Genomic DNA, 141,862 nt, shown 5'->3' on the forward strand with positions numbered 1-141,862 from the left:
CAAGGATTATCTCCTTCCTTCCTTCCTCATATACAGAGAAAATTGCATGTGAGATAGATAATCCCCAAAGACCTGACGCTCAGCACCTTGCTCAACCTTCTGCAATAAACTCTATGGCAAAAGAATCTGAAAAAGGACAAATACACTCCATGGATACGTCCTGCCTGAACCAGGTGGCTGTACCCTGGCAGCAAACCAACTATACTGCAAGGTAGCATCAGCAATATGTTGAAGAAAAGGAAAGAAGAGCGGTGCCTACTCTTTTATCTCCAGCCTCCCTAATGTGGGATGCTATCCTATCCCTGGAGGCTGAGCAGCCTTCGGTCCCACTGCTGGACTGGGGAGGGGTCCACCCAGCTTGGCACGGTGCCCTTCGGTTAACCCTTTTTAAAGACCTATTGTCTGCTGTGTTCTGGCTGGGACCAGAGTCTCGAGTGGGACCAAGGGCTGGAGGACCTTCCGGGCAATAGACACCTAGCCACCACGTCTCCTGGTGCTGAGGTTCCCAACTCAAGCCTCCTTCCTGAGAGTGCTGCCTCCTGGCACCTCAGCACCCTCAGCAGGACGCTGTGGCCCTGCATAGGACAGAAGAACGGAGAGTTGTGAAGCTTTAGTGGGAAGAAGTACTGAGCCACCAGACCTTAAGTGTTTGGTCAGGCACAGTCCACTCCAATTCATATCCAGGAAGCCAACTTTCCCTAGACTCTCCTTACTGGAGGGTCCAGAGGCGGGCGTGAGAAACGGCTGCCCCCTTGTGGACATTTCCTGTAACTTCAACTCGACCGCCAGTGCTCACTGCTGCTGCTGCTAACTCACCTCAGTAGTGTCCGACTCTGTGCGACCCCAGAGACGGCAGCCCACCAGACTGCCCCGTCCCTGGGATTCTCCAGGCAAGAACACTGGAGTGGGTTGCCATTTCCTTCTCCAGTGCATGAAAGTGAAAAGTGAAAGTGAAGTCGCTCAGTCGTGTCCGACTCCTAGCGACCCCATGGACTGCAGCCTACCAGGCTCCTCCGTCCATGGGATTTTCCAGGCAAGAGTACTGGAGTGGGGTGCCATTGCTGGCACCTCCAATTCAGAAAGCCTGGCGGGCTGTTCACGACAGCTATCCTCAAGAAATGTCCTGGGGCAAGTACTGCCGAAATAAATTCCAAACACAACCAACTTTCTAGAAGCCACTTGCCACAGGTAAATTTTCCTCCCACGATTTGAGGGGGGAAAAACCCCAAACACCAAATCACCATAGAAGACGGTCAGCATCTGTAATTACCTCAGGAATGACAATCAAAAAAGACAATAAGGACTCAATCCCCACCAGTCAGAAGGGCCACCATCAAAAATCTACAAACAATAGATACAGGATAGCAGCTGGAAGGGAGGGAATGCCCCTCCTCTGTCTTGGGAAGGGACAATAGCAACACCCACAGTGACTGTCTCCAAATGCCAGAAAAAAAAATTATCTAGAGGGCTAACCCTAGGATCTGCACCCATATTTTCAGACAGGAAATACAGAAGATTAGATTTTCGTATATAGATATATACATCCGTATTTTCATATAGAAAATATAACAAATTTTATTTTCAAATAGGAAATATAAAAAATCAATTTTTACATATGGAAATATGCACCCATACTTTCTTACAGGAAATCTAGGAAATTCTATTTTCATATATGGAAATATGCACCCATATTTCCATAAATGAAATCTAGAAAGTTCTATTTTCATGTATGGAATATCCATTCATATTTTCATATACGAAATAAAGAAAAGATTAAAATAATGCCATTTTCAGCATCATGAACCTTGAGATTATCATGAAGGCGAAGTAAGTCAGAAACACAAATACCATGTGAGAAAATGTATATGTGGAACGTGAAATATGACACAAATAAAATTATCTGTGAAACAGAAACACTCACAGATACAGAGAACTAATGGTTACCAGTGGGGAGAGGGAGGTGGGAGGGCCAATACAGGGCTAGGGGACTAGGAGACACAAACCACTGAATATAAAATAAATAAGTTACAAGCATACAGCAGAGGGAAATACAGGCATTATTTTGTAATACCTTTAAATTGAGTATAGTCAGTAAAAACATTGAATGAGCATTTTGTACACTGAAAACAAATATAGTACTGTAAATTAACTGTACTTCATTAAAAAATAGTTGAAGGCTAGCTATAAATACAAAAAATAATCAACAGAAAGAAATTAGCAAAATAAAAATGGGAAATTTTTAAAAATAAAAGATGCTATCAAGAAACTAACTTTGATGAGATTTTTAAAAATCACATGAAGTAGATTTACTCTTTTAATTTTTGCTTCCTGAAGAACTAATTAGTCAAGCCAATAAATCTAACTACAGGATAAATATGTTTTTTTTTTTAAGTTGAGTTGCTTTTGTCAGCGTTCTCTGATAAAAGATTTTAGCATTATTTTTGATGCCTACATTTTTATTTCATTTCACAATTCTCTAAAATAGAAGTCACTTAGAAATCTTACTATTTCAAATTGAGACTTTTGTATGTATATATTGAGATGTAAGACAGTGTACTTGAGTTAGAACAATTATCTCAAGTCTTTAAAAGCATTACTCAAAAGGCACAATGATTTTTCTGTGGTTCCTGGACTGATTTACTAAATCAGAAGCTTTAGAACTGCTCATACACTCATATATGAACCATGGAAAATTATATTTTCATATATGAACTATACACCCATATTTTATTCTCATATATGAAATATAGGAAATTTTATGTATACATGAGATATGGGACATCTTATTTATATATATGAAATATGCCCCCATATGTTTATACATGAAACATAGGAAATTCTATTTTCATAAATGGCAATATGCCCCATTATATTCATACAGGAAGTATAAGAAATTCTATTTTCATATATGGCAATATGCCCCTATATTTTCACAAGTGAAATATGGGAAATTCTATTTTCCCATATGAAATATGCCACCATATTTTCATACAGGAAATATAGAAAATTCCATATTTCACAGAAGGAGATCTTCCCTGTTATTTCCATATGTGAAATATATAATATTCCATATTTCATAGATGCAAATCTGCCCCCTATTTCCATATGTGAAATAAAATATTAAAATAATGCCATTTTCAGCAACATGAACCTACAGATTCTCATACTAAGTGAAGAAAGTCAGAAAGCAAAGACAAGCACCGTATGACATCACTTGTATGTGGAGTCCAAAATATGACATAAACGAACTTATCTGTGAAACAGAAACAGACTCACAGATACAGAGATCCAGTGATTACCAGTGGGGAGAGGGAGGAGGCAGGGGTGAGACAGAGGACTGAGAGATGCAAACCACCATGTGTAAAATAAGCAAGCTACAAGGACATGGTAAACAGCTGCGGGGAAATACAGCCATCATTTTGTAAAACCATTTGTCATTGTTGTTCAGTTGCTCGGGCGTGTCCAGCTCTTGGCAACTCCATGGACTGCAGCACACCAGGCTTCCCTGTCCTTCACTGTCTCCTCAAGTTTGCTCAGACTTGTCCATTGAGTTGATGATGCCATCCAACCATCTCATCCTCTGTCTCCCCTTTCTCCTCCTGCCCTCAATCTTCCCAGCATCAGGGGCTTTTCCAGTGAGTCAACTCTTCGCATCCCGTGGCAAAAGTATTGGAGCTTCAGTCCTTCAGTCCTTCAGCATCAGTCCCTCCAATGAATATGCAGGACTGATTTCCTTTAGGATGGATTGGTTTGATCTCCTTATTGTCCAAGGGACACCCTACAGTCTTCTCCAACACCACAATTCGAAAGCATCTTGGGCACTCAGCCTTCCTTATGGTTCAACTGTCATATGTGTACACGACTAGTGGGAAAACCATAGCTCGACGAGATGGACTTTGTCAGCAAAGTGATGTCTCTACTTTTTAAACATGCCACATACATACACAAATATGTATGTGATTTTGGTGAGAGGGTCCGTGCAACCAGGTCTTTTTAGGTGACTGCTATTTGAGAGGAACAGATACCTTAGTTAATGGGATTAGTGCTTTTCTAAGTATGGGAAGATGCAAGTCCCTGAGTTCATAAATATTTCTCCTGTCATATTTAATTGAGGGCTGGTTCTTCCAGGTCTCCCAGAGAGCAAAGCACCTCATCCTGACCTTCACTCTGATTTCCCTCCAGGATGGATACTAGGTCAGCAACAACCGTGGCTAATGACTTGATTCTTGTTGACCTGGGTGGTGGGCAACATTCTTTATTACATAATCCTGTCCATTCTAGTTTTATTTTCCATAAAATTTGGGAGGCATCTTTGACCAATTTGTCTCAAGAGTTAAGAATTTCACTGATAGACCACTCAAATGCTGTTACTCACCCAGTCCTAGAAACAGTAGCAAGCTCCTCTGGGCCACTTGCCTTACGAGTCCCTCAGCCTCCGGGAAATGGTTCCCTCCTGTTGCTTCTTCCCATGTCTAGAGTCACACTGTTATAATCATGGGTCTTAAAGACTATCCATCAGGGCAATTGTTGCAAGTCACTTGGTCATCATTATTTTTATCATAGACTCTGTTAAACATTTGGTAATACAAGAAAAATTCATATAAAAGTAAAATAGGCAGAACACAAGCAATAGAATTTGTGGTATTAATAAAGTCATAAGTAAGCATTGTTATCTCCTAAGGAGTTACATGGCTGCACCAGAAGAAGAAAAATTCATCTTTATGGTATTTCTGCCCTTAGGGAAGATTAGTTAACATGTAACATGGATGCACAATCACACTAGAGGTGAGGGAGGAGGCCAAACAGGCAGAGAATACATTTATCTTTTTCTTGTCTTCCTAAAAATATGGAAATTACTACATCACTTCTTAATACTGTTCTGCCATGGGAACGCCTCCTGGGAGCCCTCCCCAACTATGCAACCTGCCCCTGGGTGAGGATCACACAATTCATCCCAGAACAGGAGTGAGGGGCAGCAGAGGGGGGCCTTCCCCTCCCCTCCCCTCCCCCACAGCTCTGCTTGCCAGGCCCCTCTGGCCCTGGTGATGCCAGGATGCTGGGCTCTGGGGCTCTGTGGCTGAGAGTACACACACACACACACACACACACACTCAGCATGTACAAAGACACACACACACACACACACACACCTTTAAAAGGAGGCACCCGGGAGCTGGCAGGGCCCCTTTAAGAGCTAGGGGACCAGATGCTGGGCATTACTGTGGGGCCCACCTCTTCTTTCCTAACACTGGGCCATTCTCTAGGATTTGGCCGGGGTGGTAAATGGTGGGCTGGAGGGGTGGAGACAGGGGAATAGAGACTCAGGGAGGGTTTCCTTGAGAGGGTTGTTTGCTTGTGTGAGGAGGAAGTCTGCTTGGCAGCTTTGAGCTCCAGGCAAATTTGGGGTAATTAGGATCTGTGGATTTCATATGTTTTCTTTTATCTTGTATGTGCTGGTTGTGTCTGACTCTTTGCAGCCCCAGGGACTGTAGCCCACCACGCCCCTCTGTCCATGAAATTCTCCAGGCAAGAATACTGGAGAGGGTTGCTGTTCCCTTCTCCAAAGGATCTGCCTGACCCAGGGATCAAACCCAGGGCTCCTGCATTGGAGGCAGATTCCTTACTCTCTGAGCTAAAGGTTTAAAAGCTAACATTATAGATGTGGTACAAGGGACACCACCTCTGGACAACGCTTCTCTCAGTGATTGACTGCAGGGGCTGATGGGTACCAGGAGTTCCAAGAATTTTTTAAAATGATGCACATTTACATGGATCTCATTATTTTTGAGTCACAAAGAAACAGGACGCAGCATCAGAAAGCAGCTGGCACACAGAAACACACGTGTGTGCTGCACACATTCAACAAATGCAGTTTCCTTGACTGGCAGCAGCAATCCCCATCCTGTTCAAACCATGCCAGAAAAAGTAAAATGAAAGGAACCTTCTCCCTTAAGAATATGGCCACCCAGTGACTTGTGCTCTTCTAATCAGAAAAGAAATCCAGCTAACATCAGCTTTAAGGCTGCAGTGGCCATGCTCTTCTCCCGGCAGAGGCAAGACCTGCTGTTTTGATCACTGAGGCAGGAGGGCCACATTGCTTCCCCTCACAAATACTGCAGACAGGTGTCTTCAAGACCCTGGGTTTCTCTGCCAGCTCCTACTTTGATTCCTCAGAGAGTAGTTGGGATGGAAGGGTATCTACCTCTGGCTTCCACTAAGATGCCCTCGAGGCAGTGGGTGTTCAGTGAGCCTGCAAAAATTCTGGAGCCAATCTCAGGTGGGGCTGGAACACCTGGAGCACCAAGTTGGGCCCAGGGACCCAGGGTCTCTGCTTTAATCCTCTTGCTGCTGGAAATTATGGACCTCCAGAGATTTATTTTTTAACTTAAAGGAAAGGTGGAGTGGACACCTCCGTCCACTGGGAGAAAGAGGGTCCAATCCCTATCCAGCCTGCCCCCCAACCTCACTGCCCCATACTCACCCACATCAACTAAGGCATTGCCAGGGGACAGACACGCTTTGCAGTGAGGCCCCTCTGGAGGCCCAGGGTGTGAACAGCTGCACAGAGGGCCGTGTGCTGTGGAGTCAGCACCTTAGGAGGTGGGAGGGGGTGGTGGGCAGAGAAGGAAGGAGTCTCAGGTCCTGATGGATCAGAAGAAGGAAAATGGAGAGAGGTGGTCAGGACACAAGAGATAAGAAAACTAAGAAAGATCAGAAAAGGGACAAAGAGTAGAAAATGTAGGAAAGATGGAACAGCAAGTTCAGTTCAGTTCAGTTGCTCAGTCATGTCCAACTCTTTGTGACCCCATGGACTGCAGCACTCCAGGCTTCCCTGTCCATCATCAACTCTCGGAGTTTACCCAAACTCATGTCCATTGAATCGGTGATGCCATCCAACTATCTCATCCTCTGTTGTCCCCTTCTCCTCCTGCCTTCAATCTTTCCCAGCATCAGGATCTCTTCAAATGAGTCAGCTCTTCGCATCAGGTGGCCAAAGTATTGGAGTTTCAGCGTCAACATCAGTCCTTCCAATGAACACCCAGGACTGATCTCCTAAAGGATGGACTGGTTGGATCTCCTTGCTGTCCAAGGGACTCTCAAGAGTCTTCTCCAACACCACAGTTCAAAAGCACCAATTCTTTGGCACTCAGCTTTCTTTATAGTCCAACTCTCACATCCATACATGACTACTGGAAAAACCATAGCCTTGCCTAGATGGACCTTTGTTGGCAAAGTAATGTCTCTGCTTTTTAATATGCTGTCTAGGTTGGTTATAACTTTCCTTCCAAGGAGTAAGCATCTTTTAATTTCAAGAGAAAGAGGCAGAAGAGAATGTGGGAAACCACACAAGACAGGAAGGAGTCAGAGAAGAAGGAGGGAAGGAAACAGAAAAGAGAGTGAGCTGAATGGGGAAGGATGTGAGGAGGGAGAGAGGGAGCCAGGAAGACGACATCAGAGAGGGCAGAGCTCAGTAATGAAATTTCTGTTAAGAAGAGGAATCGAGACTTGTGGGCAGAACGTTACCCTACAAAAACCAAGGCCATGTATGCGCTGTCAGCCATGTAAGTTAGCAAATTCATGGCTGTCAGGATGGCCACAGCCAATCGTTGGTCCCAGACACACAGTGTGGGGGGAAGGTCACTGCTGCAAGTCATATCATTGGACCTTAGAGGCTGGCCCCCAAAATTCTCATCAAACTGGTAGAGCGGCCAGAGGACCGCAGCGGTGGTGTAGAGGAGGATGGAGAGCACTGTCTGCCCCACCAGGAAACCAGGGTAGGGAATGGACAGCCTTCTGTCGTTGTCACTGTCACACCCGTTGATAAAGAAGTTCACGGCCCCCAGGATGAAGCAGATTGAGTACACGACCACACACCAAATCAGGGCCGGCTGGTGCTGGTACAAGTCAATGTTAGTGATGAAGCCGCAGATGACACAGGCCACGACATTTTCCAGCCTCCTGATCACACCTTGAAAGGTGGGCACAAAGCAGTATATATTGCCAGGCCGGGCACACACCCAGGCCACTTCCAAGGCATAAAGCACAGAAGCCACGGCTGAGAAGGCAGTGGCGGTGATGGCGTGATTTTGGGCGGAACCCTGAGGCAAGTACTGGATGTAGGTGATGCCGAAGATAATGGAGGCTGAGAGGCAGATGAAGGTAAAGTAAAAGGCGTAGGCATGGAGAAAACCATCCCAGTAGTGGGGGATGCGGGGACCGGAATATACATAACTCAGTTAGGAGGATGAGGAGGGATGCAGAGAAGCAGAAGCACCAGATGAAGATGCACCAGTTACCTATGCCCACCCGCAGAGTGTCCTCAACGGCCACCAGCGAGAAGGGCACGCAGGTGGAGAGCAGCTGCCCCAGGCGGAGGAAATAGCCCACGATGGTCACAGAGTCCAGGCCTGAGAACAAGCTCATGGTGCTGTGATGGTGGTGCACGTCTGTGTCACCGATACGGCTGTGGTCTTCACTGAGGGAGAAAGTCCAGCTCTGGAGGCGGATTAAGTCAGACGCCTGGAAAAGGCTCAGGGGGCCTGTGATGACTGAGGCTCAGGATATGTGGAGTTTGAACCAGTGACTCAGACCCCTGATAACAGCACAGCTGCTCTAGTTTTTTTTCCCCACCCATCACCCTTGGCCTTGTCAGACTTGTCTTATCCCGAGGCCCCCAGCTGGGTTGGGTCTGGTCTCAAATGATGAACATTTTGGATCTTCCTATGTGCCGTTATCTACAGACACACAGAATAGTGTGGTCTCTATCTACACCCCCAAACCTTTAAGTTTCTGAAACTGGAAAAGAAATTAAAACAAACAAACAAAAAACCTTGTTTCGTAAGAAATTTGATCTGAACAGACATGAGACCATTTGTGGTTTATATTTATTTCACTTAGTGTAAATGTTCAAGAGTTCAGTTGTAGAAATACTAAGATGTTTTATTAAAAGGTGCTTCCAGGCCCCTTTGAGTATTATGGCATGTAGGGAGATGCACCAGGTTATGTGATTAAAGCTAAAAAATATTGAGTCCTGGAGTAGATCTGACCCGGGGATTTCAGAAAAGGGATTATGGATAGTACTCCATAATCACTCCATTCTCCGTATGAGAAGACTGACTCTTGGGGAATCCGGTGCCTTCCTTAAAGTGGCATGGCTAGGAACTGGGAATCCCAGATAAAAGTATCAACTGTGGGTTTCAGTGGTTTGCTCTACAGCCCAAATGTCAGCAGGGGCCCTGTGGGTGGGAGTTCTGGGATCCAGGACCCACCTTCAGGCCACGGCCTCCTTCCACAGCAAACTGAAGACACACGTGTCCTGGCCTCTCCTCCCTGCAGCATCACTAGAAGGAGCTGCCATCTGAGGGACACAGCCCCACCCGGAGGAGGGCAGCTCCAGGGGTGAACAGGGAGGAGCCATGGGGTGAGAGCAAGGCCGTGGGGACAAGATGACATGGGAAGTAGGGACTGCTTTGAATCCTTTTCCCAACTTTTCCTTAGCATGTGACTCTTCCCCATTGGGGAAGGGAGACCCCAACCCAGCATGACTCAAGGTGGGATGTCATGAGGGAACCTCAGAATAATTAGCATAACGTTTGGCTCTTAAGCTCCAAAACTGCCATCTAGGTGTAGGTCAGGAATGATCTAGAAGTTGTCTTACCTGAGTGAGGATTTTCCTGGTCTGGGAGACTGGTTAGCAGCTTCCAAGCTGGGAAGAAGGGATTGGAAATAAACAAGGATGCTGTTCATTCCCCACGGAGGAGGGGCCTGGACTGGAAGTGAGAGGAGAACAGGGGCCTAAGGGGTTTCAGGGCTGTGACAGGGACACATGGCCAGAGTAGCAGGGACCATGGAGACCATGGAATTGCCCAGGTCACTTGCCCAAGACAGTCCCACCAGCCAGGGCTGCAGTCCTGCTCACACAGGGGCTCCTCCAGGGTCCAGTGTGTCGGGAGTGTGAGGCCCCTCCCAGCCCGCCCCCTCCACAGGGACACCTGCCCTGTTTCCAAGGGACTATTTGCTGAGAGGCCCCCAGGGCTGAAGGGCCAGCACCCTGAGCCCCAGCCAGCTTCCTGCCATCAGGAGATTATTATATCACCTTTGCTGATAATAAACCCTGGAAAGAGAAACACAGAGCAAACCTGAGAACCTGCCTGGACTCACAAAGCTCCTTCAGCCCCAATTGCCAGTGGAGCCCTGGTACCTGCTGGCCTCCCAGTGGGCACTGCCGGGGTAGGGAAGGGGCACTGGGGTGAGGGAGGCTGGGGAGGTTATGTTTTTTGTACCCCAGTTTTTTTCTCACTAACCTCCAGGAACTCATCCTTCAATTTCAGTTAAGACTAAATGACAACTTTGGATTCATTTAATGGCACAGAGGGAGAGCTGGAAGGGGAAGGAGAGGCATGGGGTTCCTGCTGTGTGACCCTGGATAAGGCCTGTGCCTCTCTGGGCCTCTGTTCCCCTACCTGGAAAGCAGCAGGTTTCTCTGAGTCTCCCAGCAGCCCCTCCTCCACTTTAATCTGTGAGCCTGAACATGGTGCCCCAGTCAGAGCACAGTCTGAATGTGGCTGAGCCCTGCCTGCCCAGCAGCCAGGCGTGCAGACTGGAAGTCAGTGAGCTGGGAAGGTCAAGACCAGGACAGAGGAAGGAGGAGGAGGTGTCAGAAGGGCAGAGAAGGTGGAGGGGAGATGAACACTCAGAGTGACAAGGAGGCTGTGGGGCCTGGAGGGGATGCTTCATAGACGGATGACCTTGGGCAAGCTTATTTATCAGAGCCTCAATTTCCCCATCTGTGCAATGGTCTTAATATTGACTTCATATAAATTAAATGTATAAAAGCATGTGAAGGGCTCATCAGAGGGCCTGGAACATAAGCACACTCAATCCATGCCCGCTACCTGTCCCCCTGCCCCTCACAGAAGACCCAGAAGGCCCTGGCCCCACTCTGGACATCAGCACATGCAAGCTTGATTTATTGCAGATCAGGGGCTGCAAACCAGTTTATACTGGAGGTGGCCCAAAGGTATGCTTGGTTTCCCTATACAGTGTGTTCTAGAACAGATCATATAGAATTGGTGTTATTTTTTTCTTAAGTGTTTGTTATCTACTCAATATTTTAATTTCAGTGAAAATCTGCATTTCCGGCTTTCTTTGACTCCTCAGGAGATCTGGTGTCACTGGGCTGTGTGCCCTTAGGGAGCAGTGGGGGTGTGTGCCTGAAGCTGAGCACTTACTCAGCCCTTTATATTGTTCCTCATGCTCATCTTTGCTTAGTATTTTCTGTATTTTTCTCATTCTCATGTCTGATTGATATAAAGCAGGACTATGATCATCTCCCATGTCCTGGTTTACCCTCTTGGGCATGGCCAGGCTTCCTGCCTGCTCACAGGAGCATCTACTCCTCCAACATTCAGGGAGCATCGATGTCCTCAACCTCGTGTACAGCCTTCAACACATTTCAAATGCTCTGAAATCATATGTAGACACGTGTACACAGACATGCACACATGTTTGTAGGGCATATCTATAACCTTTCTTCCTGTTTTATAAACACAAGACCTTATCATGCACGTGGCATCTTGCTTTTCCACCACCCCCGACAGAGGCAGCTGCCTCTGTCCTCTCCAGTAGCCCTCGTCCTCTCCATCCCCTTTATTTATTTCCTTCCCTCCTGGCTCCTGGGGGCGTTTGGACCCTTCTCTAGATCAGTGGACCCTCCCCTGTGAGTCTCAGACACTGGGGACACAGGATATGACCAGGGGTCTTGGGATCCATGTGGCTACCATGCTCTAGGGCAGGAGGTAGGCAAGCATTTCTGGAAAATTTTCTGGAAATTTATCTTGGTTTTGTAACAAATTCGTAGTGTATAGTAGTTATAGACTACCATAAGCTTAGTACCTTAAAACAACAGTAACTTGTTCTCTCACAGTTCTAGAGGTCAGAAGTGTGAAGCAAGGGGTCAGCAGGGCTGTGCTGTCTCTGATGCCCCAGGGGACGGTCTGTCCTTTCCCCCTCTAGCTTCTGGAGACCCCTTAGCTTGTGGTTACTTAACTCCCTCTCTGTCTCCACCTTCCCGTGCTCATCTTCTCTCAACTACATGTATGTGAATCTCTCTGTCCTTTCTCTTATAGACACCAGTTACTGGACTGTGGTCCCACCCTCTGTCCAGGACAATTTCCACACTGGAATCCTTAACTAAATATGTCAGCAGAGACCCTACTTCCAAATAAGGCCACATTCTGAGGTTCTGAGTAGACATGACTTTTTTGGAGGACACTCTTCAATTCATATGCTCCTCGCTCCCATCTTCCTGTCCTTTATTCATGGTGACTTTTTCTAATGTGATTAATTGTATCAACTGTATTTATTTGCTGTCTCTTTCAGATTGGTGTCTGTTCAGTGGAGTTCTTGGGACTCACAGTGGGTTGAGCCCTCGTGTACTTTGTCATTAAACTGTGAGCCCCCTTTTACAAGACCCCCCTTTACCTGGGAGGATCCTGCCGCCTGGGTTGGGAGCTTCACCCAGAAGAACTGCACTTGCTCAGAATCCTTCTGGCCAATCACCTGTTGGGCACAAATTGAGTTAATTTCCCAGGTTGGAGTTTTTAGAGCTCAAGGATCAAGAATATTTTGGCCCAAACCCACAAGAAGAGAAGACTTGAGATTTCTATTTCTCCTGTAGTGACTTAAAAAAAAAAAAAAACAATCCCAACTCCTGTGAAGGTGGACGTCAGCCTTATCCTTTCCTCTAGCTGAAGGCCATGGTTTTGCTTGTCTACCCTTACTCCGACCCTGTAGGCCACATGGCCCTGGCTTTAGGGAAGTGTCTCAGCTCCAACTCATAGTACATCAGTTCAGTTCAGTTCAGTTCAGTCACTCAGTTGTGTCCGACTCTTTACAACTCATGGACTGCAGCACACCAAGCTTCTCTGTCCATCACCAACTCCCAGAGTTTACTCAAACTCATGTCCACTGAGTTGGTGACGCCATCCAACCATCTCATCCTCTGTTGTCCCCCTTGTCTTCCCACCTTCGATCTTTCCCAGCATCAGGGTCTTTTCAAATGAGTCACTTCTTCTCATCAGGTGGCTAAAGTATTGGAGTTTCAGCTTCAGCATCAGTCCTTCCAATGAATATTCAGGACTGATCTCCTTTAGGATGGACTGGTTGGATCTCCTTGCCGCCCAAGGAACTATCAAGAGTCTTTTCCAACACCACAGTTCAAAAGCATCAATTCTTCAGCGCTCAGCTTTCTTTATAGTCCAACTCTCACACCCATACATGACCACAGAAAAAACCATAGCCTTGACCATATGGACCTTTGTCAGCAAAGTGATGTCTCTGCTTTTTAATATGCTGTCTAGGTTTGTCATAGATTTCCTTCCAAGGAGTAAGCAGCTTTTAAGTTCATGGTTGCAGTCACCATCTGCAGGGATTTTGGAGCCCAAGAAGATAAAATCTGTTGTTGTTTGGCCATTGATGAGTGGTGATTTTAATAGTGACTCAAACCAAGAAGATACAAGAGGTGCTCCCAGAAGAGGATATAGCCTTCACAAGACCTAGAAAGCTTTTTTTCAAAAGTAGTCTGAAAAAGTAAAGGGCTTTCACGGTTTAGGCAGATACCTATATCTCACAGGTGAAGGTGACCAAGGGCACTTATGGGCTAGGAGTGTTGACACAGCCAGACCAAAAAAGTCTCCTTAAAATTCTAATCTATTTGACTGGCTGCCATGTGCTCCTTCTGGATGGTAGAGACTCTTAAAATATAGGAAACTCTTAAAATACAGGGGGAAAAAAGCCTCAGAAGATCAGTTATGTTTACGTATCAAAGATGCAGGAAGAGAAATGCAAGATCCTTCTAAAGGGCTTTTGATCCTTTAGGGTCAGAATTCTAAAAAGATATTTTATCAAGCTGGTTCTTCTTGCTGCACATGCAAAACTAATTAATTTTGCAAAGTCCAGTGAACACCAATTTGGCCATTTTGGGGTGATGTTTCCTTTAATTTCCAATTAAGCAAGACCTTGTAGATATAATTCTGTAGGCACTTCTCTGTGTCTTTCATCTGAAAATAACCCATTGTGATGAAAAAAATTAATTGACAGAAAGTCTAAGAAACAAGTGGAAACTTTTATTTGGGCCAGTCTGGGAATTATAACCTAGGAGACAGTCTTTCAGAACACTCTGCGAATGTTCTACCCAGGAGGTCAAAGCACAGTTATACTTTTGGGACAAACGGTTATCCATCAAGCGAGGTATTACTGACACTTAACATGATCCAGATCAGCTCAACAAAGTGTGTGGTGGTCATTGTGGCCCCTTAGGAGAAGAAAGTTTATCTCCTAAGAAGCTGTGATCCTTGATATGATAAAGAAGGAATGTTATCTACTTAGGAGGCGTGGTTAATGCAGATGCATAATACCCAATAAGGGGAGGGAGGAGGCCCAAACAGGGAAAGGAAAATTTTATATTTAATCTTTTCTCCTCTTGCCATTAAAATATGGATTTCATTTCATTTCACTCAGTGTGTTTCCACTGAGCAAAATCTTCCTAGTGTCTTTCTCCTGAGAATAGCCCAGGTACTGCTTCTTGAACTAAGTGCCGAGGAAAACCTACCCCTCCAGGGAAGAGTTTAATAGCACCAAATCAAACTTTGCATAATCACGTAATAACAGGAGATCCAATAACCTCCCCCATATTCATCTGGACGCTCTGAGGAGGCAGATGGGCACAAAAGGTACCCAACATCCAGTGCCTTGTAGAGTTAGGAGAAGTCTGCTCTGGGTTCCTCCTTCATCAGTCACCAAAACTGCTGACTGAAGGGAAATGAAAAAACAAGAAACCTCACAATCTAAGTTGTGAGTTATGTTCTATTGGGAGACTATAGCTTGGGAGACACCTCACAGATCATGCTGCAGAACTGTTCCAAAGAGGTGAGAGGGGGCCAGGATACATGGGAGTTTTTGCTGGAAAAAAAAAAAAGGAAACGTGTGGTCAAACATCAAAGGATTATCACTAATCACAAAAAGAGACATCTCAAGCTTTAGTGTTTTTCTCGGGACCAGAAGGTGCAGGAGTCTGAGCGCATTAGTATCACTCCTTTCTTATGCATCGTAATGATCTAAAGCCAGTGCCATCTTTCTCCATCGTGAATTCCCCTCGGGCTGCCCCCAGTGGGGGCTACTGCAGTGGCTGAAGGCTTGATGGCCAGCAGCGTTCATGGTTTACAGAAATGATTCACAATATTTTTTTGTCCACAGGCCTATAGACAGTGGGTTTTAGAAAGTCAGTAAAAATTCCAGAGCCAATCTCAGGTAGGACGGAGCCCCAAGGAGGGCCTAGGGATCCAAGTCTCTGCATTAGCACTCCTGCCTAAGGGAAATTATTGATCTCCAGAGCTTTATTTTTTTTAACTTAAAGGCAAGGTGCAGTGTACCACCCCCTCCATGAGGACGAAGTGAGGCCTGATCCTTAGCTACCAATCACACCCCAAATCCACCCTACACGCTAACTAAGGCACCCCCAGGGGGACAGACACACTTTGGCAATGAGGCCCCTGCAGAGGCCCAGGGTGTGAACAGCTGCACAGAGGGCTTGTGCTGTGGAGTCAGCACCTTAGGAGGCAGGAGGGGGCGGTGGGCAGAGAAGGAAGGGGTCTCAGGTCCTGATGGATCAGAAGGAAAATGAGGAGAGGTGGTCAGGACACAGGAGATGAGAAAACCAAGGATGACCAGAAAGGGGGCAAAAAGTAAAAAATGTAGAAAAGATGAGAGAAGCAAGAGAAAGAGGCAAAACAGAATGTGGAAAACCAAAGAAAACAGGAGGGAGACAGAGCAGAAGAGGGGAAGGGAACAGAAAGGAGAGTGAGATAAATGGGGAAGGATGTGAGGAGAGAGAGAGGGAGCCAGGAAGAGGATGTCAGAGCTTGGTAAAGATACCTCCTGTGAGCAGAGGTGATCAGGAGTCCCCGGGCTGGTCCTCAGTCCCTACAGAAACCTGGCGAGCCCAGTACACCAGGTCGGCCACGTAAATCAGTAGGTTGATGGCTGTCAGGATGGCCACAGCCAGTCGCTGGTCCCAGACGCATACATAGTTGGTAAGTCTATGTTGACAGCTCACATCCCTGGACCTCTCGGGCTGCCCACCAAACTTTTCATCAAATTGGTAGAGTGGCCAGAGGACCAGAGCACCGATGTAGAGAAGGACAGACAGCAGGCTCAGCACCAGATGGAACACGGAGGAGGAGATGGGCAGCCGGTTCTCACAGTTAGCCAGGTTCAACAGGATGGTCACGATCCCCAGGATGAAGCAGATGGAGTACACGGCCACGCACGACACCAGCAATGGGTGGTCCATGTACAGGGAGGGATTGCTGATGAAGGGTAAGATGACACAGGCCACCAGTGTCTCTAGCATCTTGAGGAGGAATGGCAAGCTGCCTGTATAGCCAGTGAAATCACCTGTCTGGGGCCAGCCCAAGATCCAGATTGCTTCGGTGGCATAAGACACAGTAGAAATGAAGCAGAACGCAGTAGCAGCGATGGCATGGTCCCAGGAGGGGGTGTAAAACAAAAACTGGACATAGGTAGCGGGGTAAATGATGGAGACCAAGAGGCAGAAGAGGGCGAGGTAGCAGGCATGGCAGAGGAGAAAGTCCCCCCAGGAGAAGGGGAAGCAGTAATGAAGTGCCAGTGATTCGATTATGAGGATGATGAAGGTCACCACGAAGCAGAAGCACAAGATAACAAAGGACCAGGTACTTGTGGGCACCGTCCAGCTGTCCAGGCTGCCCACTAGTGAGATGGCCACGCAGGTGGAGAGCAGCTGCAGTGTTCGCAGGAAGTAGCCCATGATGGCCCAGAAGTCCAGGCCTCAGGATGATTACATGGAGGTCACGATGGTCATGCAGGTCACCTTCACCTTCAGTATGAGAGTGGTCATGGCTGAGGACCCGCCAGAGAAAGATCCAGCTTCAGAGGCGGATTAAGTCAGTTGCCAGGGAAAGGCTCAGGGCCCTGTGACGGCTGAGGCTCGGGATCTGTGGAGTTGGAACCAATGGCTCAGACACTCGAGTAACAGCACAGCCGCTCCAGAAGAGTTCTCACCACCCATCAGCCTTGGCCTTGTCAGGAGACTTGTCTTATCCCAAAACTCCCAGCTGGGTTGGGTCTGGCTTCAAACCATGAACATATTTTTGCCCTTTAAACTGTGTCATTATCTACAGGAACACAGAGTAGGATGGGCTTTATCTGACATCCCAAGCCTTTCAGGCTCTGAAAATTAAAGTATTAAATAATTCATTTGGTAAAAGCATTTGACCTAAATATACATGAGACAATTAATGATCTTTATTTATTTCACTTGGGGTTTCCCCCGTAGCTCAAGGGTAAAGAATCTGCCTGCAATGCAGGAGCCTCAGGAAACGCAGATTCGATCCCGGGGTTGGGAAGATCCCCTGGAGGAGAGCATGGCAACCCACTCCAGTATTCTTGCCTGGAGAATCCTATGGACAGAGGAGCCTGGGCGGCTATAGTCCATAGCATCACAAAGAAGCGAACACGACTGAAGCAACTTAGCAAGCATGCATGCATTTATTTCACTTAGTGTGAAAGTTCAATTTAGGCAGTTGCACAAATACTAATGTGTTTAATTGCAAAGAGCTTTCAGTGTTATGTCATATACAGTGGATGCACCAGGTTATCTGTCTAGTGCTAAAAATCTCTGAATTCTGGAGCATATCTCAACTCTGACTCCAGAATTGAGACTGTAGAAAAGAGACTATAGATTATACTGCTAACCCCATTTTACAAATGAGAAAACTAAGGCTGGAGGACTCAAGTGACTTCCCTGAGGTTAAAAGCTGAGGAGTGGGAACCCAGATAGCAATGCCAAAGCTGTGGTTTGAGCACTTCACTCTACAGCCCACGTGTCAGCAGGGCCCGTGGGTGGGAGGCCAGGACCAAGCCTCAGGGCTCTGCGACCCAGGACATGCCTTCAGGGCCACAGCCTCCTTCCACAGCAAACTAAGACACAGTGTCCCGGCCTGTCCTCCCTGCAGCATCACTAGAAGGAGCTGCCATCTGAGGGGACGCAGCCCCACCTGTAGGAGGGCAGCCTCAGGGGTGAACAGGGAGGATCCCTGGGGTGAGAGCAAGGCCGTGGGGACATGAGATCACGTGGGAAGTAGGGACTGCTGTGAATCCCCTCCCTCAATTTTGCCTTCACTTGTGACTCTTCCCTATTGGGGAGGGGAGCCCCCCAACCCAGCATGACTCCAAAGTGGAACGTCTTTGAAGAAACACAGAATAAATTAACATAATGTCTGACTCTTAAACTGCAAAACTGCCATCCGGATGAGAGTCTGGAAAGATCTAGAAGTAGTCCTACCTGAGTGAGCATTCTCCTGGCCTGGGAGACTGCTTAGCAGCTTCCAAGCTGGGAAGAAGGGATTAGAAATGAACAAGGATGCTGTGTCTGATTCTGATGGGGGGCCTTTCAGGACATCCCAGGGACAGGGTGGGGATTGACAGATGATTGGCCCTCTTTTAAAGGCAGAAGCTGAAAGAGGAGGCCCCTGCAGGACCCCTAAGAGGTGAGAGCCTTGAGGTTGCACCTGGGACTGGGGTGGGGGTAGGGGGCAGAGTGGAGATGACTGGGGGGCCAGTGGCCCTGACGCAGCCCAGTAACGGTCTTCTGACCCAGAAGAGATGCAGGCATGGAGCCAACCTTCCCCATGGAGGAGGGACCTGGACTGGAACTGAGAGAGGAGAACAGGGGCCTGAAGGGGTTTCAGGGCTGTGACAGGGACACGTGGCCAGAGTGGCAGGGACCCTGGAGACCACGGAATTGCCCAGGTCACCTGCCCAAGACAGGGCTGCAGTCCTGCCTCACACGGGGGCTCCTCTAGGGTCCAGTGTGTCGGGGGAGTGGGGGCCCTCCCAGCCCGCCCCCTCCTCAGGGACAGCTGCCCTGTTTCCAAGGGACTATTTGCTGAGATGCCCCCAGGGCTGAAGGGCCAGCACCCTGATCCCCAGCAGCTTCCTGCCATAGTGATGGTGATGGTCAGACACTATCAACAGAGGTAAAACTTTGCTTGTTTTACAGCCAAAGTCTTATGAATAGTTAAACACAGCTCCAGAGTTTGATGGACTGTTTTTATCTGTATTGATCTGTTTGATCAGTCCAAAAAATGGACTGTGTGGATCTGCCTGTTTTTGTCTGTTTCTATCTTAGTTCTTTCTCTAGAAATATATGACCAGTGACCTGTAGAATAATGACCCACTGATCTGGACAATGTAAGGACCCACTCAAGTTTAAAAGCCAGAAAGGTGTCTCGTGGTTAATGTAAAGTCTCTAAAAATAGAAGCACAGAGCACCTCCAGCAATGCAGCCTACAGCCTGCATCCCTTTCCTGTTTCCCGCCTTGTATAAATTCCGGCTCAACCTTGGAGTGCTGCGAGCTGGTTCTTTTGCACAGTGGTCTGCCTTCTCCCCCGGTTGCATCTTCCTTAAAATAAAGCTACTTTTCTTTTACTCAACACTTGTTTCTCAATACTGAGTTCTTATTCTGAGCTGGGTGACAATGTTGGCCATCCAGGCAGCAGTCATGTCCCTGGGGCTCCGGACCCTCCCCCTCCTCCGGGGGCGACAAGGGTGGTGCCTCTGAGAAGGTCGAGGTGCCAGTTGCTCCCAGCGAGGATCTACAGGGATGTGCCAGTAGCTGCCAAATGTGTTAGTTTCCGAACTTGCCCTGTCCCTCCCGAGTCCTTCTGTTGCAGGAAGGGGGACCCCTTCCAGGGCCCGAAACTGGGCTCTTGTGTAACACTTGGAAATGAATTGTCTGAGGAGACACATGCGCTGACAAAGCAAGAGATTTTATTGGGAAAGGGCACCCGGGTGGAGAGCAGGAGGGTAAGGGAACCCAGAACTGCTCTGTCACATGGCTCGCTGTCTCGGGTTTTAGGGTGATGGGATTAGTTTCCGGGTGGTCTTTAGCCAATCATTCTGACTCAGAGTCCTTCCTGGTGGTGCCTTGTTCAGGCAAGACGGATGCCAGAGAGAAGTATTCTGGGAGGTGGTCGGACAGGTGGTGCCTCCTTTTGACCTTTCCCGAACTCTTCTGGTTGATGGAGGCTTATTAGTTCCCTGTTCCTTACCAGGACTTCCTGTCGTAAAACAACTCATGGAAATGGTTACTATGGTGCCTGGCCAGGGTGGGTAGTGCCTGGCCAGGGTGGGCGGTTTCAGTCAGCGTGCTTCCCCTAACACTTCCTCACAGCCTGCTTTCACTTTCTGTTGAGAGAAGGAAACTGGCCTCTGAAGGAGCTGCGGAGCTGTTGACTGAGTGAGTAGAGGGGTGTGTACCTTGGAAGCCCCCTTCCCACCTGTTTGGGAATATTCTTTGCCCTTTGGAACTTTGGGGTCAATTTGGACAGAACAGGAGTGGGACCTGGCTTTTCTGTGACTCTGTACCAGTCTCTACCCAAGAGGAATTTGCATGTTTGTTTGTAATCTGTTCCAGGGGAGTGGGTGAAGTGAAGATGGGGCCTACATCCATCCAGTGGACTTCTAGACTTTGTAGAAGTCCACTGGACACTTCCTGGCAGGTTGGCAAAACTAGAGCTATGACCTTGTTTTAAAAAAGTCTTTTTTTTAATTGCAATACAGACTGGCCCAGTTTGCTTTCGATTCTGAAGAATGGTGGCCCCTGAATGGGTCTCTAAATTCCTCCACTATTTGGACTTAGAACTAATTTGTCAAAGATCTGGTAAGTGGGAGGGAACTCCATGTGCAGGCCTTCCTGTTACTCCATAGTAACAGTAACAGGGCACTGAAAGGCAAAATTCTTCCAACAAGGACACTAAATTAAAGGCAAAAGGGAAACTAAACTGTGAAAAGCCTGCCCCCTTTACAGACGAGTCTTTGCAGGCGAGGGAGTGAAAAGAGGGGATCAGCTTCTTATGGATCTGAATTTCCCCCACCTCTGTGGTTCTTATCCTAATGCTCCAGGCAGGGGCTGCCTAGGTCTGCGCCCCCTTCCCCCAGTCTCTGGACGGAAGAAGACTTCTATTGTTCTAACACCAGGGGAGTTCTAACCTGGGGCACCCCCCACCCCACCCCCTGCCCAGCATGAGAAAAAAAGGATCTGAAATAGTTTCTTCCTTTAAGACCTGACAGGACACTCGGTTTGGTCAGGGTGTGTCCACTACAGGGGGAGGGGGAGGGAGAGGGTAGATTTCCAACAAGACAGTTCTCTGCAGGAGGTCTGAGTGCGAGAGGACAGCCAGTTGGCCATCATTGGATTTTGTTTTCCACCTCAAACCTACTAAACCATAAAAACACCAGTCCTCCGTACACAGGCGATCCAGGAAAAATGGTAGAAACGTTCATTAGTATTTTTTCCGACCCCGCCCCCGGTTGTAGGCTGATGCACAGACATGGGCGATGATCGGCTTCACAGTGGGGGTGCAGCACCTTGTTCCCGACACTGGTGTCTCAATGTTTGGCTTCCTGAGGGATAAGCAGACAAGCCCGAGTTGGGTAACATGGCTAAGGGGCTTCCAGAAGCTAAAAGAGGCAAAGAGGGACCCTTCCCTGGGGCATCAGAGACAGAGCAGCCCTGCTGACACCTTGTTTCAAAACTCTGACCTCCAGAACTGTGAGAGAATACACTGCTGTTTTAAGCCATCAGGCTTGTGATGATTTGCTGCAGTAGCCCTAGATATTCAAGATGAATTTCCAGAAATGAAAAATAAATTCTTTGTCATATTTTTTTTTTTTTAAGTTTTCAGAAAAGCTTGCTGACCTCCTACTCTAGAGCATGGTGGTCATGTGGATCCCAGGACCCCTGGTCATATCCTGTGTCCCCCCGTGTCTGAGACTCACAGGGGAGGGTCAACTGATCTAGAGAAGGCAGGTCAGTCCAAACACCCGCAGGAGCCAGGAGGGAAGGAAATAAGTAAAGGGGATGGAGAGGACTAGGGCCCCTGGAAAGGACCAGCTGCACCTCAAAAGGGTGGTGAAAAAGCAAGATGCCGTGTGCATGACACGGTCTCATGTGTATAAAACTGAAAAAGATATACAGATATGCCTTATAAACTTGTATGCATATATGTACACACATGTCCAAATGTGATGTCAGAGCATGTGAAATGCGCTGAAGGCTGTACATGAGGTTGAGGACATGGATGCTCCCTGAATGGAGGGGCAGATGCTTCTGTGAGCAGGCAGGAAGCCTGGCCACACCCAAGAGGGGAAACAGGCACATGGGAGATGATCATAGTCCTAATTTTTGTCAGTTCAGTTATACATGAGAAAAAGAAAATATAGAAAATTAAACGGAGAATGAAAACAATATAAAGGAGACAGCAGCTGCTCAGCTCCAGTGACCCCCTTTTTAGGGAATGCAGCCCAGTGAAACTGGATCTCCTGAGGCTTGAAAAGGAGCTGGAAATCTGGATTTTCATGTGAAATTGGAGCACTGTGCAGCTACCAAACACTTGAGGAAAAAAATAATGTTGATTCTCTACCATCGCTTTCTGAAGGGAAACCAAACACATCCCTGGACCACCTCCAGTCCAAGCTGGTTTGCAGCCCCTGATCTGCAGCAAATCAAGCTGCATATGCTGATGTCCAGAGTGGGGCCAGGGCCTTCTGGGTCCTTTGTGAGGGGGAGGGGGACAGGTAAATGGCATGGGTTGAGTGTGCCATGCACCAGGGCTCTGATAAGCCCTTCACATGCTTCCATACATTTAATTAATGTAAAGTAGATACTAAAGTCCCCTGCACAGACGGCGAAACTAAGGCTCTGGTGAGTAACTTGCCCAGGTTCATCCAGCTCTGAGGGATCTCCCACAATCTCTCCCCTCTACCTTCTTTGCCCTTCTGGCACCTCCTCCTCCTTCCTCTGTCCTGACCATGACCTTCCTGGTTCCCTGTCTTCCAGTCCACACGTCTGGCTGCTGGGCAGGCAAGGCTCAGCCACATCCAGGCTGTACTCCGACGGGGGCACCATGTCCAGGATCACAGATTAGAGTGGAGGAGGGGCTGCTGGGGAGACTCAGGCAAAGCTGCTGATTTCCAGGTCGGGGAACTGAGGCCCAGAGAGGGCACAGGCCTGACCCAGGGTCACACAGCAAGAACCTCATCCTCTCCTTCCCCAAGCCCTCCCTCTGTGACATGAGAAGGATCCAAAGTTGTCATTTAGTCTTAGGTGGAATCTCAGGGTGAGTTCAGGTAATTAAGCCAGGATCAAACTGGGGTACAGAGAGCATGACACCCCCAGCATTCCTCACGCCAGTGCCCCTCCCCACCCTTGGCAGTGCCCACTGGGAGGCCAGCAGGCTCCAGGGCTCCACTGGTGATTGGGGCTCAAGGAGCTTTGTGAGTCCAGGAAGGTTCTCAGGCTTTGTTTTGTGTTTCTCTTTCTAGCCTCAGCTTGTCCCGGGGTTTATTATCAGCAAAGTGACAAGGCCCCTGATGGCAGGAAGCTGGCTGGGGCTCAGGGTGCTGGCCCTTCTGCCCTGGGGGCCTCTCAGCAAATAGTCCCTTGGAAACAGGGCAGCTGTCCCTGAGGAGGGGGCGGGCTGGGAGAGGCACACTCCCCCAACACTGGACCCTGGAGGAGCCCCTGTGTGAGCAGGACTGCAGCCCTGGCTGGCGGGACTGTCTTGGGCAGGTGACCTGGGCAATTCCGTGGTCTCCAGGGTCCCTGCCACTCTGGCCATGTGTCCCTGTCACAGCCCTGAAACCCCTTCAGGTCCCTGTTCTGTCTCAGTTCCGGGCCAGGCCCCTCCTCCATGGGAAGGTTGGCTCCATGCCTGCATCCCTTCTGGGTCAGAAGACCCCTACTGGGCTGCCTCAGCGCCACTGGGACCCTGGGGTCCCCCCAGTCATCTCCACTCTGCCCCCCGCACCCCCCTCCCCCCAAGTCCCAGGAGCATTCTCAGGGCTGGCCCCTCCCAGGGGTCCTGCAGGGGCCTCCTCTTTCAGCTCCTGCCCTTAAAAGGGGGTGATCATCCATCCATCCTCACCCCCTCCCTGAGATGCCCTGGAAGACTCCCCATCAGCATCAGACACAGCATCCTTGTTCATTTCCAATCCCTTCTTCCCTGCTTGGAAGCTGCTAACCAGTCTCCCAGGCCAGGAAAACCCACACAGGTAGGACTACTCCTAGATCTTTCCAGACTGGCGCATGGATGGCTGCTTTGGAGCTTATGAGCCAAACATTATGTTAATTTGTTCAGTGATTTCTCCAAGACACTCGTCCTTGGAGTCACGCTGGGTTGAGATATCCCCTCCCCAGTGGGGAAGAGTCACAGGTTGAGACAAAAATGGGTGGAGGGGATTCACAACAGTCCCTACTTCCCATGTCATTCTGTTCCCACGGCCTTGCTCTTACCTCATGGCTCCTCCCTGTTCACCCCTGAAACTGCCCTTCTGTGGTTGAAGCTGTGTCCCCTCAGATGGCAGCTCCTTCTAGTGATGCTGCAGGGAGGACAGGCCGGGACACATCCTCCAAAAGACTACAATCCATAGTCTTTTTTCTGAAATCCCTTTGGGACAGATATGCTTCTGAATTCAGAAACTTTCTGCTTCCGACTAGTAACACGGTACATCTACTCTATGTGACATCACACCCCACTGGTGTCTAAAAACAATTTGTGATCAAACACATTCATTTTGGCAGCTGTACTTTTGAACATTCACTTTCATTGAAATAAACAAAAATTGTTAATTGTCTCAGGTCTGTTCAGGTCAAAATTTGCTACCAAACTATTTTTTTTTTTAATTCTTTTTCAATTTTGAGAATCATGAAGGTTTGTGATTGTAGAAAAGGAGAAGCATACTCTATATTCCTTTAAATAATGGTATCTAACACAAAGAAGGCGATGGCACCCCACTCCTGTATTCTTGCCTGGAAAATCCCATGGATGGAGGAGCCTGGTAGGCTGCAGTCCATGGGGTTGCTTAGAGTCAGACACAACTGAGCGACTTCACTTTCACTTTTCACTTTCATGCATTGGAGAAGGAAATGGCAACCCACTCCAGTATTCTTGCCTGGAGAATCCCAGGGACAGGGAAGCCTGGTGGGCTGTCGTCTATGGGGTCGCACAGAGCCGGACACGACTGAAGCGATTTAGAAGCAGTAGCAGCAGCACAAAGAGATAAAAATATATACACAGTTTTGATGCCACCCTCAGTCTAGCTGTGAGTTTAGGATAAAACAAGTCTCCTGAAAAAGCCACCAGTGATGTGTGGGGAGAATCATTCTGGAGTGGCTATGCTGTTACCCAAGTGTCTTGAGTCATTGATTCTAATTCTACAGGTCCTGAGCCTCAGCCTTCACAGGGCCCTGGGTCGTTTCCAGGCATCTGACTCAATCCATCTCCGGATCTGGATCTTTCTCTGGTGGATCTTCAGTGAGGACCACTGCCACAACCAGTGACCGTGACCTGTCTGACCATCACAGCACCATGGCCACCAGGTCCACATCCACAGACCAGGACTACTTGGCCTTGGTGTGGTTCTGCTTCCGCCTGCTGCAGTTGTTCTCCAGCTGTATGGCCTTCTGGCTGGTGACTTCTGGCTTTCGGAAGAGGGGCTACGGGGACGTAAATATCTGGGCCATGCTCATCTGGTTCCTCTCTTTGCCCATAAGCCTCATCATAGTCATAGTTGAATTATGTTATATCCAGTCCCACTTTCATTTCTCGTACCACATGCCCCTCACAGATGCCTGCTTCGCCGCCCACGTCTATCTCTCACTACTCGTCGTCCAGTCTATCCGGAGACACCGGTTTTTGCCTTATGAACCTTTCATAGACCGCGTCAACGCTGCCCTATCATTCACCTACATTACGTGCTTCCTTTATGGTGTAGAACTGTCTTGCACGTGGAACTGCGACAAGCTCAAAGACCTCACCTGCGCTGTGTACACCACACAGGGCGTGCTGAAGGTGCTGGAGATGTTTGTGGCCTGTGTCATCTTCACCTTCATCTGCAACACCTCCCGGCACCCAAAGGAGCCAGCTCACGAGTGGTGTCTGGCCATCTATTGGATCTGCTTTATCCAGGCAGTTGTGGCCACGCTGCTGAACCTGGGCAGCTGGGAGTACAGGCTGCCCATCCAGCTGACCCTGCTCTCCGTCCTCCTCTACTCCACTGCTTTGGTTCTCTGGTGGCTCTACCCAGTAGATGAGGAGATTGAGGGCAAGCCCAAGGGATTCTGGGTCTTGTACATGTTGAGGCTCACCGACCGCTGGAGCCGCTGGAGCCGCAGGGACCATCGACAGGCTGTGGTCATCCTGACAGCCATCAACCTGCTGATTTATGTGGCCGACCTGGTGATCTCAGCCCGCTAGGTTTTGTCAAGGACTGAGGATCAGCCCTCTTGTCAATGGAGGTTTCTATACTGAGCTCTGATGTCATCTTCCTGGCTCCCCTTCTCACATTCTTTCCCGTTCATCTCTCTCTCTTTTCTGTTTCCTTCTCTCCATATGCTCTTTGTCCTGTTTTATGTGTTTGCTCACACCCTGTTTTGTCTTTCTCTTGCTTCTCTCATCTTTTCTACATTTTCTGCTTTTGCCCCTTTTCTGATCATCCTTGGTCTCCTATGTCCTGACCTCCTCTCCCCATTTTCCTGCTGATCCATCAAGATCAGATTTCTTCCTTCTCTGCCCACCACCGCCTCCCACCTCCTAAGGTGCTGACTTCACAGCACACACCTCACTATGTGGCTGTTCACACGCTGGACATCCAGAGGGGCCTCGTTGCCAAAGCAAGTCTGTACCCCTGGCAGTGCCTTAGTTGGTGTGTGTGTGTGAGTTTAGGGGTGGCATGGGTAACTAGGCTGCTGCTGCTGCCGCTAAGTCGCTTTAGTCGTGTCCGACTCTGTGCAACCCCATAGACGGCAGCCCACCAGGCTCCCCTGTCCCTGGGATTCTCCAGGCAAGAACACTGGAGTGAGTTGCCATTTCCTTCTCCAATGCATGAAAGTGAAAAGTGGAAGTGAAGTCTTGCAGTCGTGTACGACTCTTTGCGACCCCATGGACTGCAGCCTACCAGGCTCCTCCGTCCATGGGATTTTCCAAGCAAGAGTACTGGAGTGGGGTGCCATTGCCTTCTCCGGGGTAACTAGGCATTGGGCCTCAATTATCTGAGTGGAAGGCGGGTGTACAGTGTGCCCTCCCTTCAATTAAAAAAAAAAAGTCTCAAGAGGTTAACTATTTCCAGCGGGCAGAAGTCTTAAAACAGAGACCCTGGATTCCAGGGCCCCACCTGATGTTCAGCCCCTTTGAGATTGGCTCCAGAATTTTTGCAGGCTCACTAAACACCTGCTGCCTAGAGGGTATCTTAGAGGAAGCCAGGGGTGAATGCCTTCCATCCCAACTACTCTATAGGGAATAAAAAAAAGAAGCTGGTGAAGAACCCCAGGATCTTGAAGACACCTGTTTGCAGCGTTGGTGAGGGGCAGCGATGTGGCCCTCCTGCCCCAGCGTTCAAAACAGCACCCTAGTGTCACCAGGGCTAGAGGTGCCAGGAAAGTGGAGGTCTGAGGGAGGCGCAGGGGAAGGCCCCCCACTGCTGCCACTCTCTCCTGGACTGGGGTGAAGCACAGGGGCAGGTGGGGTGGAGCAGGGGGCATTCCCAGGAGGTAGTCTCCATGGCAGGCAAATCTTAAGAAGCATTGAAATAAAATTAACATTTTAATGAAAGACAAGAGAAATTTAAACATAAACTTTTGGTTAAATACTGCAGAGATCACATGAAATAAGCACTGAAAAGTGTCCACTGGATGTGACCATTTGAAAGTCATTGACAGCCTTGCTTAGAGCTTTTTTATGAAGTTCTCAGGACAAAAGCCAGTGCATTGGAGACAGAGAAAGAGAACGAAAGACGGTAAATATAGGTTTCTCCTGGGGCAGCTAGTGTCTGTAAGGGGAAAGAGAGGGTCACAGTTGGAGAGGAGCCAAGGGTCAAGGGAACCTAGATGATAAGTTTGCAAAAGGTCATTTACTATTGCTTGACTTCAACCCAAAGGAACATCCAAATACTGACACAAGGCCCAAAGGGGAAAATACTTTTTAATGCCCAGAGCATGATAAAATGTGAATCACGGTGACAGTGTATGACATCATTTAGGTAAATAGGAGATATGTTAACTTGTTATCAAACAGTCTGAATGGTCCAACTGTTTTGGAGTCAGAACAGGAAATAAAGAGAAAGAGGGTAAAGGTTATTAATGTTAAGAAACTTGTGATTATCACTTCAGAGTTACTTACTTCATGAACCCAATTCTTCTGTACAGTATATTGGACAGTAGATGCATGCAGCTATTTAATTTTTTTTAATCATATCCTTTTGTTTTATTTATTTATTTTAGCCAAGCCATGCAGCATGTGGGATCTTAGTTCCCCAAATGGGAACTGAACCTGTGCCCCCTGCAGTGGAAGTGCAGAGTCTTAACTACCAAGGAAGTCCCCTAATTTTTAACTAAATAAAATTAAATAGATTGAAACATGCAAGTCCTCAGTCCTACCAGCCACATTTCAAGCACCATATACCTACATGTTGTTAGAGGCTACTGTATTGAACAAGACAGGTATAGAATATTTCTATCATTGCAGAAAGTTCTACTGGGGACTTCCCTGGTGGTCCAGTGGTTAAGAATCTACCTTGCAATGCAGGGAATGTGGGTTCAATCCCTGGTTGGGGAAGTAAGATTCCACATGTCTCAAAACAACTAAGCCTGCATGCCATAACTAGCGAGCCCACGTGCATCAGCTAGAGACTCCATGCACCACAGCCAAAGATCCCAAGTGATGCAATGAAGACCTGATGAGGCCAAATAAATGAATAAATACATATTTTAAAAAGTTCTGCTGACTGCTCTGCTTCATATATTCCAAGGCCGTATAGTTAGATGCATATATGTTTGGGCTTGTTATGTCTTCTTGTTTACTTTCTCAATTCAAAAACTATCTCCTTGTCCCTTGTGATGTTTATTACCCCAAATTCTGTTTCTCAGAATTTAAATTTGCAATCTGGGCTTTAGTTAATGAATTTACATTTACCTAAAATATCTTTTTCCACATTGTTTCCTTGCCACACTTGAACTTTACACAATCTACATGGATATTTCAGTGTTTTTGCTAATCGAGGTGATAAGGGAATAACAGAAAATAAGGTTTTGACACAAAATTGGCCTACCGACTTTCCTGAAACAGTCCACTAAAAATTCATACAGGTTGATTCAGGTCAGTTTCATTTTTATCTAGCAATTTCTTTTCTGCTCTTGTTAATTTCTTATTGAATTTCTCATTGAATTTCTCCTTGGGAAATAGTCTAAAAATACCTATTTCCTTAAAAACAATCAGTCCCTCTGGTAGGCTGGAAAAATATTTCTTGGAGAGATAACCTTGTCAACTCCTGTATCCTGTGAATGTTATTTATTTGGAGGAAAAAAAAAGATCTTTGCAGATGTGACTAAATTAAAGTGAGCAGAGAAGGGAGGAGGAGGCCAATATTGGGGTGGGTGGTGGGGCAGAAGGAAATGGGGTCAGGTTCCACATAAGGGGAAAGTATTGAAGAAACTGGGGCCTTGTAACCTGGACAGTCAAGAACTCAGGGTTGAGATGGAGACATGAGGATGAGGTGAAGATGGGTGACAGGTCACCATGTGGAAGTGACACTGGATTTATCCTGGCTGGAAACTTCAGTGGGGAAAGCCTTGTGTGTATAAACCAGGGACTCAACCCTCCGAGCAGTGCTTTCCAGACTACGACTCCTCTGTCCTTGGGCACGTCCAGGCCAGGGTCCATGGCCCAGGTGAAAGGAGTCAGGTGGCAGGGGGGAGGTGGGCTAGGGTTCAGGGCTCAACCTGGTGTCCTGTGATCCAGACATAGCCCCAAACCTGTTCCCATGGGTCAGCGTTTCTTCACAGACACCATCAGCTGGGCTGAGAGGCACCTGTGCAGTGCAGCCTGCATTCTCAGTCCTGACAAGCATCAGTCTGGGGTCACTCACTTGTTCCTGGGTCAACCGCTTAGGCATTGGGGGTGGTGAGCCTTGGAGCAGAGGTCCTGACCACACTCATCATCCTCCCCATTTCTAGGTTCACACGCAGCCCCCTCGGGGCAGGAGGGGACGCACAATGTCTTCCCACAGGCTCAGGTGAGAGCACATCCCAGCCAGGACTGCCATGCCAGATGCACTCCCCTCCCACCCCACACACACACTGGAGACTCCCCACAGGCTGTTCCTTCTTCCTCTCCTCCCGCTGCCATCCTGCTGGGTCTATCCCGGTCTCCAGGGACTGGTTCCTACCACCCAGGACGGCAGAGTCACTCATGGAGCCTCCTGCCCTGCAGCAGACTGTCCCCAGGATGTCGAAGGCTTGAGAAGGGCACAAGGGCAGGTGTTCTGTGAGCTGAGATGAAGGACAACATGGGGACACACACCCTCCCCCTGGCCCAGGACAGGATGGCAGAAGCAACGGAGCAGAGAGAAGGTGGGAGGTGGATGGTGAGAAGAGGGGCTGGGGAACTAATCTGGAGAAGCAGAGTAGGGCAGCTAAAGGGCTTGGGAAGAAACCACCGAAAGGCGAAGGGTGTTGAGAAGCACAGCTCTCACTTCTCCCTGTTGCCTGGGGTGGACCCTGACCTGCTCTTTTCAGAACTGAGAGCAGAAGAGCAGGAGGAAGTGACCTCCATGCGGATGCCTGAACAGGCTAGAGCAGAGTTCAGCATGAGCCCAGTTCTTTCCATGGTGGCTACGGAGTCGGGACTATTGTCCCCATTTCACAAAGGAGACGACTGAGGCAGGAGTTGCCCAGATATGAGTAGAGCCATAGGTGACAGCAGGGCTCCTGGGTTGTCCCAGGTCTGCTCTCTGAGGAGTTGCTCCCAGTGGTCTGCTGGGGAGGACAGAGCAGGGGCTCAGGAGCCAGGCTGGGGTCACTGGAGGACTGTGAAAGATGACATGTGTGAAGCATGGAGCCCAGAACCAGTCACAAAGCAGCCCCTCAACAAACATCACCTCCCATGCCTCCTTCTATCACAGCCTCAGTGAGAAAACCCAGCATTTGCAGCATCAACCCCAGGTGTGTGGGGGCCCAGCTAGGTCAGGGGTCCAGAGGGGCAGCAGGGGTGGCTCTGCCTTTATTAGGAACAGGGGTGATGGTGCTGTTTATGGGTCCCCACCACCCCCAGCCTGGTGCTGGGCACCCTGCCTATGGGGGACCTCAGCCCCCTCCTCAGCCCTTTGATGGACAGGACCTGAGCTCACAGAGGTAGACACGGAGTCAGGTGGGCTGACTGGGGTCTCTCTAGAGCATCAGCCTGTGCTTCTCACCTGGTTCAGTGGTACAAATAGCAGGCATTGCTGTTGTAAAGCAGCACCCCCTCCCCGCCCCCCAACCCCCTGAGTGAAAAACACGGTAGTTTGGTGTCATGAAACTGTTAGTTGCTTAGTTGTGTCTGACTCATTGCGACCCCATAGACTGTAGTCTGCCAGGAGGCATGGCAATCCTCTCCACTATTCTTGCCTGGAGAATTCCATAGACACAGGAGCCTGGCACAGGTTTCATGTTTGAGAAGTGCTGCCTACATCAGGCTACTGTGCTGTGCAGCCACGGATGAGCCACTGGCCTAAGGGCTGAGCACCTCCAAGGGGACAACAGCAATGCCTGCCATTTGTACCACTGAACCAGGTGACGTAGGTGGTACCACCTGGGAACCAGGTCTGGGAGAGTGGGGATGTGTAGCCTGACCTCTCAGGGTTCTCTCCTGCTCTGGCTCTAGGGTTTAGGGTCATGAACTCGGTTGTTGTTATTATTATTATTTTAATGAACTTTGGAAGCTGTTGGGTTCGGTGGGGCTGCCTGTCTGGCTGTGAGTGGCCACCAAGGGAGAGCCCTTGGTGATAGGTTGCTGCTGAACCATGAAAAGACGCTGGGATTCTTGGCCTCCAGAGGAGAAGAATTCAATCCGGGGCCAGAGATGAGGCTTAATAGCTCAGAGCTTTTGTGTAATAAAGTTTTATTAAAGTATAAAAGAGATAGAGAAAGCTTCTGACATACATATCAGAAGGGGGCAGAAAGAGTACCCCCCCTGATAATTTTTAGCTGGATGTTATATAGTCACTAAGCTAAGTCACTTCAGTCGTGTCCGACTCTGTGCAACCCCATAGACGGCAGCCCACCAGGCTCCCCCGTCCCTGGGATTCTCCAGGCAAGAACACTGGAGTGGGTTGCCATTTCCTTCTCCAATGAATGAAAGTGAAAGTAAAGTCTCTCAGTCGTGTCCAACTCTTAGCTACCCCATGGACTGCAGCCTACTAGGCTCCTCCATCTATGGGATTTTCCAGGCAAGAGTACTGGAGTGGGGTGCCATTGAGCAGTCTGTTAAGAAAGAATGGAATGTCTTAAAACTCAGAGAATGGCACCAGGCCCCTCATCCATAAGATGTATTTGGGGGTGTATTTGCTGTGGCCTGGCCTGGAGGGTGACCCCAGGCTCCCTGACTCCTAGCCCCTAGTTCCTTCCAGGGCTTCAGGCTTCCTCAAAAGGACAGGAACCAGGATTCCCAAAGGAAAACTTTTCCCGAAGGAAATTAACTCAACCTCCTGCTTTGGCTCTGGGGTTTGGATGTCCCCAGGGGAGGGAAAAGCTAGGGAAGCCTCCTTACCTCCCAGGTAGGTGCTGAGGTGAGCGAGTGTCAGGACCCAGAGGGTAGCATGTGCCGTGGCACCAGCCCCATCTCAAGCTCCACGCCTCCTGCACAGCCCGCTCTCAGTGGAGGAAGCATGGTCACAGGGGAGGCACAGGGGCTTCCATCTCCACATCTGAGTTTCCAAGACTGGTAAGTCCAGGGGCCCCGGGAAGAGGGGGGCTGGGAGGGACCAGGGGTCTCTGGCACCCCTCCCCCCTCTAGCAGATGAGGAAACTGACTCAGCAGCAGTGAGTGCCCTCCTCAGGGGGATGGAGCAGGTTTATGCAGAATGAGGGTGGATGGGGCAGAATCCCAGCCTGGAGGATGCTGCTACCACACTTGTCACAAGCAGTGTGGGGCTGTGGACAGACAGCCGGCCTGGGGACAGGGCACCTGGTCCTGACTCTGACTCTGCCACACACAGGGTGACTCTGGACACATTCTGCCCCTCCCCGGGGTCCAGCTGCTCCTCCCCTATGACGAGAGGGTTGAACTAAGCAGAGGACCTTTACACTCTCATTTGAGCTCCACAGTGAGGGGACTGGACCAGCCTTGGAACTGTGACAAATGACGCTAAACCCCCCAGCAGGGGGGATGGAGCAGCTGCCCTCAAGAACCATGAGGCTTGGACAGTGAGCCCCTCAGGTGAGCCCACCCTGGGCAGTTCTTTTACTAAAGCAGAGAGGCACCTTCATCTTCCGGGAAGTGAGGTCCCAGGGTTGTTTTCAATTTGATTTAGGAAAATAGAAGAATGTGAAAATCCTGTACCTAGACTTACAGGGGTAAATGTGCACTTGCTTTTCTCAATGAAAAAAAATTAATCACTAGTCAATCTAAGAAAGAAACCAAAAACTTTATTCAAGCCAACCTGTCAACTATAACCCAGGTCCTAGTTTTTCAGTAAACTGAGAACTGTTCTGAAGACATAAGGCAGGAGATTAGTATGTATGTGATTTGGGGGAAGGGGAACATACAAACAAGCACACGGCTTGGAAGAGGCTTACTGCTCTTCCCAAGGAAAAATACTTTAGCTAAAGGCGTTCATGCTTTTCTAAGTATGAGAAGATGCAAGAACAGAGTTCATAAAAATTTCTCCTAAAAAACTATCACTATCTGAGGGCAGGTTCTCCCAGTTTTCCCAGAGCACAAAATGCCTCATCCTGAGTTTCCCCCCTGAATTCCTTCCAGGATCGACTATAGGTCGGTGACCACAGTGGCTAATGACTTGATTCTTGTACAGCTGGTGATGGGCGACATTCTTTACTGCACAATTCCCTTCCTTTTGACCTTAATTTCAAACAAGATTTGGGAGGCTTTTTTGGCCAATTTGTCCCAGGGTTCTAGGAATGCTCATTCCAAAATCAACCCAGGATTTTGTTGTTAGGCCACTGAATGCGCTGTTACTCACCCACTCCTGGTAACAGTAGCCAAATCCTCTGGAGCACCTGCCTTACTAGTGTGTCAGCTCCAGGAAACGGCTCCCTCTTGTTGCCTCTTTCCTTTCTGTATCCAGAGTCACACTATTACAATCATGGATCTTAAAGAACTTTGCATCACATCAGTCATTTCAAGTCACTTGGTCATCATGATTGTTTATTATAGGCTCAATCACTCATTTGTTAATGCAAGAAACAAGAGTCTTATAAAATAGGCAGGATAAGTAACACAGCTAATGACATTAATAAGGTCCTAAATAAGTAAGTAGTAGTACCTTCTAAGGAGTTACATGCATGCACCAGAGAAACTCAACTTTACGTTTGAGTAGGTATTTCTGCCCTTGATAAGGGCTGGTTAACACATAATACAGATGCACAAAGCATACTAGAATGGAGGGAAGAGGCCGAAAAAGACAGAGAAAATTTTTATTTTTAAATTTTTCTTATCTTGCTTTAAAATACAATTTTTATTTCAGTCCTTAGGATTTCGCCGTGATGTAGACGGCCTCCTGGGAGCCCTCCCCCTGCACCCCACCTGCCTCTGGGTGAAGATCACACGCTTCATCCCAGTACAGGAATGAGGGGCAGCAGAGGGGGGTCTTTCCCCTCCCCTCCCCAACAGCTCTGCTTTTGTGGCTCCTCTGGCCCTGGTGACTCTAGGAGGCTGAGCTCGAGGCTTTGTGATTGAGGACAGGAGATTGAGGGGCCTTCACAGCCACCGGTTACTGTAAAGGGCTGTGGTCTCAATGCAGGGAAGCACATGGTCACACACACATGTATACACACATACCTGCACTGAGCATACACACAGGCACACACCTCTCTGGAGAGGCATCCAAGTGCTGTCATGGCCCCTTTAAAGGTTAGAGGAAAAGATGCTGGCACTGGGGTGGAGCCCAACCTCTTGTGTCACAGGCTGGGCCACACCCCCAGGCTCTGGTCCAGTTGTGGATGGGAGTCAGGGGGAGGGGCTCCCAGAGACCTAGCTTTGGTGAGGGTGGGAATTGGCTAGGACCTTCAGAGCTCTAGACAAGTTGGGCGCAATTAGACTATGTGGATTTGGTTCTGGAGTTTTTTGTCTTTGTCTTTTTCTTTCACTTTTATGAGGTTGAAAAGCTACATTATGAATGTGGAAGAAGGGACAATGCTATTCTCAATGACTGACAGCAGAGGCTGATGGGAACCAAAAGCTCTGGGAATAAAAAAAAAATTGTATGCATTTTATAGATCACATTATGCTGGAGTCCCAGAGAATCAGGAAGCAGCAGCAGAAAGCAACCAGCACACAGAAACACACATGTAGCCTTCCCCGGTGGCACAGTGGATAGAGTACACCTGCCACGCAGGGCACACCCCTGGTCTGGGAATATCCCACATGCAGCAGAGTGACTAAACCTGTGTGCCACAACTACTGGAACCTGTGTGCACTAGAGTCAGTGCTCTGCAACTAGAGAAAGCCCACTCACAACAGTGAAGTCTCAGCACAGCGAAAACTCAATCAATCAATAATTTTTTAAAAAATTCTTTATAAAAAAAAAAAAAAGAACTGTGTGTCACTGCACACTCAAGCAATGCAGTTCTTTTGATGATGGGAACAGCAACTCCCTCCCCTCTCCAAACAACCTGCCCAAGAAAATTTGAAAAGAAGCTTCCCCTTTAAGAACAGAGTCACCCAGTAATTTTTGCCCTCCCAATCAGAAAAGAGACGAGAACAGAAAAAAAAAAAAAAAAAAAGCAGGCTAACATCACTTTAAGGCTGGTGGGCCCATGCTCTTCTCCCTGCAGAGGCAGGACTGCAGTTTTGATCACTGAGGCAGGAGGGCCACATGGCTGCCCCTCACCAACACAACCCTAGGGTTCTTCACCAGCTCCTTTTGTGATTCCCCAGAGCATAGCTGGGATGGAAGGTATTGACCCCTGGCTTCCTCTAAGATGCCCTCTAGGGAGTGGGTGTTTAGTGAGCCTGCAAAAATTCTGGAGCCATTCTCAGGTGGGGCTGAGCACCAGGAGGGGCTCAGGGGCCAAGGGGCCCAGGGTCTGTGCTTTAAATTTGCCAACTGGGAATTACTATCTCCAGAGACTTTTTTTTTTTTTTAATTTAAAGGGGAGGCACATTGCACACCACCCTCCAACGCTCCACTAGGAGAGAGTGTCCAGTGACTTACCACCTGCCTTCACTCTCCAAAAAAACACACAGACAATTACCAACTAAGGCACCCCCAAGTGGACAGACATCCTTTGGCAATGAGGCCCCTCGGGAGGCCGAGGGTGTGACCGCTGCACAGAGGGCTGTGTGCTGTGGAGTCAGCACCTTAGGAGGTGGGAGGGGGCGGTGGGCAGAGGAGGAAGGAGTCTCAAGTCCTAATGGATCAGAAGAAGGAAGATGGGAAGAGGTGGTCAGGACACAGAAGGTGAGAAAACAAAGAGAGTCAGAATGGGGGTAAAGGCAGAAAATGTAGAAAAGATGAGCGAAGCAAGAGAAAGAGGCAAAAGAGAATGGGGGCTATCACATAAGACAGGAAGGAGACAGAGCAGAAGGAGGGAAGGAAACAGAAAAGAGAGTGAGATGAATGGGGAAGGATGTGAGAAGGGAGAGAGAGCCAGGAAGAGGGCATCAGAGGATGTCAGAGCTCAGTAGAGATCTCCTGTGAGCAGAGAGGATCAGGAGTCTGTGGGTTGACCCCCAGTCCCTACAGAAACCTGGTGGGCCCAGTACCCCAGGTCGGCCATGTAAGTCAGCAGGTTGGCGGCTGTCAGGACGGCCACAGCCAGGCGCTGCTCCCAGGCGCACATGCCGTGGGTAGTTCTATCAACGCAGTTCACATCACTGGACTGCTGGGGCTGCCTGCCATACTTCTCATCAAACTGGTAGAGCAGCCAGAGGACCAGAGCAGTGAAGTGGAGGAGGATAGACAGCAAGTTCAGTCCCAGATGAAAAACGGGGAAGGAGATGGGCAGCCTGTTCTCCCATTCTTCCCGGTCCATCAGCATGGCCAGAACTGCCAGGATGAAGCAGATGGAATACACGGCCACGCACCACTCCAGGGCTGGCTGGTCTATGTACAGGGAGGTGTTGCTGAGGAAGGCAAAGATAACACAGGCCACAAAGGTCTCCAGCACCTTCAGCAGGCCTGGCATGGTGTGCACGAAGCAGGGGATCTCCTTGAGCTTGTAGCATTCCCATACGCAGGCCACTTCCATGACATAAACCACACATGCGATGCAGGAGAACACAGTGGCAGCAATGGCCCGGTTTCGGGTGGCATCATAAGGCAAGAACTTGATGTAGGTGATGGGGTAGAAGATGGAGGCTGAGAGGCAGATAAGGGCAGCATAGCAGGCATAGGTGATGGAGAAGTTGTACCAGCAGAAAGGAAAGTCGGTCGGGAACCTATATAATTCCAGTATGACGATGATGAGCGTACCAATGATACAGAAGCACCAGCTGAACATGATCCAGCTACTTATGTCCCCCCATCGAATCCCCATGTCGAGCACTAGGAAGAAAGCCGAGATGATGCAGACCAGCTGTGGCACGCGGAGGCAGCTGAACACAATGTACAAGCCACACTTTTCTGGGGATGTCCTACCGGTGGACATGATGTTGTGATGGTCAGGCAAGTCCCGTCACCAATATGGCAGTGGTCTTCACTGAGGACCCACCAGCCAACATACACTCTGGAGGCGGATTAAATCAGATGCCTTGAAAAGTCTCGGGGCCTGTGACTGCTGAGGCTCAGGATCTGTGGAGTTAGAACCAATAACTCAATCACTTGGGCAACAGCTCCAGAACTATATTCCCCACCCATCACCCTTGACCTTGTAACAAGACTGCTGCTGCTGCTGCTGCTAAGTCGCTTCAGTTGTGTCTGACTCTGTCAAGACTATCCCATTCCAAACCTCACAGCCCAGTTGGTTTTGCCTCAAGCCATAAAGACTTTTTATCTCTTTGGCTGTGCGCCACTATTTTTGGAGATACCGTGGAATGTGGCCCTTATCCGCAATCCCAACATTTTAAGGCTCCAAAAAGAAAAGAAGAACTTTTATAAATTCCTTTGGCTAGAGAATCTTCCTGAACAGACATGAGAAAATTTATCAGGTCAGTTCAATTCAGTCGCTCAGTTGTGTCCAACTCTTTGCAACCCCATGGACTGCAGCAAGCCAGGGCTCCCTGTCCATCACCAACTCCTGGAGCTTGCTTAAACTTATGGCCATCAAGTCTGTGATGCCATCCAACCATCTCATCCTCTATCATCCCCTTCTCCTCCCACCTTCAATCCTTCCCAGCATCAGGGTCTTTTCAAATGAGTCACTTCTTCTCATCAGGTGGCCAAAGTACTGGAGTTTCAGCTTCAGCATCAGTCCTTCCAATGAATATTCAGGACTGACTTCCTTTAAGACTGACTGGTTTGATCTCCTTGCAGTCCAAAGGACTCTCAAGAGTCTTCTCCAACACCACAGTTCAAAAGCATCAATTCTTTGGCGCTCAGCTTTGTTTATAGTCCAACTATCACATCCGTACATGACTACTGGAAAAACCATAGCTTTGACCATGTGGACCTTTGTCAGCAAAGTAATGACTCTGCTTTTTAATGCTCTGTCTAGGTTTGCCATAGCTTTTCTTCCAAGGAGCAAGCGGCTTTTAATTTCATGGGTGCAGTCAACATCGGCAGTGATTTTGGAGCCCAAGAAAATAAAGTCTGTCACTGTTTCCTTTGTTTCCCCATCTATTTTCCATGAAGTGAGGAGACCAGATACCATGATCTTAGTTTTCTGAATGTTGAGTTTTAAGCCAATTTTTTCACTCCTGTTTTACATTCATCAAGAGGCACTTCAGTTCCTCTTCACTCTCTGCCATAAGGGTGGTGTCATCTGCATATCTGAGTTTATTGATATTTCTCCTGGCAATCTTGATTCCAGCTAGTGCTTCATCCAGCCCAGCATTTCACATGACGTGCTCAGCATATAAGTTAAATAATATACAGCCTTGATGTACTCCTTTCTCAGTTTGGAACCAGTCATTGTTCCATGTCCGGTTCTAACTGTTCCTTCTTGACCTGCATACAGATTTCTCAGGAGGCAGGTCAAGTGGTCTGGTATTCCCATCTCTTTCAGAATTTTCCAGTTTTTTGTGATCCACACAGTCAAAGGCTTTGGCATAGTCAATAAAGCAGATGTTTTTCTGGAACTCTCTTGCTTTTTTGATGATCCAACGGATGTTGGCAATTTGAAACCACCAGAGTGGTTACTCTGCCTTTTCTAAATCTAGCTTGAACATCTGGAAGTTCTCAGTTTACATACTGTTGAAGTCTGGCTTGGAGAATTTTGAGCATTACTTTGCTAGCGTGTGAGATGTGTGCAATTGTATGGTAGTTTAAACATCCTTCAGCATTTCCTTTCTTTGGGATTGGAATGAAAACTGACCTTTTCCAGTCCTGTGGCCACAGTTTTCCAAATTTGCTGGCATATTGAGTGCTGTACTTTTAGGACTGCATCACCTTTTAGGACTTGAAATAGCTCAGTTGAAATTCTATCACCTCCACTTGCTTTGTTTGTAGTGATGCTTCCTAAGGCCCACTTGACTATGGACTCCAGGATGTCTGGCTCTAGGTGAGTGATCACACCATCATGGTTATCTGGGTCATTAAGTTATTTTATTGTATAGTTCTGTGTATTCTTGCCACCTCTTCTTAATACCTTGTTTTTGTTAAGTCCATACCGTTTCTGTCTTTTATTGGGCCCATCTTTGCATGAAAAATTCCCTTGGTATCTCTAATATTCTTGAAGAGATCTCTAGTCTTTCCCATTCTATTGTTTTCCTCTGTTTCTTTGCACTGATCACTGAGGAAGGCTTTCTTATCTCTCCTTGCTATTCTTTGGAATTCTGCATTCAGATGGGTATAGCTTTCATTTTCTCCTTTGCCTTTAGCTTCTCTTTTTTTCTCAGCTATTTGTAAGGCTTCTTCAGACAATCATTTTGTCTTTTTGCATTTCTTTTTCTTGGGATGGTCTTGATCACTACCTCCTGTACAATGTCATGAACTTCCGTCCATAGTTCATCAGGCACTCTATCAGACCCAACCCCTTGAATCTATTTGTCACTTCCTCTGTATCATCGTAAAGGATTTGATTTAGGTCATACCTGAATGGTCTAGTGGTTTTCCCTACTTTCTTCAATTTAAGTCTGAATTTGGCAATAAGGAAATTCATAATATGAACCACAATTCGCTCCCAGTCTTATTTTTGCTGACTGTGTATAGGCCTTCTCCATCTTTGGCTGCAAAGAATATAATCCATCTGATTTCTGTATTGACCATCTGGTGATGTCCATGTGTAGAGTCATCTCTTGTGTTGTTGGAAGAGTAGAGTGTTTGGTATGACCTGTATGTTCTCTTGGCAAAAGTCTGTTAGCCTTTGCCCTGCTTTATTTTGTACTCCAAGGCCAAACTTGCTTGTTACTCCAGGTATCTCTTGACTTCCTACTTTTGTATTCCAGTCCCCTATGATGAAAATGACATCTTTTTTTTGGTGTTAGCTCTAGAAGGTCGTGTAGGTCATCATAGAACCGTTCAACTTCAGCTTCTTTGGCATTAGTGGTTGGGGCATAGACTTGGATCCCAGTGATCTTGAATGGTTTGCCTTGTAAATGAACAGAGATCACTCTGTCATATTTGAGATTGCACCCAAGTATGGCATTTTGGACTCTTGTTGACTATGATGGCTACTTCATTTCTTCTAAGGGATTCTTGCCCACAGTAGTAAATATAATGGTCATCTGAATTAAATTTGCCCATTCCAGGAGTAACAACAAGATGGTGGAGTCGAAGGATGTGCACTCATTTTCTCCCTTGAAAACTCCAGGGAGAGTTGGAGTTGGCAACTCATTGCTGAACAACCATCAACAGGAGAATGTTGGATCCAACCAAAAAAGATATCCCATGTCCAAGGACAAAGGAGAAGCCCCAACAAGATGGTAGGAGAAAATTTAGAGTCTTTATTTATTTCACTTAGTGTGAACGTTCAAAGGTTCAGTGCAAAAACAGTCATATGTTTGTTTATAAGGTGCTTTCAGACCCTTAGAAAAAAGGGTTTGAAAAAAGGGATTGTGGATTGTACTGTGGATGGCTTCTATATTGTTTTCCATTCATATTTTTGTGTGGTTTACTTCTTCTCATGTATGCATGCATGCTAAGTTGCTTCAGCTGTGTCTGAGTCTTCGCAACCCTATGGACTGTAGCCCACCAGGATCCTCTGTCCATGGGATTCTCTGGGCAAGCATACTGGAGTAATATATAAATTAAAAATAATAATAATACTGGAGTGTGTTGCCCTCCTCCAGGGGATCTTCCTGACCAAGGATTGAACCCATGTCCTACGTCTCCTGCATTGGCAGATGGGTTCTTTATCACTAGTACCACCTGGGAAGTCCCTTCTCATGTATAATTGATATAAAGTAGGAGTATGATCATCTCCCATGTCCTGGTTTCCCCTCTTAGGCATGGCCCGTCTTCCTCCTGCTCACCCGAGCATCCACCCTTCCATCCATGTCCTCAACCTCATGTACAGCCTTCAGCACATTTCATGGGCTCTGAAATCATATGTAGAAACATGTGTACATACATGCAAATATGGTTTGAGGCAGTATCTATATCTCTTTTTCCATTTTATAGACATGAAACAATATCTTGCACACAGCACCTTGCTTTTCCACCACACCCGACAGGTGCAGCTGGTCCTCTCCAGGGGCCCTAGTCCTCTCCATCCCCTTTACTTATTTCCTTCCCTCCTCGTTCCTGGGGGCGTTTGGACGACCACCTTTCTTTAGATCAGTGGACCCTTCCCCGTGAGTCTCAGACACTGGGGGACACAGGAGATAACAAGAGGTCCTGGGATCCATGTGACCACCATGCTCTAGGGCAGGAGGTCAGCAAGCTTTTCCGAAAACTTTAAAAAAAAATATGACAAAGAATATACTTTTTATTTTTGGAAATTCATCTTGATTTCCTGGGGTTACTGCAGTGAATTATCACAAGCCTGGTGGCTTAAAACAACAGAGATGTGTTCTCTCACAGTTCCAGAGGTCAGCGTTTTGAAACAAGGTGTCAGCAGGACTGTGGTCTCTCATGCCCCAGGGGAGGTCCCTCTTTGTCTCTTTTAGCTTCTGGAGACCCCTTAGCCATGTTATCCAACTCAGGCTTGTTTGCTCATTCCTCAAGAGGCCAAACACTGAGAGATGAATGTTGGGCTTTGCCTGGGACAAAGTGCTGCACCTCTGCTGTGAACACAATCACCACCCACATCTGTGCATCAGCCCATGATGGGCAGCGGGTTGAAAAATATAATAAACGTTTCCACCATTTTTTGTGGATAATCTCTGTAAAGAGGATTGGCAATTGTCCAGTTTAGTAGGTCTGAGGTTGAAAACAGTGTAAGTCCAATAATAGCCACAGGGCTGTCCTCCTGCAGAGAACTATCTTAGTGGAAATCCAACCCCACCCACCCTCGAGGACACATGGAGGCCAAGCTGAGTGACCTGACGGTCTTAAAAGGAGAGACTACTTCAGACCCCCTTTCTTCCTCATGCTGTGGTGACGCTAAGGCTGTGCCCCGCCCCAACACTAGGACCCCTCCTTCTTCCAGAGACTTGGGGAGCCGGGCACAGACCTCGGGGCAACCTCTACCTGGGCCATCGGGATAAGAACCCCAGAGGTCGGGGTGGAGTCAGTTCCCTAAGAAGCTGGCTCCTCTTCTCCCTCCTTTGCCTGCAAAGACTCCTCTGTAAAGAGTGCAGGCTTTTCACACTTTAGTTTCCCTTTTGTACAATTAATTTAGTGCCCTTGTTGGAAAAAATCCTTATTATGAGTAACAGGAAGGCTCAAATGTGGAATATCCTCCCACTTAACCAGATCTCTGACAAATCAGTTCTAACTGCAAAATAGGGGAGTAATTTAGAGACCCACCTGGGACTACTGCTTTTCAGAATCAGAAACATATGTGAGCCAGGCTGTATTATAATTCAAAAACCTCTTTTTTCTTGGTTATAGGGTTATAGCTCTGGTTTTGCCAATCTGTTAAGATGCGTCCCAGTGAACTTCTAGAAGGGATGGATAAAGACACCCCTCCCCCGCCCCCCAATGCACTTCACATCACTTGTTCCCCTAGAGCAGATTACAAACAAACAAACTAATTCTCTGGGAGAGACTAGTACAGAGTGGCAAGCGAGTCATTTCCCACTCCTGCGGTGTTCAAAGTGAAGGCGTTAGTCTCCGCTTAGTCATGTCCAACTCTTTTGTGACTCCATGGTCTGTAGCCTGCCAGGCTTCCCTGTCCATGGGATTTTCCAGTAAGAATACTGGAGTGGGTTGCCATTCTTTTCTCCAGGGGATCTTCCCAATCCGGGGATCAAACTCTCATTTCCTGCATTGCTGGCAGATTCTTTATGTCTGAGTTCTAAAGGGCAAAGATTATGTCCAAATGGGTGGGAATGGGGGGCTTCCGGGGTGCACGACCCTCTACTCACTCAGTCAAGAGCTCAGCAGCTCCTTCAGAAGCCAGTTTCCTTCTCTCAACAGAAACTGAAAACAGGCTGTCCACAATGAGTGGGGAGGGATAGGAAAATTCCAGAAACTAATGAGTTTAGCAGCTGTAAAACTTACCTGTGGATCCTCCCCACCTTCCCAACAGCAGCCTCCTCATCAACTCAAGTGTAGCTAGAGGGGCAGAGGCTAGGGGACCTGACTCCTGCCTGGTTGCACAAAGGCTCTGACTGTCACCAGGCTCTGATTAGTTTGCTGAAAAGACAATACAGAGAGGTCAGTGTTGGATGAAAGAAAAGTAACTTTATCTTAAGGAAGCCGGCAACTAGGGGAGAAGGTGGGAACCAACGCCCAACGCTGCAAGGTTCAGCTGGGATTTACGCAAGAGAAACAGGAAATGGTTGCAGGATGTGTGCTGGGGTGTGTCGTGCTTCTAGTTTTGGAGACTTTGCATTAAACATAAGGCGCCTTGGTGGACTGAGAACCTGAGTTTGTGGTCATTACATTGTCCAAATCAGCACATCTGCTCTAGGGGTGAGTGGCCATATATTCCTGGAAAAACAAAAACAAAGAAACAGAACAAAACAGGCAAAGTGAAACTGAACCAGTCCATCAAAACCCAGAGCTGTGTAGTTCACAGATTTTATTGTAAAATAAGCAAGATGACAACACCAGTGCTGGTGACCTGCCTGACCGTCACCATCACCATGAGAACCTCCTCAGGCCTGGGCTCCAGGACCGTGGGCTTCTTCCTCCACCTGGGGCAGCTGCTCTCCGCCTGCATGCCCTCCCTGCTGGTGGCCAGCATGGACACTTGGAGTGAGTGCACAGTTAACTGGTCTGTGATCCTGTGGTGCTTCTGCTTCGGTGGGACCCTCCACTGTCTTCATAGTGGAGTTGTGTGGGCTCCAATCCCACTTTCCCTTGTCCTGCTATTCTCTACCACTGTGCCTTCTATTTCACCCTTTGCTGCCTCATTGTTTTCATCATCAACTATGTTCAGTTCTTGCTCCAGGGTCCCACCTGGAACCAGGCCATCTCTGCCACTGCCTTCTCCTTCATCCGTTCTGTGCTTTATGCCACCAAAGTGGCCTGGACCTGTGCCCTGACTGGTGATACATCCTGCTCGGTGCCTGCTGGTCCAGATGTGCTTGGGAGCCTGTTGATCTTCCTGGTCTGTGTCATTCTTGCTCTCACTTATAGCATCCTTGTAAACTGTGACACCCGTTTCCAGTGTACTTCTGCCATGGTAAGACAAATGACCCTGTGCTCCATCTGCTTCTCCCTGGGGACCATGTCCACCCTGTTGCTCAAGGATGACAATGAAACACATATTTGTGGACCATCCTTTAGTATAGATGGAGACCGTGCTCTCCATCCTCCTCTACACCAGCTCTCTGGTCCTCTGGCCATTCTATCCCTTTGAAGAAAAGCTGAGCGGGCAGCCCCCGAGGTCCAGTAGTGTAAGCTGCTGTGGTTAAAAAACTCACCTGCTCTGTGCATCTGGGATGAAGGTTGGACTGTGGGCATCTTGACATCTACTAACCTGCTGATTTACTTGGCTGACCTGCTGTACTTGGTCTTGGAGGCTTCTGTAGGGACTAAGGATGGGCCCCGGGGCTCCCAATTTCTCTTTTCACCTGCAGTTTCTTCACTGAGCTTGGGATGTTCTCTTCCTGGTTCTTTCTCTCCCTTCTCACATCCTTCCCCATTCATCTCCTTCCCTTTCCATTTCCTTCCCTCCTGCTCTGTCTTCTTGTTTTCTTTGTTGGCCCAAGCCCTGTTTTGCTTCTTTCTTTTTTTCCACTCTTATCTTTTCTACATTTTCTGCTTTTTGCCCCTTTTCTGGTCATCCTTGGTTTTCTCGTCTCCTGTGTCCTGACCACCACTCCCCATTTTCCTTCTTCTGATCCATCAGGACCTGAGACTCCTTCCTTCTCTGCCCACCGCCCCCTCCCACCTCCCAAGGTGCTGACTTCACAGCCACAGCCCTCTGTGCAGCTGTTCACACCCTAGGCCTCTGGAAGGGCCTCATTGCCAAAGTGTGTTTGTCCCCCTGACAGTGTCTTATTTGGAGATGTGGGGGGAAGGGCTGGAGATTAGGGTGGGTAGCTAGAGATTCCAGAGAAGGCACTGGCACCCCACTCCAGTACTCTTGCCTGGAAAATCCCATGGATGGAGGAGCTTGGAAGGCTGCAGTCCATGGGGTCGCTGAGGGTCGGACTGAGCGACTTCACTTTCCCTTCTCACTTTGATGCATTGGAAAAGGAAATGGCAATCCACTCCAGTGTTCTTGCCTGGAGAATCCCAGGGACGGGGGAGCCTGGTGGGCTGCCGTCTATGGGGTCGCACAAAGTCAGACGCACAATAGTATTTGTTGACCAAGTGGAGTCTTAAAGTCATCTGACTATTTATGAGGCTGAAAGGGCTCCCAGAGAAGAGGTGGTCTGGGCCCAAGTCCTGAGGAAATGGTTCCCTCCTGTTGCTTTTTCACATATCTGTAGTTGTTGCCATTGTTTGGTCACTAAGTCATGTCCAACTCTTTGCAACCACAAGAACTGTAGCCCACCAGACTGCTCTGTCCATGGGAGACTTGTGGGGCCTTCATAGCCACCAGCTACTGTAAAGGGCTGCCTATCTCAATGCAGGGGAACAGTGGGCACATATACTCAGACACACATACAAACACACACAGACACACACATTGAGTGTGCACACAGGCATACAACTTTAAAGAGAGGCATCTGGGTGCTGCTATGGCCCCTTTAAGAGTTAGGGGGACAGGATATTGGCACTTGGTGGGGTCCAACCTCTTGAGTCACAGGCTGGGCTACAACCCCTGGCTGTGGTCCAGGTGTGGGTGGGGAATCAGTGGCAGTGGTTCCCAGAAACCTAGGTTTGGGTGAGGGTGCAAATTGGCTAGGACCCTTCTGACCTGTGTCTCTGCTGTGAGCAAATTTGGGGCATTAGTATATGTGAATTTGTCTTGCAGAGTTTTTTTCTTTCTTCCATCTTTCTATTGAGGTTACAAAGGACATTATCAATATGGGAGAAGGGACAAGGTTCTTCTCTGTGATTAACTGAAGGGGCTGATGGGAACCGGAAGCTTCAGAAATTTTTTTAAAATAATATACACTGATATAGATTGTATTACGCTTGAGGCTCAGAGAAACAGGAAGCAGAAGCAGAAAGCACCTGGCACACAGAAACACACGTGTGTCGCCTCACAGCCAGGCGCTGCAATTCATATGACAACGGAAGCAGCAAACTTCACCCCCTAAAGCACCTGCCCAGGAAAATTTGAAAAGAGACTTCCCCTTTAAAAACAGTCACCCAGCAATTTTTGACCCCTTGAACAGGAGAAAAGAAAAAAAACTCCAGGCTAGCATCACCTCTAAGGCTGCAGTGGCCATGCTCTTCTCCCTGCAGAGGCAGGAAATGATATTTCCATCACTGAGACAGGAGGGCTACATCACTGCCCCTCACCAACATTGCCAACGGGTGTCTTCAAGACCCTGGGGTTCTCTACTGGCTCCTATTTTTGGTTTCCCAGAGAGTATTGGGATGGAAGGCATTCACCTCCAGCTTCCTCTAAGATGCCCTCTAGGCAGCCAGTGTTTAATGAGCCTGCCAAAATTCTGGAGCCAATCTCAGGTGGGGCTGAGCACCAGGTGGGGCCCAGGGACCCAGGGTCTCTGCTTCAAGACTCTCTCCCACTGGGAATTATTGACCTCCAGAGTTTTGAAATGGCAACCCACTCCAGTGTTCTTGCCTGGAGAATCCCAGGGACAGCAGAGCCTGGTGGGCTGCCATCTCTGGGGTCACACAGAGTCGGACATGACTGAAGCGACTTAGCAGCAGCAGCAGCAGAGATTTTGTTTTAACTGAAAAGGGAGACACACGGTACATCCCTCTGCTCTGAGACAGGCTCCAATCCCTATATATCCACTCCACCCCCAAAGCCAGACACACGCACCAACTAAGGCACCCCCAAGGGGACAGACACACTTTGGCAATGAGGCCCCTCCGGAGGCCCAGGGTGTGAAGAGCTGCACAGAGGGTTGTATGCTGTGGAGTCAGCATCTTAGGAGGTGGGAGGGGGCGGTGGGCAGAGGAGGAAGGAGTCTCAGGTCCTGATGGATCAGAAGAAGGAGAATGGGGAGAGGTGGTCAGGACACGGGAGACAAGAAAACCAAGGATGACCCGATAAAGGACAAAAAGCAGAAAATGCAGGAAAGATGGGAGCACCAAGAGAAAAAGGCAAAACAGGGTGTGGGGAAACACAAAACCCAGAAGGAGACAGAGCAGAAGGAGGGAAGGGAACAGAAAGGAGAGTGAGGAAGGGTGAAAGGAGGGCGAGAGGGAGCTGTACTGGGACTTCCTAATGCTGTACTTACCCAGCCTTGAGAGATTCCACAGAAACAGAAGCTGGAAAAACAGCATAAGTTAAGAAACTATGTTAATGATTATCTTTCATGTTTTTCTTAGAATAATAGCCTTGTTACAAGCCCCAAGGCCAGATGCAGAAGGGAGTATGACTGGGATCATGAAAGCACGGACCTTGGAACACCGGGTCAGCGCCAGGCATGAACGCTGCCTACGCACTTGCTGATTGTTCCCGAGACTGGCCCAGAAGGGAAAGGCCTGGGGTGAAAACAAGGAGATCTGGACTCTGTCAGTATAGTCCATGACATTTAGGAGTATGTGCTTAAAACAGCATGTGTCTTGAGAAAGATAAGATCAAAGAAAGTCTTGTAGTCTGCAATTTGGAATAAAAGCTGGACTCAGAGTGGACTCTGCACATCAGTCCAATAGAGGCTGCAGGTCCCCTGACCCATTGCACCAGATTTTGTGTTCTGTCTTCATTCTCGAGGCTCGCTCCTGGACTGTTAAGGCAACAATTGGCACCCAACGTGGGGCTGGAGCAAAAGACCTCTACGAGTGCAAGTGAAACTGCAGGGACGCAGAACCTGGGACGATTGAGCAGCCTCTGAAAATCTCCACTGGTAAGTCTTACAGGCATGTAATCAGGGTTAAAATGGGAAATGTTGAGAGTGCAGAAAACTATTGCCCGTATATTTGTTTATTAAGACAGCTCTTGAAAGTGGGAGGAGTTTCTATTAGTGAAGGGCAATTATTAGAATTGTTACAAGCAGTGGATAAATACTGCTGCTGGTTCCCATCAATAGGGACCTTAGTTTTAAAAGCCTGGGAAAAGATTGGAGCTGAGTTAAAGAAAGAATATGCGAAAGGAACTCCGCTCCCTGTTTCTATTTGGAGTACGTGGGCATTAATTAAGTCAGTACTGGAACTTTTACAGACTTCTGATTCTTCTGATGAAAGTGATGATGACTCTTTTGAAAAGCCTCAAAGTCCAGAGTATGTGAAGCCAGAGGGAAAGGGCAAGCCATCTGCAAAACCCGCTCCCTCAGCTCCCAAGGAGGGTGATGAGGGATTTTTTTCTCCACCTCCTTCCCACTGTTTTCCATCCCTACCACCTGCTTTTGCAGGAAACATTTTCAGTCGAGAGTCTATGCCCACTCCTCGCCTTTCATCCATAGAGAAAGGAATTTTACAAGCACAACGGGAAGGAGATTTAGAGGCTTTTTGTACTACCTCTCCTATGACTATTCATGAGAGTGTAGCTCTTGGTGTTGATCCTAACAACCCTAATGGAGTCTATGAGGCTGTTCGTGAGCCTTTTCCTTTTAAAATCCTAAAGGAATTAAAACAAGCAATACAAAATTATGGTGTAAATTCCCCGTTCACGGTAGAAATAGTTCAGAGTGTGGCAGAGGGCAATCGCCTCATTCCAGCAGATTGGTTGGCATTAGCAAAAACAGTCTTGACCCCAGGGGAGTTTCGTCAGTTCAGAACTTGGTGGCAGGATCATGCTGAGACTCTGGCTGCACACAATCAGACTCATAATATCCCTATTTCCTTGGAACAACTTACGGGGATAGGTCCATGGGGGAGAGTGCAAGATCAAATACGTATGAATGATCAAGCCATAAAACAATTGCGAAGCTGTTGCTTGAGGGCCTGGGAGAAAATAGAGTCAATAAGCCAGACTTCTGTTTCCTTTCAAAAAGTTGTCCAGGGGCCTAAGGAGCCCTATACTGAATTTATTGCCCGATTACAAGAGGCAATCTCCCAGCAAGTCACAGATGCCAAGGCAGCAGACATCTTATTACAATTGTTGGCTTACAATAATGCTAACATTGATTGCAAAAAAGTAATGAACCCTTTCAAAGGAAAAGCTAGTTTAAATGATTATGTTAAGCTATGACAGGGAGTGGGAACCGAATCCTTTAAAGGGGATTTATTAGCTCAAGCTATGGCTAGATTACAACTTCCTAAATTCCCCAGCACTTGTTTTAATTGTGGGAAACCTGGACATACTAGGGTTGAATGTAAGTTCAAAAAAGGGAACTTTCAAAAAGGTAATTCACAAAAGGGGAATGTCCCCAGCCTCTGCCCAAAATGTAAAAGAGGAAATCATTGGGCAAATCAATGTCGTTCTAAATTTCATAAGGATGGCACCCCCCTTTTGGGAAACGGCTCCCAGGGCAAGCTCCCAGCCCCAACAAACAAGGGAGCCTGTCCTGTTCAGACTCCACAAATGTCTTCCCCAACTACTCCTGCCAACAACAATAACGGTCAGAATTGTGGTGACCCAAGGACGAAAGAGCAGATGAAACCAAGGAGGGTCTTGCAATGCAGGAATGGAAAAACCAGACCCTTGTCGTCTTTCCCTCCCCCTTCTTGTAACTATTAATGGATTTCAAGTCCTCCTGAGCAGTATAACCTGTCTCCCCTCCTACCCCATAGGAGGAAGGTATTTGCCTTACTCTTCCCTCCACCCAATATACATGCCTCATCCAATCAGCAAATGACCCACAAGACCCCTATCCCGCTCCTGTACTCCGGTTAAAAAGTGGACTAAAGACCCCTGTTCAATGTTGGTTCTCCCTTGAGCTGGCCCAGTGTTCTAACAGTGTCTCCCATTCTAATAAACTTTATTTCCTCTCATTCTGTCTTATGTCTGGAAATTCTTTTCCCACCAGCACCTAGACCACAACATTTTTGGTGGCCTGTATGGGGACTTGGGGTCTCTTCCCCACCTCCTCACTTCTCCTTTCTCATAGGGACCCTCTGCAACAGGCAAGTGCTGTGGAAGCAACTGAGGAACTCTGGCCAGGGTTATCCTCTGGTGTGTTCCAAGGACCCCACAGCTCACTGAGCCCCAGTAGCTGCCACCCAAATGGGAAGGGTCTCTCCTTCGTCTTCTTTCCAACTGAGGACTAGGCCAACCAATGTTGTGTGGGCATGGCTCAGGCTCTTAAAGGCCATTAGGGTGCCTGCCACATGAAGACTCCCGTGAGCCGGTCCACTAGGAGGGTCGCAGAGCGGATCAGGCCACAAGGGCATCCGCCCCCAGGAAGACAACTTGCGTGCACTGTGTCAGGCACGTAGTGGTTGAAGCAAAGCAGGGACAGACCATTGTCCCCTGGCCACCGCCTCCCCCGTAGCATTGTAAGGTGGATTCCTCAGCCTTCTCGCCTGTCACTTTCACTTCTTTCCCTTTCGGTCCGGATTGATTTACAGGAGCCTCGGTGTTGCCTCTGAGCCATCCCAAGAGTGCCTTCCATGTTTCAGGCAATCGCCCAATGGTGAGTCACCCAGCTGCTCCCAGGGATCTCTGTCTTTCTCTGCCCAGGTCACATGATGCCTTAGCTGCACAGTTCTCAGAGGTCACCTCTCACTGTTGTACGCGACTGTTGGGACGGTCGGCTATTTTTGTGCCAAGAGTTGCACCGAGACGTCACTGAGACAAAAAAGGGATGACTTTTTGCCGTCGGTGACTCTCAGTACCCCCGTTCTATGGTGTATAGGCTAAGGATGGGTTCTGGTATGTCTTGGGAGCCTTTCTCAGACTCACCCCTTGGCTACATTCTCAGAAACTGGAAAATTTTGACCCTGCAAAAGGCCTGCCCCAATACAAACTGGGGGACCCCCCAAAATGGCCTCTGAATGGCACACTAGCTTTTGCCAAAAGCAGAGAAAGGATTCAGAATTTCCTTATGTTCAGTCCTTCATGGCCCTCAGTTAGAATATGGATTTGAGGGACTCATGCCGCATGTGTCTTTCTGTTGCCTCCCTATCTCCTGTCCCCTGCTGTGTCTCTCTCCATTAGATTTCCTAGACAACCCCTACTCGACCTTTCATATCCACATGATCTCTAGGAAAGAATTCTGAGGTTCCCTTTGGTCCAGGTCTTTCTCCTATATTCAAAAGCCTGAAGGATCAAAACTGTCCTCTATGCTTATCTCTCAGATGGGGAGAGAACCAAGTTTCCCCCACTCCTAAACATCCTAAAGAGTTCCTGCTAACTACTGTTTCTCAGGGTGGGGAAGGATCAAGCTTCCCCCACTCCTGCAAATTTCCTTAACCCTTCAGATTCTTCTGATGGGACAAAGACCTCACTTCCCACCAGAGGGACAATCCAAGAATTTTATCAACTGATCTGTCCCTGATATCAGAGTCAATTTGCGCATAGTTGGTCTATAATTTAGGTGTAAAACTATGACTACAGAAAGGAAAGATGACTTTTTGACACAGGATGGCCATGATATTCTTTAGACTCCAGAGAAAACTGGTTAAAACAAAAATGTTTTTTCTTGGAAACTGAAAAACCGGTTCTTTTTGCATGTGCAATTAGAAACAACTAGCTTGTTAGGGAACCCTCTTACACTGTTGGTGGGAATGCAGACTAGTACAACCACTATGGAGAACAGTGTGGAGATTCCTTAAAAAGCTGGAAATAGAACTGCCATATGACCCAGCAATCCCACTGCTGGGTATACACACCGAGGAAACCAGAATTGAAAGAGACACGTGTACCCCAGTGTTCATTGCAGCACTGTTTATAATAGCCAGGACCTGGAAGCAACCTAGACGTCCATCAGCAGATGAATGGATAAGAAAGCTGTGGTACATATATACAATGGAGTATTACTCAGCCATTCAAAAGAATACATTTGAATCAGTTCTAATGAGGTGGATGAAACTGGAGCCTATATACAGAGTGAAGTAAGCCAGAAAGAAAAACACCAATACAGTGTACTAACGCATATATATAGACTTTAGAAAGATGGTAACGATGACCCTGTATGCGAGACAGCAAAAGAGACACAGATGTATAGAACCATCTTTGGACTCTGTGGGAGAGGGCAAGGGTGGGATGATTTGGGAGAATGGCATTGAAACATGTATAATGTCATATGTGAAACGAATTGCCAGCCCAGGTTTGATGCATGATACAGGATGCTCGGGGCTGGTGCACTGGGATGACCCAACGGGATGGTACAGGGGAGGGAGGTGGGAGGGGGGTCCAGGATGGGGAATATGTGTACACCCATAGCGGATTCATGTTGATGTATGGCAAAACCAATACAATATGTAAAGTAATTAGCCTCCAATTAAAATAAATTTATATTAAAAAAAATAAAAAATAAAAAGTTATTCATCCCTAAAAAAAATAAATAAATAAAAGCCCTGCCTAGGGAAAAGCTTGAAGTTAACTCTTTCTATGTCCCTGAAATACACAGCCCACTTTGCCTGAGACCTCAGCCTTGGGCAAATTAGAACTTCAGCAAAAAAAAGCAGTGGGGGGGAAGGTGGTTCAAAGAGACATTGTAAATCTCAGGCAGAAAACTATGAGATCTCTGTCTGTCTATCTGGATTTATGTGTGTCTCAGTGTGTGTCTTTTTTTTTTTTCAATAATATTGCTGAAGTTGTGAGTTCTAATTTAATTGGCCTAAAGAAAAGTAAGTGCTTACAAATCAGACAATTCTAAATACAAGAGAAATTAACCTAACTGAATTTCAGATTCACGTGAATTGGGAAATATTCAATATTAAATATCTAGTATTAACATTTGTTTGCTAATCTAATATAGACATGTCTAAGAGTCATTAAGATTAAGCATATTTTCATTGTACCTAGGTTTATTATAAGTTAAATATTTTATATTGTTATATCTGTCACAGGTTTGTCAGCAAGGAAGGTACCTCAAGTGAAAAAACTTCAAAAAAAATGTAAACGAGATATGAGCTTTTAGATAAACTCTATTAAGATTAAAAACGTCTGTCTAAAACAGTTTCTCTAGATTTTGGTAACCTGAATTTCTAGGGTTGTGCTGAACTAAGTAACAGAAGTTTATTGAACAGCTAGGTCATTTCCAAATAAAATAAGATTCTGAAACATTCATTACTGAATACTAATTTACAGAGAAACTAAAGATTTTGGACTATTAATAAATAATGTTTGATGCCATCCTGAGATGTTCGCTAGAATTTTTTTGAGAAATTATCACTGGTATGTGTGTTCACCAATCTATAGAATGCTAATATAAAGGTCAATTCTTGGTTGCTTAAGGAAAGCAGGATGTGTGTGTTCAGTAGAGAAGGTATGAGGAATGAAGTTACACTTTATGAAGGGGAAGGAAGTAGGTCTGACTTACCGTTGGCTGTTCCACGATGGGAGAACAAATGGGTACAGAGAGTGATAAGAAGGCTTTATGGAAAGTGGACCCCAAGGGAAGAGTTTTGTGTATAAATAAAAGTTTTCTTGAGATGTTGAACTGCCTTTGATAATGGATTTTAAGTTTCTTTGCCTCTAAAGTGATCTGTTCTATGTTTACCTTTGAAATCTTCTTTGTTACTTTGGCTAAGTGAATATATTATTTCACAATGATCTATATGATTCTATCTGACTGAGTGTTATAAACCCTTCTGATATTTATTGACAAAACTGCCTAAATAGCTTGACTTCTAGCTGACTTTGGGATGCTTCAGAGGGCCCCTGAGACATCCCAAAGAGCTCTTAAACTACCTGAGTTCATTTGACATGTTAAATTGCATGGGAAATATTGTTGGAGGAGTGACGAATCTTCTCGGGTTAAATTGTATGGTTGATGTTACTTATATAGATATCCTAGAAATTATGTGAAATTCATGAAAATCTGATATGTCCTGGTAAAATGTTGTCAGTTATAATTCTAGTTATCATGTTAAAGTGTTACAAGTCACAGCAATGACCAGGCTACTTTGTCAATTACAATTTAATTCGATTTTAAACATGCCTTGTGTGGTTTCACTCTCATGCCTTTAGAAAAATACTGCTAGTTCTTCAAGGTGTATGGAAAAGACTTTTCTAAGATTAACTGATAAATTTTGTTTGTTTGCTACCTGATAAATTGGTAACAGACTGGAATTTAGTCTACTCTCTATGTTAAGAGAACAAAGTTTTCTTAGAATGAATCTTTCCATAATAGATTATGAATTTCTTTGCCTTTAAGTGATTTATATTTGTTTTAAAAATCTTTTGTTACTTTAGTAAATAAGTGTTATTTAAGATTATGGTACATGTAAAAGCTCATTCTGCTTCTACAAAAAATAACGCCTCACTGTTAGACTTGTGCTATCCTAATGTCCTTAAAAAATGGCAACAGTCTACTCCTAAATTGGGGAATTAAAAATGGGTGAACAATAGCTGAAAATCAAAGAGTCAGGGCTATGGGAAATCCAAGACGGCCGCTTGGCTTTTCCCAGCTCCCTGACAAACCTCATTTTTATTTGATGGGTTAAAGCCTTCCCTGGCTACAGGGTTAATGCCTCCATAATGAAAAAATCACTGAATATTAAGTTTTGTAAATTGTTAAACTAAATTTCTAGTTTTGTTAATTAAGGTCTAGTGTTTGCTAAGACTCACTTCTGAGATAGTTCCTTGTTATGTTATATTGCTAAAAGATTTAATTAAATTATTAAAAAGGACACTCTAAGTTTGTTTCTAAGGCTTATCTCAGTAACCAATCTTCAGATAAAGGTCAGATGTTCCATAATGTACAACCAGGAGATTAACACCAGCCTATAGTCATTTAACAAATGAAGTCAGATGACCTGGGGTATACCAGGCTCTACCTAATGAAAGTTTTTGACTTATAATTCTTGCTTGCTGCTGCTGCTGCTGCTAAGTCGCTTCAGTTGTGTCCAACTCTGTGCAACCCCATAGACGGCAGCCCACCAGGCTCCCCCGTCCCTGGGATTCTCCAGGCAAGAACACTGGAGTGGGCTGCCATTTCCTTCTGCTTATGACTTTACTAATAACAGCTAGCTATAGCTATATTATTTTCTATGTCACTTGTTTCGGAGGATTATTTCTTACGTTAACAAATGTGTGACTGAGCCTGTGATACAATGCTGATATGCAGTTCCATATGAGATCAATGATTGTAATAATGTAACTCTAGATATGGGAAGAAGCAACAAGAGGGAATATTTTCCTGGACCAAGAGGCTAGTAAGACAGTGGTCCAGAGACTTGCTACTTGCAAGGCCTGGTCCAATAACAGCACACTGAGTGGCCTGTCAATGGAATATTCCCTAGACCTGGGAATGAGCCTTCCCAGCACCGTGGGACACAATGGCCATGAAATGGCCCCCAGACATGGTCAAATATGTGGCTGTGAAGGGGCCCTGCTGACTGGAAGTTGGTACTTGCCAGCTGCGTCTACAAAGATTACATCATGACCACTGCAAGCTGCTGACCTTCGATACTGCCTGAAAGGAGGTCAGGGTGGAGATCAGAAATAAGGCACTCTGTGCTCTGGGAAAAACCCAGAAGAACCGGCCTTCAGATAGTCAGATGTTTTCAGGTAAAGATTTTATGAGCCCAAATTCTTGCATCTTCTCATACCTAGAGAAACACTAACGTCACAAACCAATGTCTGGTCCTGGTTCCCCTGGTAGCCCCGGAGCAGCTTTTCTACTTCTATTAATCTTTGGGCCATATACCTTTAACTTTCTTGTTAAGTTTGTTTCTTCCAGAATACAACAAATCTCCAAGTGGTAGGATGACAAGAATATTCCCTGACCAACACCCAGACAGTGCTGAAACAAGCCACCTTATCATTCCATGGACTCTCATCTCCCTCCGTAAATGCACCTGACAGAGAGCAGACAAAGGGAACCCAGAGCCCCACGACGCCCCTGTACAGCTTGAAGAAGCCAGAGTGGTCATCGCCCCTTTTCCCCTGAGACTGGGTTCCCAAATGCCTGAGAAGGGAAATAGGTAGACAGACATGAGCAGGGTATCAAAAGAGGCCAAAGAATTAGCCCTAGAAATAAAGAGAGGGAGGACCCAAGGACAAAAGAGCAGATAAAACCAAGGAGGATCTTGCAATGCAGGAATGGAAAAACCAGACCCTTGTCATCCTTCCCTCCCCCTTCTTGTAACTATTAATGGATTTCAAGTCCTCCTGAGCAGCATAACCTGGCTCCCCTCTTACCCTATAGGGAGAAGGTATTTGCCTTACTCTTCCCTCCACCCAGTATACGTGCCTCGTCCAATCAGCAAATGACCCACAAGACCCCTATCCCACTCCTTGTACCCTGGGTATAAAAGTGGACTAAAGACCCCTGTTCAATGTTGGTTCTCCCTTGAGCTGGCCCGCTGTTCTAACAGTGTCCCCCATTCTAATAAATTTATTTCCTTCTCATTCTGTCTCATGTCTGGAAATTCTATTCCCACCCACACCTAGACCATGACAAGATTTACCATGCTGTGTCATGGAATTATCCCCAGCAACCCAATGAAACACAGCCCTTGATATAAGTAGTAGTCAGGATATTACTGTTACTCCTGGAGAGACACCAACTGTTATTTCAACAGGAATATTGGGACTGCTTCCACAGGGGACAGTTGAATTATTGTCAGGAAAATCAGGGCTGACTTCCCGGGGAGTTCAAATTCATACCGGAGTTATAGCCAGTGATTATGAAGGAGAATTGGAGGTTATGGCCTCTACTGCTCTTCCCTGGAAGATTTCTAAAGGGGATAGAATTGTTCAGCCTTTAATTCTACCTTATGTGGGTATAGGACATTCAGACAAAAAGCAGAGCTCTGGGGGATTTGGAAGCACAGGAAAGGCTGGTATTTTTCTCACTGAAAAAATTTTAGAATCCAGACCCACCTAACAAGTCAATATAAGTGGCAAAAGCTTTCAAGGTTTAATAGATACTGGAGCTGATGTTTCTATCATCAGCTCTCAACATTGGCCTAAAGTGTGGCTGACTAGGCCTGCTCCAATATCTATTGTAGGTCCGGGACAGGCACAGGGGCTAAAGCAGAGTGCTATGGTATTGTCTTGTTCAGGGCCTGATAAACAACCAGCCACTATCTAACCTTATATTGCTGATATACCTGGCAATCTATGGGGTCTTGATCTCTTGGAACAATGACATGCTGAGATACATATTCCTTCAAATCAATATAGCGAGGCCAGTCACTGAATTATGTTCAGTCAAGGTTATATACCGGGATTGGGACTGGGCACAAATCAACAAGGAAGATTTATCCTTTGACTACTCAAGATTTCAAACCGCTCCCTTTTCTTTAGTGGCCACTGCTCATATTAATCTTCCTCCATCCACACCCATACCTCTTAATTGGAAAACTGATCAACCTGTGTAGATAGAGCAGTGGCCTCCAAAATAAGAAAAATTGGAGGCTTTACATGAATTAGTTAATGAACAGCTTAGCAAGGGACATATTATTGAGTCCTTTAGCCCTTGGAATTCTCTGGTGTTTGTTATACAAAAGAAATCTGGTGAATGGAGAATGCTTACTGATCTGAGAGCTGTTAAGGCTATTATTGTTCCGATGGGTGCTTTGCAGCCTCGCCTCCCTAATCCTAGTATGATTCCAAGAAATTGGCATTTGTTTATTATTGACCTCAAAGATTGTTTTTTCACTAGTCCTTGACACCCTGATGATCAACGTAGATCTGCCTTTTCAGTTCCTTCCGTTAATTTAAAGGAGCCACATAAAAGATTTTAATAGACTGTATTATCTCAGGGTATGCTTAACAGCTCCCTATTTGTCAACATTTTGTAACGAAGGCTTTACACCCAGTGTAACAACAGTTCCCTCGTGCATATATCAGGATATATTATGTGCCTTACCTGAAGTTGAAAGCCTAAAGGAACTGTTTTTAAAGCTAAAGGAATGCTTGGAGTGTGCTGGCTTGTGTATAGCTTCTGATAAATTACAATACACTGAACCTTTTCAGTACTTAAGGAATATAGTCATGCATACTACAATCAAACCACAAAAGGCGCAAATACGCAGAGACTCAATTAAAACTCTAAATGACTTACAAAAACTACTGGAAGATATTAACTAGATTCAACCTAAGTTAGGGATTCCAACTTATTCTTTATCCCATTTATTCTATTAAGAGGAAATCCAGAGCTTAATAGCTCCCGAGAGCTAACTCCTGAGGCTGAGAAAGAACTATCAATTATAGAACAAGCTGCACAAAAATGCCAAATAGACAGAATAGACCCTTTGGTGCCTCTCCAGTTGTTTATCTTCCCTACCCCTCATTCCCCTACTAGGTTGATTTGCTAACTCCTTTAATAGTTGAATGGATATTCATAGCTAATTCACAAACAAAATCTATTACCCCTTATTTAGATATGATAGCCACTACAATTCTCAAAGGAAGAGGGCGTGTTCAATAGATTACTGGACATGATTCCTGCCTTATTTGCACTGCAAACTTCCAAAGAATTAAAATATTCTCTTCACAGTTCTTTATCTTGGCAACTTGCTTTAGCTGACTATGTTGGGCAAATCGACAGACACTGTTCTGATTTACCTATCTTATAGTTTTTAAAATAAACAAGATGGATTTTGTCTAGAATTACTAGTGTTGACCCCATTCCCTCAGCTCCTCCTATTTTTACAGATGGCACTAGCTGAGGTAAAACAGGATATACAAGCACGTTTATGCTAGTTATTTAAACACCTGGATATTCTACACAACGAGCAGAAATTCTGGCTATTAAACACACATTACAAAATATTCCCCAAACAATTAACATCTTATCTGATTCTCAATATTCTGTACATGTTACTAAACATATAGAAATAGCAACTATTAAGGATACTATCCCATCCACATTGTATACACTTTTTACAAATTTACAAAAGGTGATTAGATACCAACAGTCTCCATTCTACATTACTCATACTCCAGCTCATACTGATTTACCAGGGCCTTTAACACAGTTCAGTTCAGTCGCTCAGTTGTCTCTGATTCTTTGCAACCTCATGGACTGCAGCATGCCAGGCGTCCCTATCCAAGGCCTCCCTATCCATCACCAACTTCCGGAGTTTACTCAAACTCATGTCCATTGAGTCGGAGATGCCATCCAACCATCTCAGAGATGATCAAGCCAATGCCCTTTTATTTCCAGCATTTATAGAAGCATCAGCCCTTCATGATCTGTCACATTGTAATTAAAATATTTAAAAACCAAGTTTCATATCCCTTGGGCTTAAGCTAAACAGATTGTATGGCCTTATCCTAAATGCCAGATGGTTGTGATAACCACATCTCCAACAGAAGCCTTGGGAGTTAATCCCCGTGGCCTGAAGCCAAGTCAGATCTGGCAGATGGACATAACTCACATTCCATCCTTTGGAAAGCTTGCTTATGTACACATCATGGTTGATACTAACTCTAAGTTTATCTGGGCAACTGGTTGCTCTGGGGAATCTACAAAACATGTTATTTCACATTTGCGTAGTTGCTTTACTACTATGGACCTCCCACAAAATATAAAAACAGACAATGGCCTGGCTTACACTAGTTCCCCTTTTAGGGATTTTTAAAAAGGCTTGGTCTATAAAACATCATACATGAACTCCCTATAATCCCCAAGGACAAGATATTGTAAAATGAGCTAACGATCTCTTAAAGAAATGCTACAAAAACAAAAAGGTGGGAAATGGAATGTCACTTCCTCCACAGTAAAAATTATGTAAAGCATTATTAATTTTAAATTTTTGCATCAAAATAATGATTTCACTGCAGTAGAATGACATTTTAAAAAGGAACAAAAAGAAATTCACCCCAAACCACCTGTTCGGTGATGTGATCCAGTAACACGTTCATAGCACAGGGGGACTCTGACAACCTGGGGGAGGGGTTTCGCTTGTGTTTCACCAGGTGATTCAGAAACATCCCTTCACGTCATCTGAAAGCATCTTTTCTGTGGAACGTTGCGCCCCCAGAAATAAGTTTCAAAGGCCTGAGTCTGAAACACACAAAGATAATGATTCCTCTCCCGTTGACTTATCGCAACAAGATCCCCACTTGGGGATAAAAAATTAAAAGATTAACACAGAAATCAGAAGAGATCTTAGAAAATAAAGGGAATGCTGTCACTCCTAACAAACATGCCTGTTGCCATGTTTGCTTTTATCACCACCACAGTGAGTATACCCTTAGCAACAGCTGAATCTAAAAATTAAACTTATTGGGCATATATACCTAGCCTCCCATTACTAAAACCCATTGACTGGGGGGATTCTATGATCCCCGTTTATGTTTATTATTCTTCCTGGGTACCAGGACCTAAAGATACACGCCTTCCTCTTTTTAAACAAGAGGAAGGGACTCCCTTCAGTGTTACTTATGGGTATGAATCCTGGCCAACTTGTATGGGACCAACTACAAGATGTCTTAAATTGTCTATGCAAGCCTGGCTGTCCACTAATTCTTTAAATAGTAACTATGTTAAGGTTCAGCTACATCTTCTCTGTGGTCTGAGTTTTGCTTATAACAACTCAGAACCCGATGTGAAATCGCTCAGTCGTGTCCGACTCTTTGTGACCCCTGTGGACAGTCGCCTACCAGGCTCCTCGTCCACGGGATTCTCAAGGCAAGGATACTGGAGTGGGTTGCCATTTCCTTCTCCAAGGATCTTCCCTGACCCAGGGATTGAACCTGGGTCTCCTGCATTGCAGGCAGACGCTTTACCGTCTGAGCCACCAGGGAACCCCATGATGACACCAAATTGGACAGACCTTTATGCGAGCATCACAAGCTGTGGACTGAAAAGCAAGATCGTATTCAGTGGGGTAATTGCAGTGGGACTGAGGGAATAATTTTGATTAATGGTTCCTATGGAATTGTATGGGACTGGTCCCCTAAGGGGTATGCAGTCTCTAATTGCTCTCATCAAAAGCAGTTCTGCTATCCTCACAAAAGGCTGTGTTGGCAGGGGCATAAAGTCTTTAACCATACTAATTTACCACTCTTCAGATCATCCAATTATATGGCATGGTAGTGGCATGTCACCCCCTTCCCACAATTAGATCAAGGAAGAGGGCAAGGAGGGATTTGGAAATTAGCTTTAAGTCTTAAAAGATTCCAAATTTGGGATGGATATTATTCTGATAAAACGAATTATTCATTGACATTTAATACCAGTACAAATTGGACATTTTATATTCAGGCTTGCATGAGAGATCCTTATGTGCTCTTGAAAGGAACAATTTCTATCAGTGAAAGTGTACAGGAACTTTCTTGCCAGGACTGAAAATTATGTACCTGCTTAAATTCTTCACTTTATAATTCTAATCACTCATTTGTTATATTAAGAAGAAGATTGGGGATATGGCTTCCAGTAAATCAAACCAGACCTTGGGAAGGCCCCCTTGAAACACATGCTCTTTTAAAGGTTATAAAGAAAGTACTGCAACGTTCCAAAAGGTTTATTGGACTCCTTATAGTAGCTATTATGAGAATTACTGCTATAGTCACAACCATGGCAGTAGCCGGGGTGCCACTGCATCAAACTATACAAATGACTGCATTTGTCCAGCAGTGGCACCAAAATGCAAGTTCTGCCTGGGGAACTCAAACTCACACAGACCAAGAAGTTAATGAACAATTGATTGATTTAGAAAATGCAGTTCTCCTACTAGGGGACAGAGTACAAAATTTAAAATTACAAATTCATCTGAAGTGTGATTGGAATATCTCTTCATTTCGTGTCACACTTCATAAGTGTAATCAAAGTGCATATACTTGGGATCAATTATCTAAACATTTGAGAGGACACGTTTGTAATAATCTATCCTTAGATATTTCCCAATTACAGGCTACTATTTTTAATATGCAGAATGCTCACTTACAACTACTCCCAGAAACTTATTTGAAGAAATTGAAGAAGGTTTACATAAACTAAACCCCTGTAGGAGGAGGATTGCTTAGTACTATAATATCAGGATGTATATTTTTGACTGTTCTGTGTCTAATCCTCAGATGATAAGAGAAACTGAAAGAAATCATCCAAGAACTGCTGAAGAAAGAAGTTGCTCGATTGGTGTATCTACGCCTGCAAAAATAAAAAGGGGGAGATTTACTGGGAATTCCTAATAATGTACTTACCCAGCCTTGAGAGATTCCACAGAAGTAGAATCTGGAAAAACAGCATATATTAAGAAACTATGTTAATGATTATCTTTCATGATTTTCTTAGAATAATAGCCTTGCTACAAACCCCAAGGCCAGACCCAGAAGGGAGTATGACCGGGATCATGAAAGCATGGACTTTGGAACACCGGGTAGGCGCCAGGCATGAAGACTGCCTACGTACTTGCTGATTGTTCCTGAGACTAGCCTGGAAGGGAATGGCCTGGAGTAAAAACAAGGAGATCTGGACTATGTCAGTGTAGTCCATGACATTTAGGAGTACGTGCTTAAAACAGCACGTGTCTTGAGAAAGATAACATCAAGGAAAGTCTTGTAGTCTGCAATTAGGAATAAAAGCTGGACTCAGAGTGGACTCTGCACCTCAGTCCAATAGAGGCTGCAGGTCCTCTGACCCATTGCACCAGATTTTGTGTTCTGTCTTCATTCTCGTGGCTTGCTTCTGGACCGTTAAGGCAACAGGGAGCCAGGAAGAGAATATCAGACAACGTTGTTGCTGTTCAGTCACCAAGTCATGTCCGACTCTTTGTGACCCTGTGGACTGCAGCACGCCAGGCCTCTAGGTCCCTCACTGTCTCCAGAGTTTGTCCAAGTTCACGTCCACTGAGGATGTCAGAGGATGTCAGAGCTTGGTGAGGATACCTCCTATGAGCAGAGGGAATCAGGAGTGCTGGGCAGAGCCTTAGTTCCTACAGAGAGCTGGCGGGCCCAGTACACCAGGCCGGCCTCATAAACCAGCAGGTTGATGGCTGCTGTCAGGACGGCCACAGCCAGGCGCTGGTCCGAGGTGCACATGTAGGCGGTGAGCCATCAGTGCAGTCCTCATCACTGGACCGCCGGAGCTTCCCACCCAACTTCTCATAGAACTGGTAGAGTGGCCAGAGGACCAGAGCGCTGATGTAGAGGAGCACGATGAGCAGGGTGTGCACAACCTTGACGGGCAGCTTGTACTCCATGTTGCACAGCTGGACGTGAACTTGGGCAAACTCCGGAGACAGTGAGGGACATAGAGGCCTGGCGTGCTGCAGTCCACAGGGTCACAAAGAATCGGACATGACTTGGTGACTGAACAGCAACTGGACAAAGGTGATGGAGTAGATGACGGAGGCCGAGAGGCAGAAGAGGGCGGCATAGCAGGTGTAGGTGTCGAGGAGGTGGTGCCAGAAGAAATGAAGGGGGACCGGAGCTTACGTAACTCAGCAATGAAGATGATGAGGGTCACAGTGAAACAGAAGCACCAGATGGCCATGGACCAGTTGCCTACATCCCCTCTCCCAGTGCCCATGCTGGCCACCAGTGAGAAGGCCACACAAGTGGAGAACAGCTGCGGCAGGCGGAGGTAGAACCATATGGTGTTCCAAGAGGCTGAGATGGACAAAGTGAATGTCCTATTGGTGGACATGGTGTTGTGATGGTCAGGCATCAGTATGGCACCAGTATGGCAGTGGTCTTCGCTGAGGACTCATCAGAGAAAGACCTAGTTCCGGAGGTAGATTAAGTCAGACGTCTGGAAATGACACAGGGCCCTGTGATGGCTGAGGCTCAGAATCTGTGGAGTTAGAACCAGACACTTGGTAACAGCACAGCTGCTCTACAGTTATTCTCCCCACCCGTCACCCTTGGCTTTGTCAAGAGACTTGTCTTATCTCAAAGGTGGGTTGAGTCTCACCACAAAGCCATGCACATTTTTAACTCTTTGCACTGCATGCCATTATCTACAGCCATACAGGGTACAAGAATGTGCTCAGTCGTGTCTGATTCTTTGTGACTTCATAGGCTGTAGCCCACCAGGTTTCTCTGTCCTTGGGATTTCCCAGGCAAGAATACTGGAGTGGATAGCTGCTTCCTATTCCAGGATATCTTCTCCAAACCAGGGATCGAACCCCTGTCTCTCGCATCTCCAACACTGGCAGGTGGATTCTTTACCACTATTGCTATCTGAGAAGCTCTGGTTACAGTGATGGTTTTCTATAATCCCAAGTTTCAACTCTCTCCAAATTGAAAAAAAAAAAAGTTTTTAATTGTTTAGTAACAAACTTTGACTTCAACAAAGTTGAGACAATTTATGTTGCTGAAACACTAACATGTTTGATTATAATTCAGTTGCCAAAACACTAACGTGTTTATTTCAAGGTGCTTTCAGACACAAGGCCGAGTGTTATGGCATATAGAGTAGATTCACCATATACCTGTCTGACTTAAAAATTCTGAATAACAAGCATCTGAGCCCATGAGTTCAGAAAAGAAGTAGTGGATTGCATTGTTAATGCAATTATTTTTAGCTGCGCTGCATGGTATGTGGAAATTCCCCAACCTGTGTTTGAGCCTGTGCCCCCTTCAGTGAAACAACTACTGGACCACCAGGAAAATCTGATAATCCATTCGTGGATGAGAAAACTAAGGTGAAAAGGCTGTAAAAGTGTAAACCCCAGATAAAAATAGCAAAGCTGTGGGTTTGAGCACTTTGCTCTACAGCCCACATGTCAGCAGGTCCCTTGTGGGTGGGAGTTCTGGGACCCAGGACCCACCTTCAGGCCCACGGCCTCCTTCCACAGTAACCTGGAGACACGTGTCCCGGCCTGTCCTCCCTGCAGCATCACTAGAAGGAGCTGCCATCTGAGGAGACACAGCCCCACCCAGAGGAGGGCAGCTTCAGGTCTGAACAGAGAGGAGCCCATGGGGTGAGAACAAGGCCCTAGGGACAAGATGACATGGGAAGTAGGGACTGTTGTGGATCCCCTCCCCCAATTTTGCTTTCACATGTGACTCTTCTGCATTGGGGAAGGGAGACCCCAACTCAGCATGACTCCAAGCATCATGGAGCATCATGGAAGAATCACAGAATAAATTAACATAATGTCTGACTCTTAAGCTCCAGAACTGCCATCCAGGTGGGAGTTTGGAAAGATCTAGAAGTAGTCCTACCTGTGAGGATTCTCCTGGCCTGGGAGACAGGTTAGCAACTTCCAAGCTGGGAAGAAGGGACTGGAAATCAACAAGGATGCTGTGTCTGAGGCTGATGTATACATCCCAGGGAGTGGGTGGGGATGGATGGATGATCACCCCCTTTTAAGGGCAGGAGCTGAAAGAGGAGGCCCCTGTAGGACCCCTGGGAGGTGACAGCCCTGAGAATGCACCTGGGACTGGGGTGGGGGCGGGGGGCAGAGTGGAGATGACTGGGGGGATCCCAGGGTCCCAGGGACCCTGAGGCAGTCTAGTACATGTCTTCTGACCCAGAAGAGATGCAGGCATGGAGCCAACCTTCCCATGGAGGAGGGGCCTGGACTGGAACTGAGACAGGAGAACAGGGGCCTGAAGGGGTTTCAGGGCTGTGACAGGGACACATGGCTAGAGTGGCAGGGACCCTGGAGACCACAGAATTGCCCAGGTCACCGCCCAAGACAGTCCCGCCAGCCAGAGCTGCAGTCCTGCTCATACAGGGGCTCCTCCAGGGTCCAGTGTGTGGGGGGAGTGAGGCCCCTCCCATCCCGCCCCCTCCTCAGGGACAGCTGCCCTGTTTGCAAAGGACTATTTGCTGAGAGGCCCCCAGGCCTGAAGGGCCAGCAGACTGAGCCCTAGCCAGCTTCCTGCCATCAGGGGCCTTGTTGCCTTTGCTGATAATAAACCCTGGGAAAAGCTGAGGCTGGAAAGAGAAACAGAGAGCAAACCTGAGAACCTCCCTGGACTCACAAAGCTCCTTGAGCCCCAATTGCCAGTGGAGCCCTGGAGCCTATGGGCCTCCCAGTGGGCATGCCAGAGGTGGGGAGGGGCACTGGGGTGAGGGAGGCTGGGGTGTCCTGCTCGCTGTTTGCCAGTCTATTCCCACCAACCTCCCAGAACTCATCTGGAATTTCCTTCCAGGGAGAAATGACAACTTTGGATCCAGGGACAGAGGGGGTTCCCTGGTAGCTCACCTGGTAAAGAATCTACCTGGAATGCAGAAGACCCTGGTTCGATCCCTGGGTCAGAAAGATCCCCTGGAGAAGGCATAAGCTACCCACTCCAGTATTCTTGGGCTTCCCTGGTGGCTCTGACGTTTTAAGAATCCACCTGCAATGGGGAGACCTGGGTTAGAACCCTGGGTTGGGAAGATCTCCTGGAGGAGGGCATGGCAACCCACTCCAGTGTTCTTGCCTGGAGAATCCCCATGGACAGAAGAGTCTGGCGGACTAGAGTCCATGGGGTTGCAAAGTGTTGGGCATGACTGAGCAGCTGTGCACAATGGGACAGAGGGAGGGCTTGGGGAAGGAGAGCCATGGGTGTTCCTGCTGTGTGACCCTGGGTAAGGCATGTGCCACTCTGGGCCTCAGTTGCCCAACTGGGAAGCAGCAGGTTTGCCTGAGTTCCCAGCAGCCCCTCCTCCACTCTAATATGTGAGCTTGGACACAGTGCCCCTGTCAGAGCACAGCCTGGATGTGGCTGAGCCCTGCCTGCCCAGCAGCCAGGCACGTGGACTGGAAGACAGGGAGCTGGGAAGGTCATGGCCAAGATAAAGGAAGGAAGGAAGGAGGAGGTGCCAGAAGGGCAGAGAAGGAGGGGAGATGGTCACCAGAGTTACAAGGAGGCTCTGGACCTTTGGCAGACATTTCATAGCTGGATGATCCTGGGAAAGTGACTCACCAGAGCCTCAGTTTTCCCATCTGTGCAATGGGTTCAATACCTACTTTAATTAACGAAATCATGTGAACAGCTTATCAGAAGGCCTGTCACATGGCACACTCAATCCATGCCAGCTGTCTGTTCTCCTCCCCTGCTCCCTCACAGAGGACCCAGAAGGCCCTGGCCCCATTCTGGACATAGCACATACAAGCTTGATTTGCTCCAGATCAGAGGTTGCAAACCAGTTTGTATTGGAGGTGATCTAAGGATGTGTTTGGTGTCCCTTCAGTGTTTTCAGAAAGAGAGGGTATAGAATTGGTGTTATTTATTTCTATTGCGTTTGGTAGCTGCAAAGTGTTTTAATTTCACATGAAAATCCACATTTCCAGCTCCTTTTCAAGCTGCAGGAGATCTGGTGTCACTGGGCTATGCTCCTTTGGTGTGGGGTGAAGCTGAGCAAATGCTCTGCCGTTTATATTATTTTTCATTTTCATCTCTGTTTAGTATTTTCTACATTTTCTTCTTCTCATGTTTAATTGACATAAAGCAGGACTGTGATCATCTCAAAAGTGCCCCATTCCCTCTCTTGGGTGTGGCCAGGCTTCCTGCCTGCTCACAGGCACATCCACCCCCCCATCCATGGAGCATCCAGGTCCTCAACTTCATGTACAGCCTTCAACACATTTCACAGGCTCTGATCATATGTAGACATGTGTGTACACACATTCACACATGTTTGTAAGGAGTATCTGTATCTTTTTTTGCTGTTTTATAAACATGAGACCATATCATCACACACCACATCTTGCTTTTCCACCACCCCCGACAGGTGCAGCTCGTCCTCTCTTGGGGCCCTAGTCCTCTCCATCCCCTTTACTTATTTCTTTCCCTCCTGGGTCCTGTGGGCATTTGGACTGAAACCCCTTCTCTAGATCAGTGGACCCTTCCCAGTGAGTCTCAGACACTGGGGACACAGGGTATGACAAGGGATCCTGGGATCCATGTGACCACCATGCTCTAGAGCAGGAGGTCGGCAAGTTTTTCTGGAAACTATAAAAAAATATATGACAAATAATATATTTTTCATTTCTGGAAGTTCATCTTGATTTCCTAGGGCTATTATCACAAGCCTGGTGGCTTAAAACAACAGAAATGCATTCTCTCACAGTTCTGGAGGTCAGTGTTTTGAAGCAATGTGTCAACAGGGCTGTGCTGTCTCTGATGCCCCAGGAAGGGGTCCCTCTTTGCCTCTTTTAGCTTCTGGAGGCCCCTTACCTTGTGGCTGTGTTACTGAACTCAGGCTTGTCTCTTCAGTCCTCAAGAAGCCAAATACCGAGAGACGAGTGTCAGGATTTGTCTGTGACAAGGTGCCGCTCCTCCGCTGTGAATACAATCACCACCCATGTCTGCATCAGCCCCATGTTGGGCGGTGGGTTAAAAAAAGTACTAATGAACATTTCCACCATTTTTTGTGAATCATCTTGGTATGGAGGATTTTGTTTTTTCCAGTTTAGTAGGTCTGAGGTGAAAAAAAGATTGTATGTCCAACAACAGCCAACCGGCTGTCCTCGTGGATTCAAACCTCCTTAGGGAATTGTCTTAGTGAAAATCCACTTTCCCTCCCTGTCCCCTTGTAAGGGACACACTCCAGGCAAACTGAGTGTCCTGTGGGATCTTAAAGGGAGAAACTACTTCGTACCACCTTTCTTCCTCACGCTGTGGGGGCGCTGAGGCTCTTCCTCCCACCCTTGCCTCTGCACTAGAACCCCTCTCCCTCCAGAGACTGGGGGGAGGCGGCACAGACCCCGGCATCCCCTGCCTGGGGCACCAGGACAGAAACCATAGAGGTCGGTGTGGATTCAGTTCCCTAAAAAGCTGACCCCCTCTTCTTCCTCCCTTGCCTGCAAAGTCACCCCTGTAAAGGAGGCAGGCTTTTCACAGTTTCATTTTCTTTTTGCTTTTAATTTGGTGCCCTTGTTGGAAGAATCTTTATCATGAGTAACAGGAAAGCCTCCCACTTACCAGATCATTGACAAAAGAATTCTAACTGGAAAATAGTAATTTAGAGACCCATTCCAGGGCCACTGTTCTTCAGAATCGAAAACATACACGACTTGGGCTATATTAAAAAAGCATTTTATTCATGGCTACCTACTGGGTAATAGCTCTAGTGTTGCCAATCTGCCAAGATGCGTGCCAGTGGACTTCTAGAAGGGATGGATGTAGACTCCCCTCCCCCAACTTAACTGGCTCCCCCAGAACAGATTTAAAGCAACCAAACCAATTCTTTCTTGGGAAAAGAGTGGTACAGAGTCACAAATAAGCCATTCCCCACTCCTGCAGCATCCTACTGACCGCATAGTCCCAAAGAGCAAAGAATATGACCAAATAGCGGGGAAGGTGGCCTCGCAGGACGCATGCTCTTTTACTCACTCGATCAAGAGGTTGGCTGCTCCGTCAGAGCCCAGTTTCCTGCTCTCAACAGAAAGTGAAAGCAGGTTGTGAGCAAGGAGTGGGGAGGGGTAGGTAAGTTTTACAGCTGCTGGAAAAATACCTACAGATCTTCAGTGGGAGCAGCGGGCACCCCGACTTTCCTAGCCGCACTGTCCCTTTCGCCCCAGGAAGAGGGGGAGGGCAGGAACCCCGGGGACCTGGCTGCTGCCTGGATGCATAACATTGTCACCCAGCTCAGGCTCGACAGCTCGTCCCTGAAGAAGCCAGTACTGAGAGATAAGTCTTGGGCAGAAGAAAAGTAGCTTTATGTTAAGCAAGCCGGCGGGCAGGGGAGAAGGTGGATCACTGCGCAAAAGAACCAACTTCCAACACGGCAAGGCTCAGCTGGAATTTATACAAGGAAGAAAACTGAAACTGCCGTAGGCTGTGTGCCAGGGGTGCGCTGTGCTTCTATTTTGGGAGACTTTACATTAACCCCCGGGCCGCCTTGCTGGATTGAGAAGGTGAGTGTGGTCCTTACTTTGTTCAGATCAGCACATCAGTTCTAGGGGTCAGTGGTCGTATATTTTCTTGAGGAAAAAACGGAGACACAAACAGAGCTTAACCGGCAAAGCAAATCTGAACTCAGAACGTCAAATCCGGAGCTGTGTTTAAACTGTTTACAAGCCTTTGGTTGAGAACAAACCAAAGCAAGAAGCTTTGGTTACAACAGCGGTGACGTTGACCACCTGATCGTCACCATCACCATATGCTGGTCCTCAGGCCTGGCCTCCAAGCCCATCATGGGTTTTTTCCTCCACGTGGGGCAGCTGCTCTCGACCTCCGTGTCCTTCTCGCTGGGGGCCAGCCTGGGCATTTGGGAGGAGGGCATGGGTAACTGGTGCATGTTCGTCTGGTGTCTCTGCTTTGCCGTGAGCCTCATCACCTCCATAGTGGAGTTATGTGGGCTGCAGTCCCGCTTCCCACGCTTCTGGGATGGTTTTATTCATGCTTATTCCTTCCACTTCATCATCATCTGCATCGTGACTTCCGTCATCTTCGGCACCTCCTACATCCAGGTCTTTTCTCCAGGCCCCGCCCAGAACCGCGCCATCATCGCCACCGCCTTTTCCTGCGTGGCTGCTCTGCTTTATGCCATCGAAGTGGCCTGGGTCTGTGTCCGACCCGGCAGCATGGTCTGCTTTGTGCCCACCTTCCCAGGTGTGCTCAGGAGGCTGGAGAACCATCTGGCCTGGGTCATCTTCCCCTTCATCTGCAACACTGACCTGTACCAGCACCAGCCGGCCCTGGTGTGGTGTGTGGCCGTGTACGCCATCTGCTTCGTCCTGGGGGTCGTGAACTTCCTTGTGAATGGGTGTGACTGTGACAACGACAAAAAGCTGCCCCTTCGCATCCCCCTTTTACTGTGGGTGCAGACTGTGCTCTCTGTCGTCCTCTACGCCACCGCAGTGATCCTCTGGCCCCTCTACCAGTTCCATGAGAAGTTGGGGGGGCAGCCCCAGCGATCCAGTGATATGAGCTGCAGTGATCAACTCACTACCATTGTCTGCATCTGGGACCTTCGACTGGCTGTGGCCCTCCTGACAGCCATCAACCTGCTGGTTTATGTGGCTGACATGATGTACTTGATCCTAGAGACTTTTGTATGGACTGAGGCTCAGCCCAGGGACTCTGGATTCTCCCTTTCACCTGCAGTTTCTTCACCAACTTCTGATGTCCCTTGATACCCTCTTTTAGACTCAGATACCTGGTGTTGGTGGGGGAGGGGAGTTGAGGGGAAAGTGGATGGAGCCACAGGTAGAAGGGAGATTTCTCAGAATATGGCCTTTTTGAGCATTTTGATTTTGAAACATGTAAGCAAATTGCTTTTTTAAGGAAACAAAATTAAAGTTTGAAAAATATACCAAGTGGAAAAGTAGGATCAGGGGAGGGATCGTTGGCCAGATGGTCTCCATATTCCCTGCAGCCTTGATGGACAGGCTGGGGAAGAGCTGAGAGATGCTCCCACAGGCTGTCTCCAAAAGCAGAGGGAAGGGAGGCGCCTTGGGTCCAGGGATCTGGATACAAGACAGGCTGCGATCTTGGACCCTTTGCTGCAACCCTTGCTTGTACCTGGACAGCACCAAATCAATTTCTATTGATTAAGGAGGCCAAGAACCCTGGTCTATAACATGGGGAGAAGGAGCTGTGGCCCTCATGCCCACTTGTTGAGTGGCCAGGGCCAACTCCAGCCCTTTAGTACACACAGTTGATGGAGAAGACCCCGGGTGCCCAGGCATCAGGCCCTTCCCTTTCTCCCTGCCTGGCCTGGCCTCCCTGCCTCCCAGAGCAGTGGCCAAAGACTCCCTCCTCAGCCGGCCAGCCAGAGCCTCCTGGCTGACACCAGGCTCAGACTGTGGCCAGAGCCTGGTATAGAACAGAGCCCGGGTCCATTCTCTGACCCTGGAGCAGCTTCTTGGAAGGATCACAGAGTCAGCCTTCCTCTATCCACCTTTGAGTGGAGAAAAGAGGGTCTCTTCTCTCCTGAAGCCTCAGGCACCTGACTATCTGTCTTGGGGGCCAGTGTAGATGGTCCATCCATGTGGCCCTTGTCTGTATGGCTGACTCCTATCCCAGGGCCCCTGTAGGGAGGCTGGTGGGCTGGGGGAAGGGCAAGGAGGCACCAATCAGACCCTGCCTAGCATCTTGACTCTCTCAGGATATTTCTGGCAAGCTTGCCAACAGCAGAAGGGGGTGCTGTTGTAGGACCTCTGGGTGGGGCTTCCTCCACTGAGAGCTGGCTGTGCAGCAGGCAGGGAGCCCACGCTTTGAGAAGCTCAGCCCGAGGGCCAGACGACTGTGCTGTGCAGCCACGGATGGGCCACTGGCCCAAGGGCTGAGCACCTCCAGGGGACTCCGGTCACTGGTCCAGCCTCGCCCCTGCCATCTCCCTTGGCTACCTGTTCATGCAGAGAGAGGGCACAGCCCTGCAGGATATGTCCTAACAGCCCACCACCTAACAGCATGAGGGGCTCCAGGTGAGGTTAAGAACTCAGGGATTCAAATCCAAGTTCATATGACATCAAACTACTGTGCTTTTCACTCAACTTTACAGTGGCCATACCTGCCATTTGTAACACTGACCTTTGGGGACTTGGTCTGGGAGAGCAGGGAGCTGTAGCCTGACCTCTCAGGATTCTCTCCTGTCCAGGCTCTAGGGTTTAGGGTCATGGCTTCTACTGTTAACTCTTTTCATGAACCTCAGAAGCTGCTGGGTGTGGCTGCCTGTCTGATTATGACCGGCCACCAGGGAGAGCGCTTGGACTATCTCTCCTCCAGGCTGACTTGCAGGCAGAACCAGCCTGATGGATACTCTGGCAGGAAATGTGAGGGGCTAGGTCTTTGACATGGTTAGGGGGCGGCTCCAGAGACCTCTCCAGTATTCTTGGGCTTCCCTAGTGGCTCAGACGATAAAGAATCTGCCTGCAATGCAGGAGAACTAGGTTTGATCCCTGGGTTGGGAAGATCCCTTGGAGGAGGGCATGGCAACCCTGTCCACTATTCTTGCCTGGAGAATCCCATGGACAGAGGAGCCTGGTGGGCTGCAGTCCATGGGATCGCAAAGAGCTGAACACAACTGAAGCAACTTGACTCACTTTCCAGGGACCCTCTAGATGCCCTCACTCAGCCACTGAGCTGAGACTGGGAGGGGGCTGAGGCAGCGGTGCAGCCTGGCCTGGAAGGTGACCCCCAGGCTCCTTGACTCCCGGCCCAAGTTCCTTCCAGAGGGTCAGGCTTCCTGGAAAGAAGAGGAGCCAGGATTCCCAGAGGAAAAGCTTTCCTAAAGGAAATCTCTAACCTGACATTCTGCTCCTGGCTCTGGGGTTTGCATGCCCCAGGGCAGGGAAAACCTGAGGAGGCCGCCCCCACCTCCTAGGTGGCCCCAAGGTGAGGGTCAAGACCCCAGAGGACAGCGTGTGCTGTGGCCCCACCCCCACCCTAGACCCCTGCTTCCTGCACAGTCTGCTCTCAGTAGAGTCACGGGGAAGGAGAGGCTGATGCTCTAGAGAGACCCCAGCTTCAGTCAGCCCTCCTGACTCTGTGTCTCCCTCTGTGAGATGAGGATGTCCTCCATCAAAGCGCTGAGAAGGGGACTGAGATCCCATAGACAGGGTGCCCAGCCTTGGGCTAGGGGAGGTGGGGACCCACAAACAGCACTGTCACCACAATCCTAATAAAGGAAGAGCTGCCCCTTTGGCTCAGCATCTCCTCCCCCTTTCCCTCCCTCCTCCTGCTCCTTCTCATCATCTGAGGGTCTCAGGTCCTCAGGACTTGGAGCCAGATCACATCTTCTCTGTGTGCCATGTTCTGTGTGTGTTCTCATCCAGTCTGATGGCTTTAAGACTCCACTCAATAGACAAATATCCTTGTGCACCAAGTGTGTGCCAGGCACTGTTCTAGGTCTGGACAGAGAGCAGAGAACCAAGAACTCTGTCCTCATAGAGCTGACACTCTAGTACAGAAGATGGACCATGTGCAACCAGTATACAGTATCAGGTCAGTGGATGATAAATGCCATAATGAAGGCAAAACTGGTGAAAAGAGTTATTGGAGTGTGTGGGTATGAGTGGCCAGGCTGCTCTTTTAGGTGAGTGGGCATGGTAGGCATTTATGAAGATATTGAATGAAGTGAATAGGCTGTATGATGAAAACTCTGGAATTCCTGCCTCCGAAGTTGATCTCTGTTGGGGTCCAGAGTCAAATCCAATGGCCTCCTGCTCTCTCCCTCTGGATGTCTCAGGACTCCTCACACTCACCATGTCCAATCACATCTCCTGAACCTCCGGACCACCCCCACACACACACGCTGGTCCTTCCTCATCTTTCCTGTCTCAAAGGCACCACCTTCACAGATGCTCTTCACAAAACACTCATGAATCCACCCACTCTTCCTCTTCTGTAGGGCTACCTGGTCCAGATCCATCCATCCGTCTCAGCTGGACACCTGCCATAAGCTTCTAACTGATTCCTGTTCCCATTCTTTCCCTCAAAGCCTGTTTTGGACTAAATTCAAACTAAGATACCTTTGAAAGCTTCTCTTCGGATGAAACAGAGACTTCAAAACATCACTTCCAAAGCCCTGCGAGCTCAGACCCCTTTCTACCTCTCCAGCCACTGAGAACTTCTCCCAGTCCCTCTTTGTCATCTCAGGGACTTTCCCCTTACATGTCTCAAGTCCCCCAACCCTGATCTGAGACCAGAGCACAGCCTGGCACACAGTAGTCCTGTGCTCAGTCTACGCCACTCTACGCCTCAGTTTCCTCAACCAGAAAATGGAGATAATAGCACCTGCTTTTAGACATGACTGCACCCTGTGGAGAATCTCCCTGGCAACTTTAGCAGAGAACAACTGTGCTAGAAGGATGCTGGGTAGCTTGGAGAATTATTATGGAGGGACCAGGCTCAGAACAGGAAGGAAGTGAGCTGGGCAGCCAGGGCACAGTCAAGATCAGCTGGTCCAGGCACCACGGCCTTTGGAAGCACACACTAGATGCTGCTTCAGGCCCCGCAGAAGGAATTCTAATCTGACCTGTGTCTGTTTGCTACCTGCTCCCTAGGTGTGTGTCCAGGCCCCACTTGTGGGGCAGGTCCAATATTTATCTGACCTTTTAAGTTTCTTATTAGGGTGAAGCCCAGTCTGTCACAAGTACACAATGGGGACATCCTCAAATATAGTGGGGAGTTTAGGTTCTCAGTGGTTCCCCTCCCTGGAGATGTCCATCACACAAGGCCATGGTGCTGTTAGGAGGATTAAATGAGATAGCACCAAATCCAAGAATTCTCAAGCATTTCCACTAAAGGCTGAAGAAATGGAATATATCCTGGCCAGGAGACCCAGCCTGGAGCCTGAGGCGGTAAGCTCATGTGGTTGTTGTTGTTCAGTCGCTCAGTTGTGTCCAGTTCTTTGCTGCTTCATGGACTGCAGCATGCCAGGCTTCCCTGTCCTCATGTTATATTAAAAAAAAAAACAACTGGCATTTTCGAGATGGCTCAGTGGTAAAGAATCTGCCTGCCAATGCAGAAGACGCAGGAAATACAGGTTTTATCCCTGGGTTGGAAGATCCCCTGGAGAAGGAAATGGCCCCCACCCACTCCAGTGTTCTTGCCTGGGAAATCCCTTGGACAGAGGAGCCTGGCGGGCTACACTCCATGGGGCCACAAAGAGTTGGACATGACTGAGCACGCACGTGTGCACTTTTAATAATATACTCATCACATATCATGCTTATTTCAAGACAAAATAATGGCTTCCTACTAATGGACTGTGGGCTTCCCTGCCCTATTTGCTTAATGACACAGAACAGTTTCCTTTTGTGCATTATTTGAGCAACTTCTGGTTGACATCAAGAACAAAGCTTAAATTAAGTTTGTGGAGGAGAGGGAGGAGAAAGATGGGGTGCCAGATTCCCGTGGGAAGTGGGCAGAGGTGAGAAGAGCAATGGAGGGATTTGGGGCATCTGCTAGAGTCTGCCAGCATCCAGAAACAGAATATTCTGAAAGTGCTTCCTTCTCCCCAAAGCATCAGAAATAATCTCAAACTCTTTGTTTTTTTTTTAAGGGATTTGCATAAGGAGTGATCCCAGACTAGTAACAAGAGTGTAACAAGGGGCGGTCGTCTGGGCTGACGGGCAGCTGGCCCAGCTCAGCATGGACATGGATCACTGCAGTCACTGGGCCTGAGGGATGGCGTGCTGCAGGCAGCAGTGGACACCTGGGAGCACGAACCAGGGGAGTGACTTCCCTTGGCAGTAGTGCTGAGAGGGTGTCATTGGCTTTAAGGCTGGTCAGGGCCAATGTAGGGAGGGGAAGAAATCTGAGGGACCCCCTCACCCTATGAGCAGCTTGGTGGCCCAAATGGGTGGTTTTGGGGAACTTTGCTCCCTGAGGAAGCTCACCCTCCTTCCAGCCAAAGCACTGAAGGGATTTATGGAAACAGATACTGGTTGGAGTCGGGGGTGAGGAGATGGGCTTGAACTAAGCTCCCCCATCCCCACCACTTCTCCATCCCTGGTCAGAAGCAGACCCAGAAAAGACCAAGTGGACAAACCCCCACCAGCCCAGCCTGGCTCCAGAAGAGACCTCAGGTGACAGCTCACAGGTTCTGTCGGCTGAGAAAGCGGCCCTGAGGACTTGGGCTGCAGCGGGGCTGCTGTAGACACAACAGTTACAAGAGGTCATTTGTGTCGTGCTCACTGCAGGTCGAGCTCTGCTGTGGATTCTTTTGTTCCTCCCAGCAGCCCCTGAACTGTGCACTCAGTGTCCCCATTTTCACAGGCACAGAGATGTTAGCTGGTCAAGATCGTACAGGTTTAGGTGGCAGAGCTAGATTTGAACCCAGTCATGTGGGTTCAGGACCTTAAAATCTGCCTGGGTTTGATTTGTACCTTAGACCCAAAGGGGCAGAGTGGCCAATATTTTTTTCAGCACCGACAGACTCACTAGGTGACGTTACCTCCATTTCATTCATCTTCAGGGCTATTATTATTATTATTATCCTCCTTTTATAGATGATGAGACTGAGGCTCAGAGTGAACATTATGTCATTTGCTCAAGGTCACACAGTTACTCTCTGTCAGAGCCCAGATTTGAATACAGGTCTGTCTCCCTGTGAAGTTCAGCAGGTAATGGAATCTCAGTAAACACTGAGCCCCTTCCTTCTTGTGAGTCCAGGAATCATGTCCTGGCTCCTGTCTGTCCTGCTCTGGCTGCAGTGCCCCCGTCTCAACCAGACCACTTCCTGTTGACAAGCCAGCAGAACATGACAGAGAGGGTGCAGATACTAGGGAGGGACTGATTGGAGCTTTGCCTTAATCTCTTGGGCCCATCAGCCATCCTACAGAGATTTTTCCCCAGGAGACAGCCACACAGACAAGGATCACATGGATCGGCAGTCGATGCCTGGCCCCCAGGATGGGTACCTGAGGCCGCTGTAGAGCAGAGTCCATTCTCTCTCCACTTAGAGGAGGACTGAGGAAGGCTGGGTCCGTAATTTTTCTAATCTGGTCTAGAGCCAAAGAATGGGAACATCTGGGCCCCCAGCTCTGTTCTGGATGTGGCTCAGGACACAGTCTTGTGGGTGGGGGGAAATGCATCAGCTAGAGTCACGCTGCATGGAGGAGGCTCTGGCTGACCAGCTCAGGATGGAGCCTCTGACCACAAGCCCCCAGGAGACAGGGAGCCCAGGCCAGGCTGAGAGCAAGGAAAGGGCCTGAGGCTTGGGCACCAGCGATCTTCTCCATCAACTTTGTGTGCTAAAGGGCTGGGGGAGGCCCTGACAATGCAGCTGTGGGCTTGGGGGCCACAGATCCCTCTCCCCAGACCCTAGAACCCAAGCTACCTCCCTTCCCTCTGCCTTTGGAGACAGGCCTGTGGAGGCATCTCTCAGCTCCTCCCTCAGCCTGTCCATCGAGGCTGTAGGCAGCATGGAGACCATCTGGTCACCTATCCCTCCCCTGACCCCTTCTTTACTTTGTATATTTTTGAAAATTAAAATTTATTTTCTTAAAAAACTAATATATTTTCAAAGTTTGAAACCAAAATGCTCTAAAAAGCCACACCCTGAGAGACATCACTTCTACCTGAGTTTCCATCCACTTTCCCCTCAGCTCCTCACCTCCTCCAGGACCAGGTGACTGCTTCACTGAATTCATAGGAGCCCTTCCCTTGTTTCTTCTTTTTCGTTTTGTTTAAGTATTTATTTATTTATTTTTGGTTGGACTGCATCTATTTTTTGCTGTGCTCCAGCTTTCTCTAGTCGGGGAGAATAGGGGCCGCTCTTCGTTGCAGTGCACTGGCTTCTCATTGCAGTGGCTCTTCCTGTTGTCGAGCATGGGCTCTAGGGGCACAGGTTTCAATGGTTGCAGCACAGGGACTCATTCACTGGGGCTCACGGACCCTAGAGCTTGGGCTCAGAAGTTGTGGCGCATCAGGCGTAGTTTCTCCGAGGCATGTGGAATCTTCCCAGACCAGAATTTGAACCCATGTCCCCTGCAATGAAAGGCAGATCCTTATCCACTGCGTCAGCAGCGTAGCCCTGCCCTTCCCTTGCTTCTTGATGCAAATCAAGCATATACAGATGTATTCAATTTTAGTTCTCTTTTTTATTACATAAAAAATAGCATACTACATGTCAATCTGTATCTTACTATCTTTTTATTTTACTTAGAAATTTAACAACAGCTGCCAGTGATATGGAAGTAGCAGGTGAACTTTTAAAGGTAAACACTGAAATACAGAAAGCTATTATACCATGGTCATCACATTCTGTGACAAGCTGAAAATCTGTATGTTCCTTCATTAGACTTGTATGACAGGGTTTGGAGCTGTTAAACCATTGAAGTTTCCATCAGACATAGTCCATCAGACACTCACTTGGCTGTTCTTAATGGGAGATATTGATGGAAAGCCACAAAGGTGGCTTTGTGTCACTGGAATGACATTCCATTTAATGCCATACCCAAACAGATGAAAGTGTGGGCTTTCCAAGCGGAGGCATACCCATTGGGCTGGAAGCAGGCAGGATTATAATGTAGAACCTAACAACTCAGTAGAGAGTTCTACAGCCCAGTGACCCTAGGGATGGGGCTCAGTGGGTAAGTAGTGCCATTGCTGCTTGTCGATGGATTCTGTGTCCCTCTTTTAACATCCTTCCAACCCTACCTACTCCCTGGAGAAAGAATACAAATTATGAAAGCAATGGTGGAAGGAACGTATATCTCTGTTTGAGAATTTATGTAAGTAAAAATAAGGAGTGGAAAACGAAAGTCCTTGTGCAATGGCATGAAAAGTGGATTAGAGAGCAGGGCAACAACTCTTTGGGTTTGGACAACGTGACCTCTATTTTGTCATTAATGAGAGAATTGCCTTAAATGATGTCAAAGTCAGTCCTAAGTGTTTATTTTTGTGGATTAGTAATTGATTGTTTATTTTAAATGGGGAGAGGAATATAAGGGATAAAACAAAAGTAACTATGTAGGAATCGGGAGGTCCTTTTAAGAGATAAAAAATTGACCTAAAGTGATTGTGGTGACTGGTGATAACTTGACATTGCACCTACTGACTGACTCTTGAATCTGCCTCACCATGTCCTTTGACCAGCTAGTCATCACTATTCATTGTCTTGACCATCACAAACTTCCCCATGGATTTTCCTTCCTATATTCTTACCATTCAGTTTTTTTCTACACCACCACTACTACCGAATCCAGGCTCTTACTGCTCCCTGCATGAGAGGCCAATAAACTGAGATGAGGTTTTGGGGCAAAGAATAATGACTTTATTGGGAAAGTCAGAAGACCAAGAAGATAGTGGTAGTGTTCCAAAGAACCATCTTACCTGAGTTAGAACTCAGGCTTCTTTTATCAATACTAAAAGAAGAGGAGGAGGTGGCTGGTTTTTGTAAACTTTTTGGTGCAGTAATCCTTTGTTTTTGTTTTTCCTTTTCTTTTTTTATTTTTTAAATTATGAAAGTATGAGAATACATTTGTATGAGACTAGGAAAATACAGAACAAATTTTATGTAGTTCTGCTATATATTACTGGAGAAGGGGGCTGCCATCTATGGGGTCACACAGAGTTGGACATGACTGAAGCGACTTAGCAGCAGCAGCAGCAACTCTATATTACACTTATTTCTTTAAGTAGATAAATTAAGATTTTTAGTTGGAGTTTCAATATCAAACTTTCAAAAATTAATAAAATGACTACCCAGAAAAGTAGAAGGGTATGCATATGTGCAGGCTAAGTTGCTTCAGCCGTATCTTACTCTTTTCGACCTCGTGGACTGTAGCCCACCAGGCTCCTCTGTCCATGGGATTCTCCAGGCAAGAATACCAGAGTGGATTGCCATGCCCTCCTTCAGGGGATCACCCCAACTCAGGGATCAAACCAGCATCTTCTGTGTCTCTTGCACTGGCAGGAGGATTCTTAGTAGACCTGAAAGCACCATGAATCAATTCAACATAATTAAGATTTATACAATTTTCACATAAAAGTAGGATACAGATTCTATTTGGGTTCCCATAGACTATAAACTAGGAGACACCAGAACATATCCAGGGACATAAAACAAGGTGCAAAAATTTCATGGTATAAAGGTATTGAAATCATACGGAGTCTGTTCTCTTATTACTGTGGAATTACGTTAGAAATCAATATCAAAAGATTTGAATATACCTCCATATATTTTCAAGTGCAATGTGACATTTACCAAGAGAGACATTTGACTTAGCCATTGAAAACCTCAGTAAAGTGAGAAGACTGAAAAAAACACAGAGGGTGATTGCAGAGAAGAAAGCATTTAATGAGAAGTTATTCTCAAAATGAGAAATTAATATCAAAGGTATTTTTTAAAACCCAGGTATTTGGAAATTAAATGTCTACTTTTAAGTGATGGATGTACCTAAGAAGCCATAACAAGGCAAATTAGCAAATATTTGTAACAGAATAAAAATGAAAAGAGAATTTACCAGAATCTGTTGCATTCACCTGAAGCTGCTCAATGCAACTAAACACAATGTGTAATCTTGAATAAGGTATGAAAACAAATAATGGACACTAACATTTGTGAAATTTGAATAAAATCTGTTCTTTAGTTAATAATACTATATCATTTGTTTATTTCCTGTTTTGTTTTTTATTTTTTTACAGCATAGTATTTCTTCATATTCTCAGAGTTGGATTAGAAGTTTCAAGCCTCGTTCAATTTTTAGAAAAATCACTAAGATAATAAACTTTTAGACTTTTAGCAGTAATACTAGATGCCAAAATACATGGAATTTTATTGAAGTTTTGAGTGAATATAAGTTAGAAATCTAGCATTCTATTCACATGAAGTAAAACAAGTGGAATCAAAATAATCTTTTAGCTAGGAAAAAGTTCATACATTTTATAAAATAGTTACCACATTATACATACTATATATACACACACATATATATCTGTATACAAAAGCTTTTCCACTACTCTTGATAAAGGTTTGAGAAAGAACAACAACAACAAAGAGTTGGAGAAATTGGAAAACATAAACGAATTGAAATGAGAGTACCGCACAGGAAATAGAAAAAGTGAGACACACCAGATCAAAGTAAGAGGTCATCGTATAGTCCGGTTGTTTTTAAACATGGCTGGTCATTAGAAACACATTTAGAGCTTTGGAGAAAAAAAGCAGTATGTCGGCATTTGTAGTTTTCAAAAAATTCCCAGATAATTTTGATATGCATCTGGATTTTAAAAAGTGGTACAGATTTTTCTACTAAGAGGTACTTTTAGTGACACAGAATTCTACTATTTTCTGTTGACCAATTATGATACAATGATATTAAGTGAATAGTAGTTACATAATCATAATAGTAAAGGAAGTTTATCAGTTTTCACAATCAATAGCCAGGCAAAAAATGAAGAAGATTACAATTGCCAGCCATAATGGAAACATGATTAACCTAACAGTATAAAATAATTACATACAATTTTGGGGGTAAGTAGCGTGATGTGGTAAGCAGAAGTGCATACATGCACAAGTTTCCATCTGCCCAGCCAGTCTATGTCTTTTGATTGGTGCATTTAATTCATTTAGATTTAAAGTAATTGTCATGGGTCCATGTGCAGATTGGAAAAGATTTTTCAGATGTGAGGCAGAATGAAAGGAGAATAAAGTTTATTAGAGTGAGAAACTCTGTTAGAACAGTGGGCCAATACAAGGGAGAGCCAAACCCTTTCAAACAGGCTAGTAGCCAATTTTTATAGCATCAAAACAGAGAAAATTTCTACTGAAATGGTGGCATTAGGTGATTGGTTAGGTTGCTATGGGGTAGGTAATACGCTGGGTATTTTTCTTAGTATGGGGTCAGAGAACTAGCCAGTTTAGACCCAGAGGCTCATGGCAACAGTTGCTATGGGGCTTGGTCAGTTCCAGAGATTTTTATCCTGTGACCTTGGTACAGGGCTCCACACCTGTGGCCTTGCTATACAGTCCCACATTCCCCCTCTTTTTATTTATGGACCAAATCTTTACCCCTTAACACCCTGCTCATGAATAACTGTCTACCTATCCCTGTCTTGAGCCATGGGGACCCAGGTCATTGGGGAAAGGGCCGATGACTGCCCTGGCTTCTTCAAGCTGGACAGAGGCATTGTGGGTTCCTGGGTCCCAATGCCTGATCTCGGTTAGGGTACATTTACAGAGGGAGATGAGAATCCATGGAATGATAAGGCTTCTTGTTCCACCACTGTCTGGGTGTTGGCTGAGTGATATTCTTGTTGTACTACCAGTGGGAGACTTAGTTGTATTCTAGAAGAAAGAAACTTAACAAGCAGGTTAAGGATTTATGGCCCAAAGATTAATAGAAGTAGAAAAGCTGCCAAGAGACTAGCCAGGAGAACCAGAACCAGATGTTGATCTGTGATGTTAGTGTTTCTCTAGGTACGAGAAGATGCAAGAATTTGAGCTCATGAAATTCTTTACCTGAAAACACCTGACTATCTGAAGGCCTATTCTTCCAGTTTTTCTCAGAGCACAGAGTGCCTTATTTCTGATCTCCACCCTGAACTCCTTTCAGGGGGTGTCAAAGGTCAGCAGCTTGCAGTGATCATGATTTAATTCTTTGTAGAGGCAAACAGCAAGTGCCACTTTCCAGTTGACAGAGCCCTTCAGTGTCATAAATTTGACTTTTTTGGGGGGGCATTTCATGGCCATTGTGTCCCACAGTTCTAGGAATGCTCATTCCCAGTTCTGTCAAAGATTGCCGAGACAGGCCACTCACTGTGCTGTTACTGGACCAGGCCTCACAAGTAGCAAAAGTCTCTGGACCATACCTGTATTTCTAGCCTCTTGGTCCAGGAAAATATTCTCTCTTGTTGCTTCTTCCCATACCTAGAGTTAGATTTTTACAATTCCTGATCACATATGAAACTACATATCATCATTTTATCAGAGGCTCAGTCACATATTTGATAATGTAAGAAGCAATTTTCTGAAACAGGCAACATAGAAAATATAGCTAGCTATTATTGGTAAGATCTTAAGCAAGAATTTAAGTCAAGAATTTCCTTTAGGTATAGCCCAGTATATCCCCAGGTCATGTGACCTGGTTTGGTAAATGATTATGTATAGTAAGTCACTTCAGTTGTGTCTGACTCTTTTTGCAACCCTGTGGAGTATAGCCCACCAGGCTTCTCTGTCCATGGGATTCTCCAGGCAAGATACTGGAGTGGTTTGCCAGGCCCTCCTCCAGGGGATCTTCCTGACCCAGGGATTGAACCCTCATTTCTTATGTCTCCTGCCTTGGCAGGTGGGTTCTTTACCAATAGTGCCACCTGGGAAGCCCCAAAGACTATCAGTTCAGTTCAGTTCAGTTGCTCAGTCATGTCTGACTCTTTGCGACCCGATGAATTGCAGCTATTGACTAGTGTTAATTTCCTGTTTGTAGATCTTGGAGCATCTGATCTTTATTTAAAGACTGATTACTGAGATAAACTTTAGAAACAAACTTAGACTGTCCTCTTTAATAACTTAAACCTTTTAGCAGTATAACATAAACAAGGAACTATCTCAGAAATGAGTCAAAGTAAACACAAACATTAATTAACAAAACTAAAACTTAATATTTAGTTAGACATAATTGTGTGTGTGGGGGTGGGGGTGGGTGGGGTGGGTATTAACCCTGCAGTCTGGGAAGGCTTTAACCCATCACATAAAAATGAGGTTTGTCAGGGATCTGGGGAAAGCCAAGCAGCTGTCTTGGATTTCCCACAGCCCTGACTGATACAGCTATTGTTCACCCATTTTTAATTCCCGGATTTAGGAGTAGACTATTGCCATGTTTAAGGACATCAGGATAGCCAAAGTCTGACAGTGAGGGGTTAATATTTTGAAGAAGCAGAATGAGCTTTATCTATATGCACCATAATCTTTATAGATTACCGGGGTCCAGCCCCGGTTGGATCCAGGGATTCCCTCAGGAGGACGGCGTTGGCGATTAGAATAGCAAAGCAGAGATTTATTAGATGCTCAATAATAACTGGTTTACACGGAAAATCAATATAACCTGTGACACCAGGTTAGCTCTGACCACGGAGGCCGCAGGCGCCCTCTCGAATAGTGGAAGGTGCCCCACCTTAGGCACCTTCTCAAGTGGGTCTTAGAAGCCCAGGCAAGTAAGTGGTAGCAGAGGACCCCCGCGCTCCAATTATTTTGGCATGAAGGAAGAACAGAAGAGAAAAGGAGGAAAAGGAAACAAGAAAGAATGACACGGGGAGACCGAATTTCAGTGAACAAGGCCCGCACTTTATTTTCCAAAGTAGTTTTTATACCTTAAGTTGTGCATAGAGGATAATGGGGGAAGGGGTAGAGTCACGCAAGGTCAGCAGTCCTTGATCCTTATGGAAGCCAGGCTTTCTTCCTGCAAACTTATCATATGCAAAAGTTTTAGGTGATTTACATCATCTTCTGGCTAGGAAGCCTGTTAACATTTTATGACCCTTTTCCTCAGAAAACTTATTTTTCTCTAAAGGTGATTATTCTAAAGTCAGGCGTCACCCTCCAAAAGCATTAAAGTTGCATACCTATAGGGCAAAAGTGGTGGGCTATAACAAGAAAAGAGTTAACTCAAGGGTCTAAGGTTACAAACATTAAAGCTGCTACTTACATTTCTATACACCAACTATATTAATCAATACACTCCCAGGGACACAGTAGGTAAGGGATATGGAAACTTGGCAGCAAGCATTAACTCAACAAAGAAATCCTCTACTAGTTCTATTTTACAACTTTAACTCTCTGAGAAACTCTGCATTGTTAGACTATCTTAAGCTTCCTGTGCCTCTAGTGGTTGGGAGGCTGTGAATCTGAACAAACCTGTCAGGCAAGCAAGAAAGTCATCAGAAGGGTTTGAATTGAAACACTCCTATTATGCCCAGGAGACTTATTAACTACAGTTTTAAGTTGATTTTCTTACAGAGAAAGGTGGTCGGAGATAGCCCCCCTTTAATGTCAGAGGAGTTGGTGAAAGTCGTGAAGTAGTAAAACAGACTCTGGTTTTGGGGTAGATGCTCAGGCAGGCCCAGAGGGGCACCCCTTGAGTTCTGGCTCGCCTTGCCCACCAGAACTCTCCCACATGGCCTTGCCATAGGTGGGGACTCCCGTGCTGGCTTCCAGCAATAGATCATTGTGAAATAATGCTTATTTACTTTACCAGAGTAAGAAAAGCTTTTAAAAACAAATATAAATCATTTAAAGGTAAAGAAATTCACAAAGTCTGTTATTAAAAGCCACATTTCAAGAAAACTTTGTGTTATGAACAGAAAAAACAAAACTAAATTTCACTCTGGCACCAGTTTACTATTAATTACAACATTTATTTATCTGGTTAATCTTAGAAAGTTTTTTCCATAAACCTTGAAGAAGTAGCAGTATTCTTGCAAAGGCATCAGAGTGAAACCATTGAAGGCACATTTAGAATCAAATTGCAATCAACAAAGCAACTTGGTCATTGCTGTGACATGTAACACTTTAACATGACAACAGAATTATAACTGACATTTTACCAGAACATATTAGATTTTCATGAATTCCGTATAATTTCTAGGATATCTAAATTAGTAACATCAACCAGACAATATAACCTGAGAAGATTCATCACTCCTCTACTAATACTTCCCAAGTAATTTAACATGTCAAATGAACCCAAATACTTGAATATCTCTTTGCGATGTCTCAGGGGCCCTCTGAAACACTCCAAAATTAGCTAGAGGTCCAAAGAACTTCATTAGAATTTAATTTTAGGAAGTTTTTCCAAAAATATCTAAAGCGTTTATAACAGTCAGATTGGATCATATAGGTCACTGAAACAATAGTTATTTGCTTACCCAAAGTAACACAAGATTTCAAAGGTAAACACAGAACAGATCACTTTAGAGGTAAAGAAACTTAAAACCCATTATCAAAGGCAGTTCAACATATTAAGAAAACTTGTATTATACACAAAACTCTTTTCTTGGGGTCCACTTTTCGTAAACCTTTTTTTTTTTTTAATCTATCACTTTGTTCATTTAGAAACAGCTACCTGTAAGTCAGACCTACTTTCTTTTCTCTTAATAAAATGAAATTTCATTCTTTATACCTTCTTTATTAAAAACATACATCCTACTTTCCTTAAACAACCATCAGCTGTCCTTTAGATTAGAATTCTGTAGATTTGTGAACATAAATACCTGTGATGATTTCTAAAAACATTTGTTTTCTTATAGAGAACATCTCAGGATGACACCACACATATTCATTAATAGTTCAGAATCTCTAGTTTCTCTGTAAGAGGAAGTTAGTGCTCAGTAATTAATGTTTCAGAAACTTATTTTATTTGGAAATGACCTAGCTATTTAGTAAACTTCCATCACTTAGTTTAACAAACCCCTAGAAATTCAAGTTGCCTCAATCTGGAGAGACTATTTCAAACAACATTCCTAAAGCATAATTATTCTTAATAGAGTTTATCTAAAAGCTCTTATCTTTTTCACATTTTCTTTCTTGAAGAGTTTTTTTGGACTCCAGTCACTTTCCTCGGTGACAAATTTGTGACAGATATAATAAGGTTAAACTTATATCAAACCTAGGTATAATGAAAATGTTATGTTTAATATAAGTGACTCTTAGACATGTCTACATTAATTAGATCACTAAACAAACATTAATGCCAGATATTTAATACTGAATATTTCCTAGTTTATGTGAACCTGAAATTAATTTAGGTTAATTTCTCTTGTATTTAGAATTGTTTGATTTGTAAGTGCTTACTTTTCTTTGGGTCACTTATGCTAGAGCTCATTTACAACCTAACCTCAGTAATATTATCCAAAGACAAAGACATACACTGAGACATGCATAAACCCAGACAGACAGACATAGATCTCACAGTTATCTGCTGGAGATTTAAAATGTCTCTTTGCCCTCTGCCCCCTCCCCCGCCCCACCTTTTTTTCTTGGCTTGAAGTTTTAATTTGCTCAAAGTTGAAGTCTCAGGCAAAGTGGTCTGTAAATTTCACGCATATGACAAGAGTTAACTTCAAACTTTCTCCTAGGCATAATTTTGTTTAACAAGCTAGCTTTTTCATGCAAGAACCAGTTTTGTAATTTCAAAAGATTTCATTTTAACCAGTTTTCTCCAGAGTCTACTATCATGGCCACACTATCTTTTTCCTGCTGTCGTCATTATCTCACAGCTAAATTTTATGGAGTGCTCAAATTGACTCTGATAACAGGGGCTGATTGACTGATAAAAGTTGTCCCAGCAGGAATTACCCCTCCGGGGAAACGTGGTGTGGTCCTAGTTTGATCAGAAGAATTTGGAAGGGAAAAGGAACTTGCAGGAGTGGGAAAAGCTTGGTCCCTCCCCACCCTGAGAGATAGAAGTTGGAAGGGGATTCTTTAGAATGTTGCTGCTGCTACTGCTATAAGTCACTTCAGTCGTGTCCGACTCTGTGCGACCCCATAGATGGCAGCCCACCAGGCTCCCCCCTCCCTGGGATTCTCCAGGCAAGAACACTGGAGTGGGTTGCCATTTCCTTCTCCAATGCATGAAAATGAAAAGTGAAAGTGAAGTTGCTCAGTTGTGTCTGACTCTTAGTGACCTCATGGACTGCAGCCTACCAGGCTCCTCTGCCCATGGGATTTTCCAGGCAAGAGTACTGGAGTGGGGTGAAATGTTTTTGATCCTTCAGGCTTTTGATTATGGGAGAAAGTCCTAGATCAAAGGGAACCTCAGAATCCTTTCTTTGTGTCCAACAATAGAGATCAAATGTGGATAGGAAAGGTCAAGCAAGGGTCATCTAGGAAATCTGATGGAGGGGGAGACAGTGGGGGGTGAGGGGATAGGATGGTCACAAAAGGACAGTGGTTTGAGTCCCTCAGATCTGGATTCTGATTAAGGGCCATGAAGGACTGAACAAAACGGACCTCTGAAAACTTTCCCTGCTTTGGCTACAACCTAGTGTGCCATTCAGAGGCCATTTTTCATCCCCTAATTTGTACTAGGGCTAGGTCTTTTTGAGATTTTTCAGGGTCAAATTTTTCCAGTTCCTGATAATATGGTCAAGGGGTGAGTCTGAGAGAGGCTCTTGGGACCTACCAGAATCAGCTCTTAGCCTGCATGCATAAAATGGGAGTTCTGAGAGTCACTGGCTGACAGAAAGGCATCCCTTTTGTCCCAGTGATCTCTCCATGCGGGTAACGGCACAAAACGGCCGACTGTCCCAACAGTCAGGTCTGATGGTGAGAGGTGACCCCTGGGAATTGTGCAGCTGAGGCACCATGTGTTAGCTCTAGGAAACCTAGAAGACCTCCTAGAACTAAGACCAAAAGAGATGTTCTGTTCATCATTTGGGATTGGAATGCAGAAGTAGGAAGCCAATAGATACCTGGAGTAACGGGCAAGTTCGGCCTTGGAGAACAAAATGAAGCAGGGCAAAGGCTAACTGAATTCGGCCAAGACAATGCACTGGTTATAGCAAATATCCTTTGTCAACCACCCAAGAGACGACTTTACACATGGACATCACCAAATGGTCAATACTGAAATCAAATGGATTATATTCTTTGTAGCTGAAGATGAAGAGGCTGTATACAATCAGCAAAAACAAGACCTGGAGCTGACTGTGGCTCAGATCATCAACTTCTCATAGCAAAATTCAGGCTTAAACTAAAGACAACAGGGAAACCACTAGGCCAGCCAAGTATGACTTAAATCAAATCCCCTATGAATATGCAGTGGAGGCAATGAGGCAAGAACACTGGAGTGGGTTGCCATTTCCTTCTCCAATCATATTGTATAGGAAGCAGCAAACAAAACCATCCCAAAGAAAAGAAAACCAAGAAGGCAGAGTGGTTATCTGAGAAGGCTTTACAAATAGCTGAAGAAAGAAGAGAAGTAAAAAGTAAGGGAGAAAGGGAAAGGTATATCCAACTAAATGCAGAGTCCCAAAGAACAGCTAGGAGAGACAAGAAGGCCTTCTTCAATAAACAATGAATAAAACTAGAAGAAAACAACAGTAAGGGGAAGATTAGAGATCTCTTCAGGAAAATTGGAAATATCAAGAGAATATTTTGCCCAAGTTCAGTCACTCAATCATGTCTGACTCTCTGTGACCCTATGGGCTGTAGCATGCCAGGCTTCCCTGTCCATCACCATCTGCCAGAGCTTTCTCAAACTCATGTCCATCACGTCAGTGATGCCATCCAACCATCGCATCCTCTGTTGTCCCCTTCTCCTCCCACTTTCAGTCTTGCCCAGCATCAGGTTCTTTTCCAATGAGTCAGTTTTTCACATCAGGTGGCCAAAGTATTAAATTTTCAGCTTCAGCATCAGTCCCTCCAATGAAAATTCAGAACTGACTTCCTTTAGGATGGACTTGTTTGACCTCCTTGCAGTCCAAGGGACTCTCAAGAGTCTTCTTCAACACCACGGTTCAAAAGCATCACTTCTTTGGTGCTCAGCTTTCTTTATAGATCAACTCTCACATCCATACATGACTACTGGAAAAACCATAGCTTTGACTAGACGGATATTTGTTGGCAAAGTAATGTCTCTGCTTTTTAATATCCTGTCTAAGTTTGTCATAGCTTTTCTTCCAAGGCTTTTCTTTCTTCACCCAAAGATGAGCACAATAATGGATAGAAATGCTACAGAGCCTAGTAGACACTGAAGAGATCAAGAAGAGATGGAAAGAATATATGGAAGAACTGTACAAAAAGATCTTAATGAACTGGATTACTATGATGATGTGGTCAGTCACCCAGAGCCAGACATTCTGGAGAGTGAAGTCAAGCAGGCCTTCGGAAGCACTGCTGTTAATACAGCTAGTGGATGTGGTGGAATTCCAATAGAGCTATTCAAAACCCTAAAGGATGATGTCATCAAGGTGTTGCATTCAATATGTCAGCAAGTCTGGAAGACCCAGCAGTGGCCACAGGACTGGAAAAGGTCAATCCTCCTCTCAATTTCCAAGAAGGGTAGTACAAAAGAATGTGCTAACCGTTGGACAGTTGCATTCATCTCCCATGCTAGTAAGGTCATGCTTAAAATCTTGCATGCTAGGCTTCAACACTATGCAAACCAAGAACTTCCAGATGTCCAGGCTGGGTTTAGAAAAGGAAGAGGAACCAGAGATCAAATTGCTAACATTCACTGGATCATAGAGAAAGCAAAGGAATTTCAGAAAAACATCTACTTCTGTTTCATTAACCATGCTAAAGCCTTTGACTGCATGGATCATAACAAACTGTGGAGAGCTCTTAAAGAGGTGGGAATAGCAGACCATTTTACCTGTCTTCTGAGAAACCTGTATGCAGGTCAAGAATCAACAGTTAGAACCCTGTGTGGAACAATGATTGGTTTAAGATTGAGAAAGCAGTATGACAGGGCTGTCTGCCGTCACCTTGTTTGTTTAGCCTATATGCTGAGCGCATCATGAGAAATGCTGGGCTGCATGAGTTACAAGCTGGAATCAAGATAGGCAGGAGAAACATCAACAACCTCAGATATGAGGATGATGGCATTCTAATGGCAGAAAGCGAAGAGGAACTAAAGAGCCTCTTGATGAGGGTGAAGGAGGAGAGTGCAAGAGATGACTTAAGACTAAATATTAAAAAAACTAAGATCATGGCATTTGGCCTCATTACTTCATGGCAAATAGAAGGGGAAAGTGTGGAAGTAGTAATAGATTTCCTCTTCTTGGGCTCTAAAATCACTGCGGATGATGACTGCAGCCATGAAATCAGAAGACAGCTGCTTTCTGGCAGGAAAGTGAAAGTGAAAGTGAAGTCACTCAGTTGTGTCTGACTCTTTGCAACCCCATGGACTGTAGCCTATCAGGCTCCTCTGTCCATGGGATTTTCCAGGCAAGAGTGCTGGAGTGGATTGCCATTTCCTTCTCCAGGGGATCTTCCTGACTCAGGAATCGAACCCGGTCTCCCGCATTGCAGGCAGACGCTTTACTGTCTGAGCCAGATTCAGAGATATGGCAGGAAAGCTATGACAAACCTAGACAGTGTGTTGAAAAGAAGAGACATTACTCTCCCAACAAAGGTCTGTATAGTCAAGGCTATGGTCTTCCCAGTGGTCATGTGTGGTGGTGATAGCTGGACTATAAAGAAATCAGAATGCAAAAAAAAAAAAAAAAAAAAAATCAGAATGCCAAAGAATTGATGCCTTCAAACCATGGTGCTAGAGAAGACTCCTGAAAGCTCCATGGACAGCAAGGAGATCAAACCAGTCAATGTTAAGGGAGATCAACCCTAAATACTTATTGGAAGGACTGATGCTGAAGCTGAAGCTCCAGTATTTTGATCATCTGATGCTAACAGCTGACTCATTGGAAAAGTCCCTGAGGCAGGGAAAGATTGAGGGTAGAAGGAGAAAACAGCATCAGAGGATGAGATGGCTGAATGGCATCACCAATGCAATGGACATGAACTGGGGCAAACTTCAGGAGATGGTGAGGGACAGGAGACCTGACATGCTGCAGTCCATGGAGTTGCAAAGAGTCAGACATGACTGGGTGACTGAACAACAACAAGGAACCATGTGACTTGGACAGGGAAAGACAGAGATCCCTGGGAGCAACTGGGTGACTCACCATTTGGTGATTCCCTGAAACATGGAAGGCACTCTTAGGATAGCTCGGAGGCAACACTTAGGTACTTGTAAATCAATCCAGACTGAAAGGGAAAGAAGTGAAAGAGACAGGGAAGATAGGTGGAGAAATCTGCCTCACAATCCTACAGGAGAGGCAGTGGCCAGGGGTGGTGGACTGTGATTTGTTTGAACCAATATGTGCCTGATATGGTACACCGAAGTTGTCTTGCTCGGGGTGGATGCCCTTGTGGCCTTGTCCATTCCATGACCCACCCACCACCCACCCCCACCACAATCCGTTATCCTTTCACAGAAGCCTTCCAGTGACAGGTGCCCTAGTGGCTTTTAAGTGCCTGACCTGTGCCCACACAATATTGATTGGCCTAGTCCTCAGTTGGAAAGTAGTAAATAAGAGAGACCCTCACTCCTTTGGGTTTCAGCTACTGGGACAGATTGAGCAGTGGGGCCTTTGGAACACATCAGAGGGTAACCCTGGCCAGAGTTCCTCAGCTGCTTCCACAGTCACTTGCCTGTTCATAGAGGGTCCCTACGAGAAAGGAGAGGCAAGGAGGTGGGGAAGAGACTCCAAGTCCTTGTACAGGCCACCAAAATGTTGTGGTCCATGCATGGGTTGGAAAAGAATTTCCAGACATGAAGCAGATTGAACAGAGAATAAAGTTGATTAGAGCAGGAGACACTGTTAGAACAGTGGACTGGTTCAAGGGAGAGCTAAACCTTTTCACAGGCTAGCTACCAATTTTTATAGCTTCAAGACACAGAAAATTCCTACTGGAATGGTGACATTAGGTGATTGGTTAAGAAGCTATAGGGTCGGTATTTTACCTAATGTGGGATCAGGCAACTGGCTGGTTTGGATCCAGAGGCATGGCTTGGACCAAGCACTATGTGCTTGGTCAGTTCCAGAGATTTTTATCCTGTGACTTTGGTACAGAGCTCCACACCTGTGACCTTGGTATAGGGCTCCACAGTAATTATCAATATGTATGGTCCTATTACCATTTTTCTTAATTGTTTTGGATTTATTTTTTGTAGATCTTTCCCTTCTCTTGTGTTTCCTGCTTAGAGATGTTCCTTTAGCATTTATTGTAAAGCTAGTTTGGTGGTGCTGAATTCGCTGAACTTTTGTCTCTAAAGCTTTTGATTTCTCTGTAAAATCTGAATGAGAGTCTTTCTGCATAGAGTATTCTTGGTTGTAGTTTCTTCCCTTTCATCATTTTGAATATATCATGCCATACCTTTCTCTCTCTCTCTTTTTTGCCTTTCATATTTTCTTTGTATTTCTCTTCAATAGTTGCTTGACCCAACATCTTTCTGTCTGCTCTATACAATGAAAATACAAACTAAATGAGAATAGAAAAAATAAATAAAGCACTAAATTGTACGAATTACAAGTCTGTTCCAAAATATATTTACATTAAATAAAATATGCATTTAAGTAAGAGATCTACAGTGAATGACTCTGCATCCTGGGAACCTAGGCAGGGCTGGCATTCGTGGGACAAGCTAAGAGACTTCACACCAATCACAGTTTGTAGGAGGTTTCTGATGTCCAATCTGCAAGCTACACTGAGCGCGTCATGAGCATCACCTGTGCAGGGACTGACTGGGGGGAGGAGAAGCAACTTTTACCTCGATGCTGAGTTCATTCTCATCAACAGCCTATTCAGTAAAGTTTCAAAAAAGTAAACATGTTAAGGTAAGAAGACAACTGTTTAGAACCCCAGACACATTTTCTGGCTGTATTTATGCAGAACTCTCCAGCTACAATGGGTGGTCGTGAAGACATTCTTCCTCATGACAACATGGTCACAGGACTCGGATGACCCAGCGAGACTGAGGGGAGCCGAGGACTGTGATACAAGTCCAGTTTTGGTTTGGGACACTCTTCTCATGCACAGTCCATGGCCCTGCAGTCCTCTCCTCCTACCATCTGGCATGGCACTTAATGTAGTCTTCAGCTTTATTCTGGAAGTCCTCCTTGTCCCACAAATGATGTTCTACAGCTTTGATATTCAGTGGATCATCAAAATTCAACAGATCAATAAGCAAAATTTTAATCCCCAAACAACATCCTTCAGTGTCCTCTTAGGGGCCCGGCAGGTGCCATCAACTGGATGTTCTCTCAGTAAACTGAGACATATCTCTCCTGTTTCTGTATGTTGGGGTGCCAGATCCAGGTCAAGCATTTCACTTTGGGAGGCACCATGTTGTATGCATTGGAGACTTCAGTTTCAAGCTGAAATTTTCCATCCTAGTAGTAACTCTTCTCTGGGGTGACAGTTAGCTGAAAGCAATGAAGCTTGTTTGGATCAGGAAAATGCACTTTATACATACAAGGTAAATTAACTTCAAGTTCTGCAACCTCTTTAACAAGCAGCCTGTCTCTCACAGACACTAGCCGAGTGGAGTCAGTGGCTGTGGCTGACTCTTCAGCTTGCTTGCCAGCATCAACATCACTACTACCTTTATCCTGGGCACCCCGAGACAGGCAAGGCAAGCCCGGTGCCCAACACCAGCTGGCCAGCTGGCCACAGACAGCAAGCCATGGCCCCTCACAGCCACACCAGCTCTGGCCATGTCATTCCCTTCTTGCTTGTAGAGTTTCTGTTGAGGAATCAGCTGATAACCTTATGGCAATTCCCTTGTATTTTATTTGTCATTTTCCCCTTGTTGCTTTTAATATTTTATCTTTGTCTTTAATTTTCATGTTTGATTACTATGTGTCTTGATGTGTTCTCCTTGGGTTTATCCTGCCTAGAACACTCTGTGCTTCCTGGACTTGGCTGACTATTTCCTTTCCCATGTTAGGAAAGTTTCCAGCTATTATCTCTTCAAATATTTTCTCAAGTCCTTTCTCTCTTTCCTCTCCTCTGGGACCCCTATAATATGAATGTTGGTGCATTTAATGTTATGCCAGAGGCCTGGAAAATCCCATGGATGGAGGAGCCTGGTGGGCTGCAGTCCATGGGGTCGCTAAGGGTCGGACACAACTGAGCGACTTCATTTTCACTTTTCACTTTCATGCATTGGAGAAGGAAATGGCAACCCACTCCAGTGTTCTTGCCTGGAGAATCCCAGGGATGGGGGAGCCTGGTGGGCTGCCATCTATGGGGTCGCACAGAGTCAGACACGACTGAAGTGACTTAGCAGCAGCAGCAGCAGCAGCAGCAGTGTAATGTTCGTCTCTGTTTGCTTGTTCTTTAGTTCTTCTAGGTCTTTGGCAAACATTTTTTGCATCTTCTCCACTGGTTTTCTGAGATCCTGGATCCTCTTCACTATCATTATTCTGAATTCTTTTTCTGGAAGGTTGCCTATCTCTACTTCATTTAGTTGTTTTCTGGGGTTTTATCGTGTCCTTTCATCTAGGACATAACCCTCTGCTTTTTCATTCTGATTAACTTTCTGTGATGTGGTTTTCATCCTAGCTGCTGTGGAATTAGTGCTCTTCTTGCTTCCTCTGTCTGCCCTCTGGTGGATGAGGCTAAGAGGATTGAGTAAGCTTCCTGATGGGAGGGACTGGTGGAGGGAAAAGCTGGGTCTTCTTCTGGTGGGCAGGGCCATGCTTAGCAAAACTTTGATCCACATATTTGTTGATGGGTGGGGTAGTGCTCTCCCTGTTAGTTGTTTGGTCTGAGGCAATCCAGCCCTTGGGTCTGTCAGCTCTATGGTAGGGCTAATGGTGACCTCCAAGAGGGCTTATGCCAAGGGGTCCCTCAAGGACTCCTGCTCCCATGCCCCTGTCCCCATGGCAAGCCATTGCCAAACCACCCTCCACGGGAAACCCTCCAACACTAAGAGGAGGTCTGGTTCAGTCTCTTGTGGTGTCACTGCTCCTTTCGCCTGGGTCATGGTGCATGCAAGATTTTGTTTGTGACCTCCAAAACCTCCTTTGTTTCCTCTAGTCCTTGGAAGTCCTATAATCAAATCCTGCTGGCCTTCAAAATCAAATTCCTTGGGGATTCATAGTCCCTTTTTCAGATCCCCAGCCTGGGAACCCTGACATGGGACTCAGAACCTTCATAACAGTGGGAGAACTTCTTTAGTATTATTCTTCTCCAGTTTGTGGGTCGCCCACCCAGCAGGTATGGGGTGTGATTTTATCACGATTGTGCCCCTTCTACCATATCACTGCAGCTTCTTCCTTGTCTTTGGATTTGGGATATCCTTTTTTGGTGGGTTCTAACATCCTCCTGTTGATGGTTGTTCAACAGTTGCAATTTTCATGCTGTCACAGGAGGAGATGAGCACACATCCTTCTACTCCGTCATCTTGAATCACCCAGCCTGTATCTTACTACTTTTTATATCATATATCCTAGAGATATTTACTTATCATCGTTGGAAAAGATTCCCTCTTGCACTATGCCATGGTTTATTAACTTGTATCCTAAAGATGAACACCTGGGTTATTTCCAATATTTCCTGTCTTATTTTCAAGTGAGATCTAGAGTGGGAGTTTCATTCATGCCAGGCTGCTCTAATCAGGACAAGGAAAATGGGAAGAAGTGGTCAGTACACAAAAGATAAGAAAACCAAGGAAAACCAGAAAAGAGCAAAAAAACAGAAAATTCAGAGAAGATGAGAGAAACAAAAAAAAGAGGCAAAACAGGATGAGGGCAACCACACAAAACAGGAAGGAGACAGAACAGAAGGAGAAAAGGAAACAAAAAAGAAAGTGAGATGAATGGGGAAGGATGTGAGTAGGGAGAGAGAAGAGACAAGAAGACATCAGAGCTTGGTAAATATGCATCTGGTAATCAGAGAGGCTCAGGAGTCTCCAGGCTAATCTTCAGTCCCTACAGAAACCTGGTGGGCCCAGTACACCAGGTCAGCCACGCATATCAGCAGGTTGAGCGCTGTCAGAATGGCCACAGCCATTCCTCATTCCAGGTGCAAATGTAATAGATGAGCCCATCGATACAGTCCATATAATTGGATTGCTGGGGCTGCCCGCCAAACTTCTCATTGAACTGGTAGAGCAGCCAGAGGACCAGAGTGCTGACATAGAGGAGGACAGAGAGCAGGGTCAGCAAAAACTGGAAAATGGGGACAGTCACAGGCAGCCTGTATTCCCATCCAACCAGGTTCCCCAGGATGGTCAGGGCTGCTGGGAAGAAGCAGATGGAGTACACGGCGACACACCACTCCAGGGCCGGCTGGTGCAGGTACAGGGAGGTGTGGCTAAAGAACATAAAGATGAGACAGGCCACAAAGGTCTCCAGCACTTTCAGCAGGCCTGGCATGGTGTGCACATAGCAGGGGATCTCACTGAGCTCATAATACTGCCATGAGCAGGCCACTTCCATGGCATAAAATACAGAAGCAACACAGGAGAATGCAGTGGCCACGATGGCTCGGTCCTGGTAAGGGCCATAAGGCAGGAAATGGACATGAGTGGTGGCACAGATGATGAAGGCCAAGAGGCAGAGGAGGGCAACATAGCAGGTGTAGATGATGGTAAGTTGTACCAGAAGAAAGGAAAGGGGGACTGGAGCTTACACAGCTCTACAGTGGAGATGATGAGGATCATGGCAAAACAGAAGCGCCAGATGGACATGAAGCAGTTACCTACGGCCCCCCTCAGGATGCCCATGTCGACCACGAGGGAGAAGACCATGCAGGTGCAGAAGAGCTGCGGCAGGCGGAGGAGGCAGCACATGACGTCCAAGGCACCTTGTCTCGAGATGTCACCCTGAAGAACATGGTGTTGTGATGGTCAAGCTGGTCACAGTCACCAACACAGCAGTGGTCTTCCCTGAGGACCCATCAGAGAAAGATCCGGCTCTGGAGGTGAATTAAATCAGATTCCTGGAAAAGGCTCAGAGTCCTGTGATGGCTGAGGCCCAGGATCTGTGGAGTTAGAACCAGTGGCTCAGATACCTGGGATACCAGAACAACCGCTCCAGAATTACATTCCCCACCCATCACCCTTGACATTGTCAGGAGACCTGTGTTATCCCAAACCTTCTACTGGGTTAGGTCTGACCTCAAACCATTAACGTTTTGGACCTCTTGTGCTGCGTGCCATTATCTATGGGGGCCCAAGGTAAAATGGTCCTTATATACAATCTGAAAATTTCAAGTCTCTCCAAATTGAAAAAGATTAAAAAAAAATTATTTGGTAAGCAAATTTGATCAAAATGTACATGAGACAATTTATGGTCATTATTTACATCATTTACTGTTAATGTTCCAAACTGCAGTTGCTGAAACACTAATGTGTTTCATTAGAAGGTGCTTTCAGACTCTGGGGTGATGCTATGTTCTATAGAGAACTATCTGGTCATCTGTTTGAAGCTGAAAAATTATGAGCTCTAGAGCATACCTGAGCCCAAAGATAAAGATAAAGGACTGTGGATTCTACTGCTACTCCCAGGTATTGATGAGAGTTAGCCGAGAGACTCAGGTACCTTCCCCAAGGTCAAAGGTTAGGAGTGAGAACCCAGATAAAAACACCAAAGCCATGGTTTGAGCACTTTGCTCTACAACCCACATGTCATCAGGGCTGTGGGTGGGAGCCCAGGACCAAAGCTCGGGGCTTTGAGACCCGACACACCTTCAGGGCCATGGCCTCCTTCCACAGCAACTTGGAGACACACATGCCCTGGACCTATCCTCCCTACAGCCATCACTTGAAGGAGCTGCCATCTGAGGGGACACAGCCTCACCTGGAGGAGGGAAGCTTCAGAAGTGAACAGGGAGGAGCCATGGGGTGAGAGCAAGACCATGGGGACAAGATGATGTGGGAAGTAGGGACTGTTCTGAATCCCCTCTCTCAATTTTGCCATCACATGTGACTCTTGCCCACTGGGAAGGGGAGACTTCAACCCAGCATGACTCCAAGGTGGGGCATCATGGAGGAAACACAGAATAAATTAACATAATGTTTGGCTCTGAAGCTCCAAAGCTGCCATCCAGATGGGAGTCTGGAAAGATTTAGGAGTAGTCCTACCTGTGAGGATTCTCCTGGCCTGGGAGACTGGTTAGCAGCTTCCAAGCTGGGAAAAAGGGATTAGAAATGAACAAGGATGCTGTGTTTGATGCTGATGGGGGCCTTTCAGGGTATCCAGGGAGGGGATGGGGATGGACGGATGATCACCCCCTTTAAAGGGCAGGAGCTGAAAGAGGAGGCCCCTGATGGACCCCTGGGAGGAGACAACCCTGAGGATGCTCCCGGGACTTGGGTGGGGGCAGGGGGCAGGGGGGCGCAGAGTGGAGATGACTGGGGGGAGCCCAGGGCCCCAGTGGCCCCGAGGCAGCCCATTAGGGGTCTTCTGACCCAGAAGAGATGCAGGCATGGAGCCAACCTTTGCCATGGAGGAGGGGCCTGGACTGGAACTGAGACAGGAGAACAGGGGCCTGAAGGGGTTTCAGGGCTGTGACAGGGACACATGGCCAGAGTGGCAGGGACCCTGGAGACCACGCAATTGCCCAGGTCACCTGCCCAAGACAGTCCGCCAGCCAGGGCTGCAGTCCTGCTCATACAGGGGCTCCTCCAGGGTCCAGTGTTGGGGGAGTGAGGCCCCTCCCAGCCCGCCCCCTCCTCAGGGACCGCTGCCCTGTTTCCAAGGGACTTTTTGCTGAGAAGCCACCAGGGTGGAAGGGCCAGTGCCGCATCCAGCTTCCTGCGATCAGGGGCCTTGTCACCTTTGCGATAATAAACCCTGGGACAAGCTGAGGCTGGAAAGAGAAACATAGAGCAAACCTGAGAACCTTCCTGGACTCACAAAGCTCCTTGAGGCCCAATAGCCAGTGGAGCCCTGAAGCCTGCTGGCCTCCCAGTGGGCATGCCAGGGGTGGGGAGGGATACTGGGGTGAGGGAGGCAGGCGGTGTCATGTTGCCTATCCCCCAATTTGATCCCCACCTAATTCCAAGACCCCATCTACAATTCCGCCTGGAACTACAAGAGATCTTTGGATCCTTTTAATGCTACAAAGGGAGGGTTGCAGAAGGAGAGGTGTGGGGATTCCAGCTGGGTGACCCTGGGTAAGGCCTGTGACCTCTCCGGGCCTTAGTTTCCCCTACTTGAAAAGTAGGAAGTTTGTTTGAGTCTCCCCAGCAACCCTTCCTCCAGTAAAGCATCTGCCTACAATGTGGGAGACCTGGGTTCAATCCCTGGGTTGGGAAGATCTCCTGGAGAAGGAACTGGCAACCCACTCCAGTATTCTTGCCTGGAAAATCCCATGGACGGAGGAACCTGGTGGGCTACAGTCCATGGGGTGGCAGAGTCGGACACGACTGAGCGACTTCACTTTCACTTTCCCCAGCAGCCCGTCCTCCACTGTAATCTGTGAGTGTGGACATGGTGCCCCCATCAGAACACAGCCTAAATGTGGCTGAGTCCTGCCTGCCCAGCAGCCAGGCGTGTGGACTGGAAGGCAGTGAGCCGGAAAGGTCATGGCCTGGACAAAGGAAGGAGAAGGAAGTGAGAGGGACACTCAGTTACAGGGAGAGGTGGGGCCTGGAGGAGATACTTTAGAGGTGGAAGATACTGGGGAAGTTACTCATCAGTCTCAGTCTCCCCATCTTTGCAATGGAATTAATCCCAGCTTTGTGTCAATGAATGAACAAAAGCACGTGAAGGACCCATCAGAGGGCCTGGAACATGGCACACTCAATCTATGCCCGCTACCTGTCCCCCTCCCCCTCACAGAGGACCCAGAACACCCTGGCCCCACTCTGGACATCAGCACACGCAAGCTTGATTTGTTGCAGATCAGGGGCTGCAAACCTGTTTGTACTACAGGTGGTCCAGGGATGTGTTTTGTGTTTCGTCACAGTGTTTTCAGGAAGAAATGGTGTAGAATCAGTATTATTTCTTCCCTAAGTGTTGGTGGCTGCAGTGTTTTAATTTCACATGAAAATCCAGATTCCCAGCTCCTTTTGAAGCCTCAGGAGATCTGGTGTCACTGGGCTGTGTGTCCTCAAGATGAGGGGCCAGTGAATGGAGCTGAGCAGCTGCTACATGCTATATGTTATTTTCCATTTTCATCTTTGTGTAATTTTCTGTATTTTCTTATTCTCAAGTATAATTGGCATAAAGCAGGACTATGAGTGTCTCACATGTGCCCAGTTTCTCCTCCTTGGTATGGCCAGGCTTCCGCTTCCTCACAGGAGTGTCCACCCCTCTCTCTAGGGAGCATCCGTGTCCTCAACTGCATGTACAGCCTTCAACAAATTTCACATGCTCTGATGTCATATGTAGACGTGTGTGTACATACATGTACATATGCTTATAGTGAGTATCTGTATCTTTTTTTCCTGTTTTATAAATGCAAGACTATATCATCACACAGAATCTTGCTTTTCCACCACCCCAGACAGGTGCAGCTGGTCCTCTCCATCCCCTTTACTTATTTACTTCCCTCCTGGCTCCTGGGAGTGTTTGGACTGACTGTCCTTCTCTAGATCAGTGGACCCTCCCCTGTGAGTCTCAGACACTGGGGGACACAGGGGGTCCTGGATGCATGTGACCATCATGCTCTGGAGCAGGAGGTCAGGATGCTTTCCTGGAAAATTTATTAAAAATACGACATAGAGTACACTTTTTATTTCTAAAATTTCATCTTGGCTTCCTAGGGCCACTGCAGCAAATTATGACAAGCCTGGTGGCTTAAAACAACAGAAATATATTCTCTCACAGTTCTGGGCATCATAACTCTGAAATCAAGGTGTCAGCAGGGCAGTGTTGCCTCTGATGCCCAGGGGAGGGTCCCTCTTTGCCTCTTTTAGCTTCTGGAGGCCCCTTACCTTGTGGCTGTGTTATCAAATGCAGGCTTGACTGCTCATCTCTCAAGAAGCCAAATACTGAGAGATGAGTGCTGGGCTCTGTCTGGGACAAGGTGCCGCTCCTCTGCTGTGAACACAATCATCACCGGGATGGTGGGTTGAAAAAAATACTAATGAACCATTTTTTGTGGAAGAGCTTGATATGGAGGAATGGCATTTTTCCAGTTTAGTAGGTGCGAGATGGAAAATGGAGCATAAAATTAAGCAATGGCTGTCCAAAAGGATATCCTAGTAGGAATTCCCCAGTGGCCCAGCTGGTAAAGAATTAACTGCCAATGCAGGAGACCTGGGTTTGATCCTTGGGTCAGGAAGATCCCCTGGAGAAGGGAATGGCAACCCACTCCATTATTCTTGCCTGGGAAATCCCATGGAACGACTACAGTCCACAGCTGGGTTACAGTCCACGGGGTTGCAAAGAGTTGGAAATGACTGAGCAGACAAGCACGCAGGGCTGTCCTACTGCACTCAGACCTCCTGCAGGGAACTGTCTCAGTGAAAATCTATTCCCCACCCCCCACCCCAGACCCCCCACCCTCCCACTGCCCCGGCCCTGTAGGGAACACACTCTGGGCAAACTGAGTATCCTGTTAGGTCTTAAAGAGAGAGACTACTTCAAATCTCCTTTCTTCCTCAAGCTGTGGGGGCTCTGAGGCTCTCCTCCTCTCCCCCCACCCTGCAGTCCCCCCACCGCTGCTCCTGCACTAGAATTCCCCCTCCTTCCAGAGACTGGGGGGAGGGAGGCTGAAGGCTCCAGGCTCCCCTTGCCTGGGGCATCAGGATAAGAACCACAGAATTTGGGCTCTTCCTCATCTTCCCCATCTCAGTCAATGGCACTGCCTTCCTGAATGCTCTTCACAAAATACTTCGAATCCACCTACTTTTCTTCATCTCTACAGCCACCTGGTCCAGATCCATCCATCCCCTCACCTGCTTTAGTTGGTTCCTCTATTTCCATCCTTTCCCTCAAAGATGAATTTGAAATAAAGTCAAACTAAGATATTTTGAAGGCTTCTCTTTGTTCCCTTAGGATGGAACACGGACTCTAAAATGTCACTTCCAAAGCCCTGAGAGTCCAGACTCCTTTCTACTTTTCCTGCCTTATTGCCTCCCTCCCTCCAGGCACTGAGATCGTCTTCCAGTTCCTCTTGGTCATCTCAGGGCCTTTCCCCTGACATGTCTACACATCCCCTAGCCCTGAACTGAGACCAGAGCTCAGCCTGGCACACAGTAGTCCTGTGCCCAGTCAGTGTCACTCCAAACCTTAGTTTGCTCATCCAGAAAATGGAGACAATAGCCTTCAGCAGCAAGTCTGACAACGTGACTTATTACCCCTATTTCATTTTATCTTCAGGGATATTATTATTGTCGTCCCCATTTAACAGATGATGAAACTGAGGCTCAGAGAGTACATTAGATCATTTTACTCAAGGTCATACACTTACTCCCTGACAGAGCCTGGATTTGAATAAACGTCTGTCTCCCTGCAAAACTCAGCAGGTAATAGAACCTCGGGAAATGCTGAGATTTACTGAATGCTGACCCCCTTCTCTTGGGTCGAAGAATCATCTCCTGCCTCCTGTGGGTCTTGGTCTGGCTGCAATGCCCTCAACTTGTCCAGACCTCCTGTTGACAAGCCAGCCAAAAAATGCCAGAGAGTGTGGAGACTTAGAGAGGTGCTGACTGGACCCTCACTGGATTCTCCTCAGCTCACTGGGCTCCCTACAGGAACTTTTAGACAGGAGCCAGACATACAGACAAGGGCCACTTGGATTGGCTATCTGCACTGGCCCCCAAGGCAGATAGCCAGGTCTCTGAGAGCCGAGGGAATGGCCCACTTCTTTCTACTCATTGGAGGATTGAGGAAGGTCAGCTCTGTGATTTTTCCAAGAAGCTGGTCCAGAGCCATGGAATGGAAACATCTGTGCCCTGGGCTCTGTTCTGGATGCAGCTCAGGACACAGTCTGGCAGATGTCGGGGGGTGGGGGGGTGGGAGGGGGGTGCGCCAGCTGGAGTCACCCTGCCTGGAGGAAGCTCTGGCCGGCTGAACAGGGAGCCTCTGGCCACTGCCCCTGGAGACAGGGAGCCCAGGCCAAGCAGGGAGCAAGGGAAGGGCCTGAGGCTTGGGCACCAGGAGTCTTCTCCATCAACTGTGTGTACTAAAGGTCTGGGGTGCCGGGGTCCAGCCCCGGCTGATCCAGGGTATTCGAAGGAGAGACAGCATAGGCGAGGATCAGGAAACAATTGCTTAATTAAACGTTAATTAAGGATATAAAGAGTAATAGAATGAGGATAGCTCAGTGAGGAAATTCAGTGGAGAAAAGAGGCTGAAATAAGGATAGCTCAGTGAGGAAATTCAGTGGAGAAAAGAGGCTGAATAATTCAGCCAGAAGGTAAGAGAAAGAACGACATGGTGAGACCAAGTTTCAGTGAACAAGGCCCGCACTTTATTTTCCAAAGTAGTTTTTATACCTTAAGTTATGCATAGAGGATAATGGGGGAAGGGGTAGAGTCTTGCAGCAAGCCAGGCTTTCTTCCTGCAAACTTATCATATGCAAAAGCTTAGGTGATTTGCATCATCTTCTGGCCCGGAGGCCTGTTAACATTTTAAGACCTTTTCTTCAGAAAACTTATTTTTCTCTAAAGGTGATTGGTCAGGAGCCACCCTTCAAAAGCATTAGATAAAGTTGCATTCCTACAGAGCAAAGGTGTGGTGGGCTATAACAAGAAAATGAATTAACTCAAGGGTCCAAGGTTACAAACATTAAAGCTACTACTTACACCAATTATATTAATCAATACACTGCCAGGGACACAGCAGGTAAGGGATATGGAAACTTAGCAGCAAACATTGGCCCAACAAGTGAAAATCCCTTCACCAATACAATTTCTAATCAATCTTTTAACTACTCAAAAGAATCTGTGTTTAGACAGTTTAGAACATCTCCTGCCTCTCACAGTTGGGAGGCTCTGAACAATCACATGTGGCCGGAAAAACCTATTCAGGCAGGCTAGAGGATTTCCAAAGGAGTTTGTAGGTTAAGCACTGTCACACCCAGGAATTATTAACTGGAGCTGTAAGCTAACTCTTTTTTCAGAGAGGTAGTGGGGGACAGCCCCCCGTAAAGTCAGAAGTGTAGGTGAAGGCACAAAGCAGAAAGTAGGCAGACTCTGGTTTTGGGTGTAAATGCTCGAGAATTTCCAGGGGGACTCCTGAAGCTCGATCCCACCTTTGCGTATGCCGAGCCTCCTTCCTCATGACCTTTGTCATGGGCAGAGTTCCTCACACTGGCTCCCGGCAGTGATAGAATTCCAGTTGAGCTATTCCAGATCCTGAAAGATGATGCTGTGGAAAGTGCTGCACTCAATATGCAATATGCACTCAATATGCAATATGCCGGCTCCCGGCACTGGGGGAGTCCTGGTCACAGCAGGTGGACTTGGGGACCACAGCTCCCCTTCCCCAGATCCCTGGATCCAAAGTGCCTCCCTTCCCTCTGCCTTTGGAGACAGGCCTGTGAGAGCATCTCTCAGCTCCTCCTCCAGGCTTTCTCCTTGGGAATCAGACCCACATGAGACTGTGGAACCATTGTGTACTCTGGGTCTGCCTCTCTCTTCACTCTGGGCTTCTGTTTCATCTTCCCCTGTTTATGGTCAGCCCCTTTGTACACCCTGCAGAAAGGACTTTGCATTCCCTAAAGGAACAAAGCTCCCCAAACAGGGCAAGGCCACTTGGGCTGCTGATTTGGACTCTGAAGAAGTGAATAGTCAAGAATGTGCCGGAACAAGGGAGTCTGGGAGACCTCAGAATGTGGGGCCACCTGGAAGTAGTTTGTGTTTTTGACAAGAATCACTGGAGAGTTGGACCCCTGGGAAGTAACTGAGGAAACTCATGTTATGAGAGAGAAACATGGTCCCCACCAAACAGAGGTCATTGGGAAGGAGGGTCTGTGTAATCAGGGAGGATGTGACCAATAAACAGGACCCAGCAGCCAAGAGGAAACAAGCAGAGAGGGTGGACAGAGGAGAGGGAGCTGGCTTCCATCTCCACGTCTGAGTCTCCAGGACTGGCAAGTCCAGAGGCCCCGGGAAGAGGGGGACTGGGAGGGACCAGGGGTCTCTGGCACCCCTCCCCCATCTAGCAGATGAGGAAACTGACTCAGCAGCAGTGAGTGCCCTCCTCGGGGGGACGGAGCAGGTTTGTGCAGAACGAGGGTGGACGGGGCAGAATCCCAGCCTGGAGGATGCTGCTGCTATACTTGTCACAAGCAGCATGGAGCCATGGACAGACAGCCGGCCTGGGGACAGGACTCCTGGTCCTGACTCTGACTCTGCCACATGCAGGGTGACTCTGGACACGTCCTGCCCCTCCCTGGGGTCCAGCCGCTCCTCCTCTATGATGAGAGAGTTGGACTAAGCAGAGGACCTTTACACTCTCTTTTGAGATCCACAGTGGGGGGACTGGACCTTGTCTTGGAATTGTGAGAAATGACCTTTCACCTCCCAGCAGGAGGGATGGGGCAGCCGCCCTCATGAACCAGGAGGTTTGGACAGTGAGCCCCTCAGGTGAGCCAACCCTGGGCAATTTCTGTACTAAAGCACAGAGGCATCGCCATCTTCTGGGAAGCGAGCTCCTAGGATTGTGTTCTATATTATTCAGGAAAATAGAATATGAGATTCTTCCACCCAGACTTGTGGAGGTCAATGCATATTTGCTTTTGTCATTGAAAAAATTAATCAATAGTCAAGTTAGAAAGAAAAGGAAAATTTTATTCAAAGTAGCCTGAGGAGTAAAGCTGCTGAAACAGTCTCTCAGGAAGCTCTGAGAACTGTTGAGAAGAGTACGGGGGGAGCAGTAGGGATGTGGCTCAGAGAGAGGGAGACATGCCACCAAGCACACACCTTGTTACAGGTTACTGCTCTTCCAGGACAACAGCCATCTTGCTTAATGGTTTTAGTGCTTTTCTAAATATGGGATGAGATGGTTGGATGGCATCACCGACTCAATGGACATGAGTTTGAGTAAACTCTGGGTGTTGGTGATGGACAGGGAGGCCTGGCGTGCTGCAGTCCATGGGGTCGCAAAGAGTCGGACACGACTGAGCGACTGAACTGAACTGAACTGAATACGGGAAGATGCAAAAACGTGTTACTGAAAATTCCTCTTGAAATATCTGTCTGAGGGCTGGTTTTCCCAGTTTTCCCAGAGCACAAAATGCTTCATCCTGATTTTGGCTTTGAATTCTTTTTAGGGTGGATTGCATGTCAGTGACCACAGTGGCTAATGGCTTCGTGCTGGGTTGTGGGCAATATTCTTTATTACAGTCCCCTCCATTTCTGTCTTAATTTCAACAAAAGTTTGGGAGACAATTTGGACCAGTCTGTCCCAGGGTGCTAAGAATGTTCATTCCCAGGTCATCGAAGGATTTCTTTGATAAACCACTCAAGTGCTATTACTCTAGTTCTCTTAATAGTGAACAAAAGCATTTGGACCACCTATCTTTCTAGTCTATCAGGTTCCAGAAAATGGTTTCCACTTTCTGTTTCTTCCCATATCTATTGTCACACTATTACAGTCAAGGATCTTATAGAACTATGCATTAGGTCAATTGTTTTAAGTGGTTTATGCACCATTATTTTTTAACCACAAGGTTGATAACACATTTGTTAATGCAAGAAACAAAACTCTTGTAAAATAGGCAGAAAATAGCTAGGGACATTAATCATGTAATAAGTAAGCAGTGTTATCTTCTAGTTACATGGCTGGGACCAGAGGAATAAAGTGATCTTTGTGGCTGAGCAGGTATTTCTGTCATTGGGGTGGGCTGGTTAATACAGATGCACAATGCACATTAGAGGGGAGTGCAGTGCAAAGTGAAAGTCACTCAGTCATGTCGGACTCTTTGTGACCCCATGGACTACACAGTCCATGGAATTCTCCCAGAATACTGGAGTGAGTAGCCGTTCCGTTCTCCAGGGGATCTTCCCAACCCAGGGATCAAACCCAGGTCTCCTACACTGCAGGCAGATTCTTTACCAGCTGAGCCACAAGGGAAGTCCCTAGAAAGAAAGTTTTCCCTGACTGGGAGTCGAACCCTGGCTGCGGTGGCGAAAGCACCGAATCCTAGCCACTAGACCACCAGGGAGGGAGGAACCCAAATGGGCAGAGAAAAAATTTTATGTTTATATTTTTCTTATCCTAGCCTAAAAATATGAATTTTACTTCATCATTTCTTAAGATTTTCCTGCTATGGGAACCCTGTCCTGGGAGCCCTTCCCCTCCACTCAACCTGCCACTGGATGAAGATCACAGGCTTCATCCCAGCACAGGACTGAGTGGCAGCAGTGGGGATTCTTCCCCTGCCCTTCCCCCCAGCTCTGCTTGCCTGGCTTGACACTAGATGCTGGGCTCTGAGGCTCTGCAGTTGACAGCAAGAGAGGAAGAAGGCTTGTGATGCCATCCAAGCCACCAGTTACTGTAAAGGGCTGCCGGTCTCAAGGCAGGCGAGCACACACACACACACAAACACACACACTGAGCATGCACACGGGCGCACATTTTAAAGAGAAGCATCCAGGTGCTGTCATGGCCCCTTTAAGAGTTAGGGGGAAAGGATGTTGGCACTGGGGTGAGGCCCAACCTCTTGCGGGCCCACCCCCTAGGCCACACCCCCAGTGTCTGGTCCAGGTATGGGCAGAGAGTCCCAGAAACTTAGGTTTGCCTGAGGATGGAAATTGGCTAGGACACTTCTGACCTCTAGGCAAATTTGGGAAAATTACAGTGTGTGAATTTTGGTTTTGCGAAGGTGAGGAGGAGAGGAGGGCATGGGGGGGGGGCGGTGTTTATTTTCTTTTGTCTTTATGTGTATGCTCAGTCACTGTTGTGCCCAACTCTTTGTGGCTCCATGGACTATAGCCTGCCAGGCTCCTCTGTGCATGGGATTTCCCAGGCAAAAATACTGGAGTGGGTTGCCATTTCCTCCTCCAGGGGATCTTCCCAACAAAGGGATCGAACCTGCATCTCCTGCATCTCCTGCATTGGCAGGCAAATTCTTTATTGCTGCACCACCTGGGAACCACCTGGGAAGCTTTTTAATATTGAAATTATAAGGGCTTTATGAACATAGGCAAGGAACAAGGCTATTCTCTACGATTGACAGCAGGGACTGATGGGAACCAGAAGGTCCAAGGAATTTTTTGAAAATTATATATATTTGTAGAGATTATATTATGTCTGAGTCCCAGAGAAACAGGAAGAAGCAGAAGAAAGCAATTGGCACAAGAAGCATGTGTGTGTCCCCTTACGCTCAACTAACGCATCTCCCTTGACTATGAAAGCAGCAATCCCACCACCCCCATCCACCTGCCCAAGAAAATTAGAAAATTCCCCTTTAAGAATAGGGTCCCCCAGTAATTTTTGACCTCCTGACTAGAAAAAAAAACAAAAGAAAATGAGAACACCCAGGCTAACATCCCTTTAAGGCTGCAGGGCCACACTCTTCTCCCTGCAGAGGCAGGACCTGGTGTTTTGATAACTGAGGCAGGAGGCCCACATCACTGCCCCTCATCAACACTGCAGACAGGTGTCTTCAAGACGCTGGCTTCTTCAGTAGCTCCTTTTTAAATTCCCCTGACAGCAGTTGGCATGGAAGTCATCTCAACTTCCTCTAAGATGCTATCTCGGCCAGGAATCCCCAATTTTTGGGCCACGGACGGGTACTGGTCTGTGACCTGTTAGGAACCTGACTGCGCAGCAGGAAGTGAGCAACGGGCATGACCTGAACCATCCCCCCGCCCTACCCCAGGGAGAAATGGAAAATTGTTGTTCCAAAAGACTGATCCCTGATGCCAAAAATGTTGGACTCTGTTGTTCTTGGCAGTGTGTTTTAGTAAGCCTACAAAAATTCTGGAGACAATCTTAAGTGGGGCTGAGCACCAGGTGGGCCCAGGAATTCAGGGTCTCTGCTTTAGACTTCCACTCGCTGGGAGTTATTGACCTCCAGAGATTTATTCTTTAAATAGATGAGAGGCACACTGTACACTCTCCCCTACTGGGAGAAAGTGGGCCCAATGACTAGCTACTTATCCCACCCCCCACACACATACCAACTATGGCATCGCAAGGGGAACAGACACGCTTTGGCAACGAGGCCCCTCCAGAGGCCAAGGGTGTAAACAGCTGCACAGAGGGCTGTGTGCTGTGGAGTCAGCACCTTAGGAGGTGGGAGGGGCGGTGGGCAGAGAAGGAAGGAGTCTCATGTCCTGATGGATCAGAAGAAGGAAAATGGGGAGAGGTGGTCAGGACACAGGAGATAAGAAAACCAAGGATGATCAGAAAAGGGATAAAAAGCAGAAAATGTAGAAGAGATGAGAGAAGCAAGAGAAAGAGGCAAAACAGGGTGTGGGGAACCACACTAAGCAGGAAGGAGACAGATGAGAAGGAGGGAAGGAAACAGGAAAGATGAATGGGGAAGGATGTGAGGAGGGAGAGAGGGGAGCCAGGAAGAGGATGTCGGAGGATTACAGAACTTGGTAAGAAGATGGAATCCAGAGGCCCTGGGCAGAGCTCAGTACCTGATAAAAATGAAGTGGATCCAGTATGCCATGTCAGCCACATAAATCAGCAGGTTGATGGCTGTCAAGATGGCCACAGTCAGTTTTTGGTCCCAGATGCATAGTGTGGAGGCAAGCTCATCACTGCAGCTCACATCACTGGACCGCTGGGGCTGCCCGCCGAACTCCTGATTGAACTGGTAGAGTGGCCAGAGGATCAGGGCACTGGCATAAAGGAGGACAGAGAGCACGGTCTGCCCCAACAGGAAACGAGGGAAGAAGGTGTGTAGTCTGTTCTCGAATTTGACCAGCTTCAGCAGCATGGCCACGGCCCCCAGTGTGAAGCAGATGGAGTACACGGCCACACACCACACCAGTGCCGGCTGGTGCTGGTGCAGGTAGGTGTTGCTGATGAAGGCGAAGATGATGCAGGCCACCAATGTCTCCAGCAGCTTGAACAGGCCATGAATGGTAGCAAAATAGAAAGTGGTCTCACCCAGGAATAGTAGCCACAGAAAGGCCGCTTCCAAGGCGTAAAGCACACACGCGATGCAGGAGAATGCAGTGGCGGCAGTGGCCTGGTCCCGGAAGGGGCCATGAGGCAAGAACTGGATGTAGGTGATGGCGTACATGATGGAGGCTGAGAGGCAGAAAACGGTGGCGAGGCAGGCATAGGTGAAGAGAAAGCTCTTCCCAGAAAAGGGGAGACTGGGCTGGTACTTGCCTAATTGGACTATGAAGGTGATGAGGGTGATGACAAAGCAGAAGCACCAGATGAACATGGACCAGTGACTTACAGCCCCCATTCCAGTGCCCAAGCTGGCCACCAGTGAGAAAGCCGCGCACGTGGAGAACAGCTGCAGCAGGCGGTAGACGCATAACCGGACTCTATCAGTGTCCATGTCTGGTACACCACGTGGAGGTCCTGATGGGTGTTCAGGTCACAGTCACTGGTATGGCAGTGGTCTTCACTTGGAGTCCACTGGAGAAAGATCCAGGTTCTGAGGCAGATTAAATCAGATGCCAGGGAAAGGCTCAGGGCCCTGTGATGGCTGAGGCTCAGGATCTGTGGAGTTGGAACCAATGGCCCAGACACTCGGGTAACAGCACAGACACTCCAGAAGGATTCTCCCCACCCATCAGCCTTGGCCTTGTCACGAGACTTGTCTCATCTCACAGCTGGGTTGGGCCTGGCCTCAAACTATGAGCATGTTTTAATCTCTTTGTGCTATGTGCCATTATCCACAAAGACACAGGGGAGGGTGGCCCTTATCTGCAATCCCAATGCTTCAAGGATCTGAAAAAAAAGATAATGTTTTAAAAATATTTTGGGGTAGAAAATTTTACTAAAAGAGACATGAGACTATTTGCAGTCTATATTTATTTCACTTAGTGTGAATTTCTGAAGTTCTTTTGCAGAAACAATAAAGTATTTGATTACAAGGTGTTTTCAGACCCCAGTAGGGTGTCATGTCACGGGGAGCAGATACACCATTTCAGCTGTTGGAGGCTGAAAACTTCTAAATTCCGGAGCATATCTGAACCAAAGGTTTTCAGAAAAGGGATCGTGGATTGTCCTGCTGATCCCATTTTACAGATGAGAAAGTCCAGTCAAGTGCCTTGTTTAAGGTAAAAAAGTGCAGAGTGGGAACCCAGATAAAAATGCTAAAGCTGTGAATTTGAACCCTTGGCTCTACAGCCCACACAACAGCAGGGCCCAGGGGTGGGACCCCAGGACCAAAATTTGGGGCTTTGGGACCCAGGACACACCTTCAGGGCCACGGCCTCCTTCCACAGCATCTGAAGACACACATGTCCCAGCCTGTCCTCCCTGCAGCATCACTAGAAGGAGCTGCCGTCTGAGGGGACACAGCCCCACTCGGAGGAGGGCAGCCTTAGGGGTGAACAGGGAGGAGCCATGGGGTGAGAGCAAGGCCGTGGGGACGAGATGACGTGGGAAGTAGAGGCTATTGTGAATCCCCTCTCCCCCACCGCCACCCAATTTTGCCTTCAGATGTGACTCTTTCTCATTGGGAAGGGAGACTTCAACCCAGTATGACCCCAAGGAGGAGTGTCTTGAAGAAACTACAGGATAAATTAACATGTTTGGCTCTTAGGGCTTCCCTGGTGGTTCAGACGGTAAAAAAAAATCTGCCTGCAATGCAAGAGACCCGAGTTCAAACCCTGGGTTTGATCCCCTTGAGAAGGGAATGGCAACCCACTCCAGTATTCTTGCCTGGAGAATTCCATGGACAGAGGAGCCTGGCGAGCTACAGTCCATGGTGTCACAAAGAACTGGACACGACTGAGTGACTAACAATTTCATTTACACTTCTTTTTGGCTCTTAAGCTCCAAAGCTACCATTCAGGTGGGAGTCTGGAAAGATCTAAGAGTGGTCCTACCTGAGCAGGATTCTCCTGGCCTGGGAGACTGGTTAGCAGCTTCCAGGCTGGGAAGAAGGGATTGGAAATGAACAAGGATGCTATGTCTGATGCTCACGTGGAGACTTTCAGGGCATCCCAGAGAGGAGGTGGGGATGGACGGATGATCACCCCCTTTCAAGGGAAGGAGCTGAAAGAGGAGTCCCCTGCAGGACCCCTGGGAGGGGGCCACCCTGAGGATGCTCCCAGGACTGGAGTGGGGCGGGGGGACAGAGTGGAGATGACTGGGGGGATCCCAGGGTCCCAGTGGCCCTGAGGCAGACAAATGACACTTAACCTCCTGCAACAGGAGGGATGGAGCACCACCTCATGAACCACCAGCCTTGGACAGTGAGCCCCTCAGGTAAGCCCACCCTGGGCAATTCTTTTACTAAAGCACCGAGGCATTGCCATCCTCCTGGGAAGTGAGAGCCTAGGTTTGGGCCCAATTTGATTCCGTAAAATAGTATAATATGGGATTCCTGCACCCAGACTGTGGAGGTCAATGCATAGTTGCTTTTATGGATAAAAAATTAATCAGTAGTCATTCTAAGGAAGGAATAGGAAATTTTATTCAAGCCAACCTGACAGTTACAACTGGGGACACAGTCTTCCCAAGGAACAAGCATCTATTTAATGGTTTCAGTGCTTTTCTGAGTATGAGAGAATGCAAGAAACTGGAATCATAAATATTTCTCCTGAAAATATTTATGTGAGTTTCAGTTTCACCAGTTTTCCTGGAGCACAGAGGACCTCATCCTTATCTTCACCCTGAATTCCTTTCAAGGTGGATTGTAAGTCAGTAACTGCAGTTGCTAGTGACTTGATTCTTGTTGAACTGGTGGTGGGTAACATTCTTTACTCACAATCTTGTTCCTTTTGGTCTTAAGTTCAACCAAAATTTAGGAGGCATTTTTCACCAATTTGTCTCCGGGTGCTAGGAATACTCATTCCCAGGTCAGCCAAGAATTTTACTGATAGACCACTCAAGTGCTATTTCTCATCTTGTCTTGGCAACAGTGGCCTAATCCCCCGAACCTCCTGTCTCAAGAGTCTGTCAAGCTCTAGAAAATGATCCCTTCCTGTTGTTTCTGCCCATATCTAATAAATGTAAATACACAAGTAATTTTTACTTCCCTAGAATTTCTGGTTACTATCAAAAACTGCTGTCAATCATAGAGAGAAGCCTTGTCCTTTCTCCCATATCTATAATGTTCTTTTTTTAAACCTTGATACAAAGATTTTAAAAAATAAAATAAAATTGACATACCCTAATTGATCTAAATTTTCTTAGAACTCAGAAAAACTGGGCAGATTTTTGTTCTCACACAAATCACCATCTCTGTGACGTCTTCCTACAGTCTCCCCACTCCCAACTTTCCCCAGAGCCTGGGGACATGGCCCAGCCCAGGACAGCTAGCAGTTGCACCCCTTAAACTCTTAACTTTCTGACCCCTAGCTCTTAAAAGGCCCCCACCGGCACTTGCATGACTCTATCTAAAGGTGTATGCCTGAGTGCATGCTCAGTGTGTGGGTCTGTGTGTGGTCGTGTGTGTTTGTGTTCATACATGCCTTGACACCAAAAGCCCTTTAAAGTAACTGGTGGCTGTGAAGTCATTCCAAACCTTCTTCCTCTCCTGCTCTCAGCCAAGCCCAGCATCTTGCTCCAGCCTCTTGAGCAGTCCTGGCTCGGTGAGCATAGAGCCAGAGAACTCACCAGTCCAGCATAGGTCCAGGCCACTTCGGTGGCATAAACCACAGATGCAGGAGAATGCAGAGGCAGGGCTGGTGTGGTTCCAGAAGATGCCTTAAGGCAAGACTGAAGGTAGATAAGGGGGTTACTGATGGAGGCTGAGAGGCAGTACTGGGTGACATAGCAGGCCCACGTGATGAGAAAGTTGTCCCAGGAGAGGCATAGGTGATACTGGAGCCCAAAAAAGTCAACTATGAGGATGAGGAGGGTCACGGTGAAGCAGAAGCACCAGATAAACATGGATCAGTTACTTAGTTCCACCGTCCAAGTGCCCACTCTGGCCACCAGGGAGAAGGCCATGCAGACGGAGAGCAGCTTCGGGAAGTGGAGGGAGGAGCCCACGATGGTCAGAAAGCCCAGGCCGGAGGATGGTCAGAAGGAGGATGTGATGGTCCTGTGGGTCACCGTCGGAGGACTGCACTTTGATCCTCTGGAACAGACACCTGAGAAAGATCTAGATCAAGAGACAGATCAAGTCAGACACCTGGAAAAAGCTCAGGGCCCTGTGAGGGCTGAGGCTCAGGATCTGTGGAGTTGGAACCAATGGCTCAGACACTCGGGTAACAGCACAGCAGCTCCAGAATGGTTCTCCCCACCCATCACCCTTGGCCTTGTCAGGAGACTTGTCTTATTCCAAACCTCACTGCTGGATTGGATCTGGCTTCAAACGGTGAACATTTTTTAAATCTCTTTGTGTTTTGTACCATTATCTATACATTATCTATACAGTCCATGGAATTCTTCCAGGCCAGAATACTGGAGTGGGTAGCCTTTCCCTTCTTCAGGGGATCTTCCCAACCCAGGGATTGAACCCAGGTCTCCCACATTGCAGGCAGATTCTTTACCAGCTGAGCCACAAGGGAAGCCCCCAAGTATACTGGAGTGGGTAGCCTATCCTTTCTCCAGTGGATCTTCCCGACCCAAGAATCGAGCTGGGGTCTCCTGCATTGCAGATGGATTCTTTACCAACTGAGCTATGAGGGAAGAATACTTTAAAAAAAAGGTTCCTTAGAAAATTTGACCTGAACAGACAGGAGACACTTCATGCTTTTTATTATTTTACTTAGTGTGAATACTTAAAAGTTCAGTGACAGAAACACTAATGTGTATGATTATAAGGTGCTGGCCTCCCAGTGGGCCCTGCCAGGTGTGGGGGAGGGGCACCAGCTATCAGGGATGCCGGCAAAGTCTTGCTGTCTGTCTGCAAATTTGTTCCCAACTTAACCTCCATGAAGTAAGCCTGTGATATATACTTATGGTTAAATGACAAGTTTGGATCCACTGAATGGCATAGAGTGAGTTCTTGGGGAAGGAGAGCCATGGGGGTTCCTGCTGTGTGACCCTGGGTAAGGCCTGTGCCCTCTCTGGGCCTCAGTTTCCCCACCTGGAAAGCAGCAGCTTTGCCTGAGCCACCCAACAGCCCCTCCTCCACTCTAATCTGTGAGCCTGGATATGGTGCCCCCGTCAGAACACAGGCTGGATGTGGCTGAGCCCTGCATGCCCAGCAGCCAGGCGTGTGAACTGGAAGACAGGGAGCCGGGAAGGTCATGGCTGGGACAAAGGAAGAAGGAAGAGGTGCAAGAAGGGCAGAGAAGGAGGAAGCTAGTAGGAAAGACACTCAGAGTGACAAGGAAGTTGAGGGTCTATCAGGGGACCTGTCACATGGTGCACTCAGTCATGCCAGCTACCTGTTCCCTTACCCATCCCCCTCACAGAGGACCCAGAAAGCCCTGCCCCACTCTGCACATAAGCACATGCAAGCTTGATTTGCTCCATATCAGAGACTGCAAACCAGTTTGTTCTGGAGGTGGTCCATAGGTGTGTTAGGTTTTCCTTCACAGTGTATAGAGTAAAGTATTATTTCTTCACTAAGTGTTTGGTAGCTGCAGTGTTTTAATTTCACGTGAAAATCCACATTTCCAGCTCCTTTTGAAGCCTCAGGAGATCTGGTGTCACTGGGCTGTGTTCCCTCAGGAAGGCAAGTAGATGGAGCTGAGCAGCTGCTATGCCATTTATATTGTTTTCCATTCTCATCTCTGTTTAATGTTTTCTCTATTTTCTTCTTCTTATGTATAATGGACATAAAGCAGGACCGTGATCATCTCTCATGTGCCCCTTTCCCCTCTTGGGTGTGGCCAGGCTTCCTGCCTGCTCACAGGAGTGTCCACCCCCCCATCCAGGGAGCATCCAGGTCCTCTACCTCAAGGACAGCCTTCAACACATTTCACAGGCTCTGAAATCATATGTAGAAATGTGTGTATATACATGTACATGTGTCTGTAGGGCATATCTGTATTTTTTTCCTGTTTTATAAACATGAGATTTTGTCATCACACAATATCTTGTTTTTCTACCACCCCCGACAGTTGCAGCTGGTCCTCTGCAGGGTCCTTCGTCCTCTCCATCCCCTTTACTTATTTCCTTCCCTTCTGGCTCCTATGGGTGTTTGGACTGACCCACTTGTCTAGGTCAGTGGATCCTCCCCTGTGAGTCTCGGACACAGGGAGGACCCAGGATATGACAAGCGGTCTTGGAATCTATGTGACTATCATGCTGTAGAACAGGAGGTCAGAATCCATTTCCGGAAACTTAGAAAAAGATATGACAAAGACTCTATTTTCTACTTCTGAGTATTCATCTTGGTTTCCTTTAACTATATCCAAAAATCTATTACTATTTTGATTGCTTAAACAGAAATTTATGTCCCATAGTTCTGGAAGCCAGAAACCTAAAGCCAAGTTTTCAGCAGGGCTGTGCTGTCTCTGATGCTCCGGGAGGGTCATTCCTTTGTTCTTTTAGCTTCTGCAGGCCCCTTAGCTTGGGCTTCCCTGGTGTCTCAGACGGTAGAGTCTGCCTGCAATGTGGGAGACCTGGGTTCGATCCCTGGGTTGGGAAGATCCCCTGGAGAAGGGAACAGCTATCCACTCCAGTATTCTGGCCTGAGAATTCTATGGACAGAGGAGCCTGGCAGGCTACAGTCCACAGTTGGACAGGACTAAGCGACTTTCACTTTCACTGGCTTGTGGCACTAGTGGTAAAGAACCAGCCTGCCAGTGCAGGGGACATAAGAGAACTGAGTTTGATTCCTGGGTCAGGAAGATCCCCTCTAGAAGGGCACAGCAATGCACTCCAGTATTCTTGCCTGGAGAATTTCATGAACAGAGGAGCCTGGTGGTCTACAGCCCATAGGATTGCAAAGAGTCAGACACGACTGAAGCAACTCAGCATGCACACATGCACAAAGAGAAAACAGGAGAAAAGAGAGTTATTGGAGTGGGGTGGGCAAGGCTGCTGTCTTCGGTGGGTGGAGATCAAGATGCTTGATGGATGTGACATTTAAGAAGATACTGAATGAAGTGAACAGGTTCTATGATGACGACTCCCCAGTTCCTGCCTCCGGAGCTGATCTCTCTTGGGATCCACAGTCACACCCAACCGCCTCCTGATCTCTTCCTCTGGATGTTTCAGGACACGTCACACTCAACACGTCCAGTCCCACCTCTTCAATCCCCCACCCCCAACATATACTGATCCTTCCTCATCTTTCCCATCTCAGTCACTGGCACCACCTTCACAGATGCTCTTCATAAAATACTTGTGAACCCACCTACTCTTCTTCATCTCTAGAGACACCTTCTTCATCCCCAGATCCATCCATCCCCTCACCTGCAGCTTCTAGTTGATTCCTCCATTTCCATTCTTCCCTCAATGTCTGCTTGGACTGAACTCAAACTAAAACACCTTTGAAGGCTTTTCTTCACTCTCTTGGGATGAAACACAAACTCTAAAACATCACCTCCAAAGCCCTGCAAGCTCAGACCCCTTTCTACCTCTCCAGCTGCCGGAGTCCAGCTCCGGCAGCCAGGGAATCAGCCTGAAGGGATGAGTGGTGTTGGTGGAGAATGATGTAGCCACTGACTCGAGGTACAGGACTACATGTTTATTTTAAGCTTCAGGTTCTCTTTTATACTTTTTCAAAAGCATCAGGTAGGAGGTTTGACATTTGCAGTTCCCCCTCACCCAGATTATTGTCTCATTGCTGCCCTTCAAACAGAGTTCCTGCTTCAGCGATTCTCTCAGAATCGTGTTTACTTGTGTTTACATTGTAACTCATGCTTATGTCTGGGCTGCATACCACATTCCTCAGTTTATTTCTTATCTTTCTAAATCCTGCTTGCCCCTAGTATCTTAAGCTCACTATCTCCTAAAAAGGCTTCTAGCTATTCTTAATTATTCCTAAACCCTAAGCTCAGTAAACTTCCTTTGCCATAAACATTTCCCTCATAAACAGATCTCAGATACCAATCCTTCCCATGGCCTCAAGCTGTGGCCTACATGCTCATCCTGGAACAATCTTTGTAAAGATCCTTGAACAAATGTCAATGGTTACTGTATAGATTATTTTCTGGGCACAACTACAGAAGGCTTTGTGCTTTCTTGTGCTTCTCTCAAGAACAATAAGCACCTTAACATTCTTTCCAGCCAACTCAACTGAAGAAAGGAAGAAACAAGTCAGAATCACAAGAACTGACTCCTTCATCCCGGGTCCATGCCTGCGGAATGAAGAGATGGGGCTGGGGCTGTGCCTCCATTTTGTCAGTAATGCCTAACGCGGCTCCTGACATCCAGCCTCCTCACCTCCCTCCTTCTGAGAGAGTCTGAGCCACTGAGAACATCTTCCAGTTCCTCTTGGTCATCTCAGAGCCTTTCCCCTGACATGTCTACACACCTCCAACCCTGAACTGAGACCAGAGCTCAGCCTGCCACACGGTAGTCCTGTGCTCAGTCAATGCCACTCTAAGCTTCAGTTTCCTCATCCAAGGAATGGTTATAGCACCTGCTTTTGGACATGACAAATCCTAATTACATCCTGCAAAGAATATCATTGACAACTTAAGCAGAGAACAACTGTCCTAGAAGCCTGCTGGGTAGCTTGGAGAATTATTAGGGAGAAACCAGGCTTAGACTAGGCTCAGATGAGGAAGGGAAGGAAGGGTGCTGGGCAGCCACAGCCTAGGGCAGTTGGTCCAGGCACTGTGGCCACTGGAAGCAGACAGCGGGTGCTACTGCTTCCAGTATTCCAGCTATTCCTACTGCAGGCCCCGCAGAAGGAGTTCTGATCTGACCTGTGTCTGTGTGTCACCTACTACTTATGTGTGTGTCCAGACACCACTTGAGGGGAAAGTCAGCTATTTATCTGGCCTCTTAAGTTTCTTATGTGTCTGAGGCCTAGTCTCTCACCAAGACTTACATGATGGGACATCTTTAAATACTGTCTCAAGTTCTCAGTTGTCCCCTCCCTGGAGACATCCTTCATGCAAGGACTTGGGGTTGTTAGGAGGAATACATGAGATAAAACATGTCTGATAATTCTCAAACATTTCCCCTAAAGGCAGAAGAATTGGAACGTATCTTGATTGGGAGGTCTAGCCTAGAGTCTGATCCTGTAAGCTCCTGTAATATTCATTCAACAAACACCTCAATGTGCCATGCTGTCTTCTCAGCATTGGTAATACTTTAGTAGACTCACCCAGCAGTGAGTGCCCTCCTCAGGGGGATGGGGCAGGTTTGTGCAGAATGAGGGTGGATGGGGCAGAATCCCAGTTTGGAGGATGCTGCTGCCACATTTGTCACAAACAGTGTGAGGCCGTGAGCAGACAGCCAGCCTGGTGAAAGGACACCTGGTCCTGACTCTGACTCTGCCACACACAGGGTGACTCTGGACAAGTCCTGTCCCTCCCTGGGGTCCAGCTGCTCCTCCTCTATGATGAGAGGGTTGGACTAAGCAGAGGACATTTACACTCTCTTTTGAGCTCCACAGTGAGGGACTGGACCAGGCTTGGAATTGTGACAAATGACCCTTAATCCCCCAACAGGAGGGATGGAGCAGCCGCCCTCATGAACCACAGGCTTGGACAGTGAGCCCCTCAGGTGAGCCCACCCTGGGCATTTCTTCTACTAAAGCAGAGAGGCATTTCCATCCTCCTGGGAAGTGAGATCCCAGGGCTGTGTTCAATTTGATTCAGGAAAAGATCATGAGTTTCCTGCATTTAACTTGTGGAGGTAAACACATACTTTCTTTTGTGGATGAAAAACTAATAGTCAATCTATTAGAAAAATAGATGGAAATTTTATTTCAAGCCAACCCGAAGATTGCAACTGGGGAGAGAGTCTCTCTGTCTGTTCCCAGGATGTAAGAGGGGGAGGACAGTGCCTATATGACTTGGGGGAGGGGACATGGCAACCAGCACACAGCTTGGTAGAAGGTTACTTCACTCAGGAGGAACAGATATCTTAGTTAATGCTTTTAGTGCTTTTCTAAGTATGGCAAGATGCAAGAAACTGGGCTCATGAAAATTTTTCCTGGAGATATCTAAATATCTGAGGGCCGGTTCTGTCAGTTTTCTCAGACTACTGAGTGCCTCAGCCTGATCTTCACTCTGAATTCCTTCCAGGATTGATTTTAAGTCAAGGACTGCAGTGGTTAATGACTTAATTCTTGTAAAACTGGGTGGTGGGCAACATTTTTATATCACAGTCCCTTGCCTTTTGGTCTTAATTTCAACCAAGGTTTGGGAGACATTCATAACCGGTTTGTCCCAGGACACCAGGTATGCATTCCCAGGTCAGGAGAAGATTTTGTTAGTAGGCCTCACCTAGTCCTGTTAATAGTAACCTCAGTCCTCTGAACCACCTGTTTTACTAGTTTGTCAGATTCCAGCAAATATTCCCCACTGTTGCTTCTTCCCCTCTCCAGAGTCATACTGTTACAACAATGGATCTTACAGTACTATACTTTTTTTTTTTTTTTTTTTGTGATGGAAATTTTTTGTATCTTTATTTTGGCAATAGTTTCACAGGTGTGCATATTTGTCATAATTCATCAAAATGTATAAATTTGATTTACTGTATGTAAATTATACCTTAATAAAGTTAATTCTAAAAAAGAAGAGATGTAGCAAACTATTAAAGAAAAATCATTTTAAAACTGAAAAGCAAAAGTTGAAAAACACTCTGAGCTGTTTTTATCAAAATATAAACTTGCTGAAGACAACTGTCAAAATGCCAATTTTGAGTACTATACTTTAGGTCAATCATTTCAAGTCATCATTATTTCTATCTGAGTCTCAATCACATATTTTTTTTAAAGCAGGAAGCAATTATCTTAGGAAAAGCACAGAACACAAATAATATGGCCTATGACATTAACCCAGTCATAAGTAAGTAAGGATGTCTTCTAAGGAGTTACATGATTGGGGCCTGAAGAAGAAAATTTATCTTTATGGTGGAGCAAGTAGTTTTGCCCTTGAGGAAGTCAGGTTAACGCATAATGCAGATAGATGCACACTGCACACCAGAGGGCAGAGAGGAGGCCCAAAGAGCAAACTAAAAATTTTGTCTAAATTTTTCTTGTCTTGCCTTAAAATAGGGAAATTACTACATCTTACCATTTTTTCGCCATGGGGATCACCTCCTGGGAGCCCTCCCCATCGACCCTATCTGCCTGTGGGTGAAGATCACACACTTCATCCCAGTACAGGATTAAGGGGCAGCAGTGGGGGGCCTTCCCCTGCCCGCCCCCCGCCACAGCTCTGCTTGCCTGGCCCCTGTGGCCCTGGTGACGCCAGGATGCTGGGTTCTGTGGGTTTGTGGTTGGGAGCAGGAGACTTTGGGACCATCACAGCCACTAGTTACTGCAGACAGCTGCTGGTCTCAGTGTGCTCATGCCCAGGAACACACACACTGAGCATGCACACAGGCACATATCTTTATAGAGGGGTCTCCAGGTGCTATCATGGCCCCTTTAAGAGCTAGGGGACAGAACGCTGGGCATTGGGGTGGGACCCAACCGCTAGATCTGCAGCACTGAGCCAAGCCCTTAGGTTCTGGCTAATATGGAAACTGGGAGACAGTGGGACAGGTTTACAGAGATGGTGGTTTGGGTGAGAATGGAAGTCTGCTCAGTTGCTTCAGAACTCTAGGCAAATTTGGGTCAATTAGATTGTTGATTTTGTTTTTTTTTTTTTTTTTTTGCTTTTATCTTTCTATTTATATTTTTTAAAAAGACATTATGGATGAAGGAGAAGGAACAAGCCTTCTCGCTATGATTCAGAGCAGGGACTGTTGGGACCAAGCAACTCCAGGTAATTCTTTAAATTTATGTACATTTATGTAGATCACGTTATACATGAGTCCCAGAGAAGCATGTAGGAGCAGCAGAAAGCAACTGGCACACGGAAACTTGCTTGTGTAACATAGTCAGGCACTGGAATTATGTTTACTGTTGTAGCAATAATATCCACCCACCCAACCCACCTGCCAATTGAAAAAGGGTTGAAAGACATTTCCCTTTAAGAATAAGGTCACATAGTAATTTGGCTCTTGATCAAAAAGAAAAGAAACAAACAAAAACAGAAAAATTACACAGGCTGAAGAAGAACTAAAGAGCCTCTTGATGAAAATGAAAGAGGAGAGTGAAAAAGTTGGCTTAAAGCTCAGCATTCAGAAAACTAAGATCTGGTCCCATCACTTCATAGCAAATAGATGGGGAAACAATGGAAACGGTGACAGACTTTATTTTTCTGGGCTCCAAAATCACTGCAAATGGTGACTACAGCCATGATGTTAAAAGACGCTTACTCCTTGGAAGGAAAGTTATGACCAACCTAGACAGCATATTAAAGAGCAGAGACATTACTTTGCCAACAAAGATCCATCTAGTCAAGGCTATGATTTTTCCAGTGGTCATGTATGGATGCGAGAGTTGGACTATAAAGAAAGCTGAACACAGAAGAATTGCTGCTTTTGAACTGTGGTGTTGGAGGAGACTCTTGAGAGTCCCTTGGACTGCAAGGAGATCCAACCAGTCAGTCTTAAAGGAAATCAGTCCTGAATATTCATTGGAAGGACTGATGTTGAAGCTGAAACTCCAATACTTTGGCCACCTGATGTGAAGAGCTGACTCATTGGAAAAGACCCTGATGCTGGGAAAGATTGAGGGCAGGAGCAGAAGGGGACGACAGGATGAGGTGGTTGGATGGCACCACTGACTCGATGGACATGGGTTTGGATATACTCCGGGAGTTGGTGATGGACAGGGAGGCCTGGTGTGCTGCAGTTCATGGGGTCTCAAAGAGTCGGACACAACTGAGCGACTGAACTGAACTGAACTGAGTGTGAAATGGAGTATTTCCTGCCATATCAATAAACAGGATGTCACAGTCTTCCAGCCCTCTAAACGTGAATTTCTGAGCCCAGGAAGAACAATGCCTGCTGTCCAGCAGCTACTGAGTTGGCAACATGAGCTGCTGCCACTCCCTACCATGAACAAAGAACTAAGGATGTGAGTAATCAAATCTCTGGATGCTGGCCCAAGACAGCTGAGATGCAAATGAAAGGAATGATTTTAGTAAGCTCAGACTCTTGCATCTTCTCACAGAAAAGTGTTAAATTCCTTAACTAGAGAGATCTGGATTTCCTTAATTAGCAATAATTCTTTGATGTTTAGATTACCTGCTCCTTGTTACAAGCTTCTATATAATCTGACTCCTGCCCACCTCCCAACCCCGCCTCCTCAAAACATATCTCTCAGGGTCACTTGAGATGCTGGCTGCCGGGCTTGAAGTCCTAAAAACTCCCATCAAATAAAACATAACTCTCATCTTCTAGGTTGTGACTACTTTTTAAAGTTGATACTAGCTAACATCAGCTTTAAATGGCTATTTTTCTTTAAGCGGCAAGGTCCATGTTCTTCTGCCTGCAGAGGCAGGATATGCAGTTTTTAGTTCTGAAGCTGTCACATCCCTGCCCCTCTGAAATACTTCAGAGGTTGTCTTCAAGAAACTGCAGTTCTTTTCCAGTTCAATTTTTGACTCCCCCTAGTGTAATTGGAATGGAAGCCATCTACCTCTTGCTAGCTTTAAGATAAGGTCTAGGCAGAGGGTTTTAGTGAGCCCACAAAAATTCTGGAGCCAATCTCAGGTGGGACTGAGCAACAGGCAGGGCCTCTGGATCCAGGGTCTCTGCTTTAAGCTTGCAACTCACTGAAAACTATTGACCTCTGGAGTTTTTTCTTTTAACTGAAAGGGGAAGTGCACTGTACAAGGCCCTATCCTGAGAGAAAGGGGGTCAAATCCTTAGCTACCTGCACATACACCAAACACACACAGCAACTAAGGCACCGTCAGGGAGACAGACACCCTTTGGCAACAAGGCCCTTCCAGAGGCCCAGGGTGTGAACAGCTGCACAGAGGGCTGTGTGCTGTGGAGTCAGCACCTTAGGAGGTGGGAAGGGTGGTGGGCAGAGAAGGAAGGAGTCTCGGGTCCTGATAGTGAAGGAGGAAACAGACAGAACGGGCTGCATCTTGAAAGCAGGACTCCATCTTGGTCCGGACTGTGGACTTTGAGCCCAGTATCTATGGAAACAACATACCAACTGGAAAACCAGACCCCCTCCCCACCCCTTCACCCGCCATGGAAGAACCCCAGGGCTCGTACCTAGACTCTCCCTCACCTAAAAGAATACCCTAATTATCTGTGTAAACCAATAGAATCATAAATTCTATTATGTTTACTGGGATATAACCACAGGCCTATTGATAATTGTCCTCTGTTAACTACCTAGGCCTAAGGCATCTGAGGAGAAGGCAATGGCACCCACTCCAGTACTCTTGCCTGGAAAATCCCATGGATGGAGGAGCCTGGTAGGTGGCAGTCCATGGGGTCACAAAGGGTCAGACACGACTGAGCAACTTCACTTTCACTTTTCACTTTCATGCATTGGAAAAGGAAATGGCAACCCACTCCAGTGTTCTTGCCTGGAGAATCCCAGGGACAGGGGAGCCTGGTGGGCTGCCGTCTATGGGGTCGCACAGAGTTTGACACGACTGAAGTGACTTAGCAGCAGCAGCAAGGCATCTGAATCATGGGTCATCTTTGACTGTATCTTTCTTTTCCTTTGTTCAGACTAGTTTCAGGGAATTTGGGGAGGTGGGTTTGGGCATGTACACTTAAGGTATATAAAGTTTTCACAAAAACTGGTCCAGGTCCTTGACTAAGAGGAGACTCTGCCTTGGGCCCACCAGTGTAATAAACTGTACTCCACTATCTGCATTGTCCTTCTGAGTGAGTTTGTTTCCTGGAACGCACGGCTATGACAATAGATCCAAAGAAGGAAAATGTCCTGGTCTGGAAACAGGAGATGAGAAAACCAAGAATAACTGAAAGAGGGCCAAGAAGCAGAAAATGTAGGAAAGGTGAGAGAAGCAAGAGAAAGAGGTAAAACAGAATGTGGGCAAACATGCAAGACAGGACGGAGACAGAGCAGAAGGAGAGAAGGAAACAGAAAAGAGAGTGAGATGAACGGGGGAGGATGTGAGGAGGGAGAGAGGAGCCAGGAAGAGGGCATCAGAGGAGGCAGAGCTCGGTAAGAAGAGGAATCTGGAGCCCCTGCGTAGAGCCTCGGTCACTGACCACAGTCAAGATCATCAGGTCCGCCACGTAAATCAGCAGGTTGATGGCTGTCAGGATGGCCACAACCAGTCGTTGGTCCCAGACGCACATGTAGGAAGTGCGCTCATCAATGCAGCTCAACTCGTTGGACCGCTGGGGCTGCCCACCGAACCGCGCATTGAACTGGTAGAGAGGCCAGAGGACCAGAGCAGTGGTGTAGAGGAGGATGGAGAGCACAGACTGCCCAAACCCCAAACAGGAGTAGGGCAGACTCTTGTCACAGTCACACCGGTGCCACAACATAGCCACAGCCCCCAGGATGAAGCAGATGCAATACACGGCCACACACCACACCAGGGCTGGCTGGTGCTCATACGGGTAGGTGTTGCTGAGGAAGGCGAAGATGACACATGCCACGAAGATCTCCAGCCTCTTGAGCAGGCCTAGCAAAGAGTAGAAGGACTTGCCAGTCTGGGCACAGGTCCAGACCACTTCGATAGCATAAGCCACAGAAGTGATGCAGGAGAATGCAGTGGCAGCAATAACATGGTGTTGGGGGGAGCCATCGGGAAAAATCTGAAGGTAGATGATGGGGTAAGTGATGGAGGCCGAGAGGCAGAAAAGGGTGCAGTAGCAGGCAGAGGTGATGAGAAATCTATCCCAGGAGAAGTGAAGTTTATCCTGGAGTGCACATAACTCAGCTATGAGGGTAAGGAGGGTCATGGCGAAGCAGGAGTACCAGACAAACATGGACCAGTTACTTATGAGCACACTCCAAGTGCTCTCCCTGGTCACCAGGAAGAAGGCCATGCAGGTGGAGAGCAGCTGCAGGAAGTGGAGGAAGTAGCTCTTGTTGGTCACAGAGTCCAAGCCTGAGGACAATGACGCGGATGTCATGATGGTCATGTGGGTCTCTGTCAATGGAATGGCCATGGTCCTTGCAAAGGACTCACCAGGTAAAGATCCAGCTCTGGAAGTGGATTAAGTCAGATGCCTAGAAAAGGCTCAGGGCCCTGTGACAGCTGAGGCTCAGCATCTGTGGAGTTTGAACCAATGGTTCAGACACCTGGGTAACCGCACAGCTGTTCCAGAATGGTTCTCCCCACCCATCACCGTTGACCTTGTCAGGCTTGGCTTATCCCAACCTTACAGCTGGGCTGGATCTGGCGTCAGACCATAAACATTACTTATCTCTTTCAGCTTTTGCCATTACTATCAGAGACACAAGGTAGAATTGTCCTTATCTGTAACTCCAATCTCCAAGGCTCTGAAAATTATACAAGTTTTAAAAAATTTATTTCATAAGAATATTTGGCCTGAATGGACATGAGACAATTTATGGTCTTTATTTCACTTAGTGCAAAAATTCAAAAGTTCAATTGCAAAAACACTAACATATTTGACTGGATCTTCCCAGGTGGAGCTATGGTAAAGAATCTGCCTGCCAACGCAGGAGATGCAGGAGACATGGGTTGATCCTTGGGTGGGGAAGAGTCCCTGGAGTAGGAAATGGAAACCCACTCCAGTGTTCTTGCCTGGAGAATCCCATGGATGGAAGAGCCTGTTGGGCTACAGTCCATGAAGTTGCAGAGTTGGAGATGACTGAGCACACACAGAACCGAATGTGTTGATTACTAAGTGCTTTCAGAGCCCAGTAGGGTTTTATCTCCTGTAAAGTAGATGCACCATGTCACCTGCCCGAAACTGAAAAATTCTGACTCTGGAGCAGATCTGACCTCAAAGTTTTCAGAACAGTGATTGTATAAATACATTGTCCTCCTAATCATCTGACAAAGAGAAAATTAGGCTCAGGGAACCAAGTGCCTCAAATAACATTCCGTGGATAGGAGTGAGAACCCAGATAAAAACGCCAAAGCTGGGAGCCTGAACACTTTGCTTTACAGCCCACATGTCACCAGGGCCCATGGGTGGGAGCCAAGGAAAAAAGCTTGGAGCTCTGGGACCCAGGACACGCCTTCAGGGCCATGGCCTCCTTCCACAGCAACCTGAAGACACACGTGTCCCGGCCTCTCCTCCCTGCAGCATCACCAGAAGGAGCTGCCATCTGAGGGACACAGCCCCACCTGGAGGAGGGCAGCTCCAGGGGTGAACAGGGAGGAGCCAGGGGTGATAGCAAGGCCGTGGGGACAAGATGACATGGGAAGTAGGGACTGTTGTGAATTCCCTCCCCCAGTTTTGCCTTCACATGTGACTTTCCCACTGGGGAAGGGAGACCCCAACCTAGCAAGACTCCAATGTGGAGTATCATGGGGGAACCACAGAATAAATTAACATAATGTTTGGTTTTTAAAGGGCTTCCCTGATAGCTCAGTTGGTAAAGAATCTGCCTGCAATGGAGCAGACCCCAGTTCAATTCTTGGGTGGGGAAGATGCGCTTCTTGGGGTTCCCTTGTGGCTCAGCTGGCATAGAATCAGCCTGCAATTCGGGAGACCTGAGTTCGAACCCTGGGTTGAAGCTGCCATCCCACTGTGAGTCTGGGAAGATCTAGGACTAGCCCTACCTGAGTGAAGATTTTAGGCCTGTGAGACTGGTTCAGCTGTGTTATGCTTAGTCGTGTCTGAGTCTTTTTGGCCCTCCAGACTCCTCTGTCCATGGAATTTCCCAGGCAAGAATACCAGAGTGGGTTGCCATTTCCTTCTCCAGGGGATCTTCCCAAACCAAGGATCAAACCTGTGTCTCCTGCTTTGGCAGGTTGATTCTTTACCACTTAGTCACCTGGGAAGCCCCACCCCCTCCCCTAGCCCCCAGTTAGCAGCTTCCAAGCTGGGAAGAAGGGATTGGAAATAAACAAGGATGCTGTGTCTGATTATGACATGGAGCCTTTCAGGGTATCCAGGGAGGGGATGGGGATGGACAGATGATGGGGCCCTTTTTAAGGGCAGGAGCTGAAAGAGGAGGCACTGAATGGACCCGTGGGAGGGACAACCCTGAGGATGCACCCAGGACTGGGGTGGGGTTGGGAGTGGCAGAGTGGAGATGACTGGGGGGATCCCAGGGTCCCAGTGGCCCTGAGGCAGCCCAGTAGGTGTCTTCTGACTCAGAAGGGATGCAGGCATGGAGCCAACCTTCCCCATGGAGGAGGGGCTTGGACTGCAACTGAGACAGAAGAACAGGGGCCTAAAGGGGTTTCAGGGCTGTGACAGGGACATGTGGCCAGAGTGGCAGGGACCCTGGAGACCACGGAATTGCCCAGGTCACCTGCCCAAGACAGTCCCGCCAGCCAGGGCTGCAGTCCTGCTCACACAGGGACTCCTCCAGGGTCCAGTGTGTGGGGGGAGTAAGGCCCCTCCCAGCCTGCCCCCTCCTCAAGGACAGCTGCCCTGTTTCCAAGGGACTATTTGCTGAGAGGGCTGAAGGGCCAGCAGCCTGAGCCCCAGCCAGCTTCCTGCCATCAGGGGCCCTGTCACCTCTGCTGATAATAAACCTGGGACAAGCTGAGGCTGGAAAGAGAAACACAGAGCAAACCCTGAGAACCTCCCTGGACTCACAAAGTTCTTTCAGCCCCAATTGCCAGTGGAGCCCTGGAGCCTGTTGGCCTCCCAGTGGGCACTGCCGGGGTCGGGGAGGGGCCCTGGGGTGAGGGAAACTGGAGGGTCATACTGTCTCTTCATTTTTCCCAACTTACTACCAAAATGACCCTATGATTCATACTTAAGAGTAAATGACAACTTTGTGTCCATTTAATGTGACAGTCATGAAATTAAAAGACACTTGCTCCTTGGAAGGAAAGCTATGACAAACCTAGACAGTGTATTAAAAAGCAGAGACATTACTTTGCTGACAAAGGTCTGTATATCAAAGCTATGGCTTTTCCAGTAGTCATGTACGGATGTGAGAGTTGGACCATAAAGAAAGCTGAGCACCGAAGAACTGATGCTTTTGAACTGTGGTGCTGCAGAAAACTCTTGAGAGTCCCCTGGACGGCAAGGAGATCAAAACAGTCAATCCTAAAGGAAATCAACTTGAATATTCATTGGAAGGACTGATATTGAAGCTGAAACTCCAGTACTTCGGTCATCCGATGAGTAGAGCCAACTCACTGGAAAAGACTGTGATGCTGGGAAGTATTGAGGGCAGTAGAAGGGGATGACAGAGGATGAAATGGTTGGATGGCATCACTGACTCAATGGATATGAGTTTGAGCAAATTCTGGGAAATTGTGACGGACAGGGAAGCCTGGCATGCTGCAGTTCATGGGGTCACAAAGAGTTAGACATGACTTAGTGACTGAACAACAACAGCATGTTTGGTTGCTGTACAGCACTTTAATTTCACTTGAAAATGTAGATTTCTACCTCCTTTAGAAGACTCAAAAAATATGGTGTCACTAGGCTACATTCCCTTGGTGATAGATAATACGGTTGGGTGGCTGGAGCTGAGCAGCTGTTACATGCTCTATATTGTTTCCATTCTCATCTCTGTTTAGTTTTCTATATTTTTCTTATTCTCAGGTGTCATTGACATAAAGCAGGTCTATAATTATCTCACATGTTCCAGTTTCCCTTCTTGGACTTGGCCAGGCTTCCTGCCTACTCACAGGAGTGTCCACTCCTCCATCCAGGGAGCATCCATGTCCTCAACCTCATATACAGCCTTCAGCACATTTCACATGCTCTGAAATCATATATAGATATGTGTGTACATACACGCACACATGTTTGTACAGGGCACCTGTAGATTTTTTTTCCTACTTTATAAACATGAGCTTATGTCATGCACAGGGCATCTTGCTTTTCCACCGCCCCTGACAGATTCAGTTGGTTGTCTCCAAGGACCTTAGTCCTCTCCATCCACCTTACTTATTTTCTTCCCTCGTGCCTCCTGTGGGCGTTTCCACTGACCACCCTTCTCTAGATCAATGGATCCTCCCCTGTGAGTCTCGGACACTAGGGAACCCAGGATATGACAACGGGTCCTGGGATCCTTGTGACCACCATACTCCAGAGCAAGAGTAGGGCAAGCTTTTCTGGAAACTTTAAAAAATATGACAAGGATTATATTTTTAATTTCTGTTATCTGGAATATAGAAAGAAATTTTGCAACTTAATAATAAATAGGCAAACAACCCCCCAAAATGGGCCAAACTTCCTAAGAAGTTTTAGTGTATCTGACTGATTTAAATGAGAGAACTTTTTAAATATTTCTTTATGTATTATAGAATTCTAACAACAAAGTTTTCATTTGGTATTTTATCCTCTATACAAATTTAAGTCTTGCCTCCGGGGTCTGGGTCTACGAGAATGGTTACTGTTTAACAAAAATGAAAATTAATATAAGAGATAAATGATTTAGATGCACTAAACCCACCTAATCACCAATTGTGCTCTTTTGGAAAAGTGTATAAATTGTGTCAACTGATAGTTGCACTGTGTTGGAAAAATGAGAGTTCATATAAGAAATAAGTCATGTAGTTCAAATGGCATAGCTTGATTGCAAAAATAGGCTGAAATATTTTATAAAGACTGATATCTAAATGGTAGGTAAACACATTAAAAAAATACTCAAACTCATTAATAGTGAGGAAAATGCAAGGTATAACCTCAATGAGATATCACTACACACCTTAACCAATGCAATGATAATTTTTAAAGAAACAGTGAGCAATAAGGCAGAAAACACAAGTCAATGCCAACTGAAGAGGATCTCAATTGTCACAAGGAGAAGTTTGAGTTTTATCTTTTAAAAGAAGTTTGAGGATTTTGAGAAGGGTAATGATATGATTTTAAATGAAGTTTCAGAGGACCTCCCTGGTGGCACAGTGGTTAAGACTGTGCGCTTCCAATGCACAGGGCACAGGTTCAACCCCTGGTCAAGCAACAAGATTCCACAGGTTGCATGGTCCTGACAATTAAAAATAAATAATAATAAATAAATAAAACTGGCACACTATAACTGTTTAAAATTAATAAAAATAAAGTTTCAGGAAGATTAACACATTCATAGAATGGCTAATTTAATAAAATGATGTAACATGAAAAAATCTAATAAAAACATAGTATTTCTTTTAATAGAAGGTAAGTATTAAAGTCATTAAAAATCTGATGGCCTAAGATAAATAAGCAAATCTGATTGTCCATTTGACATGTTTAAAAAGTTGGGACTAAACTTATCTTGCAGCATCTCCAGGAGTTTATTCTATTGTTTGAATATTTTTACAGGACCTTCCCCTTAATACATTCTGCTACTGCTACTGCTGCTAAGTCGCTTCAGTCGTGTCTGACTCTGTGCGACCCCATAGACGGCAGCCCACCAGGCTCGCCTGTCCCTGGGATTCTCCAGGCAAGAACGCTGGAGTGGGTTGCCATTTCCTTCTCCAATGCATGAGAGTGAAAAGTGAAAGTGAAGTCGCTCAGTCATGTCCAACTCTTCGAGACCCCATGGACTGCAGCCTACCAGGTTCCTCCGTCCATGGGATTTTCTAGGCAAGAGTACTGGAGTGGGGTGCCATAGTACATTCTAACTTTGTATAAAACAATAGTTGTAGACAATTAGCTGGAATATTATCACATAATAAAAGACAATAATGCCTTAGTCTTTCTATAATTCACTCATTTTAACTCTTCACTATCTGACTATTCCAGATGTTCAAGCTGAATTTAGAAAAGGCAGAGGAACCAGAGATCAAATTGCCAACATCTGCTGGATCATACAAAAAGCAAGAGAATTCCAGAAGAACATCTACTTCTGCTTCATTGACTAACGCTAAAGCCTTTGACTGTGTGGATCACAACAAACTGTGGAAAATTCTTAAAGAGATGGGAATACCAGACCACCTGACCTGCCTCCTGAAAAATCTGTATGCAGGTCAAAAAGCAACAGTTAGAACCAGACATGGAACAACAGACTGGTTCCAAACTGGGAAAGGAGTACATCAAGGCTGTATATTGTCACCTTGCTTATTTAACTTTTATGCAGAATACATCATGTGAAATGCCAGGATGGATGAAGCACAAGCTGGAATCAAGATTGCCGGGAGAAATACCAATAACCTCAGATATGCAGATGACACCACCTTTATGGTAGAAAATGAAGAACTAAAGAGCCTCTTGATGAAAGTGAAAGAGTAGAGTGAAAAAGCTGGCTTAAAACTCAACATTCAAAAAGTTAAGATCATGACATCTGGTCCCATCACTTCATGGCAAATAGATGGGGAAACAATGGAAACAGTGGCTGACTTTATTTCGGGGGGCTCCAAAATCACTGCAGATGGTGACTGCAGCTATAAAATTAAAAGATGCTTGTTTCTTGGAAGGAAAGCTATGACAAACCTAGACAGCATATTAAAAAGCAGAGACATTACTTTGCCAACAAAGGTCCGTCTAGTCAAAGCTATGGTTTTTCCAGTAGTCATGTATGGATGTGAGAGTTGGACCACAAAGCTGAGTGCCGAAGAATTGATGCTTTTGAACTGTGGTGTTGGAGAAGACTCCTAGGAGTCCCTTGGACTGCAAGGAGATCAAACCAGTCAATCCTAAAGGAAATCACTCCTGAATATTTGTTGGAAGGACTGATGCTGAGGCTGAAGTTTCAATTCTTTGGCCATCTGATGAGGAGAACTGACTCCTTGGCAAAGACTCTGATGCTGGGAAAGGTTGAAGGCAGGAGGAGAAGGGGACAACAGAAGATGAGATGGTTGGATGGCATCACTGACTTGATAGACGTGAATTTGAGCAAGCTCCAGGAGTTGGTGATGGACAGGGAGGCCTGGTATGCTGCAGTCCATGGGGTCGCAAAAAGTCAGACGCTACTGAACGATTGAACTGAACTGAAGCTGGCTACTTAGTTTCGCAAAGTTAATTTTTTGTGTTTGGCAGGACATTCTCAATGAAGGAAGCAGTGCATTGATTCGCCGGCCCAGCCTCCTTCATCTGGGTCATGTCTGTCTTGCCACTGCAGCTGGACCATCAGCACAAACTCCAAACTAAACTTAAACTCCAGGCCCCATTGTCTGGCACTGGTCATACCCCTGGATCTTTGGACAATGTCAAATTACTATAAAAGTTTATAAATGTTCACTCACTGTGTGTACTTATCTCATTGTGGACCAAGAACAGTTTGCAACTGGTACTACTCCACAAACTGCATTTTGAGGAGCACTGTGCAGAGCGCTCTCTGGGAAATGATGGATGAGCCCCAGGCTGGGGTATAATGTAGAGATGAACTAAAGTTCTAAAGAGATCCCTCCACTAAGGGATTCTCTGATGCTGTGCTTTGGGAAGGCGACAAGCTTGGGAAATTAAATGCTCAGAGAGGGTACCAGATCTTTCTGAACCTGCTTCTCCTGATGCCAAGAAAGATCACTGCCCCAGATGGGCAATCCGGAGAGATCTCAAGTCCATGCTCCCTCACTTACTCAGTTTGGTTTAGGAACATTGGCAGAGCCTACTTCTTTGGAGTTATGCGGGAACCACCCAGAGACTCTTTAATATTTTCTGCGCATAAATCCCTTTGACTATATGACTGTCCCAGGAATATGCATTCTCATACATTGGAAATGTTGCATTCAGTTACAGGGCTCTTGTAGATCTCCTAGAGCCCATTCCAGGACATTAGTGGACCCATGGGCCTCAGGGTACGAAGCAGCCTTGGAGAAGTAAGTCAGGTGATTCCTGCACTACCTTTCCTTCAGGTGTGGGTGAGCAGAATCCTGGGCTCATACTTAGGGCTCCCCCTTGTGGTTCCTCCCCACAAATACCAGAGGCCCCAGATAGACAAGAGAGAATCCCTCTGGAGGCAGACCAAGGAGTCTGAGCCCTGACAATGATGCCCACACTCACCTTCATGGTCCTCTTTTCCTGCTTTGATTCAGGAGTTTGGGGACCCCCATCACAGGACCCTCAGAAGGTAACTATTTAAACCTTTGGGGAAGATGGAGTGCTGCTGGATTCTCTAACATTTGGATCAAACTCTTAAGAGTTGATTGTGGTCTGGAATATGCATCCTCAGGGAATGAGGGGCTCCTGAATGAGGGCTTTGTTGGGGGAGGGGTAATTCTCACAGGAGAATCCAGGGACAGAAGGAGTGAGCAAGGTTTATGGGAGAGAGAAAGTGAGAGAGAGAGAGTAGACTCTGGCAGGAAAGGCCATCCCACCCTTGGGTACCATATTAAGCATTTGGGACTCAGTGGGAAGCCATGCTGAGATGTAACCAGATGTTCACTTACAGAGAAGCTTCTGGATTTCCCCCCAGAGAGCAAAATGGCAGATATGCAATAGGGCAGGGGGAGGGTTCAAAAAGTGAGAGGGACCCTGAGCTCAAACTAGCAGGCCTTCCAAAACCCCGGACAGGTGCAGGTACATGCTGGGGGCTGGGAGCTCACCCAGGTAGAGGGGCTCAGGGAGGTGGGCTGGACATTAGGAACTGCGGCCACACCTGGGCCTTTGCAGCTCAGTAGATGTTTATGAGGCACCTGCTCTGGGCCAAGCTGGACCAGAGGCTGAGGACCCAGGTGAGCAAGGCCCAGCCCATCCTTATGAAACTCTCAGATGAAGGAAGGGAGACCCATGACCTGACCATCAGCACATCCACGGGGCATGTCCACAGAGGGGAGGGCAGGTGTCCTGAGTGGGGATGGAGGATGAGGGGCAGGCAGGACACACACAGTTCCAAGTGGAGGGTGAAGGGTGTGTCTTAGTGGAGGAGGCGGGAGAGGGGGCCCAGGAAGGAGAGAGCCCGAGCTCCAGCCTGAGGAGTGGGGGTTGGCTTGTCTGGGGAGAAGGGATGTGCAGGAGGCGGGGGGTGGGGCTGAGTTTGGGCCCCTCTGTAGGGCCTGTGGCACCAGGGACTGAGGATAGAGAGTTATCACCTGGATTCACTGAAGAGCCCTGTTCTCAACGTGCTGAGCAAGGAGACTTGTGGAAGTCAGTACGTAGTTGCTTTTGTAGATAAAAAATTAATCAATAGTCCATCTAAGAAAGAAACTGAAAATTTATTCGAGCCATCCTGATGATTATAACTGGGGAGACAGTCTCTCAGGAAGCTCTGAGAACTGTTCTGAGGAAGTAAGACTGGAGGCCTTAATGTGTATGTGACTTGGGGGGAGGGGGACATGCAATCAGCACACAGCTTGGCAAGAAGGTAACTTCACGCAGGAGGAAGAGATATCTTAGTTAATGGTTTTAGTGCTTTTCTAAGTATGGGAAGAAGTGAGAAACTGGGTTCATAAAAACTTCACCAGAAAATGTTGACCAGAGGGCTGGTTCTGCAAGTTTTCTCAGAGCACAAAATGTCTCATCCTGACCTTCGCACTGAACCCCTTTCATGGTGGATCATAGGTGACTGCAGGGACTAATGACTTCATGCCTGGAGAACTGGGCTTGGGCGACATTCTCTATTACACAGTCCCCTCCATTTCTCTCTTATTATCCATTTTCAGAGGCATTTTTTGACTGACTTGTCCCAGGGTGCTGGGAATGCTCATTCCCTGCTCAGAAGACAAGTCTGCTGATAGACCACGCAGTGTGCTGTTCCTCATCCAGTCCCGTAAACAGCAGCCAAAAGCCTCTGCACCACCTGTCCTACAAGTCTGTCAGCTCCAGGAAATGGTTTCCATTTTTTGCTCCTTCCCATCTCTAGGGTCACAAGATTACAGTCATGGATCTTATAGAGCTGAATATTATATGAATAATTTCAAGTAGCCTAGTCATCATTAAATTTCATCACAGACACAATCACAGAACTATTAATGCAAGAAACAAGAATCTTATAGAATTAGGTAGAATACAAGTAATAAAGGTAGTGACATTAATCTGATTCTAAGTATTGTACTATATGTGTGTTAAGCCGCTTCAGTCATGTCCGACTCTGTGTGATCCTATGGACTGTAGCCCTTCAGGCTCCTTTGTCCATGGGATTCTCCAAGCAAGAATACTGGAGTGCGTTGTCATGCCCCCTCCAGCGGATCTTTCTGACCTAGGGATTGAACCCACATCTCATATCTCCTGCATTGGCAGATGGGTTCTTTACCACTAGAGCCACCTGGGAAGCTGGTCATAAGTATCAGGTTGGTACAAATATAACTGCGGTTTTTGCATTATTGAAATTTGCTGTTTGGTATTGGAATACATTCTAAATAAATGTGGATATGCTACGCTACTGCTGCTGCTGCATCGCTTCAGTCATGTCCAACTCTATGCGACCCCATAGACGGCAGCCCACCAGGCTCCGCCATCCCTGGGATTCTCCAGACAAGAACACTGGAGTGGGTTGCCATTTCCTTCATGCATGAAAGTGAAAAGTGAAAGTGAAGTTGCTCAGTGGTATCCATCTCTTAGTGACCCCATGGACTGCAGCCCACCAGGCTCCTCCGTCCATGGGATTTTCCAGGCAAGAGTACTGGAGTGGGGTGCCATTGCCTTCTCGGTGGTTATGCTATATATCATTTTAATTACACATATCTCATTTTATGTTTTTTGCTAATGACTTACTACTTGCTGTTTATTTTATATTTATTTTAGAATATGGAAATGCTGTTAGACAAAAAGCAAATTCAAGTGATTTTCTTATTTGGGTTCAAAATGGGTCTTAAAGCATTGAAGACAACTTGCAACATCAGCAATACATTTGCCCCAGGAATCGCTGACATACAGTCCAGTGATGGTTCAAGAAGTTTTGCAAAGGAGACAAGAGCCTTGAAGACGAGGAGCATAGTGGCCGGCCATCAGAAGTTGACAATGACAACTGAGAGCAACAATTAAAACTGATCCTTTTACAAATGTACAAGAAGTTGCTGAAGAACTCGATATCAACTGTTCTAACGTCACTTGCCATTTGAAGATATTGGAAAGGTGAAAAAGCTTTATACCTGGATGCCTCATGAACTGACCAAAAATCAAAAAAATCATCTATTTGAAGAATCTTCTTCTCTTTTTCTGTGTAACACAGAGCTGTTTCTTGATCAGATTGTGGCACGCAACAAGTGGATTGTAGGGGAAGTGGAACGGATGTTCAAGAGGGAGGGGTCATAAGTACACCTGTGGTAGATTCATTATTGTTGTATGGCAGGAAGCAACACAATATCGTAAAGCAATTATCTTTCAATTAAAAATAAACATTTTTTTTCTTAAAGTGGATTGTATATGACAACCAGCAATGACCAGCTCAGTGGCTGGACTGAGAAGAAGCTCCAAAGTACTTTCTAAAGCCAAACTTGCACCAAAAAAAGGTCATGGTCACTGTTTGGTGATCTGCTGCCCGTCTGATCCACTATGGGTTTCTGAATCCCGGTGAACCCAATACATCTAAGAAGTATGCTCAGCAAATCAATGAGATGCACCCAAAACTGCAATGCCTGCAGCTGGCATTGGTTAACAAAGAGGACCCAATTCTTCACAACAACACCCGACTACATGTCGCACAAGCAACACTTCAAAAGTTGAACAAATTGTGAACAAGTTTTGCCTCATTCACCATGTTCACCTGACCTCTCACCAACTGACTAACACTTCTTCGAGCATCTTTGTACAGAGAACACACTTCCATAACCAGCAGGAGGCAGAAAATGCTTTCCAAGAGTTTGTTGTATCCTGAAGCACGGATTTTTATGCTACAGGAATAAACAAACTTATTTCTCATTGGCAAAAATGCAGTGATTGTAATGGTTACTATTTTGATTAATAAAGATGTGTTTGAGCCTAGTTATAATGATTTAAAACCCATGGTTTGAAACTGTAATTGTGTTTGCACCGACTTAATATGTAGGCAGCATTATCTTCTAAGGAGTTATTTTTAAAAATTAACCTTTATGGTGGAGCAGGTATTTCTGCCCTTGGGAGGGCTGGTTTGCACATAATGCTGATGCACAATGCACTAGACGGGAGGGAAGCGGTCAAAACCGGGAGAGATAATTTTTGTTTAAATTTTTCTTATCTTGTCTTAAATTGTGAATTTTATTTCATTCCTTCTTATGATTTTCCCCAATCCAACAAAGGCCGCTGGTGCTGATCACTTGATTCATCCCAGTACAAGAGTGAGTGAGGACTCAGGGCCACAGTTTCCTTCCACAGCAACCTGAAGACACACGTGTCCCGGCCTCTCCTCCCTGCAGCATCATCAGAAGGAGCTGCCATCTGAGGGACACAGCCCCACCCGGAGGAGGGCAGCTCCAGGGGTGAACAGGGAGGAGCCATGGGGTGACAGCAAGGCCGTGGGGACAAGATGACATGGGAAGTAAGGACTGTTGTGCATCCCCTCCCACCAGTTTTGCCTTCGCATGTGACTGTTTCCCATCGGGACAGGGGACCCCGACCCAACATGACTCCAAGGTGGAGCATCATGGGGGAACCACAGAATAAGGTAACATAATGTCTGTCTCTAGCTCCAAAGCTGCCATCCAGGTGTGAGTCTGGAAGAATCTAGGAGTAGTCTTATCTGAGTGAGGATTTTCTTGGCCTGGGACTGCTTCAGTTCAGTTCAGTCGCTCAGTTGTGTCCGACTCTTTGCGACCCCATGAATCGCCAGGACACCAGGCTCCCTGTCCATCACCAACTCCCAGAGTTCACTCAGACTCACGTCCATCGAGTCAGTGATGCCATCCAGCCATCTCACCCTCTGTCGTCCCCTTCTCCTCCTGCCCCCAATCCCTCCCACCATCAGAGTCTTTTCCAATGAGTCAACTCTTCGAATGAGGTGGCCAAAGTACTGGAGTTTCAGTTTCAGCATCATTCCCTCCAAAGAAATCCCAGGGCTGATCTCCTTCAGAATGGACTGGTTGGATCTCCTTGCAGTCCAAGGGACTCTCAAGAGTCTTCTCCAACACCACAAGCATCAATTCAAAAGCATCAATTCTTCGGCACTCAGCCTTCTTCACAGTCCAACTCTCACATTCATACATGACCACAGGAAAAACCATAGCCTTGACTAGATGAACCTTTGTTGGCAAAGTAATGTCTCTGCTTTTGAATATGCTATCTAGGTTGGTCATAACTTTCCTTCCAAGGAGTAAGCGTCTTTTAATTTCATGGCTGCAATCATCATCTGCAGTGAGTTTGGAGCCCAGAAAAATAAAGTCTGACACTGATTCCACTGTTTCCCCATCTATTTCCCATGAAGTGATGGGACCGGATGCCATGATCTTCGTTTTCTGAATGTTGAGCTTTAAGCCAGCCTTTTCTCTCTCCACTTTCACTTTCATCAAGAGGCTTTTGAGTTCCTCTTCACTTTCTGCCATAAGGGTGGTGTCATCTGCATATCTGAGGTTATTGATATTTCTCACGGCAATCTTGATTCCAGCTTGTTGTTTCTTCCAGTCCAGCATTTCTCATGATGTACTCTGCATATAAGTTAAATAAGCAGGGTGACAATATACAACCTTGACGTACTCCTTTTCCTATTTGGAACCAATCTCTTGTTCCATGTCCAGTTCTAACTGTTGCTTCCTGACCTGCATACAGGTTTCTCAAGAGGCAGGTAAGGTGGTCTGGTATTCCCATCTCTTGAAGAATTTTCCACAGTTTATTGTGATCCACACAGTCAAAGGCTTTGGCATAGTCAATAAAGCAGAAATAGATGTTTTTCTGGAACTCTCTTGCTTTTTCAATGATCCAGGGGATGTTGGCAATTTGATCTCTGGTTCCTCTGCCTTTTCGAAAACCAGCTTGAACATCAGGAAGTTCATGGTTCACGTATTGCTGAAGCCTGGCTTGGAGAATTTTGAGCATTACTTTACTAGCATGTGAGATGAGTGCAATTGTGCAGTAGTTTGAGCATTCTTTGGCATTACCTCTCTTTGGGATTGGAATGAAAACTGACCTTTTCCAGTCCTGTGGCCACTGTTGAGTTTTCCAAATTTGCTGGCATATTGAGTGCAGCACTTTCACAGCATCATCTTTCAGGATTTGAAATAGCTCAACTGGAATTCCTTCACTTCCACTAGCTTTGTTTGTAGTGATGCTTTCTAAGGCCCACTTGACTTCACATTCCAGGATGTCTGGCTCTAGGTGAGTGATCACGCCATCGTGATTATCTGGGTCGTGAAGATCTTTTTTGTACAGTTCTTCTGTGTATTTTTGCCACCTCTTCTTAATATCTTCTGCTTCTGTTAGATCCATACCTTTCTTTCCTTTATTGAGCCCATCTTTGCATGAAATGTTCCCTTGACATCTCTAATTTTCTT

General features: G+C 46.8%; 7 protein-coding genes, 1 long non-coding RNA gene, 1 other non-coding gene and 4 pseudogenes across 12 annotated transcripts; 4 read left to right on the forward strand and 9 right to left on the reverse strand.

The window, feature by feature from the left end:
* Positions 1-7,378: 7,378 nt before the first annotated feature.
* Positions 7,379-8,424, reverse strand: LOC147349698 (myeloid-associated differentiation marker-like; annotated as a pseudogene).
* Positions 8,425-15,702: 7,278 nt separating this feature from the next.
* LOC147349699 (myeloid-associated differentiation marker-like) lies at positions 15,703-17,141 on the reverse strand. The gene has a single exon (XM_086364638.1). The coding sequence runs from the start codon at positions 16,844-16,846 to the stop codon at positions 15,953-15,955; it is 894 nt and encodes a 297-aa protein (XP_086220764.1). The 5' UTR covers positions 16,847-17,141; the 3' UTR covers positions 15,703-15,952.
* Positions 17,142-20,185: 3,044 nt separating this feature from the next.
* On the forward strand, positions 20,186-28,875 carry LOC147349700 (myeloid-associated differentiation marker-like). Of its 2 annotated transcripts, XM_086364640.1 has the most exons (3): positions 20,282-20,339; positions 20,663-20,762; positions 25,323-28,875. In XM_086364640.1, exon 3 carries the CDS (start codon positions 25,471-25,473, stop codon positions 26,356-26,358), a length of 888 nt encoding a protein of 295 aa, XP_086220766.1. In that variant the 5' UTR covers positions 20,282-20,339; positions 20,663-20,762; positions 25,323-25,470; the 3' UTR covers positions 26,359-28,875. The 2 variants fall into 2 exon arrangements, with proteins under 2 accessions (XP_086220765.1, XP_086220766.1); XM_086364639.1 differs by lacking the exon at positions 20,663-20,762 and having other exon boundaries at positions 20,186-20,339.
* Positions 28,876-36,523: 7,648 nt separating this feature from the next.
* LOC147349701 (myeloid-associated differentiation marker-like) lies at positions 36,524-43,717 on the reverse strand. The gene is made up of 2 exons (XM_086364655.1): positions 43,663-43,717; positions 36,524-37,885 (listed from the first exon to the last, which is right to left on the reverse strand). Exon 2 carries the CDS (start codon positions 37,740-37,742, stop codon positions 36,804-36,806), a length of 939 nt encoding a protein of 312 aa, XP_086220781.1. The 5' UTR covers positions 37,743-37,885; positions 43,663-43,717; the 3' UTR covers positions 36,524-36,803.
* Positions 43,718-44,272: 555 nt separating this feature from the next.
* Positions 44,273-45,104, forward strand: LOC147349702 (myeloid-associated differentiation marker-like; annotated as a pseudogene).
* A 2,788-nt stretch (positions 45,105-47,892) lies between these two features.
* Positions 47,893-53,284, forward strand: LOC147349703 (uncharacterized). Its single transcript, XR_015150088.1, has 2 exons — positions 47,893-48,684; positions 51,287-53,284. It is a non-coding gene; the product is annotated as an uncharacterized LOC147349703 (long non-coding RNA).
* An 8,232-nt stretch (positions 53,285-61,516) lies between these two features.
* Positions 61,517-61,589, reverse strand: TRNAC-GCA (transfer RNA cysteine (anticodon GCA)). Its single transcript has one exon. It is a non-coding gene; the product is annotated as a tRNA-Cys (tRNA).
* Positions 61,590-63,784: 2,195 nt separating this feature from the next.
* On the reverse strand, positions 63,785-64,431 carry LOC147349705 (myeloid-associated differentiation marker-like protein 2). The gene is made up of 2 exons (XM_086364995.1): positions 64,221-64,431; positions 63,785-64,005 (listed from the first exon to the last, which is right to left on the reverse strand). The coding sequence occupies exons 1-2, from the start codon at positions 64,429-64,431 to the stop codon at positions 63,785-63,787; spliced, it is 432 nt and encodes a 143-aa protein (XP_086221121.1).
* Positions 64,432-69,576: 5,145 nt separating this feature from the next.
* LOC147349706 (myeloid-associated differentiation marker-like) lies at positions 69,577-71,985 on the forward strand. Its single transcript, XM_086364654.1, has one exon. The coding sequence runs from the start codon at positions 70,865-70,867 to the stop codon at positions 71,804-71,806; it is 942 nt and encodes a 313-aa protein (XP_086220780.1). The 5' UTR covers positions 69,577-70,864; the 3' UTR covers positions 71,807-71,985.
* A 22,504-nt stretch (positions 71,986-94,489) lies between these two features.
* On the reverse strand, positions 94,490-95,342 carry LOC147349707 (NEDD8-conjugating enzyme UBE2F pseudogene; annotated as a pseudogene).
* A 2,203-nt stretch (positions 95,343-97,545) lies between these two features.
* Positions 97,546-98,481, reverse strand: LOC147349708 (myeloid-associated differentiation marker-like; annotated as a pseudogene). The gene has a single exon (XR_015150087.1). The product of XR_015150087.1 is annotated as a myeloid-associated differentiation marker-like (transcript).
* Positions 98,446-112,193, reverse strand: LOC147349709 (myeloid-associated differentiation marker-like). Of its 2 annotated transcripts, XM_086364656.1 has the most exons (2): positions 111,125-112,193; positions 98,446-98,613 (listed from the first exon to the last, which is right to left on the reverse strand). In XM_086364656.1, the coding sequence occupies exons 1-2, from the start codon at positions 112,003-112,005 to the stop codon at positions 98,583-98,585; spliced, it is 912 nt and encodes a 303-aa protein (XP_086220782.1). In that variant the 5' UTR covers positions 112,006-112,193; the 3' UTR covers positions 98,446-98,582. The 2 variants fall into 2 exon arrangements, with proteins under 2 accessions (XP_086220782.1, XP_086220783.1); XM_086364657.1 differs by lacking the exon at positions 98,446-98,613 and having other exon boundaries at positions 111,118-112,141.
* A 14,490-nt stretch (positions 112,194-126,683) lies between these two features.
* LOC147349710 (myeloid-associated differentiation marker-like) lies at positions 126,684-127,732 on the reverse strand. The gene has a single exon (XM_086364996.1). It carries the CDS (start codon positions 127,659-127,661, stop codon positions 126,684-126,686), a length of 978 nt encoding a protein of 325 aa, XP_086221122.1. The 5' UTR covers positions 127,662-127,732.
* Positions 127,733-141,862: the final 14,130 nt, after the last annotated feature.

This window comes from Bos grunniens, chromosome 21, assembly GCF_055505025.1.
Source record: "Bos grunniens cultivar Pamir isolate PY7600 chromosome 21, Bosgru_T2T1.0, whole genome shotgun sequence".
NCBI classification, from domain to species: Eukaryota; Metazoa; Chordata; class Mammalia; order Artiodactyla; family Bovidae; genus Bos; species Bos grunniens.

Bases quoted from the DNA above. Each gene is read 5' to 3' on its own strand.
- LOC147349699 (XM_086364638.1), bottom strand. From the start codon at position 16,846: ATGGGCTACTTCCTGCGAACACTGCAGCTGCTCTCCACCTGCGTGGCC.
- LOC147349700 (XM_086364639.1), top strand. From the start codon at position 25,471: ATGGCCACCAGGTCCACATCCACAGACCAGGACTACTTGGCCTTGGTG.
- LOC147349701 (XM_086364655.1), bottom strand. From the start codon at position 37,742: ATGTCCACCGGTAGGACATCCCCAGAAAAGTGTGGCTTGTACATTGTG.
- LOC147349705 (XM_086364995.1), bottom strand. From the start codon at position 64,431: ATGTCCACCAATAGGACATTCACTTTGTCCATCTCAGCCTCTTGGAAC. The intron at 64,006-64,220 runs GTAAGCTCCGGT...AGTTTGCCCAAG, and splicing joins CATCTTCATTGCTGAGTTAC to TTCACGTCCAGCTGTGCAAC.
- LOC147349706 (XM_086364654.1), top strand. From the start codon at position 70,865: ATGGGTTTTTTCCTCCACGTGGGGCAGCTGCTCTCGACCTCCGTGTCC.
- LOC147349709 (XM_086364656.1), bottom strand. From the start codon at position 112,005: ATGGACACTGATAGAGTCCGGTTATGCGTCTACCGCCTGCTGCAGCTG. The intron at 98,614-111,124 runs GTACTGAGCTCT...CTAACTCCACAG, and splicing joins ATCCACTTCATTTTTATCAG to ATCCTGGGCCTCAGCCATCA.
- LOC147349710 (XM_086364996.1), bottom strand. From the start codon at position 127,661: ATGGCCATTCCATTGACAGAGACCCACATGACCATCATGACATCCGCG.